Genomic DNA, 144,179 nt, shown 5'->3' with positions numbered 1-144,179 from the left:
TGCCAGGGGCTTGGGGAGAAGAAGGGAAAGATGAACAGGTGGAGCACAGGGGATTTGTGAGGCAGTGAAACGATTCTATATGACACCTGAATGGTGAATGCTTGTCATTATACATTTGTCAAAACCCACAGAATGTACAATACAAAGAATGAACCCTAATGTAAACTATGGGACTAAGTTAACAATAATGAATCGATAACAGAGGAAATTAGTGGGGGAGTGAGAGGGTATACGGGAACTCTTTTTACTTTTTGCTCAATTTTTCTGTAAACCTAAAACTGTTCTAAAAAACAAGATCTATTAATTTTTTTAAAAAAAATAGTAAAGATTCCCAAGGCTATAAAATTAGGAGATTCCACTTAAAAGTTTGAATCTCATGCTCGTCCTGAAAGACCAGAAGGTCTAGGAAACCTGTGTTCAGTGCACTTGTGACTCCCCAAGTTCTCAGGGCTACTGCTTCTCACCATCCTCCCCGCCCCCAATCCACCTGGACCTGCAGGTCTCACAGTTGTTAACACCTGCCCTCTGGGGTTGGCCTCCCCGGATCCTGACTCCTGGCCAGGTCCGAGGAAACAGCCTCCCTAGAGGTCTGCTTTGATCTCTTTGTCACTTATTCCCCAATCTCCATCCTTCAATCATTTCATTTGGGCTCTTTAAGTGTATTTCAGGTGCAATCGGGCTCACTCATTCCCTGAGACTACTTTCTCCTCTGTCTTTGGAGATTTCTCAGGTAGGGTCCTACTCAAGAATGCCTGATTGATACTATTCGCTGATCTCCCCTTTCTATTCTCAGCTTTGTCTCATTCCTCCTGTGTACCTACTCTCCCCCTTGCAGTGAAACTCTCCTCACAGGGGTGACAAAAATTGCATGCCAGCTGCTGGACAGAAATGTAATTATAATTAAGCATGAATCTGGCTGCACTTTGGCCCACGCCCTTGTTGCTGGTTCCTAACCTGGATACTATTTGCACCCCCATCTCTCCTATAGATAGGATCTCTGACCTTAGAATCATAAGTCTTTTGTTTAAGAACTGCTTGAGATGTTTTTCAGATCCTGAATTCCAGCAGAACAGCTGATGCCAACCAGTTTGAAGACAACCTCCCACCCCAGAGGAACCAAATCAGCATAAGAATGCAGTTTTTACATCTCCCCATCCCATGACTTCACCCTGCACTCTTCCACCAATCGATGATCCCCATAGTTCAGCCCACTGCTTGTCCAAACCCTTTAAAATCCCTAGCCCCAAACTCCTGGGGAGATGGATTTGAGGTTTCCTCTTGTCTCCTCATTCAGAGGACCTACGATTAAACCTCTTTCTCTACCTCAACTCCATGTCTCTGCATCTGGCAACAAACCTATAATGATCACAGTGGCAAAATTAGGGAAAAAATGTGTGGAATTTTGTTTAGCCCTTTGTCATCTGGTCTCCTGTGGGGCTTCCCTAGCACTAACTTAAATTTACTCCATTATGAAGAAATGATTAATTTTATGATAGAAAATTTTTAAAATGTTAAAGAGCCCAAAGAAGAAAGTAATTCATCATTATTCCTTTATTTAGAGATAGCCACGGCTTACATGTTGATGTTTATATTTTTAATCTTTTTTCTGTGCATATATACAATTTTAAACAAAATTGTGATCACTTTACATTCTGTATTATAATTTTTTCCATTTAACAATATATTATGCACATTTTTCTCACATGATTTTGAAGGACTATATAATAACTAATTGTGTAATAAATAATTATGATATCATCATAATTGATTTCCCTATTTTTGGACTTACAGTATTGTTTACAGTTTTTCATTTATATTAATAATTCTGGAACAAACATCCTTGTCAATTAATCTTTGCCCCCATCTCTGATCATTTCCATAGGTTAAATTCCAAAAAGTGGAATTGTTTGTTATACTACATCTTTATTTTTAGTGCTTTTGTTACATGTTCCCAAATTGCTCTCCAGAAAGATTGCACCCACTTGCACTCCCAAAAGTAGAGTCCTCAAGAAATAATTTCATCTTTAAGCCAAAATTTAAAAAAAAACATTCTGCATATCATCAGAGTTTAAATTTCAGTAGGTGTGAGAGTATTTGTCAAAATGTAAGACGAAAATATTCAAAGAGAAAATAAGAATATAACGTGAGACCTTTATGGAAGATGTCACAACACTAACATTACAATATTTCTGTTCAAATGTTAATTATTACCCTCTCTGTATATGTATTAATCACTTCACAATTGTAGGAGGCCTAGTATTTCAAAGGGAAAAGGAGGCAGAGTTTAACTGTACAAGCCTTTTTGGAGTAATAAGTTTAACATGATCACTTCATATTTCAATTATGAGGACTTTCTTTTAAATCTGGTTATAAATAATTTAATATGGTACCGCCTCAGAATTCAAGCAGAGATTTCTCTGCAGGGCTACTGACTGCATGTTAAGTCTGTTGCATAAAAGAAAGTCTAGATAGCAGGCTCTTCCCACAAAGGAATAATACACCCGCACGCCTCTGGTCATTGCCCATTGCGCTTCCGTCTGCCTTTCTCTACCCTATTCATTCTGTCATCAACATTCATTTATCTTCAGTGATATGCTGATGTTACCCAGCCCTATCTTCTGACCTCTTTCTGAACCCTATAAAGTGCAATCTAGATTAATCAACTCAGAACTCACGAGGTACATTCTATCCTAGTTGGTTTTGGAATGGATTCTGACATGTTATCAACATTTCTGCCCATCTCAGAGACCTCACAATGGCATGTACAGATCTTGTTGATCTTCTTTAAGTAAGGACTGATGGCAAGGGACATAATTTGGATGTGCTAAGTCATATTAACATCAGATGTGAAGGAGAGAAGATATTTATGTATGGTATATTTTACACTTGATACATTGAACATCTCTTTTTAAAACTGCTAAAGCACTAAAACTGAGACATTGTGTGAAATCTGGTTGACATTCTTTTTTTTTTTTTCTTGACACAGGGTCTCTCTCTGTCACCCCAGCTAGAGTGCAGTGGTGTCATCATAGCTCACCGCAACCTCAACTACTGCTGGGCTCAAGGGATCCTCCTGCCTCAGACTTCTGAGTAGCTGGGACTACAGGTGCACGCCAGCACATCTGGCTAATTTTTCTACTTTTTGTAGAGACAGGGTCTCGCTCTTGTTCAGGCTGGTCTTGAACTCCTGGCCTCAAGAAATCCTCCCACCTTGGCCTCCCAAAGTGCTATGATTACAGGCGTGACCCACCATGCCTGGCCAACATTCAGTTATTAATATAGAACCAAAGTTATCCTGCTACTTACTATTGCCCAGAGATTTCCCAAGTCACCAGTTCAATGCAATGACTGGTTCTATATAGGCCAAAACCATCCCAGGTTGGTTTCCTGTCAATCCCAGATCATCCTGCCCCAAAGACCCTGGAGCAGCCAGACAGACTCATGCCAGGCTCATGCCAAAACTCTCATGCCAAATGTTGGGTAACTATTTACAAAAACATGGGTGGACCAGTTAGAGCTAGTTCCCCAAGTTTTACAAATTAAATCCCAAGCCTTGTGAAAAGGATTCACACTTGCAAAGGTGGTAGAAGATTCCCTGGGAAATCGATTGACCAGGCCAGAACCCAAAGAAATCACCCAAAACCAAAATAATCCTAAGACTAGAGTCAAATAGACGTTCACATTACCCATGTTTACCTATTGTTAGCCTCATTTATTTCTCAATATTCTTCTAATAAAATGCTTCTTGGATAATTTTCTCCACAAGATAGTCCTCTTCTGCCTTGATAATTGTTTTAAAAAATTTTTTAAGAAAACTCAGCAGACCTCATGTAACTAAAGCTACAGCATTGCAGCTGTGGAATATCAGCACAACCTCAACTGATCAGCCAGGAGGAAGGTAAAGAATGTCTAGTCTCTTCTTTCTTAGGGTTCAGCAGAGCATCATCCTGTATCTTGATTGCACCTTGGCTTTCTTCCTGGTTGTTCACTCATTTATTCATTCAACTAACACAGAGAATCTGCTATGTGCCAGATGCTGTATTAGGTCTGACGACAGAGAAAAACACGCAAACAATGCAAAAGTGATACGGCAAGTAGATGCTAAGTAGAGGCACTTGGAAGTGCTATGGGAGCCCCGAGAACAGGCACGAACCTCCCTGTGTTTTGCTATTCTCCCCACAATGTCTCTGCCTCCTATTTGTTTAGCTGGAAATAGCCAGTCAAAAGTGAATACCAAATCAGGTTAATTCAGGGGAAAATACTTATTTCCCCCTATCGCAAGCAGACATCTTAAACTAAATTTAGATAAATTTAAAATGAAAGCATCATTTACAAAGATCTTTATTTTGTCTTTCCTTGCCCAGTCCACTGAATTCCTCGAACTATACCCATATGAACTGCAATGTGTTCTTCTGCAAAAAACTTAAGAACTTGGTAGCTTTTAAAGTATGTCTTGGCTGAGTGCAGTGGCTCACACCTGTAATCCTAGCACTTTGGGACGCCAAGGTGGAGGATGGCTTGAGGCCAGGAGTTCAAGATCAGCCTGAGCAAGAGTGAGACCTCGTCTCTACAAAAAATAGAAAAATTATCCAGGTGTGGTGGCACGTCCCTGTAGTCCCAGCTACTCAGGAGGCTGAGGCAGGTGGATTGCTGGAGCTCAGAAGTTAGAGTTTCCAGTGAACTATGATCATGCCACTGCACTCTATCCTGGGTGACAGAGCAAGACCATGTCTCCAAAAAAAAAAAAAAGTATGTCTTGTGTGATATTTCTAAGACTGTCAGATAATATACTGTATTTAGGTGGACAATATTCCAGTCTTGTAAGACATCAAATTTTCATTTTTTAAAATTTTTTTAATTTTCTTTTTTTTTTTTTTTTTTTTTTTACTATTAGGGACATAGACACAAGATTCTAGGACTCCATCTCCTCCCCTCCCCTTCCCTCCCCTTCCCTTCCTTCCTTCCCTTCCCTTCCCTGCCCTTCCCTCTTTTCTTTTCTTGCTACCTGTTTTCTATTCCCCCTTTCTAACAAAAACCAAAATGCCTTTTGGAGGAATTATCTCTCCACTATGATGTGGCCCTTGTAGGTTAGTAATCCACAAGTCCTGCCCTCCTACTTCAGAAATTCAAAGGAGTCCTGGAAACCTCTGCTGCACATGCTCCCTATCAACATTCTGGAACAGACCGGGGGCAGGCATGTGACCTAGAATACGGAATTCTCGAAACATCAAATTTTCTAAGTCTTTAATAAACAACATGCTTCTCTTTTGCTGGGAAATACTTTTCCCCCCATTTTTAGTCATTTTGTTTCTATGGACAAATTGTTTTCTAGAGCAAGTTGGGATGGTACTTTTAGTCTTTGAGTTTATGATATTAGGATTATTCATTCTTCTTTCCACAGTGGGGAAAAAAGCAATTGTTAAGATATCTCAGTAAAATGTTGAACCCCTCAGACCAAGGACCACTTTCTATGTGTTTGCTTCCTTCAGTCTGGTGAGATTGTGCTGTGGCTTCCCCCATAGCACCGTGAAGTAAATGCAGCTTCCTTCAGACAACACCCGCTCCTTTCCACAGCCCGCTCCTGCATCCCACGTGATCACAGGTGAGCCTCAGAAGCAGATGTGCACGTCGTGTGGGTGGAAAAGGTCACCACGGAAACCCGCAGCAGCAGGCGGCAGCACCCTTCTAGATACCAGGACTTCAGAGCCAAATGTATGAAACAGCTTTCGTGGGCTCTGGGAAGGGTGGTCTAGGGGACTGTGAATACATCTGGGGTCTTGGAGGGCCACGAGGGATGCACGTCTCAGCGCCCCTCGCTGTCCTCACCCAAGTCCTGGGCCTCGTTAGAAGCCCACAAAGAACACGTTGAGAATAGAAGCTGTTTGTGTCTCATGAATGTTCTTCAGTCTGGTCTCTGGGAAACCCGCTGCGATGGTTAATTTTGTGTCTCAACTTGACTGGGTGCCCAGACATTCAGTTAAACATTACCCTGGGTATTTCTGTGAGGGTGGTTTTTGGAGGAGATTAACGTGTAAATCGCTGGACTCTCAGTAAAGCAGATTGTCCTTCATAATGTGGGTTGGTCTCATCCAACAGTTGAAGGCCTGACTAGAGCAGAGGCTGACCTCCACCGAGCTAGAGGGAACTCTGCCAGCAGCCTGCTTCCAGACTACTGCGGCTCTTCCCTGGGCCTCCAGCCCGCTGGCCCACTCCGCAGCCTCCGTGACCAAGTGAGCCGATTCCTTAAAATAAATCTCTGTCTCTCTCTATATATATGTAAAAAGGTACATGTGTGTGTGTGTGTGTGTGTATGTGTTTATATTTGTATACGCCCTACTGGTTCTATTTCCCTGGAGAACCTTGACTAATATACCTGCTCTGTGCATTTCAGTGGAGGATATTCTCAAATTAAAAGAACAAAGCTACCTTCTGGAGGCTTAAATAAGAGCCACTGTCCCCAGGAAGCAAATCCAGAATCAAGGACAACAGTAAGAATCACAGGTCTCCTTTCCCCCAGGAAGGAAATAATCTTGGAAGGGTCAGACCCCTAAAGTTGGTATCTCAAGAGCTACATGCAGATAAAATACGCGAGGAGCCCCCTGGACTAAGTGGCCTCCTTAATCCATCAGTGAGGGAAAGCAGGTCGACCAGGCATCACGGGAGGGACTTTGCAGATTTTTCTATTCAATCCACAGTTAAAATTGTCAAAGAAATAGAAACAAATCAGAACTGAGCAGGAAACCTTTGGGAGCTGCTATGGACTGAATGTTTGTGTCCCCCTCACTGCCTCAAATTCATGTTGAAGTCCTAATCCCAGTGGGGTGGTATTAGGAAGTGGATCCTTTAGCAGATGATTAGGTCGAGAGGCTGGAGCCCTCATGAGTGGGATCAGTGCCCTTATAGGAAGAGGCCAGAGAGCCAGCTTTCCTTCTGCCATACGAGGATACAGCAAGAAGATGATCCTCTGACATTCCCCAGCTGTGTCTACTGGAAAGGCCTAGAAACAATGATAAATGCAGTATCAGTGATCTATCTTAGCACCTAGACTGTGGTCTCTAAATACAATTTCCCACCTAAAGGAAACCAGGCTGCTCAGGATAATGACTAATTAGCTTGGGCAGGAAATGATAATGACAAGTCCAGAACATCTTGTCATATTAGAAGGCAAAGAAGCTATAAAAACTACTGGGTCGTGACAAAAAAATGCAGAGAAGCCAATTGGAAGGGGCTCCCAGGGACCAAATATGGGTCAATTCAAACATCGGCATGAATGAGTTGAAACATGTTAAAACCAATGAGTTTATAATAATGCTGAATAAACAAAAATTATTGACCACCTTCGGAGAATGCTAGGGAGCCAACTTATTTTCCTGGGGGGAAAAAAAAAAGAAGAAGAAGAAGAAGATGACCTTCTGTAAACCAGGAAGAAGGTCTTCACCAGGAATGTGCCTCTGCTGGCACCCTGATCTCAACTTCTAGCCTCCAGACAGAACTGTGAGAAATCGGTATTTGTTGTTTAAGCCACTCAGTCTATGGTCATTTGTTACAGCAGCCTGAACTATGACAGGAGCTGAGCATTCACTCTCCTGAATAAAATTTAGTGTAAGCATTTAGCACAGAGAAAACTGAAAGCATAAAGAAGCAGTAAAAAAGCAAGGGAGCATATATTTTTTTCCCTCTGAAGCACCAAACGGTGGCTGTTGATGGCAGTACATAGAGAGAGTGATGTTCTCTTCAGGATGTCCAAAAGCCAAACTGGCTGCATGAATTAGCTGCCTAACTTTAAACACAAAACATCTCTAGACTCTTATTGGACAAACAAGCAAAGTGCACCGTCAGTGGCCTAAACAGCACTTCAATTTTGTACTGGAAGCAAAAAATGAAGTTAGAAATCATTTGACTCCCAGATCTGCCCTCAAGTCTGAGACATGAAGCATATTAAACTGACGCCCCCTTACGACTCCAACCACCCTGTGTTCCTGACCCTCACCCTATCCGTGGGGGGCGACTGCACCCCCACTGTGCTCTAACCCAAAGCTCAGCCAAGCTTCCCAATCTTCTCCCCAGCTTTACAGAGGTATAATTGACAAATAAAAATTGCATGTATTTAAGGTATATGACATGATTTAATATGTGTGTACATTGTAAAATGATTACCACAACCAACCTAATTAACATATCCATCACCTCATATATTACCTTTTTGTGTGTTTGAGAACAGTTAGGGTCTATTCTTTTAGCAAATTTAAAGTATATAGTACATTATCGTTAACTATAGCCACCAAGCTTTACATTAGATCTCCAGAACTTACTCTTCCTGCAGAGCTGAAATTTTGTAGCCTTTGATCACATCTCCCCATTTTCCCATTCCCCAGTCCCTGCCAAGCACATTCTACTCTCTGCTTCTAAGAATTTGACTTTTTTAGACTTAGACGTCGCATATCAGTGAGGTCATGCAGTATTTGTCTTTCTGTGCCTGGCTTATTTCACTTAACATAATGTCCCCCATGTTCATGCACGCTGTCAAAAAGAGCAGAATCTCCTTGTTTTTTAAGGCTCAATAATATTCCATTGTTTATCCATTCAGCCATTAATGGACACATAGCCTGTTTCTATATCTTGGCTATTGTGAATAATGTTTCAATGAACATCAGTCTTCACTTTTAAAATATATTTTTATTTTAAAAGATCATTCAGATAAGCCTTTTTGCTTATCTGAAAACAGAATAGTGCAACCCACCACTCAGAAATAACCATATTAACATTTGGTGGCTATCCTTCCAGACTTTTCTACCACTGCCATCCTCACACAAGTTATTTTCAGTTTCTTTCTTTCTAAATAACTGTTCCAAAAAGGGTTTTTTGTTTGTTTTTTCTGAGACAGAGTCTGGCTCTGTCGCCCCAGGTGAAGTGCAGTGATGTCATCATAGCTCACTGCAACCTCAAACTCCTGGGCTCAAGCGATCCTCCTGCCTCAGCCTCCCAAAGTGCTAGGATTACAAGCATGCGCCACCACATCCGGCCCCAAAAAGGTCTTAAAGGAGTTTGGACACATCTCTTGAGTCTCTATTTTTGTTATTTATTAAATGGGGATGGTGTTCATAATACCTATCTGATCAGGTTGCTAGGAAAATTAAACAAGTTAGTGCACCTAGTACATAGGAAGTAAGTTGTCCTTCCTACTCTCCATCTGTCCTCCCTTCCTTATTGATTCATTCATTGAACACATGTTCGTTAAGCACCTGCTGTATGCCAGGCACTGCACTAGGCACCAGGCTCACAAGGGTGGGCCAGAAGATGGCTGTGGATCCCGCACTTGTGACTTGACGCACACTGAGACACAGAGCGCAGGCTTGTGGGACTCGTGGTGAAACCACCAAACCTGGCAGGAGGGAGGTAAAGTGTCCCAGGCAGACAGAACAGCGTTACCAAAGCCCTGAGACCGATGGCTGTAATGTGGCTGACGCACTGAGTCCAAGAAGGAAGGCATTTGTGCTGGACAAGGCTGCCCACAGGCAGAGGCTGTGTCAGAAAGGCCTTAGATTTCAGGGTAAGGAAAGTTGAAGGCAGCCTGAGGTCAGCGATAGTGTTTGTGTCAGGTCAGCAATCTGCCCTCAGTTCTTGGTGCGCTCTTGCCAAAGAATGACAAGACACACCTATTGCGAAGCAAGCAAGAGGCAAAGTTTATTGAGCAAAAGCAAGATACGTTCACCCCAGACAGTGAACGGGCCACTGTTGCTGCAAGAAGCCCTGACTGTTACCCGAAGTTTTCATTATATTGTCTGGGTTGGACCCTGCCCGGCTGGTGTGGCTCACATGTCACCTTGATGGACAGCTGTTAGTCATATAATCTGAGTCTTGCTATGCACATGGATTTCCCATGAGCCTCTCTGAAAGCCCTCTGGGGAGAGGCAAAACAGCAATGCAGATTTATGCTAATATTGGCCCAAGGTTACTTTTGGTCATCTTCCAGACCCTACTGCACCTGCGCTGCTTGGCTTTCTGGGAATCCCTTCTTCTGGGAATCCCAGGCTGCTTTTGCGGTTGGCATGCTAAGTTCTGGTTGGCAGTGCGCTCCTCTTCCCTCCTGCTGTGGCAGTTATTTGAAGCGGACCACTTGTCCCCCTCATCCCCAGGAGAGCTGGAGCCCCTCACTGTCTACCTAACATTTGTATTATGGTCCCCATCACTGGGTTCCTGTCGGGTTTCCACCCCCTGCACAGCCCCAGCCCCTGCTCCTGAACCTCTGCTGCGGGTACCCCAACTGCTCCACAGGCCTCCCAGTTGAACTTGTCCCAAGAATTTTCCCCCTTTCGCTCACCATTATGTTCTTCTATTGTCTCTGCCATTTGCAGTTTACTATAGTGGGAAAGAACAGGGACCTACTTCCTCCCGCTGGGACGCAGAGTTATGCTGCCACAGCCATAGCGTGCCGGGAGCCCCCAGGAGCTGACAGAGAAGATGGACAGGTTCTCCCCTAGACCCCCTAGAGGCAGCACAGCCTTGCCCACACCTCAATCTCAGACTTCTGGCCCCCACAGCTGTAAGAAAATACATTTCTATTGTTTTAAGCCACCTGGTTTAGGGTCATTTGTTACAGCGGCCCTAGGAAACTAACACAGGCACAAATCCATTATTCTCTTCTAAAAAATTGCTCATGTAATTATTAATATCAAGTGGAGGCCATGACTTTCATAACTATTAGAGTTATTGGTGACCTACATGTTTGTTTTTTACGTGTAAAACAAATGGTGTTGGTTGTGCATAAGTGAGGTGAACATTTCCCTTCTCTCTTGTTTATGTCTTTGCTTGGCGAACTCATTTATCGGAGTAAAGGCAAAAATAAACATCAGTCCATCCTAATTCAAAGCCAAATTTGCAAGACATGGAATGAATAAGATGCTGCTGGAAAATGGCTCGATCCTATATTCTATTCCTATAGAATGTGGGTCTCCTGTTTGGCTAATGTATTTAATCTGCAGCTAAAATCATCTGTTCCACATTTACACTCGATTTTCAATGCTTGAAAATGTTTGCCAAGCAGCATCCTGCTTCTGTTTGTTTCTCGGGGTGAGCTCAGTGGCTTCGCTGCAGGTAGAGTCTTGTCATCTGTTAGCCTGGGTGGAGCTTTTCAACCAATGTGGTGTACAACATCGGTGGCGCTGGGGCATTTGTTTCTGATCCAGAGGGGGTCTTGCGACTGGCATTCAGTGGAGCAGTGGCAAATTATCCCACCCCAAATGCCCATAAGCACCACTCAGAAAAATATTGCTAAGGATTTCCAATGCAACATTTGTGACATGCCAAGGTCTTGCCATTTGCCATTAGATGGAGGAAAAATAATTGAAAATGATTTTCTTGGCTGCTTCTCTTTGTAGCCAAGGTACCTTATGCATAATTCCTTATTATACCTTTTTCTCATTGTATTGTGTGTGTTCACATGTTCCTCTTCCTATAGTCTCTATGTTCCATCAGAACAGAGATGGCACTTCACTCATCTTCGTATTCCCAGCACAGTGTCAGGAACAGAGTGGGTGCCGCATCAGGTTGGATAAGTGAAATAGTGAAAGTTTGGCAAGCCAAAAAGTTTAGAAAATGTTTGTAAGAATGAATTATCTCTTTTGTTACAGAAATAGTCTTTGTTATCCTGTGGGCTCTGGTTTAGTCTTAGGGAAAGGACACACGATACGATTTGGTATCCTAACCTAGGGTTCTTGACATGTGGGTTTTACCACTATTTTGCTATGTCTTTGTTTCTTCATCTGGGAAATAGGGGAGGTAGGGTTTGGTCTGCATTATTCTAAGGTCTTTTTCAGCTCCAAAACTTCTGCTTCTTTGTTAAATGAAGACAATAGTACATCAAGATTAGATACCATAGCCCTGTTGCCAAGGGGAAACAATTTCTAAATTCTCTACTAATCTTCTAACAGCAGTCATTATCTTATCCAATGTCAGAGTCTAGATTTGGCCAAATATCCATTTGTAGAAGTTACATTTTATGTATTTATTTTTTAGTTTTTAATTATTGTGGGTACACAATAGTTGTATATCTTCATAGGGTACATGGGATGTTTTGATTCAGGCATACAAGTTGGATTAATCAAATCAGGGTAATTGGGGTATCCATCACCTAAAACATTTATCATTTCTTTGTGTTAGAAACATTCCAATTCCATTTTTTAGTTGTTTTAAAGTACACCCTTACTTATTGTTGACAGAGCTATATTTAAAAAAAACAAATACACCTAGCTGGAGAATGTAAGCTATGTGGTCATGTGTCATCCTGGTTTCCATGGCAGCATATTTTTCTTGTCATCCCTGGAGGAAGAAAGAGAGGATACCAAAAGCTGTTCCATGTAATCGGAGTTGAGGGAGAATGAATATGGCATAAAAGTGGAAAGAAGAGAACATGGCTAAAAATGATGGGAAGTCACTTTGTGATTTTGTATAAAAGCCTATGATTTCCATCTTGCTAGAAGACTCTATTGTCTTCTCAGCTTGCATAATTTGATTAAGCAAGCTGCCTTGTTGAGAGACCCACATGGCAAGAAATTGAGAGCAGCTCCAACCAACACCCACCAAGGAACCAAGACCCTCCGTCCAGGAACCCACAGGGGACCAGATCTTGCCAACAGCCATGTGAGCTTGGAAGCAAATCCTTATCTAGTTGAGCCTTATCATGACCACAGACCAGCTGAATTGATTGCAGCCTCTTAGAAACTTTGATGTGAAGGACCCAGCTCTGCCCTGCCTGGATTCCTGACTCACAGAAACTGTGAGATAATAAATGTGTGGCATTTTAAGCAGCTACATTTTGGGGTAATTTGTTTCACAGCAGTAGGTAACTAATATACATGGTATCAAGAACTCACATATAGTTTGTCATCTGCCACCACAGAACCCAAACACCAGTGACTATGGTTTGTTCTTCCCTCTGGGTATTTATTTTATTGCTTAAAACTCCATCTGGTCAGATTTAACATCACCAATGATGAGACATAACATATCAACATTATGTACCTCCTGATAACATTCACCAAGAAAGGCATGGCATCACCTTGGTAATGTTCTTGCCAAAAATGCTTAACTTTAGTCTGTTTATGAAAAAAGTATCCGACTGACGCACATTGAGGGTTTTACTACTATCTTACTGTGTGGTACTCTCTGAGTCTTGGTTTCTTCATCTGGAAAATGAGAGGGTTGGATTTTCCACTATTCTTCAAAAGTGTCAAAGTCATGGAAGACAAAGAAAACCTAAAGGTGGTACAGAGGAAAGGAGACTCTGGAGACATGACAACTAAAAGTCACATGCAATCAGAAAAGGGACATTAGAGAAAAACCTGGTAAAATTCCAATAAGATCTCTAGATTAGTTAATAGCATCGTATCAATGTTAATCTCCTAGTTTGGGTAATTATACTACAGTTATGTAAAATATTAACATAAGGGGAAGTTGAGGGTGAAGCATATACAGGAAGTTCCTCTATTCTTTTTTGTTACTCTTCAGCAAATCTAAAGTTATTTCAAAATTCAAAGTTTAAAAATAAAAAAAAATCTGGTATTCTAAGATTGGACTCCATGGCTTTTTGGTCTCACACCACAAGTTAATGGGTGCAACACCTTTGATGTAGGCTTACAAAAGAGTCTCTCCTCAGTAGATTTTTATCAACCCATATCAAAGGACAGCCTGCTTTTGAACAACAGGTGGAGTTTGCATTTCTGCTATATTGACTATTTTTATTTAAACTCCTATAAGACATGAGCTCAGCTTTAATTAATCCCTTCTAACTTTATAGAGTCAAGAGTCTACAGGTTTTAGTCTCTATCCTTCAGATCATTAATGATAGAAGGAATTGCTCATCCAAATCATTAGCAAAGAAAAAATATGCACATCAAGAGCCCTTATATACAGATCTTTAGTCACATTTTTATACGTTTACATGTTTTGACTATGACTTACATAATCAAACCTCAGTTATCTGCAAATTTGCCCAGAACACACATAGCATACATTTCATGATGATATTAGGAAAAAGTGATTATTAGTAATAATTATGTATTATGGTGGCAGAAACTGACTGTCATTGCCCTAATTATTTGTTGTAATAACTAATATTTTATTGTTACTACATACCAGCCACTGAGCAGACCACTTTATGGACTGTTTCTTTTATTCCTTCAACAGCACTATGAGTTAAGCAAGGATAAGTCAGCAAACACACATTCGCTAGTAATATCTGGCTTCAGAGAAAGAACTGGGTGGGTAACAGGGGCCCCAGGGAAGGTCTGTGCTGCAGAAGTGACTGAGTTGTCACAGCAATGTCCACTATTTGATCAATTCCATTCTACTTATGTCTTTTAAATGAGTTAACTCTGTTAGGATTGGGGGAAGGAGGGAGGAAGGAAGGGAGAAAGGACAGAAAGAAGGAAAGAAACATCTCAAGTTATATAATGAATCTCAACATTGTCATAAAAATGGAACTTTTACTTTGATGTATTTTAAATTCGAGAAGTTTCAGATTGGAGGAGAAAGACTCAGGAGAAACATAAATGACATTTTAAAAAATATGAAGGGCTGTTTGGGGAAAGGGGGATTAGAAATTGTTGTGTGTGGTCTGAGAAGGAAGAATGGGGACCACTGGGTGGAAGTTTACAGAGACACATTTCAGCTCATTATAAAGAAACTCTTTCTAACCAGGTAGTCCAATTACAGGAGACGCTGCTGCGGGACTTGGTGAGCTCCCGGTCCCTGGAGTGCTGCACAGGAGGTTGGATGACCAGCTCTCAAAGAAGCAAAATAGAAGCAGGGGACTGGTACTTAAATTAGATGACCTTGAAAGTCCTTTCTAGGCAGCATGCTCTGTGAGAATTCTGATCTTCTGCTTTGCTACGGGATGAGACCCTTCAGAGAGGGCAGTTTCCACCTCCTTACTCCCTGGTGTCATAGCTCTAGGCTGCTTGTACGTTGAGCTCAGAGAAGCAAAGTAAATGGGTGTTTGGAGACAAGAGGCTGCCTTCAGATAGCCAGTGGATTGCTGTCAAAGTCTTTCAGAGCTGAGAGAGACCTATGTGAGATCTAAAACTTGGAAGACTCTAACTTTGTCCACTCTTGTTCCTGATGGTCTTGGTCAGCCTCACCTGTAAGCAGGAAGCTGTGCAATAGCGGGGGTGAGATGCCAGCTGTGGGGTTAGCCTGCCGCTGCCCGTGTGGCATCATCTACTAGTTCACTAGACAAAAGCCTGCAGCCTTCCTCTTCTCCACATCTTCCCCACACCATGTGAACCACCTCCTGTCCATTCGACTTTCTGAACACCTCTCAAAACTCCCCCTCGCTCTCTGTTTCCACTATTTCTGTCCTCCCCAGCTTCTAACGGTCTCTCTGTCTCCCTTCCCGGTTATTGCAGGCACCTAACAACAGACGGATCATTTAAAAATGCAAATCTCCCCTGCTTAAACATTCTTATATAGCAACCTTCTTTTAATGGGCTTGAGGATACAATCCAAAGTCCTAACAACGTTCATCAGGCCTTTCAGGGTGAGGTCCTTACCTAACTCTTCTCAGCTCCCATCTGAGCACCAGGTGCCGCCCCTCCTCTGTACTGAACTGCTGATTCCTCCCATGCACCCTGCTCCCTACGAAATCTGGATCTTTCCGCACCCTGTGCTCACTTCCTAGAGGGCCCTTCCGTTCCCCTGCACCTGCATGACTTTCATTATTCAGGACTCCTACCCTCCTCTCTGCGAAGCCTTCCCCAGCCAACCCAGCTCCCAGCCTGGAGGAGGAGCCTGCCCCTCCCCCGCCCCCAAGCTCTCAAAACCACCCGTGTCTCCTCCCACCACACACCTGAGTGCCCAGCATTGTCATGGTCATTTTTACTTTATCTACTTCTCCTGTTAGACCATGAGCCTCCTAAAGGCAGTAGCCATTTCTGACTTTTCTTTGTATCTGCAGTGCCTCACCCAGTGCAACATACGTAATCGTAATAATAACAATAACAGCAGCTAAGAACAGCAATAACGAAGGGATTGAGTGGTTACTTACTACATGTCAGAAACTGTGCTCTCTAGGCGGGACACAGTGGCTCATGCCTGCAATCCCAGCACTTTGGGAAGCCGAGGGGGAGGACTCCTTGAAGCCAGAAGTTCAAGACCAGCCTGGGCAACATATTAAGATCCCATCTCTACAAAAAATAAAAACATTAGCCAGGCATGGTGGTACACGCACCTGTAGTCCCAGCTACTTGGGAGGCTGAGGTGGGAGGATCGCTTGAGCCCAGGAGTTTGAGGCAGAACAAGATCTTGTCACAAATCAGTAAATAAATAAATAGAAAAAAGTAAATGGAAAGAAACTGTGCTCTCTGTTTCTCAAGTATCACTTCTTTTAATAAGAACTTTACACACATTTATTGAAATAATAAAATTTAAGCATGTGCCAGGACTGTGCTAAACACCACAAGAAACACTTAAGGAGCATATTCTTTAAAGGAATTGGATACGATCATACTTTAGATGGAAAAGAGAAAGTAAAAAAAAAAAAAAAAAGAATAAAGGAATTGGAAACATAATCAAATAACAATAATAGTGGATGATTCTTCCAGGCAAAACTACCACCCAAAGAAAGGCATCATTCAAATTGCTTCTAATTTATTAAAAGAGGAATAGTTCTTATTATCTAAAAGTAAAAATATGCCAACAATAATTCTAACTATTAGGAATAGTGGAAAAACCGGAAGTAAGAAAAGGATAGAAACTACTTAGTGAAACCAAAACCCTGCACATTATATGGCTTTGTTCACCAAAATATTGACTAAGAATGGGATGTTTCCACTTAATCTTAAATAATCCATGTGAGGTCATCAACTCAACAAATCTATGGACTGTTTATAGTACAACAGGCCAATGAACATTACATTTCCCTATATATACGTACCCATAAACATGCATAACACATGTTGATGTGTATATATGTGGAAATAAACAGAAGCTAGAAAAGAATCACATGAAACATTCAAGACAACAAAGCCAAGCTAAGTGCCTAAGCACTGTTAGAACCTCAGAATGGGAAGAGTTTAGTGTGGCTGATTGTAACCAGGGAGGCTTCATGCAGGTGACAAGATTTGTAGAGGAAATCGTGGGGTACTGAATGTACAAAAGATAGGAAGATGGGCTTTCCAGGCAGAGGAAATAGCATGGACAAAAGCTTGGGTGAAGCCACCAGCATGTTCAGAGAACATGTTAACTCTGTTAAGTCAAATTCTTACCCATGTCTTTAAAAACCACAAAGGGCTGATTTCCTCATTTCTTCTGATTCATGTCTGTGCTTTTGTGTCACTTGTGATGCTGGGTGAAAGAATGTGTCTTTTTGATGTGTGCTAGCCCTTGCCAAGGCTACAGCGCTGTCAGAGATGAACACAAGGATATCTCCTTCCTTATCTCCTTTGAGATGCTAACAGGCTGCCTCCCAGTTCAAGTTCCGGTCTACAGCTGGTTAGTGGGTCTGCGTACCGGTTCCATCTGGGCATATAAATTACTCTCTCTGCTTGAAGTGCTCTGTGGGGTGCCAGAATTTATCATGTGGAGAGGTAACTATGGTCTGTTACAGTTTTATTAGCGTCTGTGGAATAACCCTGAGCTCAGAGAAAATTTTAGCACACCAAGCAATTTATATAACTACCTCCAATTATCCATTGTTCAGAAATAATGTATGAAATGATGGGCACCACTTGTTAAGAATCTGCTGTACTTCTGAGATTGCTGGGCGATGTCTTGTTATCAGGAGACAAAACCAGTAGGGAAAAGCCAAGGCCTGACCCCAGGCCCACAGACTGGGACTAGGCAGGCCCTGAAGACGTCACTCAGCTCCGGGGGAGTCAGGCTGGAGGATAAAATAAGATGTCCTTCAGATGAGGACAGACACCTATCTCTCCTCTTGATTCGGATTTTAAAAGTCAGCGCTGGGAGATGCAGCAGCCAGAGCACTGGGACTGGGACCACCCACTGGGTGTTTGGGGCCAGGGAGGGGAAGCAAAAGCCACCAACACTCAGCTCTGAGGACGAGCCTCAGGGCAAATCCCCCGAAGCCCGCTGTGGGGTTATTCCCACCACTTCCACCCGAGGAAATGTGGGGAGAGCGCAGGACGGATGTCACAGCGACAGTCTGAGGGTTGCTTAACAGAGGAAGAGGAGGTGGCAAAATATGAATTTTGTAAGCAACTTTTGGTGCTCAGGCCAAACCACCAAAACAGGAGGTATAGATGGGGCTCACTCCATTTGCATTCAAGCAGACTTTCTGAACCTCTCGGGGCTATACTCACCTCGAAGAGCCTGAGCGTAGCGAGCAGAGTGAGCAGTAGTTCCCTGGAGGCTGTTGGTTGGGACGCCTTGGCTGGGCTGAGGCCCTGGGAGGTTCTGTGTGTTCAGGGGCTACAGCAGCACAGGGTGAGGCACGTGGCCCAGCATCCAGGGCAGTGTCAGGAGAGGCCACCCTTAGGAGCAAAGGATAAATAGGAGCTGACCAGGCAGGGCAGGGAGTGTGCAGGCAAAGGGACAAGCGGGAAGAAAGGTAGGGAAGTCATACTGAAGGCAGAGACATGCCTGTAGGATGGAACACATTAGAGTTGTATTTTAGAAAGTTTCGTCTGGTGATAGTGTGGAAAAAGTTGACTGGGTTTGTTAGGGACTGAATGTTTGTGTCCCCCACCGCTGCCCAAATTTATATGTTGAAACCCTAAACCCCAATGTGATGGTATTAGGAGGTGGGGCCTTTCGGAGATGCTGAGGTCCTGAGGGCGGAGCCCTGGTAAATGGGATTAGTGCCCTTATATTAATAAAATGGACTGCCGAGAGCTCTCCAGCCCTCTCTCCACCATGTGAGGACGCAGCAAGAAGGCGGCAGTCTAGGAACCAGGACAGCCCTCGCCAGAACCTGGCCATGCCGACGCCCTGATCTCAGACTTCCAGCCTCCGGAACCGTGAGAAATAAATGTCTGTTTTTCATAAGCCTCCCAGTCTATGGTACTCTGATATAGCAGCCCCGACTGACCACGACAGGGTTCAGGGGACACAGAAGGCACAAAATCAGCCAGGAGTCTGTTGCGGTAACCCAAGTACTAAATCAAGAAGGTTCCAAACCAAACTGGCAACAGTGAGGAATGAAGAGGATGAAACGGATTTGGGCTGTAATAAGGAGGTACGAAAGGATACACAGAAATTGGAAGCCAGTTGGGTGTGGACTGGGAGGGACAGGGGAAGAAAAGTAAACCCCATGGTTAAGGCTTGGCTAGCAGTAACTGGGTAGCTGGTAATGCCACTACCCAAATACTGAATCGGTACTGGTCAGTACTGGTCAGGACACGGAAGCTGCTGTAGGTATTCCAAGTATGATGGGCTTGAACACAAGGAAGTAAAGCCTTACAAAGCCTCAAGAGTGACTAGGAGTGGTTCCCAGAAACTCTTTAGCTGCTGCCCAGAAGAGAAGCTACTTTGAATCTCAAGAACTTCCAGAAAGCTTGGAACTCAGCCTGCAGCACCAAGGGAGGTAATCTCCAAGAAGCCACTGGCGGCTGTCTAGACTGCCCACAGCATGGCGGCAGGTACTCACCTGGGAGCTCGGCTGGAGGATAGAAAGTTGGGTTGGGGTTTGCTGTGTGATCTCCAAGCGGGACCTTCGATATATACATCTGGATCACAAGAAACAGCTCTGAACCAGAAGGACAGTTTTGAGAGTTGTGGGGCTCAAAAATAAAGTGCCCCAGAGACACTGTAGAGAGAAACAATAGGACGGCGTCCGCAGCAGACCAAAATATAAGGCAATAATAAGCAGCAACCTGAGCTTCCTGATGCTGCCCACCTACCCACTCTCTAACACCAGCAAAGGATTTCATCTCACGGAGAGGATGCAGGAGCCAGATTTGGTTGGTCCCAGCACGCCCCCAGCCTCATGTTCTCTAGTGCACTATTGACCAGGCTGCATATGGAAAAGGATCGGTAATTGAATGTGCCTGGCAGGTTTTGTGAGCCTGCATTAGCTAAAACCAGGAAGCAATGATGGTCAAGTGTGCGTAGGTAGAGAGGAAAACTTCTGGCAGAATTCAGGCTTGAGATATGCACTGGGTAGGCTATTTTCTGCATTTAATTTAAACCCTTGCTACAGCTGCCACCCAGAAGAGAAATAGGTCTGATGAAAATCACATGGTTCAAAAGAAGGGAATTAAGCAATTCTTCTTTGTGCTAAAGATTTCATGGCTTGTCTCATTTGCAATGGGGGGGAAAGCTTGTTAAAAGAATAAATCTTTAAGAGGCAACCTGCTATGATTTGAATATTTGTCCCCTCTAAAAAGTCATGTTGAAATTTAATCCTTAATGTGACATTAAGGTGATTGAGTCAGGAGGGCTCATGGATTAATGGATTAGTGAGTTAATGGATTAATGGGTTGATGGGTTAATGGATTAATGGATTGCCATGGAAGTGGGACTGGTGGCTTTATAAGAAGAGGCAGAGAGACCTGAGCTAGCACTCTCAGCCCCTCACGATGTGACGCCCTGTGCCACCTCAGGACCCTGCAGAGGCCCTCACCATCAGCAAGAAGGCCATCAGCAAATGCAGCCCCTTGACCTTGTACTTCTCAGCCTCCATAACCCTAAGAAATGAATTCCTTCTCTTTATAAATTACCCAGTTTCAGGTATTCTGTTACAAGCAACAGAAAACAGACCAAGACACACCCATGCTACCAACGAAGTAATTTATAAGATCATTCAAGGAAAATCAAAAGAAACTAATTTCAAAAATGTATTCTTTTTTTTCTATTTTTTCTTATTTTTTATTTATTTTTGTTTTCATTGCTGACTCATTATTTTATCTTTAACAAAAGTGTATTCTAAGAAACAAAGATTATATAAAGCTACATCATGGCAAATAACATATCTCAAGGCATGCTAATTATGTAATTTATAAAATTTCCCCCAAAATGTGATCATTCACTAAATCACAAGAGAGTAAGTGAAGTAAGGTTTGAGGAAAATGCTATAGGTTGGAAGTAGCTTCCTGACAATTTCTCTTCCACCCTTTTTATTGTTTTGTTTTTTTTTTACCTCCAACAAAAATCTCCTTTTTCTCTGTCCTCTTCCAACATTTAATCACTTTTCCTCATTCTCTGAAGACTCTGACAATTGACCACAACCATTTCTGCCTTTGTACAACATGACTTCAAGGTCCACGGTGACACTCACTGAATATCATGGACTCCCATCTTCTTGACCTCGTCTCTAGTGAATGCCTCTTTTCCTTTACCTTAGCTTTCACCCTTATGGTCCCATTCTTGACTCTCATCACCTGAAACTGTGTCATTTTCAAAAATTTACATCATGTAAATATCCAACTCTGTGACCACATCCTCCCATCCTTCCAGTTTCCTTGCTCAAACACTCTGTAGTAAGCCGAATAACGAACCCCAAACATATCAAGTCCTACATCCTGTAAAAAAATTACCTTATATGGCAAAGACTTTGCATATTTACTTAAATGAAGGATCTTGAGATGGGGAGAGTAGCCTGAGTTATCCAGGTGGGCCCTAAATGAAATCACAAGTGTCCTTATATGAGATGTGTAGAGAGAGATTTAACACAGGCAGAAGACAGGAAGTCAATGTGGAAACCAAGGCAGAGATTGCAGTGATGCAGCCACAAGCCAAAGAATGCTGGTGGCCACCAGAAACTGGAAGATGCAAGGGATGAAGAGCCTCAAGGAAGAGCATGGTCCTGCTGGCACCTTGACTTCAGTCCAGTGAAAATGATTTCAGACTTCTGACCTCCAGAATTATGAAAGAATAAAATTTCTGTTGTTTTAAGCCACCATGTTTGTGGTAATTTGTTACAGCAGCCACAGGAAACTAATACATACTCCCACTCCAAGTGTTATTCAGTCTTGAGGGACTACTAGCCCCACGGCTCATCTGCTTTGTCCCTGCCCTCTCCACCTTCCCCTGTGTCTTCACTTCCTTTTCTGTCCATCCTAGATCCCAATGTCCATCATTACTATGTGGCAATATTCATAATTCTCTTGCCCCATCCCTATTTCCATTGCCAACTGACTTACTCACTGTCCTCAATGAATTCAACCATCAGCCATCTCTGTGCCAGCACCTGAGCAGCTAAGTGTTGTTGCAGAAAAATCACACAACCAGGCAGGTGGATACCACCCAAATTGTTAGCTGTGGACCTCAGCTGAGCCCTCCACAGTGCTTTGTTCCAGTGACACATGTATTACTGCCAACTCAACTTGGAGGTGGCACACAGACACTTTAAATCCAATTTGTCCAAAACCAATCTCATGATCTCACTCTCTAAACCCGCTTCTCAATGTTTCACAGCTCAGGAAATGGCACAAATACTGTCCAATTATCCATGTTAGAATCCTTGCTACTTTTATTCTCTCATCCTGTAGACCAATCCGTCACCAAATCCGGTTGATTTTACTGTTTAAAGGTTTCCCAAAACTGTTCACATTTCTCTACTTTTTACCAGTGCCATATTTGACTCATCATTGTCAGTTGCCTGAACTGGAGCAATGGCCTCTGCACAGATCCCCGCATCACTCTTGCAGTTGGTTCATTTCCCATGACCAGAGTTATTGTTTAAAAATACAAGTTTGATCCCTTTAGGTCTCTGCTTAAAACTGAATATCTAAGTAGATTTCAGTTCCTTATGGGATAAAGTCTCAAATGCTTAGCATGGACTCCAGGGGCCCATGATTTGGCCTCTTCTCCTCTCAGTCTCATCTTGATTCATGTTTCTCCTTAATCTCTTTAAGCTTCAGTCTTGCTGGCCTTATTTCAGTTCTTATAATTGTACCAAATTCTTTTTTTTTTTTTTTTTGAGACAGAGTCTCACTCTGTTGCCCAGGCTAGAGTGAGTGCCGTGGCGTCAGCCTAGCTCACAGCAACCTCAAACTCCTGAGCTCAAGCGATCCTCCTGTCTCAGCCTCCCGAGTAGCTGGGACTACAGGCATGCACCACCATGCCCGGCTAATTTTTTCTATATATATTTTTAGCTGTCCATATAATTTCTTTCTATTTTTAGTAGAGATGGGGTCTCGCTCTTGCTCAGGCTGGTCTCCAACTCCTGAGCTCAAACGATCCGCCCACCTCGGCCTCCCAGAGTGCTAGGATTATAGGCGTGAGCCACCACGCCCGGCCAATTGTACCAAATTCTTTCCAGCCTCAGGGCCTTTGCCCACACTCTTCTATTTGGATGGAATGTTCTTTCTTCCTTGCCCCACCAATACATCCTCCCCCAGCCTGCTTTTTTCTTGTTCATCTTTTAAGTTCCAGTATAAATGTCATCTTCTCAGGAAAACCTTCTACAACCTCCCTATCTAAGCCAGATCTGCTAATTAAATACACCTAAAGTCCCCTAAAGTCCCCTATACTTAACCCACAGCACATAATCTGGTGAAAATTATTAATTACTTGCATAATTATTTGTTCAATGTATCTCACTTTGCTAGATTGTAATTTCTATAAGATCTGGAGCCTTGTCCCTCTCATTCCTGGTGAATCTCCAGCACCTAGAACAGTTCCTAGGCCCTAGGAGGTGCACATTCAATTTTGGATGGAAGGAAAACATTAGGAGATGAGCAAGGCCTGGTTTTGCACCCAAAGAGTTTGCCTTTGGACACTTGTTCAAATCTCATCTCATCTAACTCCATCTCGGACAAAAGAAATGATTTTATAACAAGAAGCACATTGAGACAAGTGCCTAAGCAATTTAAGATGGAAAAGGCTGTTTGAGTCATGGCCACCTTAAACTGCCATGTGGGTTTTACTTTGCACTGCACAATGAGCATCGCCAGGAGGTAGCTAGCAGCTAAAATCCAACCTTGCTTGCTTTCCTAGCTACACGTCTGTGGGGACCACATCTGCTAGATATCCTTTTTCTAACTTGCACAAAGCTATGGTAGGGGCTAGTGGTGGCCTTGATTCACATCCCAAACATGGGGCCCCTTGGTGATTTTGGTGATGCCTAAAGAAATGCAACGGGTAGTAGAGGAACCAAGAAAAAGGCTTGAGGCAGGTCCATTAATCTACTATGGAAGGACTCAGACAGTTAACTCCAAGGGAGAACGGAAGATCTAAATATGTATTGAGTTCTGAGACAGCAATTAAGGACATCTAATAGAATCTGTAAGTGGTCCCTATCTGACTTTAAGATGTCTCTCAGAGGTCAAGAAGGGTCAAACAGGGCCTCAAAACAAATATCTTGCTATTTAAAGTTCCCAATAATCTCAGTGTTAACCCCTCAATAGCTTTCAGATATTGTACCATTTGCTGCAAAATTAAAACTAGAATCAATACAATGAATACTCAGTATGCAAAACAATTCAAGGCTCTATTTCAGTATGAAGTTTCATTTAAGCCGTAGGAATAAAAAGAAAAGACAACCCTTTGTTCTCTTCATTTCACAGTCCTGCAAATGGCCTCTTAGCCAAAATAGCTCCTCTAATCTTTAAGTTTTAATTAGCTGCCCACAATTCATAAAATATCAGGAATTAAAATGCTGATACCTCATTCTCCTGAGAAATGGCACACAATTAACCTCTTTTTTTCTGGTCAAAGGCAGAAATTGAGAAAGGGTAATGACAAAATTAATCTATTCTGGTGGCAAGGCTGGAAAACAGCATCCGACCCCACGTCAAAGGGGAAAGCAATCTTTGGAGTGTCAAGAAACCACAGATTAGTTGTGCCTTTTGTATTCGTACAAGTTTTATCACAAAATATTGGGCCCCGAATATCTTACAAATATGTTAAATGAATCCCCAGAATTAATCAGCCTAACCTGGCTTCCTTTTCTCTCTGAAAAGAGGTATATACATAGACTTCAAATAGTGTCAGAAGCTCTGGCTTTGTAGCAAGCTGAGTAGAGAAAGAAAAGGCTGAGAAACCCACACCTTTCTGGCATGGTCTCCGCATCAAAACATACGCCTGGCTGTAAGGGTCAGATGAGTTGCTGGCACTGAGTTTATGCCCTTCTATAATATTTATCCCCCCAAAAGATAGACTCTGTCTTTTCTCCCTAATGGTAAATTCCATGGCAAATACTTAAGTAGAATTAGCCATGTCCACTTAAACTTAGTTGAAAGCTCATAGGATGGAAGAAAGCCAAGCACTTAGAAGGTAAAGATAGTTCAGCGTAGACTCTCAATGAAGACACAGGTAGCCTAGGTAATGGTTAGGATTGAGGCTGTGGAGGCCATCTACACCAGCTTGGCAACCCATGAGCTGTGTGATCTAGGGCAAGTTGCTTAATCTCTCTGAGCTTCTGCTACATATCTCTAAAACAGGGACAAAAACCTGTGCTGTGAGGATGAAACAGAGAATGCTTATAACATGCTTAGCTCAGTACCTGGCATTTCAGGACTGCTTGTTAAGGTTAGCTACTATTAATATTAATATTATTGTCAGTAGACGAACTCAGATATCTTTAATGAGTTTAAAGAAAGGATACTTTTTTCATATTAAGAACACTTCAGTAATTCCAGTTGCTGCCCTTTGTTGTTGTTGTTAAGAGTTTTATTAAGATATAGTTCTCATACCATAAAATTCACTCATTTAAAGTATACAATTCAATGGTTTTTAGTATGTTCACAGAGTTGTGCAATCATCACCACAATTTTAGAGCATTTGCATCACTGCGAAAAAACCCCCATACACATTAGCTAACATTTCCCAATCCCTCCATTCCTCCCAGCCATGAATTTTCTGTCTCTATAGATTTACCGGTTCTGGACATTTCATGTAACTGGAACCATATAATATATGGTCTCTTGTGACCAGCTTCTTTCACTTAGCACAACGTTTGCAAGGTTCATCCATGACGTAGCATGTATCAGCACTTCATTCCTCTTTATGGCTGACTAATATTCTATTGTACAGATACATTACATTTTGCTTAGCCACCTTTACTAATTTTTGATAAAATAATTGTAAATTCAATGCTAAATTATAAAATAATAATAATAACATATAGTACCAACTTTCATCCATCCAAAGCTGATTCTAGCCTACAGGATGTGTTGACATGTGTGATTTCATTTGCAGCTCACGACAATCCCAGGTGGCAAGTGTCATTTTACACTTCATAGATGAGCCCAGAGAAGTTAGGAGTCTTAGTAAAGGTTACGTATTGGCGCAGTTACTGGCAGAGCTGGGACTAAACTGAGACCTTCTGAGTTGAGCCCATTTTTCCCTGCTACAGGTGAGCTGCAGGGAGCATCGACCTACCCACACAGTGGTGAGTGTGTAAACATCCACAGTATTAGGATACACTTTTTCCGTCTGGGAAGAAGCTGAGAGGACATAAAAGCTATTTTCCAGTATTTCCATTTGCCCCCAAAATGCAGTCACCAGGGGCTATACAGCTAGTGGAAGGGCACCTTGGCTCTCCCACCTCAAAGTGAGGATGTCACAGTTCCTGCTGAAGATGATCCACTCTGGGGAAGCAAAGCAAACATTCCTTCATCAAATGTTCCATCTTCACATAACCCTGGCCAGATCTCTAGGTGAAGTTTTACACTTTTGCCCGGCCTAATAGGGGAGACATTAGTTCTTCCCCCTGTATTTACATCCCAGATGAGGCCCCGATGCTCTGCAGCAAATGTGGACAATTGTGTGCCCCCTCTTGCTACTTACATTTCTCTCCTCCCTGGGCTGGGGAGAAATGACCCCAAATTATTTTACTTTTCAGAAGATGTTCTGGGGACTTTATTTTTATTTTATTTTATTTTTATTATTATTTTTTTACCATTTTCTATTTTCTCCAAGCCCAAATCAAAGTAATTTGGCTAACAGTAACCATTCATGTATCCAAATCTAGTGTGTGCAGATGTATATATGAAATCTGGAAACCATTTTGGGAGAGAAAGAGGAAGAAGACTAAGGGGTTTCCAGTTCATCTGTGAATTTAAATGCAGTAAAATGAGCTAATGCCTCCCTCTTTATACCAGGACAAGATGATCTCCTTCCAGATGCTCCATCCAGGAAAGACCCTTGGCTGCAAAACTGAAGCCCAGCTGTGACAAGCATAGAAGGCTGGCACCTGTAACAGAGAATTATAGGGCTCCCCAATTCTCCAGGAAGCTGCGGTCAACCCAACACAAGCTCCTCACAGGTGCAGGGAGGCTGAATGGGCTGTAGCACCTGCCGAATGGCTGAATAATAGAAAACAACACTGCATGAAGCATGACAGGGAGGCCAGGGAGCCAGCTGTGGTTGCTGCCTTCTGCCTGCTCAGGATGGGGAGGTTGCATGGCCACAGAGAATCCTGGGCCCAAGCCCGCCTTTGACCACCACCACAGGCCTACCTGCCCTTTGCCATCCGGGGTCAACCTGGATCCATGCTGGCACCACTTTGCCACTGGCTTTGGGACCCTTCAGACAGGTGCACTCAGAGTCCTGTGCGAGGAGGCGGGAGAGCACCAGCAGAGCCAGCGTTCAGGGCCTGGCTGCATTGTGACTCCTCTTTGATGAAAAGAGAGATTTTCTTGCATTTTGAGCTCATGGGCAGAGTTGTTTGCTTTCTTCCCCCAGAAAGAATAGGGTCTTCTCTTGGTTCAGCTTCAGGGGTTGTTTCTGGAGAACTCCAGTAGGGCTTTGTTATGGGTTGAATTGTGCCCCCTCCCCAAATTCATATGTTGAAGTCCTAAGCCCCAGGACCTACGAATGTGACCTTGCTGGGAAACAGAGTCATTGCAAATGTAATTAGGTAAGGGGAGGTCATTAGGGTGGGCCCTAATCCAATATGACTGGTACCCCTTATGAAAAGGGGAAATTTGAATACAGACATGCACACAGAGAGAATACCGTGTGAAGATGAAGGCAGAAATAGAGGCGATGCTTCTACACACCAAGAAATACCAAAGATTGCCAGCAAACCACTGGAAGCTAGGGGAGAAGCGTGGGACAAAAAAAAAAAAAACAAAACTCTACACCTTCCTCAGAGCCCTATGAAGGAAGAGCGATGCTGAGATCTTGATCTTAAACTTCGAGCCTCCAGCACCGTGGAACAACACATTTCTGTTGTTTAGGCCACTCAGTTTGGCACTTTGTTATGGCAGCCCCACCAAACTAATGCAGGCTCCTTCTCTTGGTCTTTGGAATTACTTCCCATTTTTCTTGTGTCCTTCCCTCACGTCACAGGGAGTCCCTGCCTCATTCATTCCAACTTCGCTGCAGGGGCAGCGGGATGGTTCCTTTGCCTTTGCAGGAGATTGTGCCACAAGGGATTGTGCTAAGCTAAATGCAACTCTTGATGCCTCTGCGCAACTGAGAATACTCAAAAGATGCTTTCTTTTAATAAATTTACTCCTTTCATCTCTTTGCACTAAATTTCAAGAAGATGATATTACTTTCATGTGACTAGTAATTGACATGTAATATGGCAAACACCTTTTTAGAGTTTAGTAGGTGCCAGCCTCTGTTTTGGTTACATCTATTAGCAATTTCATGATCTCAAGAAACTTTTAAGGGAGATAATATTATTATCATCTTCATTTTACAGGTGAGAAACTGAGGCAAGGAGAGATTGAGTGTCTTCCCCAAGGTCAATGGCGGAGCCGGAGTTCAAAGGCAGGCTGCAGTCTGGCACCGGAATCTGGTCTCTGAACCTCTATGCTAGACTGCATCTCACATGCAAAATTAATAGCATGGATATGGGATTTTCACTGTGGCCCGTCATTCCAGATGTCAGTAATCCCTGGCGACCTAGGGGTCCATCCCAGCATCCTGAATATCAGATGATGAAACATGTCCATTCCACTCCCACTGGGTTATTTCGATGCCATGGGACTAGTGGAACTGGGGCTCCTGGCCATGGCTGATCCAAAGCTGTGTGTGCACCTGGCTGCACCCCATCAAGTGCCCACACACTGTGTTTGCCTGGTGTCATTCTCAGCCTGTGCGCTTTCTCTATAGATGCCTTCGAGGATTCCTCCCAGAATCCTCAAGCTCTGACTGACCCCTTTTAGAGAAGAAAGGACCCAACTTCTAGGACGTACCCAGAACAGTGGTGCCATGAATCCAGGAGCTTGCCTCCCCTTGGATGACCATGCAAATGTTTGGTTTGGCTACATAAACCGGCAGCTTCTGCAAACTGCTCTTCATCTGAGCCTAAAGGCCATGATGATTATAGCTCAACTTCATTCTAAGTACAGTTTGATGATGGCACTAAATTCTGGCCACATGCGCTGTCTTCAAGGCTTGTGGCTTGTGGAGCATGATTTCTCACAACTTGATGGAACTATAGGGCACATTGCTCTGGGGCCCCAGCCATGAGTACTGTCATGGCAGAAGCTGAATCAGCACTCTATGCCCCCTCGTTTATTCAATACATTTACTGAGCATGAATCAGACATGTGCGATGCCCTGGAACTGCAATGATGAAGAATGCACGTGGTTGAATAAAGAGGAAGCATTAGTGCTGTAAGTACTGGGGAAATAATATAGAGAAATGAAATACAAATGGTGCCTGTCACTCCACCCAGCCCAATGGAAAGGGGCTCTGCCAGGAGCTGCAGGAGCTGTTTTCACACAGCTCTGTCAGACAAGGGTGCTGCAAGAGCCACCAGCAGCTCTTCCATGCAGAACACAACAGCACTTGGTGTCCTGAAGGCACCAATTTATCCACGGCAGTGCCCACAACTGTGGCAGGGCACATGAGGCCAAGCAGGAGTTGAGGGAAGCTGGTAGACCAGAGGTCCAATTGTGGTGCTAGCAATCTGATATTTGTGAAAACACAAATCCTCCAGCAGGTGCAAGGAGGATTCTTTCTGGTTGCAGAGGTCCTCAGCAAATAGTTGGGGCAATCTGACCATGGTGGCTCATGCCTAAAATCCTAGCACTCTAGGAGGCCAAGGTGGGAGGATTGCTTGAGCTCAGGAGTTTAAGACCAGCCTGAGGAAGAGCAAGACCCCCATCTCTACTGAAAATAGAAAAATTAGCCAGGCATGGAAGTGCATACCTGTAGTCCCAGCTACTCAGGAGGCTGAGGCAGGAGGATAGCTTGAGCCCAGGAGTTTGAGGCTGCAATGAGCTACGATGACGCCACTGCACTCTACCCAGGGCGACAGAGCTAGACTCTGTCTCAAAGAAAAAAAAGAAGAAAGAAATGTGGCAGCAACCCGGAGCTGATGATAGCTACAGTCTAGGAGCCAGGCTTGACAGGTCCAATCCTCAAGGATGCCATGTGCCAAAAGGCCTGGACCTGATGATTTAACATTGACATTGGGCAGAATAATGTTCTGGGAGCTGCCAGGGCCTGTGACGTCTCCAGCAGCTGCTCTTCAAAGGGGACCTCCCAGAACATCTGCTGAAGACCAACATCAGCGTAACATAGTAACCCTGTAAGAATAATTGAACTAGTAATTGGTGGATTAAGTAAAATGTTTCCACTATTAAGACATGTTTCTATTTGCATTGGACTGTTTGGTTTCTTTATATCTCTCTAAACACAAAAACTTTATTCAGCTCTTAATCTCTCTGTTACATCTGGAAAGTTCTCTAAACCCTGCTTATTTAGAAATTTCTTTAAAGCTTACATTTAAAGTTAGCAGTCAGAACGTCTAAGTAACCTGAAATATAAGGAGAATGCTATTGTTGTTATTGAGACTTTTTCTGTCAACCATGTAATGTGTGACCATGATCCTGGTTCACAGGTTTACCACCTAAATTAACCTGGGTTGATGTCCTTGCAGAGCATGGTCCCCAGATGCCTCAGCCTGTCTCTGTTAGACCAAGTGTCAATCCCATGATCTCTTTGGAGCACTAACAAGGCGTTCCACCTTCCTGCTCTCCTGTGCTGCTATGTTGAAGAAGGTGTAGAGTCTTTTTTTCTCCCTTATTTTTTTTTGTAATTATGCAAGTAAGAAATAAACTTTTTAAATACAGATAAACAAAAAAGAAAACCAGGCCGGGCGCGGTGGCTCAAGCCTGTAATCCTAGCACTCTGGGAGGCCGAGGCGGGTGGATTGCTCAAGGTCAGGAGTTCGAGACCAGCCTGAGCGAGACCCCGTCTCTACTAAAAAAAAAAATAGAAAGACATTATATGGACACCTAAAAAAATCTATATAGAAAAAATTAGCCGGGCATAGTGGCGCATGCCTGTAGTCCCAGCTACTCGGGAGGCTGAGGCAGTAGGATCGCTTGAGCCCAGGAGTTTGAGGTTGCTGTGAGCTAAGCTGACGCCACGGCACTCACTCTAGCCTGGGCAACAAAGTGAGACTCTGTCTCAACAAAAAAAAAAAAAAAAGAAAACCATCCATAATCTTAAATTAGCCACACAACCTTTTTAGTTCTGAAAGAATTGCTTATTGTCAAATAAATAGATGTCAACAAGCAATTCTTGAGGACCTAAGACGTTTCTGGCACAAGACTAGGTGATATTAGACATGGAAAAGGAATAGGAAACTCAGTGTAGGCTCTCAGAAGAGTTGATTCTTGTGTCAGGGAATAGAATAAAGATGAGCACAGCCCAGGATCTGACATGGTTATGAGCCACCACTGGGAGGATGAGAAAAAGGAGATGTATTATTATTCATTCAACAAATAGGCATTGAGCACCTACTACTCATGTTCTGCTCTGCTTGTGAATTCTGACCTTAGGGGATAATAGCAGCCAGTCAGGAAAGCATACCAATAAAATGCAATTAAATAATACCTAGATGATTATATGGATAAGGCATGGGGGATACAGAGTACAAGGAACACGTTTTCCTGGGGAGCCAGGATTATAGGGGGCAATTGCTGAGTCTGCAGCACATGCCTGGTGCTATGCGCCAAGAACTTTTCATGGATTTTCTCATTTAACTGTCACACTAACCTATAAAATAAGTATATTTGTTTTTCTCCGCTTTACAAATGTGGAGACTGAAACAGAAGCGGGCTATAGAACTTAGGGGCATTACACAGACCGTAGGTGAAGCTCGAGCTCAGGCCCAGGATGCCTGTCTCCAGGGGCTGTGCTCCTGCCCACTCCCCAGGCAATATGTATAGACATAACCGCAACGTCTTGGTTTCAGCCTTCTGTTGGGCTGCATTTCCCCCTATTCATCTACTGTAGAGAAAAAAGCAAATGGTTTTGGTGTGCCATTCATCTTTGTTACAATGTAAGAGTTCAAGGGAATACACCATAGACTGTGGCAGTGAGCCTTCAACTTGGATTCTTCAGGTTGGCACAGGGTTACAGGCTCTTGGCTGTCCACCACGAATGCAGTTGAGAACTCAGATCAAAAGGAACAAAAATGCATTCAGGCTCTCTTGCTGCAGTTTCTCTTATGCCAGGGATGAAGATGGTTGTCAGAGGCTTCCCAAGGTTAACGTGTTAGACCATTGTCTAAGCTACTCATCTGCTTCTCCTCCCTCACCCTCAGGATTTGACTGCTCCTACCTCAGCATGCAGTTTTGTTCTCCCTGTTGTCTTTGGCCTTTTACTTTTGTTCTGAGAGCCCAGCAGGACTCCAACCTCCAGGGGTAATCAGTCCACACCCTCCAGCTATCCCAGGTCACATGACTGCTTTCAGTCCCCACCACTGGCAAATGACACATTAACACCTGAATTTTCAAAGAACTCCAATAGGCTTTTATGACCTTTTATAACGTTCTTACCCTACATTTTCTTATCAGAATATGAAAACTCTGAAGTATCTCTTCCTGAAGTCAAAGCCACCTTTTTAGGGATAATAGAATTTCGTGAAAAGGAAGAAAGAACACATTCAAGACAGAGAATGAAAGATAGGACAGGATCATATGCCCAGTGCATAGTGGACAGTGAGCTCTCTGGATGGTCAGAATGGGCAGGGCTCAATATTAACATAAACTACAGAGGAGGTTCCATGAGCAGGCAAAACTTGAGAGAACTTGAAAGATGGGTATGAATTGAGGAGACAAGATAGGAATAAGATGTGGAATAATTAGGCATCTGATTATATTTTTCTATGAGTAATTTATCAACTTGATATAAGAAAATGCATAAAAGAGAAATGCTATATTTCATTCCTGAATATGCAGTAGCTGAAATTACACAATGAATCAGCCCTTCACTTTGTAAAAGAAATAAAACCAAAATTTTCTGTAATAATTGTTCCTAGAATAAGAGATCAGACTATTCAAATTTAGATACAATTTATGAATTGAATATTAAATTCATTTACAACATTATCTTTAGAATTTGATTCAATTAGGGAATGTAAACATAATTGCTATGAGTGAGATTGCCTCTGAATACAAAATATGATTAGAAAGCTCAGTTCAGACTTACAATTGGTTGAGCAAAGAAAAGAAAGAAAAAAAGAAAAAGGGAAAGTATGCTGTTGTCAGCATGAAAAGGAGAAGTAATGTGAATCTTTAGACAAAAGCTTTACAAGGGTACGCATAATAGTGATACTAATGTGTAAAATGGGATATATAGACATATGTGCATATACAAACAAAAATTACTTATGAACAGACACACTAGAAGCTAGAAACAAAGATTGTTTCTGCAGAGGGGAACTTAGGCACAGAGAAAAAAAGGGAAATACCTCCTTTTCTGATTGAATTTCTCACCATGTACTTCATTTATCAATTCTAAAACAGAAATTTAAAAATTTAAAACATTTTCTCAAATTTCCAACTCTTAAATGTGAGAATAGAGAATCTATTTGGAAGAGAGAGATTGAAAAAGAAAGCAGGAAGGGAAGGAAGAAAGAAAGAAGAAAATGTGGATAGAGACTCTGTTCTGGGAACTAAAGTGTTGCATAAAGAGAATAAACCTCTGTTCACATTATCCAAGTGTTCAAAAGACAATTTCCCTGAGACTGAGCTTCCCATTTAAGAGACCACCTAAAAAGTAAGTTCAACAACTACATAGACTTCTAAAGATGTGAAAGACTATGGAAGGATTCAAATTTCAAAGAGAACAAGAATATATAAGGAACTCAAACAACTCAATAGTAAAAAGCAAATAATCTGATTTTAAAATGGGCAAAAGATCTACATAGATGTTTCTCAAAAGAAGACATACAAATGGCCAGCAGGCATATGAAAAAATGCTCAATATCACTAATCATCAGAGAAATGCAAATCAAAACCACGATGAGATATCATCTCACCCCAGTTAAAATGGCTTTTATCAAAAAGACAAACAAAAAATAACAGATTCTGGCAACGATGTAAAGAAAGGGGAACCCCCACACACTGTTGGTGGGAATGTAAATTAGTACATTCACTATGGAGAAGAGTATGCCGGTTCCTCAAAAAACTAAAAATAGAACCACCATATGATCCAGCAATCCCACTGCTGAGTATACATGCCTAAAAAGGGAAATCAGTATGTCAAAGAGATATCTGCACTCCCATGTTTGTTACAGCACTAGTCACAATAGCCAAGTTAATGGAATCAACCTAAGTGTCTATCAATGGATGAACAGATAAAGAAAATGTGGTACATATACACAGTGGAATAATATACCACCATGACAAAGAATGAAATCCTGTTATTTGCAACAACATGGATGACCTGGAGGACATTATGTTAAGTAAAATAGGCCAGGTACAGAAAGACAAATATTGCATGTTATCACTCATATATGGGAGCTAAAAAAATTGATCACATGGAGGTAGAGAGTAGAAGGATGGTTATCAGAGGCTTGGAAGGGTAATGGGGCAGAGGGGATAAAGAGGGAATGGCTAACGGGTACAAAAATATAGTTAGGTAGAATAAGACCTAGTGTTCAGTAGCACAACAGAGAGACTATAGTTAACATTAACTTATTATGTCCTTCAAAATAACTAGAGAAATGGATTTGGGATGTTCCCAACACAAATAAATGATAAATGTTTATGGTGATGGGTTTCCCAATTACCCTGATTTGATCATTACACATTGTATGCTTGTATCAAAATATCACATGTACCCCATGAATATGTACTATTATGTACCCATAAACTTTTTTTTTTTTTTTTTAATTTCAAAGAGAACCACACAAATGTGGAGTGAAGGGGCTCTGCCTTGTCTCCACGCAGGGGCCATTATAGCTGGAAGGGACTCCAGAGGCAGGACCCAGTATATGTAGCAGGTAAATGTATATACTATATCAGTACCCATTTCCTAGGTAATTTTATGGAGTACTGCTTGCCTATCAAATTTCCCCCCAGGTAATCATGAAACTGTGACATGAAACACACAGGCAGCATGTACGCCTCCTCTTTACCCCAGGACACATCATTTAAGTACTTGCGTTACCATGCAAGCATTTTAAACAGTGACAGGTCTCCACATCTACCAAGATGGGCTTTCCATCTTTACATGCCTATTCCCTTCACTCAAGGCCACTGAGCACAGGAGGGAAATTTTCTTTTCTGAATTCTCACCACATGCTGCTTCTTGCTTCATGCCTTCAACTCTCCAACTTTCAATTTGCCTGAGGCTCAATGGAAGTCCCCAGATTTTTACTTTTCTAACAGTGAGTTGTCTTTAAGCAGATGTTTTGTGCTGGATCCAGCTCTGAAAAAAGCATTTAGGAAAATAAAAAGTAATTTACTTGTATGGAAGTTTAACAAGAGAGTCCAAGCTTTCAAAAGACTAGTGTAAACACAAAACAAAAACAAACAGGAGAGCCTAAAATAAACGAAAAAAAATCACAACACACCCACATCCATATCCACACACAAGATGAGTGATGTTGCCAAGTTCATGGTTAGTCTGTTCCTGGTGGGAAAACAGCAATTTTGTTACAGTATTTTCTTTACAAAGGTCATCTTCAGACATCAACCTTGAACTAGCCATGGATGAAATTATTTGACACAGAATCAATAACTTTCAGGAAAGCCTCATGGCTTTATTTATTATGGAGACTCTAACCAGACAGAGTAAGCCTGTGGGGGTTTACTTTTGGTTTACCTCTGCCTGCCAACTGCTTTTTTTGTTTTTATCTGACTAGGATACATGATTGCAATATGTACACTAACTCATAGAGGCAGAGAAAGATGCCAGCTTTGTTTCTAGACAGTGTCAACAGAAAAGAATCCAAACTCTGTTAAATAATTTACAGAGATTTATTCTGACCCAAATACATGTGACCAGGCCCAGAGAGCCACACTCAAGAAGCCTTGAGCAAGTGGTCTCCCTGTGGTTGGGTTATAGTTTGTTTTACACATTTCAGGGAGACAGGAATTACACATAAAGTCATATATCAGTACACAGAAGGTGTATATTGATTTGGCCCGAAAAGGTGGGACATCTCAAAGCAGGGAATTATAGGTTTAAGGGTGGGTTTAAAGATTCTTTGATTTGTAATTGGTTAAAGAAATGAAGCTTTGTCTAAGGGCTTGGAATGTTTTAAGTTAAGATAAGGAAGTCTTTTAGTCAGAGACAAGTCACCAGACATATACTCAGACTCAAGTGATCTGTTAAGTAAATTACTGACCTGCAGATGTGGTTCAAGCTTTGCCTTGCATAGCCTTAGACCTGTTAATGAGTTACAAAGGATATCGCCAAGAAGGGAGGGAGGCATGTCTGACTTCCCTTTTCATGGCCAGCAACTCAGCTTTAGGGTATTTCCTGGGTCCCCTTGGCCAAAAGGGGTCCATTCCGTCAGCTGGGGGGCTAAGATTTTATTTTAGTTCACAATACTTAGTGTTACGAGACAATGAGATGATAGGATTCATCCCAGTGAGGCCAACACTCTTTTGGCCACCACCACGGTCCTCACCTCCTGCTACGCCTACTCTCTTGCTTCCTGAACCATCAGCAGCAACAACCACAAAGAAACTCAGAAGAAGATTTTCCAAAAGTGCCAAAAGTTGGCTAGCAGTCCTCTTTAAATACAGATCCATCTATTCAATAGCAATTCTCTAGCCTACCCCATCTTTGACACTTTCCTATCACAAAACTAGGTCAAATATCTTATCACCCCAACTGAACAGTTCCTGTCTCTCTCTAACATAAATCTCTCCTGCCTCTATCTAAGCCCGTTCTTTCTTGTGTCATCTTCCTACAAATTATATACTCCTGAAAAACAATAATTTGAAGATAATCATCAATTTGCCCTTAGCCTCTTTCCTCTGGGCAAATCTATTTCATATCTATTTATTGTTGTTTTTTTTAAATGAATCTCCTTGTAACAGAGGTCTGAAAAAGGGCAGTGAAATGTTTTACAAATTGTCTCTTTAAAACTCTCCACCCTTTTTGGAAATTAAAACCTGCATTCCTTCCCAAGGCCAGTAATCAAAGGGGCAGGAAAATGTTCTCTGCTGTTTGTTTGCTATTATCTTAAACCACAGGTGATGGCTCAACAGAGTTGTCTGCACAAGGGTCACCAGATGTGGTCACTGGAGATAAGGTTGATCAAAACCACCCATTATAAACAACAATAGCCAGAAGCCACGGCATGTGACCTTGGTCACATAGACCCGGGCTCAACCGCTGAAAACCCCCATTTAAAAAGCCCTATATTTCTGCTTAATGGCAGAATGATGATCTTTGAGATGCTAGCTTGCTGCCCTCCTCATTTACCAGCAAATTAACAAACTTCTCTTTCTTTTCCCTCAAACCACTTGTGCTTCTTCTGTTCTCACTGACTTGGCCTCGGGGACAAGTACCAAACTTTTGGTAACATCCTTTTCCTTAACCATGTTGTTGTTCTTTGTTAACCCTTTCCTTTTAGTTAAGTTAATCAAAACGGAACACAATGCTCTACGTGGATCTCGCTAATGCAACATATGAAAGAAAAGCTACTACTTTATTTTTATGGGCTACATTCCATTTTAAGACATCTCAGCATTAGCTGGCTTTTCACAACGGCACTCCAATGTAGTATGTATTTTTTTAATGTATTTATATTCAATTGTTACTCCTACTTCAAAGGGTTATCGACAAGTAAAATGGGATTATGCAAGCAAAGTGCTTATCAGAATGCCTGGCACACAGCGAGCCCTCCAAAAATGGTAACTATTGTTATTCTTGATACTTTGGACTAGGGAGCCAGTGAAGTATGTGGGGGAGAGGGTTTGCTCAAAATGCATTGTAGAATATATTTAGGTAGTAAATAGTAAAATATTTGTGTTCCCCACTTTCAGACAATTCATTACATGAAAATTGGAATTTACAGAACTAAGTTGTGCCTTGAGTATCTAGGAAGACAAAGCGCTTTGCCCTTGCTCAGACTGTCTGCTTCATTCCCTGGGCTGCCTGCTGCCTTCTCCCAAGCATCAGACTCCAACAGCCAGGAACTGCAAACAGTTTTCCAAGTTGCTCAGTTAAATAAGAGAGCTCAGCAAAAGAATCCATTCTGATAGCACATGTTAAGCATCATTATACAGGATCCATACATTCCTGGAATCTGAAGCAAATCCAAACAGAAGTTGTATTTATGGGCAAGAACTCAACATGGAAAAGATCTGAGATACAACAACTATTATAACATGAAAGTAAACAACTGTAAACCACTATACATTTAAAAGAGTAGAAGTTTGATTCAAGACTAATAAAATGGGGATGAATGTATGTACACACTGATTATGTAATTGGCTCCATGAACCCCTATGTGTTTTGTATAAACCTCTCCCTTAACTAAGTACTTGATCCTTTAAATTGTTTCCCAGAAGTGATGGACTCGAACTCCTGGCCTCAATGATTCTCCTGCCTCAGCCTCTCAAAGTACTGGGATTATAGGTGTGTGGCTCACCTCACCTGAAATGATAGATTTTCCACAAGACAAAGGAGTTGAGATTCTGAGGGCCACAGGGTAGACTCCCAATGGCAAGATTCACCATCCCCCACACCCTGTCCCATGCATGTAGCCACCCCTGCGAGATGTACTTTGCCCCTCCTTTAAAAGCTCATGATATCCTTTAGTGGGAGAGACAGATTTGAGGCAGCTTCTGCCATTCTCCCAGCAAGATATCTGTCATGTTAAAAATTCCTTTCTTCCTTGTCAGTCTTCATTGTCTCAATAATTGGATTTTTGTGCGACAAGCAACTGGACCTAGATGGAAACCCCTTGTGATTTTGATGGCAATTACACAAAAGGCCTCAATGAATTATTAAATGCTCGTCTAGTTTTATTGTACATAATGATTATAACAGCTTCGCTATATCATAGTTCTGGAATAAAATGAATATAGCATCTAGAACAATTAAGAAATAAACATTTACTTAGCAATACATTCATCTGTCACCTTAGAAATTTCACAAACAAGCCAGATGTTCCAGGTTGCTTTCTAAAAAGTTTTCCAAGAAAATTTGAGAAGACGCCTTCCCCCTCCCACCCTGGATTAATTGCCTGAAGCAAGAGGAGACATTCACAACCTTTCTGCTTACAAAAGAGCTGGGCTGAGCATTAACTCTCATGAATGTTTAATGCTGGTGGTGTTCTTTTCCATTGAAAGCATTTCTTTTCTAAAGTAAAGGCTGACCCTATGATTCCATCCTTCACCCTTCATGGCCTCATAAGTTACAAAGTGCTACCAAGAGCTGCTTGGCATCAGTGGGTTCGTAGGAGACACTTGATGTTCAGTCTTCTCAGCCCTCACTTCTGGGAAGCGTTTGTCATCTAACAGAGCACATCACACTTCAGAGAAAGGCAATAAAAATTATCAGATTAGAGGCTTGTGGGCTGCTGGGATGGCAGGTGAGGAGGAAGACCCCACCTTTGGGGAAGAAAATGAAGAAATTGGAGGAGGTGCAGAAGGTGGACAGGGTAAAAGAAAGAGTCTTTTTTCTAAAGGATTGAGATGTATGATGTATGGCTTTGGAGATGACCAGAATCCTTATACTGAATCAGTAGGTATTCTTGAAGGCCTTGTAGAAGAGTTCATCACTGAAATGACTCACAGGGCAATGTCAATTGGAAGACAAGATCGAGTATAAGTTGAAGATATCTTCTTCTTGATTTGAAAGGACCCAAGGAAGTTTGCTAGAGTTAAAGATTTGCTTACTATAAATGAAGAATTGAAATGAGCTAGAAGAGCATTTGATGAAGCAAACTATGGATCTTGACACCTTTTGTAGTTTCTGAAACTCCATTGTGTGTAGGGAAAATATGTATAATAATTGTATATTTTCTACAGTAAGGTCCTGATAGCTACCTAAGTAAATGAAAGATGGAGAAACACAGTTTTCTGTCTTTATTTTCAGTCTTTGATTTTAGAGTGATATTGGAATAGTTGCCTGCCTTTATATGGCCATACTTGAATTACTTACTTGGTTTTAGTGACCACACTTAAGTTAAAGTACCTTGCAAATCATGCAGTTCCTTCTGACTTTTGACTATATAAAGGATGAAATAGTATTAATATTTATGTGTAAGGCATATTTGTACTATTGTAAGCTATATTGCGATTGTTTAATATGTGAGATCTAAATGGCATCTTTGACTCCACGATAGCTGAAACATGTGCTTTATGTATTCTGAAGTTTTTATACAAAAATAATCTGAGAAGTTATTATAGTGAACTTCTTTGTGTTTGTTTTAAGGAGATGATATAGGAAAATACAGGTTTTGTGTACAAATGTTTATCTGTTTTACAAGATAACTTGTTTTAATATTCTTTTCTTCAGATAACAGGAATGATTTTATTTTTTTGGAGAAACCGAAACTTTCCTGTGAATGCTTCTGTGTTGGAAGACTTTTTTGATTTAAAAACCTTTTGGAGCTTATAACATACTGTTTATTAAGTTTTGGGATAACTCATTTTCCGAGATCAGATTAAAGCTTCTAAAAATAAATGCTTTCAGTAGCAAGAATGGCATTGCTTAAAAATTGAATGGCATTGATGGCAAGATGAACATTTAGGATAGTGTTTTATTAACATATTTGTAACTACTTGTTCATTATGGAAATGTGTACTTGATGAAAACCATATGTGTCCATGGAAACTACTTTTGTAGTTCAGGATATACAGGTTTTTTTTTTTTTTTTTTTTTTTTTGAGACAGAGTCTCACTCTGTTGCCCGGGCTAGAGTGAGTGCCGTGGCGTCAGCCTAGCTCACAGCAACCTCAAACTCCTGGGCTCAAGGGATCCTCCTGCCTCAGCCTCCCGAGTAGCTGGGACTACAGGCATGCGCCACCATGCCCGGCTAATTTTTCTATCTATCTATATATATATATTTTTAGTTGTCCATATAATTTCTTTCTATTTTGGGTAGAGACGGGGTCTCGCTCTTGCTCAGGCTGGTCTCGAACTCCTGACCTTGAGCGATCCACCCGCCTCGGCCTCCCAGAGTGCTAGGATTACAGGCGTGAGCCACCGTGCCCGGCCGGGATATACAGGTTTTGTGTGTATATAGCTTACTGTATTTAATTATTATTGCACTTAGCATAAAACAAGGATTCAAATTGCATTTAAATATATCACTGAATGTTACTCTTTGTAAAACTGAACTTTTTATATACCACTTATAAACATTACCTATAAATCAGTACCTAGGAAAAAAAATTTTTTTTTTTTTTTTTTTTGAGACAGAGTCTCGCTCTGTTGCCCAGGCTAGAGTGAGTGCCGTGGCGTCAGCCTAGCTCACAGCAACCTCAAACTCCTGGGCCCAAGCAATCCTCCTGCCTCAGCCTCCAGAGTAGCTGGGACTACAGGCATGTGCCACCATGCCCGGCTAATTTTTTCTATATATATTTTTAGTTGTCCAGCTAATTTCTTTCTATATTTTTTTAGTAGAGACGGGATCTTGCTCTTGCTCAGGCTGGTCTCGAACTCCTGAGCTCAAACAATCTGCCTGCTTCCGCCTCCCAGGGTGCTAGGATTACAGGCGTGAGCCACTGCACCTGGCAGTAGGAAAATTTTAGTTTCTTAACCTATTAATACAAGCAATAAAGTATGAAAAATTAAACAGGAAAAATAATTATCAGATTACATTTTTAGACTTTATCTTTTCAGGTAAAATATATATTAAGAGACTGAATATACAAATGGACAATTTTTCTAATTTCTGTGCCTGCTTCCAACTTAGGACCAACCAGGGAAAGCCAAACATGCCCCCTAACCAATCATGTGGGCTGCCCTGTCCTAGTTAGTTGCCCCCAACTTCCCCAGGCCAACAGCCTCCAATTAGGAAGCCACTTCACCCACTACAAAGCTCTCCCACTCCCCTGCCTACATTTGAGTCTCTGCCAAGTGCAAGTGATGGTGGCTGACTCCCTTGCTGCAGCAAGCTCTGAATACATAGCTTTTGCTTTTTGCATTTGGTTGTTCTTCCTTTATTTCATATGTACATTGTGTCTGTGTATATATTTTGTTAATGCTGCCTACCTGCTTGCCACAAGGCCTGAACACCCTTCACAAGCAACCAGTAGAGGATTGCCTAAACTACCCTCCTTCACCTTTCCCTCCCCAGACTTCTCATGACAAGGATTCTCCCCTTGACCAGTCTCTAGCCAGCCTATGTAACAGAGGTAAAGATCTGCAAGAGGGCAGTGAAATGTTTTACAAATTGTTTCTTTAAAACTCCCCACCCTTTTTAGGAATTAAAATCTGCATTCCTTCCCAAGGCCAGTAATCAAAGGGGCAGAAAAACGTTCTTTGCTGTTTGCTTTCTATTATCTTAAACCACAGGATATGGCGCAACAGAATTGTCAGGACAAGGGTCATGAGATGTGGTCACTGGAGATGAGGTTGACCAAAACCACCAATTATAGTTAAACAACAATAGCCTGAAGCCATGGCATGTGACCCTGATCACATAGACTCCAGCCCAACCGATGAAAACCTCCCTTTAAAAAGCCCTGTATTTCTGCTCAAAGGCAGGGTGGCGGTCTCTTGAGATGCTAGTCTGTCACCCTCCTCATTTGCCAGCAAATTAATAAACTTCTCTTTCTTTTTCCTCAAATCACTTGTTCTCAATCTTTGTTCTCACTGATTCGGCCTTGGGGACAAGTACCAAACTTTCAGTAACAGCTTCTCGGAACCCTCTTCGTGATTAGGCCTCAACCTTGGCCTATAATACCTACCTGCTCTCAGCACAAATTATTTTATCCACCCCCTCCTTCCTCCCACATTAAAAGACTTAAGCACTAACATAGTTTCTTACAACTCAAAACCCCATCTCCGGAATGAACACACTCCCATTAGGAGTATCTGCTTGAGAAAGTCCAAGGCTACTAAAGAAATTCTATCAAACATCTGATAGTAGACTCCTGACCACTCTCCTAGAGCATTTATTAATACTAAAAAGGGCTTACAATCGTCAATCTGTCAGGTTGGCAGTCTGTTCTGGGTTCTTGGTGTGCTCTTGGCTAAAGAATGACCAGACATACCAATAGCAAGGCCAGTATGAAACAAAGTTTATTGAGGAAGAACAAGATAGGTTTGTAGAACAAGAGCAAGATATATTCAACATAGATGACAAACAGGCCCCTTGCCATAACAAGAGGCCCTGTTTATGGTCTGGGATCCTGTTTTATATTGTCTGGATTGGGCCCTCCTCGTGGGTCAAATGTCACCATTGAACCACTTTGATGGAGATCCAATGACATGATAATTAGCCTTAGGTTACTCTAGGTCAATTTCCAGACCCTATTGTGTCTGGCTCCACAGGTTGGGGACTTCCCTGGATTCTTTTGCAGGTTGGCAGGGTGTTCCTCCTTCTCCCAGGTGTGGCAATTGCTTCAGGCAGGATCAAGGTGGGGCAGCACCAAGGCAGGGCACCTGCCCTGTCCTTCTTCCCCAGGTGTGGCTATTGCTCCAGGCAGCACCAAGGCAAAGCACCTGCTTTTGTCCGTAGGAGAACCAGAGGTCCCTGACTATCTACCTAAGAAATCCAGTCTTTCCCCCCACACATCAGTAGTTAGTACCTGGCCTCATCACCTGGCTGGGTGCTCAGGTCTCTGGTTATCTGACACGAACAGTCACTCTTGCCTCCAGCCTCCACAAACTTCCCTTCCCGTGTAGACACGTGCTAACCAGTTGCACTCTAGTGAAATCTTTCCATACCTAAGAAATCTTCCTCTGGGTGAGGACACAATCGAGACCCACTCCCCCATAGATTCTTTTCTAATTCACCAGACAAAAGCTTGTAGTTGCCTCATGGAACTGCCTTCATGTTTATGCACACCTGTCTTATGTAGGGAGCAAGGCTGTTATCCCCCTAGGGTTCACTGAAAAATCACTGACATGAGGCAGATCGATTACCAGGAGGAAAAATATACAAACTTATTTAACGTGTATACACAGGAGCCCTCAGAATGAAGACTCAAATTCTCAGTGAGGCATAGAGGTTTTTAAAGAACAGGGGATGGAAAGCAGAAAAACAGGTTTTTGAGGGTAGAGAGGAAGAGGCTTGACTAGCTAGCAAAGGTGGTCTTGTTACATAAATGAAACCTTACTGGTAGCAGCTCACAGACTAGATGGGAAAAGTTTCTTTTCAATCCTTTAAACGTGTCGAACCCTCAGTTAATTTTTTCTAGGTGAGAAAGGATAGACCTGGCTGTCTTAATGCACATTCTCCAGAGATGTAAATTACCCATCCTCCAAAAGATAGCTTTTCAGTGTTACTTCTATCTAAGACTTGTGGTAGCCATCTCAAAATACGTAAAATAAATATATTTTGGGGGTAAAATATTTCTAATTTCCTTCACTTAATTACACATCCCCACAACTTATCACTTACAGTAACATTTAAGAGGTAGCCAATGTCAGATGCCTGAGATATTTTATGTTCAATCCTTGCAACCCTAGCAGGGCTGTTAGGTGTAAAATGAGGATGATAATGTCTACTTCACGGGGTTGTTGTGAAGACCAAATAACGCTGACACACAGGAGGGGGCCAGGAATTAATGTCCAGTTAGTGAGTGAATGAATAACCAAGACCACACAGTACTTCGTAAATGTGAGTTGCCTTTCCCCCTCAAAACAATAGAACCAGAAAATAAGCAAAACCTAATTGCATAAATCCCACAAGTGTCTTTCATCCCCTGACCAAGCAACTTACCACCTCACTAAACTGACTATTCCATTTTCTAATGACACAGATTGATTGACATTTCTTCTTATTACTATTGTTAATATAAAGATTCAGTGCAAGAAATTTCTTCATCTCTTAATTCAAATCTGCATCCCTGCAACTTCTATCCCTGGGTCCGAGCCATGCAATGTGAACTCAGGCGCCTGGACCTCCACTTTCTTCACACCACCTAGTTTGGCCTTGGGGGGGGGGCTCCCACCGGTGGCGAGAGAAGTTGCTGCCGCTGCGTACCCCATCCCCAACTGTGAAAGCAAAAATTAGCAGAAAAATCAATTTCGAGCACATGTCAAAGTTTCATTTCACATTTGCAGGACAAAAAGAAAGCAAAAGGAAAAAGCTGGTTCCCAAAAAGTCTTAGGAAAGGGCTCTTTCAGAAATAGGAGTGTCCGGATCAAGGGATCTCAGACAAGCTGAGCTGGAATCCCCTGGAGGGCTCAACACCCCGTGCCGAGAATCTGCATTTCTAACTAGTTCCCAGGTTTCTAACTAGTCCCCAGGTGGCGCAGGGGCTGCGGACCTGGGGACCGCCGCTTGAGAACCACCGGTGCAGACCCGAAATGAAGCCGTTAGGTCTAACATGTCAGGGAGCTGCAAAGCTATCACGCCTGGTCACCGCGCCAGTGAGCCCGGTCGCGCCCCGGGCCGGCCGCCGCGCTCTCCCGCCAGAAACACCGACACCGGGTCCCGTTCACGGACAGCGCCGGATGGGGGCTGCGTGACAAAGCAGCAGGGTGTTGCTTGTTCAAATTCAGACACTTGGAGGGAATGGAACGAAATTTGGGATGAAGTTGTCTTTTTCGCCCCCAGATCAGACCAGCCTCCCACGGGGGACCTCCTTCTCCCCAGCGGCCCCGCCGGCGCGCGCCCCCGCGACCCCCGCGCGCGCCCGCCTCCTCCCCGGGGCTGGGCGGGGCCGGGGACGCTCGGTGGCCGCGCGACTTCCCCGCGTCCGGGGGCCAGGCTCGAAGCGCGCGCGCACGGCAGCGTCTCGGTCCTCGCGCGAAGACGGCCTGGAAGTGGCGGCGGCGAGCGGCCGCTCTCTCGGGGCGGCTGGGAACGGCTGTTTCTGGTTCTCATTCGGCCGTCGGGTCCCAGTTCTCGTGGGCTTGGATGAAATGAGCCAGGGTAACGCGAACAGAGGGTCTTAGGAGATTCGAGTTCCTTCAGGTTAAAATTAAAAAGCAGCTGCCGAAACCCGGGATCGAACCAGGGACCTTTAGATCTTCAGTCTAACGCTCTCCCAACTGAGCTATTTCGGCGCGCTTTTTGTTCTCTTTTGAGTAAACTATCACTGAGCGTTTCGCGTCCAAAAGTTGGTTGCTTCTCTTTCTGATAATTATTTACAGCGTTCCGCAGCCTCACTTTTTCCAAGCCGTGCCAGGCGCCCGGCCTGTGTTGCTCACTTTCTGAAATGTCACCTCAACGCCCCAAGCCCGGCGGGGCCAGCCGCGCCTCCTGCCCAGGCGGCGTAGCCCCTTCCCGCCGACCTGGGCCTGAGGCCGCACACATTTGTCGCTGTGCTCCGGGAGAAGTTCCAGAGCCCAGCTGACGAGGAACATGATCGGAGGAAGGAGTGGAGGCGGGCATCGTCAGACCAGGCCCGAGTGAGGAGTTTGTAGCCTCTCGGGGCTACTGGGTCCTGGCAGTGTCCCCCTTAGTTATCACCGCTGCATGGAGCCTGCTTGGCAAATACTCGGTGAGCTCACTCACCATGATTATCAAAGTCCCTGGTACCTCCTACAGGAGTCTGCAAATGTTTCTGAAGCACCCACAGTATACCAGGCACAGACATTCTTCAATTCCCAAACATCCCCTGTTTTTTTTATTTTTAATTTTTCTCCCCAATTAAGTTGCAATTCTCTCAAGACAGAGATCTTTATTTTGCCAGCACCCTTTTAGCCTGATCTTTTAGAGTTTTGCATTTAAGTGGAAATTTCACAGCCAGTTTGGATGGGTGGATGGATGGATGCATAGATGGATTCAAATGTGAAAGAAAAAGGAAAAAATAGAAAATTAGAAGTGTTTACAATCTCTATTGTCACTACCAAGCCTCTTCCCTTCTAGGAAGGAGAGCCTCTTTCTGGTTTCCTTTAATTGTATCAAATCCAAATAACAGAAAAGCTTGAGATCAAAAAGAAGTCAGTATCTAAGGAGGGGAGAGAGACCAGAGAGCTTGGGGCAGAACAGAGTCTGGAGAAGGGATTGGGGTGGGGGGGCTTGGAGTAGAGAAAGCCGCTTGTTAAAGTCATACACAGAAAACGAGGTGGGCAAAGAGGCCTCTTACGGGCTTTCTTGTGTGTTACCTTTCACCTTCTCAAAACGTTGGCGGAAAGACTTGAATTATTTCCCATGACTCTTAAGGCTGCAAGCCAGTTGTTCTTTCCCAAATTGAATCATGAGATAGCTCAGCTTCTTACATTTTACAAAAGTTAGATCTTTAGGTTAAAACTGAATCAAGGAAGTCCCAAAATGTGTAAGATGTGAGAGGGCGATAGGATAACACACATGGGGTCTGTGACACTGTTAGTGGCCCCCCTGATTTGGTCTTCTAGTCACATCTGCAAACCTGTGGCTTCATGTGTTGTTGTCACCTGGGAACTCAAAACCTGGGTGACTAGGAAAGTGGCAGGTCAGTTTTGATGGGATTTGGGGTGGGGATATGGGGAAAAGGGTGTGAGGGGAAATGGAGGAGCAGGGATAAGAGAGGGAGGAGAAGGAAGAGCACAACCGATAAACATGTGTTTCACAATTTAATGTGACAAGACCCTTTGGCAAATTATAAGATAATAGAAACTCCACTGTAATAGTGATTATTTGTTGAGTAAAGGTTGATTTCAGAATGTAAGTGTTGTGATGTATGTCACGGATACGCTGAGTGGCCACACATGCCAGTCTGCTCAGGACAGTCCTTGTTTATATATGTTGTCTCAGAATTCCTCCAAGGTAGTAGCCTTTGTCACTGTTAAAAGCTAAAAGTGTCCTGGAACGACTGGAAAATAAACAATATGATCTTTGTGAAAAAGAGCCCCATCGTGGTGCTATACAATGTACTCTACAGGTTTCACTATTAGCAAAAAGATTTTGAAAATCAACCCAATATTTGTCGTTGCTGGTTTACAAAGGAGACTGAAAGTTTCTGGGACTTAGTGCCATGGTTCTCAAACTGTGCAGCCAAGCACCCTGGCTTGCTGCAGTGAATTCACAGAGGTGCCACAGAATGTCACGTTGTTGGGGGAATCACAGTGATCTTTGACATCCGTGGAGCACTATGTAAACTACCAGGTGCTTCATAGTTTCAGCAATAGATTACATTTCTTTCAGTGACATCATCTCTTTGTGAAGCTAGGTTTTCAGCAGTTGTGATTAAAAAGTGCCTGTGAAAATCAGCGGGGAATAGGAAATTAGTGTTGAAGTGCCCAGTCTGCTTCCAAGGCTTGAGAAATGGTACACTGACTAAGGTGTACACATCCCACTGGTAAGTAATTGTGGTGGTTCAAGAATGAAATGAAAATGTAACTTTTCTTGCAATTTATGTGTGTAATTCTTTTTCAAGTAGCTACAAAGTTGTTGGACATAAATACTTATTAAGTTGTTTGGACTTGAGTACTTAATAAAAGGAAGTGCTCTGTATTTCTTTTGACCTGGGGGCTTTGGGAAAAATTCCTGAGACACTAAGAGCATTGTGAACAAAGAGAGTGAATGAAAATTGTTATGAGTTTGGTAGAAAACCTTGCTTTACTCAGCAAGATTGCAGAAGCAAGAAAAACCATCAACAGCATCCGAGGAGACAAAGTGCCACAGGCTAAATAAAATGAAGTGAAAATCTATGCACACACATCATAGTAAGAAAGGACAAATGACAAGGTAGTTGGCATTCAATATGAGGATAAAGATATTGAAGAAGACTTGATGTTGAAAAGAAACTTTGTGTAGGCTGCAGTCCAGTTTTCCAAGTAAGCCCAAGGATTTTGGCTAACTCCAGTCTAATTACTATGATAACTATGAAAACTGACTATGAGAACTGACACATCTAAGAGGAATAAAACTAAAGAGAGTATGTCATGTATAGCAATAACATCTAATCAGTTTTTGAACCACTGTCAATTGTAATCTGTCCTTCACTTTGCTTCTGAGACCCCACAGCACCCCCCCACACAATAGCAGCTATTTTTATTTGCCTCTGGTTTTGATCAAAGTTTCTCAGAAGTGTTAAAAAAAAATAATGGGGCTATATCAAAAGGACATGGGAGGCAGTTTGAAGTGGCTCCTACCGGCCCAAACTGGGAAAATATGAGCACCAAAACAAGAAGAGTAATGAATGGATTTACTCTTTGAATAAAACATAAATCCATGAGTACAACAATCGTGTGTGGTGGGGAGCAAGGTGGTAAGGACCTTCCTTGTTGCTGTACCGACTGATAAATGTGGAGGGTGTGGGGGCACTGGGAATCAGCCTTTTCTAAGCACCATAGCAAAGATGAGTTCAGTCAAGAATCATCAATGGATGTTAAGTCTGTGGGGGGAAAGTTGTACAAGAAGCAGGATCATTGCAGGGCCTCAAAATGTCTTTCCACAGATTGCTTAATACTTGCAAGGGGGAAAATAACAACTATACAGTGGAAAAACTGGACAATGCCTTGATCTGGTCATCAAAATTAACATCACTGATGAAGGACATTCCATTACTGTGTCTCCTAATGGGAAGCTCTGAAAAAAGACACAACACACTTACATAGTGTTCCAGCCAGGGATGCAGAACTTGAATTAATCATGGGGCAACATTAAACAAACCCCAAATAAAGGTCATTTTACTAAATAACTAGCATGTATTATTCAAAACTATTAAAGTCATAAAAGCAAAGAAAAGCTGACAAACTGTTCCAGATACAAGGAGGCTAAAGAAACATGACAAACTCAATGCAATGTGTAATCCTGGATTAATTCCTATTCTGGAAGGAGAAATACTTTAAAAGATGTTATTGGAGAATTGATGAAATTGAAATATGGGCTGTGGATTAGATGAAAGTGTTATATCAATGTTAAATTTCCTGAAGTTGGCAGCCGTAATTAGGTAAGAATGTATCTTCATTTAAGGAAATACATACTGAAGTGTTAACGGATGGAAGATAATCCACTCCCAATAGATTCTGAAAATAAATAAATATATATATATATTTTACACAAAATATATAATACAAAAATACATAAATATATATACACAAACATGTATTTATTAGAGGGAGAATATGGAAAAATGGGGAAATATGTTAAAAGTAGAGTAAAAGATATATGGAACTCCTCTGTACCACTTTGTAACTTCTAAAAATTTGAAAGTCAGATTTTTTTTTTTAAATAAAAACTATTTTGGCTCTCTTCTGGAGCCAAGACAATTGCAGATAAGTCATAGTAATACTACAGCTGGAAGAGAACTTAGGGTTTATTTACCTTAACCCATAAATTTTACATACCATGCTCAGAGAGACACTGATAAATAACTTGCTTAAGATCACTCTATTAGTCTGCTTGGGCTGCCATAACAAAATGCCGTAGACTGGGTGGCTTAAGCAACAGAAATTTAGTTTTTCACAGTTTGGAAGCTGGAAAGTCCAAGATCAAGGTGCCAGAGGATCGCGTTCCTGGTGAGGATGCTTTTTCGTGACTGTGGACCACGGTCTCCCAGGGTGCTCACGTGACTTTTCCTGTGTGTGTGCGTGTGTGTGTGTGTGTGTGCGTACACAGGGAGAGGGGGCTTCCACTCCCTATAAAGCCATCAATCCCTATCAGATTGGGACCCCACACTTATGACCTCTTTAACCTCAATTACCTCCTAAAATCTCTATCTCCAAACAATTACATGGGGGTGATGGCATCAACATACGAATTGGGGGGGGCACATTTTTCAGTTCACAGCAGTTACACAATTTGATGCAGCACGGACTGCTGACTCATAGGGAACATGCATCTTGCACCAAATGCTCTTAATATGTTTTAAATAAAGACCCTATTTCAACTAAACATTGGCATGACAATCTAAAACCCCACCTGGAATCTGAGGTGAGGGCCCAGCTTTTTCTTGAGATGCTTTTTATGTGCATGTGTATGCTTTTTGAAGTTGCCTGATGGATATAAAGCGATTTCTCCAAAGTTATATGTTAAAGTTGTAACTTAGGGGAGAAGCATAAAAAAAGTCGATAGATTGCAAATATCATCAGTGTGCTGAATTGATCCAAAAGAAGTTAATTTATTTAGAGCCATTAAACCACAAGTCAATAATGACCTTATTGTTTTTTGTTTTTGTGGAATCACATACATCAATATAAAGCCTCTGGGTATACTTACCAGGCCAGAAACAATTAAGTAAATTACACTCAAAAACAACCTACCAAGCTTTTCATATGTTCTAATCCAATCCTCCCACATCCATCCATCAAACTGCCTAACTAACCATGTGGATTTTGCACAATGCCCTAAAGGCCAGAAAACTTGGATTCCAGACCCTGAGTTTCAGAGGTTTGGGTGCTATTTAAATACTTCTTAGCTTAATTGCTTGTCTCTCCCTTTTGATGAAGTGGGCCAGCCTCCCAACTGTATCCCTGTCCCCACCTCCCCAGATTCCCACCCCACACCTATCCTGCGATTAAGGACAAGGCCTGATTATTCACCCAAGGAAATCAGATAAAATAAACACAGGACTTTCCTAAATCCCTTGAGAATTCAAAAAAAAATGTCAGAAATCATAAATAAATCAGTCTCTTCCTTTGCCCCTGTGAAGGTACACAGGTGGTGCTCAATGACCAGGAGCTCCGAAAAGGAGGCCAGGACACAGAAATACCTGTGCGCTTTGTTCCTTTCTTTCAACCTCCCAGGTGCTTCACATTCTTGACTTTTGTAGGGACTCGCAACCCACCAAAATGGTGTGAAGACTATTTTAAACTTAACTCAGAAGACATCTGAGATACAGCAGATTCAGAAAGAAGCCTTTTCTGAGCTTCCTTTTTCTAAGGGCACAGCCTTGCAAGAAGGAAGCTGCCGTAACTCCCTTCTCTGGAGGAGTTTCCAGCACCGAAGGAGACTATTAGCACTTGCATAAACAAACATTATCACAAACTGTCATACCTTCCATTTGTTACCCTAAAAGCCATTTGTCTCCCATAGAAGCCCTCTCTCTCCCTCTTTTCCCCTATTAAGTTGGTATATAAACCCTTATCCCTCGCTGGTCAGCCACCCTCTTCATTTGAATGCTCCTGTGTGCATGTGAATTAAAATTTTCTCCAGTTAATTTGCAGCCCCCCACCATTGAACCCTAAAGTAGTAGAGGGAAAATTTTCCTTCCAACACTTTCCACTGCTTTCATCCACTTCTCTAGTACTATATTGTTTTGTATCTGTACACCACTCCATTTCCTCCCACCAGTGAATTCCTGACTCCCCTCACCCTTTCACTCAGGAGTGTAGTATTTATTATAAAAGTCTTGGAGACAAGTCAGCTCTTCTCCACCCCTCCTCCCTATCTTCCTTGCACACACTGGCCAGAGTTTTTCTAGGAGACTTTCATGGGTGGGTGAGATAGGGTGAACAGAGAGGATAGAGGGGCTTTGCTGCCTTCTGTGGTCAGGACTTAGCAGGTCTCCGTAAAGCAAGGTAGAAACCTCACCGAACCCACTGTCCTCAGTCCTTCTGTAGTTGCAGTGGTCAGGGCGCAGGTCCAGGGCTCTCCTAAATTAGGGGACAGAAGGCAGGGTCCTGACCCCAGAGTCCACCACTCAGCTCTCCAGCCCATTCTCCTCATTAGCAATTGGAAAAGTTGACTCAGATTTTCCCAACCATACAAGGTTACAAGCAATTCAGATGGGAATAAAGTTTAGCCCAACCCCATCATTCTACGTATTTTTCCCATTGATGATCCATTGTCTGACTCTTCACAATAGGCGGGAAGGAATCCATCCCACCCCAGACAGAAGTACCCTATTCAGACTGCACGACAAAATTGTCTAAATACTGGATAAGGAGCAATGCTTCAATTTGGGAATGGTTGATAACTTCCCTGCTTGCCCCATAAGGAATGCAAGAAGTAAAATCAAAGTGCTGTTCTATGTCTCAATAAGAAATGTACACTGACATTCAGTCACGTGAGTGCTTGCGTAATAGTCACAAAATGGGAGGGATCTTAGGTCAGCTGGGATAATGCCTGTGCCCCACTGTGAATCAGTGAAAGCCCAGAGAGGTTAATGGCTCCCAGTGTCACACAGTTACGTGGTGACAGAGGTGGGACTAGAATTTAGGTCTCAGGTCCCAGGTCAGAGCTGCTACACTGCATTATGCTTGTCCTTGTAATAAACAAGCCTTATCAGAATAGAAGTTTGTTTATATGATACATATACATTTTGGAAATTATTATTTTTTTTTTCTCCCGACATTTTGGAAATTTTAAGTTTTTTTTTTTTTTTTTTTTTGAGACAGAGTCTCACTCTGTTGCCCAGGCTAGAGTGAGTGCCGTGGCGTCAGCCTAGCTCACAGCAACCTCAAACTCCTGAACTCAAGCGATCCTCCTGTCTCAGCCTCCCGAGTAGCTGGGACTACAGGCATGCACCACCATGCCCGGCTAATTTTTTCTATATATATATATTTTTTAGCTGTCCATATAATTTCTTTCTATTTTTAGTAGAGATTCGGTCTCGCTCTTGCTCAGGCTGGTCTTGAACTCCTGAGCTCAAACGATCCGCCCACCTCGGCCTCCCAGAGTGCTAGGATTACAGGTGTGAGCCACCGCGCCCGGCCGGAAATTTTAAGTTTTGAGGCAAATGGTCTTCCTCACTTTACTCAGTACTAAATCTTACGGCTTACACTAAGTGGGTGCATTCCCTGAGCACATGAAGAACTTTTATGCCAACTTTGCTTTGAGAATCGTAAGGCCTAATTGCTTTCAATTAAAAATCGGGGCCCAGAAAAGGACCTGCTAGGAATCATTTATACTTCCATGCATATAGAAGTCCTCTGGCCTGGCGCAGTGGTGCACAGCTGTAATGCCAGCACTTCGAAGGAGGCTGAGGTAGGAGGATTGCATCAGCCCAGGAGTTCTAAGCTGCAGTGAGCTACGATCACACCACTGCAGTCCAGCCTGGGCAACAAAGTGAGACCTTGTCTCAAAAAAGAAAAAAAAAAAACAACCTAGGGCTGTCCAGAAAGAATCCAGCCACGTAATATAAAAAATATATTAACAATGGCTGGATACCTTCCGGGTAGCATATATATCAATATATAGGCCTCTTGACACACTGCAATATGACATGCATAGCATCACTTTTCTTGCTAAAACTGCTTGACCTGAAAGGTAGGCCAAACTTCCAGTTTACATGAAATTCAGAAGACAGAAAAGTCAGATGACACCATGAATAAATAACTAGATAAGAACATGAGACACCATTTAAGACATCTAGCCTGCTGTCTTCAAAATATCAATGTCATAAAAAAAATAAAAACATCAAAAAGATGGAGAGACAGCTTTATGTTTAACAGACTAAAAAGATACTGCCAAAAATAATGTATAGACCTTTATTGGATCCTGGTGAATGGAAAGAAAAGCTATAAATGACAGACTCTGGGGAAAATATGGGGAAATGTGAGTATGTGTATTAGATATTAATATCAGGAAATGACTCAGTTTTCTTAAGTATGAAAATGGTATATATGCGTTATGTAGGAGAATGCTGTTTTTAGATTTGTGCTTAAGTATTTAGAAGTGAAGTGTCATGTCTACAACTTGCTTTCACATATCCTATGCGCACACACACACACACACACACACACACAGAAAAACAATATAGCAAAACATTAACAATCGTTGAAAACAGGTGGAGAAATATATCTTTCAATTTTTCTATATGCTTAAAATTTTTAAAAATTTAGAAAAGAGATAAATATTAACCTTATCTTACAGATCCTAGAAATTTCTGGATTTTAATCCTATTTTCCATCAGAGACTGAAGAACTTTGTTCCTTATTAATGGTATTTTAAGCATGGGAAGGTGACTAGGGATATACTTTGTGAGAATAAAGAGGCCTTTTTCCAAAACCACAAATTGCCTAAGTAACCTCTTTCTCTATTACTAAGGCTTGTCCTGTATATACCAGTACCATATTTTTGGCATCCTCAAATCAGGATATGTGGTTAGACAAAGGATTTTTTTCTTGCTTCTGCTTTTACTTATATGAAAGTCACAAAAGCATAAAAGTCAAAACATTTGTAGACATAATTTAGTCTAGTTTGTTTAGTACATAATGAATCACCTATATTGAAAAATAACATAATTAAATAAAATTATGCTGTTTTAAGGATTTGGAATACATAATTTCTATGCTTTGTAGTCAACCCCAATGTGATTTACAGCAAAATCTTTCTTTAATTTTACAAGGTCAACTTAATAATTTATCATGACATATGTGGGAATAAAAATGTCTTCCTTGTCTTTTATTTTTAACTTTTAATTTCCTTTTTGAATCAGGCTTTCAGTTTTGACCTTCACAATTACTAAGGAAAATCAGATTGTAGTAATTAAAATATTGCACTAATGTCATCTAAAACTATGGTTTGATTAGTCCATTAACTTAAGTAACCACAATTTCAACTCCTGAGAATTTTAAACTGATTTAATTTTAGCTGTGTGGTACACTATTCTTTTATAATGACTGCTGAAATATTTGCAGAGTAGGTCAGATGGGTAGCATGCTTATTTAGAACGTTACAAGGACAAAAGGAAATTCTGCACAGCAGCAAATAAATTTAAGAGAAATGTGCATTTTCTAAGTATTAACACACTTGGAATTTTCCTTTGACATGCATGTAATATCCAAATAGCTAAAATCAACATTTTCCTTTGGAGTTTTTTTTTCTGAGCAAAGAAAAATTGCTTTATATTTTCACCAAAGTTTATTCAATTAAAAAAAAAAAAGTGAAGGGCAGAATTCCAAAGCCACAAATAAAAGTTTTAAAATTTTCTGGAAATAGAAACAGATGTTTCTCAAGGGCTCATTTGGCCTGTTTTATTTAATATTTGCCACCTCTGTAATTTTTATTCACCACTCAAACCCAGCAATGTGCTTTCCCTTCTCTCCCACCCCTATAGTTAATTCTCAAAACTATCTTCAATAAGACAGCAATGTTTTCATTCCAAGTCAATAGATGAGAGCCTAAGCAAGGCACAGAACTGTTATTAGACATTTAATTAGAGGACTTTCCAGTATAGGCACACCTTGGAGATGCTGTGGTTTGGCTCCAAACCACCGCAATAAAGTGAACCTCACAGTAACGTGTGTCACACAAATAGTTTGGTTTCCCAGTGCATAAAAAAGTTATGTTTATACTACACTGTAGTCTATTAAGTGTTTAAGAGCATTATGTCTAAAAAAACCCAGTGTATATACCTTAATTAAAAAATATTTTATTGCTAAAAAATGTTAACGATGATCTGAGCCTTCAGCAAGTCATAACCTTTTTTTTTGCCAGAGGGTCTTGCCTCAGAGTGTTGATGGCTGCTGACTGATCAGGGTGGTGACTGCTGAAGGTTGGGGTGGCCATGGCAATTTCTTAAAATAAGACAACAAAATTTGTCACATCAACTCTTCCTTTCATGAAAGATTTCTCTGTAGCATGCCATGTTGTTTGATAACATTTTACCCACAGTAGAACTTCTTTCAAAATTGGAGTCAATCCTCTCAAAGCTTGCTGCTGCTTTATCAACTAAGTTTATGTAATATTCTAGATCCTTTGTAGTCATTTCAACAATGGCCACAGCATCTTCACCAAAAATAGATTCCATCTCAAGAAACCACTTTCTTTCCTCATCCACAAGAAGCAATTTCTCATCCATTCAAGTTTTACCATGAGATTGCAGCAATTCAGTCACATCTTCAGGCTCCTCTTCTAATTCTAGGTCTCTGGCAATTTCCACCCCATCTGTAATTACTTCCTCCACTGAAGTCTCAAACCCCTCAAAGTCATCCACGATGGCTGGAATCAACGTCTTCCAAACTCCAAGTAAAAGTCAAATAGCTATATTTTATATCCCCTTCCACAAAGGAAGCACAGTGCCTGGTAGGCCTGAAATGTGAAAGCAACATATTTCACACTTAAGGATACGGCACCAGCTGATATACGGAGTGATACAAAAGGCTGCCAGCTGTGAGGGGGGTCTGGAGCAGGAAAGAGCTCTGCAGCAGGTCCAAGCATGGGTGCAAGCATCCCTGCCACTTGGGCCATATGACCTGGTGGACCCTACAGTGTTGGTATTATCAGAGGTAGAAATGAGTGAATTTTATGGTGAGTCCCAGTGGGAGAACCACCATGCAGGTCCCAGGGATTCCAGGCAAACACCACTCCAACCGCAGTGGAGAACTATATGCCTTTGGAAAACAGCTCCTGGTGGGTCACTGTGCCCTGACAGAGTCAGAATACTTGACCATGGGATACCAAGTGACCATGCATTCAAAACTGCTCATGTGTGCTGAGTTCATTTGGACACATTATTAAGGGTAAACTGTGTACCGTCCAAATTCCTGGGAGGGAGTCCTAACCCCTAGTATGTCAAAGTGTGACTATATTTAGAAAATAAGGTTTTTAAAGAGGTTAAGTTAAAATGAGATCTCTAAAGTAGGCCCTAATTTTTATGGTGTCCCCAAAAGAGGAAATTCAGACACAGACATGTGTGCCCAGAAGGAAGACCGTGTGAGGACAGAGGGAGAAGCTGGCAATCTGTAAGCCAAGGAGAGAGGGCTCAGATTCTGACTTTAGACTTTTAGCCTCCAGAACTGTGAGAAAATAAATTTCTGCTGAGGCCACCCAGTCTGTGATATTTTATCATGGCAGCCCTAGCAAAGTAATGTGCCCACCCATTCAAAGTCAGGTGAGCCCAGCAGCAGACCATTATGAGATGAAACGCTACATCTTGGATCAAGCCTGGGCAGAATCAGAGGGTACAGCTAAGTTGCAGGAGCAGTAGGCCAGAATCCCAAGTCACCACCTTAGTTATGCCGGTGTCCCCCTCTCAGCTCATACCTGTGACCAAAAAGAGGGTCCCACACAAATAACTGAAGGGGGAGGGAAAAGCTCACTTTAGTTTATAGATGGGTTGGCTTCTTATGTGAGAGCCGCCAAGACTGGATGGTGGCTGCATTAAAGCCAGGCAGCGGTGCCTTATAAAGAACATGGAAAGGGAAAATCTTTCAGAAGACAGAGCTTTGAGCTGTGTACCCAGTCATGTACTATGTGTAGAAATGACACATAGGGAGAATATATATTAAGTCATGGGCAGTGGCAAACAGCCTGGTTAGCTACTTTGGGACTTGGGAGGAAAAAGACTAGAGGAGCACAGACAAGTCAGGGTTGGAGGCGTGTGGATGGGCACACGGGGGAGGGTGGGGAGAAGATCTGTGTATCCCATGTTAACGTCCACGAGAAAGCAACCACTACCCAAGAGCACTGAACCATCCAGTAGACAAAATGACTTGGTCGGTTAACTGTAGCCAGCCTTCATCAGCCACCCCAGAAGTACCATGATGGGCACCTGAATGGAATAGGCATAACTGTAGAGATGAAACCCATTCTTGGAGCCCACAACATAGATTCTCACTTACCAGGGCCAATCTAGCTAGTGCAACCTGTCAATATCCAACCTGCTGGCAATAGAGACAAATACTGAGCCTCCAATATGGCACTATTCTTCAAGGAAATCTACCGGTTACTTGGTGGCAAGCGGACTCCACTAGGCCCTTTCCATCCTAAAAGGGCCAGCAACCTGAGTCTCAAAATAGACAATTTGTTCACATGGGTTTGCCTTTCTGCCTGCAGAGCCTTAGCCAGCACCACTATCCTGCCCAATTTTGCTTCCTTCCTTTTTCATCCTTATAGCCATTACTTTGTCTCAGCACCTGCTTCCTGCAAGACTGAACTGACACACTTGCTTTCCCTCTTTCCCTCTAGACAGGTGGAATTATCTGGAGAAACTTCAGAGAAGAGGTATGGATTTGGGACCTAGAAAAATTGAAGAGAAGCAGTATGGACTTGGGGACTCCTAGATAACATGGGAGGCTGGAATTAAGTGTATTTAAAAAGTGTATTAAGACTTTTAATGCAGGGTTATGAAGCCTCCATATTAAAATGTGCATTGTTAATAGAGAGGCATCCAGCTTCCTTTCCCTTTCTCAACGCAATATTCGATCAGTTATTATATTTTTTCAAGGCATCTTAAAGCCTTTAGGGCAAAGAGGGATTAAAAATACATAATTAAGTGTTTTTAAATTTTTCTACAGCAAAATAAAAGCATTTATTACTAAAAAAAAAAAAGCCACATTCTACATTAAATACTTTAAGATATTGACAATTTTATAAATAAAATCATTTTAAACAGTAAATACATGATAAAACTATTTCTCTGAGAGGGGTTACATGTAGGTCAACAAATTATTTTGAAAATATAAAAACCTGATACATCCTGCTTTTAAAAAGCATTGAACTTAATTTTACAAAATTATCAAAAGTTAAAAAGTGCTAGATATGCTTCTATTTTGTCCCATTTTTAAAGCAATTATAGCACATCAGACCTTAAAAAAAAGAATTAAGGCATAAGACTCATCCTATATTGCCTAAAAATGAAAACTTCAGAGACTTTCTAGGCATTGGGAAAGGCTGGGAGGCTGACTGAGTTCAAAGCCAACGAAGGTGCCATCTGCCCAGTGCCACTGCCAGCCCTTGTTCTCAGAACCAGGGGATTTCTCCTTCCTAGCCCACTCCTGGGGAGAGTTTTTCTAGGCCTACTGTTTCCTAATTTCCACGACAAAGGGTTTCTGACAGAATTTTGATATTTGAATCCTGTGCCAATACTGAATGTATTCCAAAGATTGAGGCATTTTGCACTTGAATTTTATACAAAAGTCATGAATCGAATTCCCCATGAAAAGAGGATACTTCATTTGGTCACTTGATTTCATATCACTTGTAGAGGTAGGATAATTTCCTTCTTTCATTGAAAACTGTCCTGACTAGGTAAATGGTGGTTGCACTGGAAAGGGTTCTAATGCCTTTTCTGCATTCTTCCAGTTGTGAAAATTCTCTCTGTACCATTCAACTGATAGGAAAAAACAAAGACAAAAATAAAAAATGAAAAACTATGTATCAGTTAACCGACATTTACTGAGTTCCTGTTAGGTTAAAAAAAGTCTAGATCATCAGCTAATCAGCAGATAAAAGCTGCCTAATAATGTAAACAATTTGATTTTGAACTTAACGACAAAGCTAATCAGAAGACATTTCATCACCTGAAAAACTTAAGAATTGACAATCATTTTTTTCTTTTTAACTTCAAAAGTCCTTCAATACTAAACTTACTGGTATAAATATTGAGGACATTCTGATTTTAAGGAATTCAGGGTGGGGGGAATAAGTCATTTGCACTGGTTTTAAAGTTACTTTATAGAAAAAAGTGCAATGCAGTATTTGTTAATGTAAATAAGGTAATACCGCATCAGAGGCAGTGAGATGATATGAGCTTCCTTCTATTAATGTGAAATTATCTCATGTAGCTATATATGCTATCAGTAAAAGCTTTTTTAGTTAAAAGAAACCGGATAGGTTTAAATTATTTGTGATTTTTCTTTTTAATATTCAACACAAGTATTTTGTATTTCAAGCTCGGAAACAAGACTTTTTTCTACATTTGGGTAAGATCTTTTCTCATGGGTCCATTTCCAGAGCTTTAACATATATATACAGACTTTATATCCACTTAATAGATTTTTCTGCACATACTGAATTTGTTTGCTATTTGTTTCAACATAAAAAAGACTCAAGACATTCAAAAACTACAACTATCAATATTTAATCAAATGCCACTGATCTTAAGATGGACCATTATTTTACGTACCACTAAGAAAAAAGAAAGTTGCAATAATTATAAGATACTGATGATTATCAACACATCTATCTTTCCGAAGTGTGAAGAAAGTGAAAAAATATACACTTCAGAACCAATAAAATAGGTATTTGATTAATGCTAATGTGATACAGGAAGACTGATTAGAAGTTAGTCCTATGAAATTCAAGATGTTTAGAAAACATAGGACTATTGCTAGAAATACACTAAATGTAACAATTTGAAAAGTGCAAATGATTCATTGTCACATTCTGGTGAATTTGTACAGTGTTCTAAAGATAAATTACTTTTCCTTTAAATTTTTCTGAGTCGTCCCCCAAATGATCAATTCATAACATACTTGTTTTCTTTATTCCTTCTTTCCAAGGCACTTTAGGTCTCCATCCTAAGCCATGTATTTTTTCTGACTTCATTGGGTATCTCATGTCATTGGTAGGTCTTAGAAAGCAAAACAGATTTAAAATGACATTATGTATATTTATAAATTTACATATTAACAGATATAATGTGTGTCCATGCATCTTTATCATAATTCAAGTTTTTTCTTTAAAAAAAAAAAATTCCCAATAGGTTTTTTGCAAAAAATTTGTAAAATAAAGTATAAACTTAAAAATATCATCCATAATCCCTGATACCTAACCCTCTCTGTGGCTTATCCTTTTCTTATTTCAGCCACAATCTGTGCAAGTGAGTGCCATGCCTGGCACACAGAAAAAATGGAATAAATGTTTAATGAATGAACAAATACACATAAACTTTTAGGATCCTTATATGCCGGGCCCTGGGTCAGATACTTCATATACATTATAATTAAACCTTAAAATACCTTTATAAGCAAGATATTATTATTCCTATTTCACACTGGAGGAAACCTCAGAGTTGGAAAGGGTCAGTAACTTTCAAGTCACATAGCTAGTGGGTACTAGTGCTACACTTAATCTCTATGATATTTATAATCAAGAAAAAAAATATTTTACCAGAAAACTCAAAAGAGATAAACTATTTTACAGTTGGCTATATATTTTAAAATTTTATGAGTACCTAAGATTTCACAACCTTTCCCCAATGTTTTATTACTCACCTATCATTAACATAATCAACCCAATTTTCCATTTCAGACTCTGAATTGGTCTCTTTGATCTGTCAAAATGGAGAAGGCTTTTGAGCAAAATTATAAAATGAGATCAGAGAATAACAATGGTATTTAATAGCTGATTAAAAAGACAAGAAAAACAACCACCTCAAAGCAGAGGAGACAGCTAAAATGAACATCATTTTAATAACACTTTCTATACTTTATAACCTAAATTCCATCTGAAGCTCAGAAAGAATACACATTGTATAAACTATAGGAGAAAATAAATTTTCTTGGATTCTGGTTACTACTCAGTTGCTCTTTCTACTAAATCCTAAGATTTATAACTGATGTTCCCTAATACATATGTATACTCATAACTATAATTATTTTATATATCATTGTTTCTTGATTCTAGCACACACAATTTTATATTTCTAAAACTGAGGTATGTTTTACAATTAGGACATGTACATTTAATGACTTATTTTCTCCTGAAAGGCTGTTACTAAAATGACTTATACAAATTAAATTAAGACATATATTCATTTCATTTTCTACTTATTTTCTGTTAAACGGCGTAAACTGTAAACTGTTGATTTTGACTAAATTAGTGATAGACAATTTTGAAAATACCATCCTTTTACAATGCATACATACCAGTTGTATTAGTTCTTTGGCGAGCTGGACAACTGACATTTCAAAATTGGTTCCAATGTTATAAATTTCACCTGGTTTCCCCTTTTTGAGGACAGTGAGAAATGCTTCTACTACATCAGTAGCATAAAGGAAATTTCTTGTTTGAAGCCCTGATCCATGAATGCAGCTAACCAGATTAAATAAAACAGAATTAAAGTATAAAAAAAAAATAAGCTCTCGTAAACCAGGGTAAGGTAATGACTGGATACAACTCCAGAGGCTCCAATTCCCACAGGGATCCTAGAAATCTTTTACTGAAAACACAAATTCTCATAACTTTTCTAAATATTTTCTGTAGTTCTTAATCTGCAAACCTCCTGAGAGTACAATAGGAAAATGGCAAACATAAAAGTGACCACTGTAAAATATTTATTCAATTTTATACCATAAGTTCATTTTGAAGAAATATCTATAGTTCTGTGAATTAAATAAATCCTTTGAGAAAGTCAAATAATATAAAGATAGACGTCAAATTTTAATGCTATAACTCAAAGTTCTATGATAGATCATTTAAGAATTGAAATTATCTTAGTAAGTAAATTACAGAAATGAATTACACATTATCATTATTTTTAAAACTATTATACTTTAGAAGGGATTCTTAAATTTGGAGGGGCATTCAATTCTATCGACTATAACCTTAAGACTTTATGATTCTCAAGAGTGTTACCAAATACTCTAACATACTAGAATAGCATATGGGCACAAGGGTGAATAATACATACCATTTCCTGTTATGTTGTAGTAAGGAAATAAACTTTGGAATAACCTAAAAAAAATTTAAATATCATTTCAGACTCTGGAAATTCACTCATTAATGTGACTTTTAACTTGTGATAAGATTAAAAGATTATTATTATCAAGAAATACACATATGGATAACTTCTAATTCTTCTCATTAGGAGTTCACGAAAAAACCCTATTATAATATTTGATAAGCAAAAGCACTCTAAGATAGTTTGCTATTTCATAAAGACCAGTTACCTGAAGAAAAATTCAGAGGAAGTCTTCATCGAACAGTTGCTCTCACCAATCACAAAGCTCACCTTTGTGTTGATTTCATACGGGCAGAAATCTTATCTTACTTATTGTTTTATATACAGCACCTACTCAACAAGTGCTTGTGAAATTTATAAAAAGTAAATTCCAGTTCTCTTAGATTCAAAAACTTAAAGTAGCTATTCATACCTGCAGATCATTGTCCAGACTTGTCCCTTTCTTCTGGACAAATAGATCAATGCAACCAGCTGGGCAGTGATAAAACCCAGTCTACAAACTTAGGCAGAGCAGCCAACAGTCATGTAAAATTGGGCTTAACGATACAGAACCAAACATACAGACATTTTCAGCCTCTTAACTACATTTCTTTATTTGCTACTTATATTACTTTCTGGAAGACATCCAGGCTTACAGCAATAAAGATGAGTGGGGCTACAGTTAACCAGCTAACAGTAAGACAGTTTATGTACACAAGATTCCTGCAACACTATCTAACTAGCTTAAGCTTTCTGTATATCCTGGCATTTTGGTCTGACTGGAAACTGGGAGTCTTAAATGCAGCGTGACAGTAGTGGTGGAAGTATTTTACAGTGCTTTAAAGCTCTAAAAAGTATGAGGCATTTTCACATATATCATCTCACTGGATCTTTCAGAATCATTTCTAAGTATTATCATCATCTCCCAATTTAAAGACTGTGCCCAAAGGGCCTAAGGTCATGCCAGCTGGTGAGTGTCACGTTGAGACTAAACTCAAGTCTTTAAACTTGAAGTCAGATTTGCATTTGCATGTAGTCTATACAGCATACATAATTATACATAATTACAAAGTAAATTATTTTACAACTAAAGAGAAATTATTTTAAATAATGAGAAGTTACAATCATTAAAAAACATTATGAATTCAGAAGTACAGTTTACCTTTTCTGGATACTGATGTGGTCCATAAACATTACTGCTTCTTGTGATAACAACTGGAAACTTAAAAGAATATTCAACATTAAGGTTTTTGGAAAAGTCTAATAATGATGATTACTTTAAAGATAAATAGAGTTCAAAAATATGGGCATCTTTGCCTAAATAATTTCACACACCTTAAGGACAGAGCGAAGATATTTTTTCTAATATAAAGTTCCTAAAAAGACAGGAGAGGATGAGATTCAGATAAAGGCAGAGGTTCCAAAAGGAAGAAGAGGAACATTATTTTCACTGGGTCAAGGGAAGATGATTCGAGATGGAGGCAGCTTTGTAAGCCTGACAGCAAAACACTGAGACCACCTCTAGGACTCTTAAGTATTTTTAGATGTTAAACTTGAAGTTGGTGCTCTCCATCATACCAAGCCTTACAAATAAAGAGAACTACCATGAAAGGGAAAAGGACCAATGCCATTAGAACACAAAAGGCGAGAGAACCAGGAGGAATTCCCTGGCTTGCCTTTCTGACCCAGACCCTAATAATGCACAAAGGTCACTGGGGAGCCAGATGCAAGGAATTCGAGCTGATGACTCATGTTGGGTAAGGCTCCCGCACTGACACTTTCAGGGTCACCAGGGGCAAGTCTACTTCCCATTCAGGAGGAGCCAAGACAGCTGAATCGTGCAGAGAGAAGCACACGGCAGGAAAAGGAATCTGTCCTCCCTCTGTCTTCCTTCACTCATAGGATTCCAACAGGGCTTTCACTATAGCTGTGACACTCTACCTATTACTGAAATAGGAAAAAATATATATTCAAATTATTCCTTTAATGATGAACTGAATAGGAAGAGGTAGGTCCTACTTTGTCCACACAATATAGGAAACCAGTTTTAAAAATTCCTCAACATACAACTTTTCTCAATCTATGTCTTCTACTCTAAAAATGAAGTGTTGCTAAAGCTGACTTGGAGTTTAACACCTAAGTCTGAAGGAAAATGTTTCAAGAGTTTCTGAAATCAGTTCTTACCTTGTATCGTTCCCAATAAGACTGTACAAAACATTCAGCGGCTGCTTTAGATGATGCATAAGGATTTGTAGGTTGTTTGGGTGAAGATTCATCAAATTCCTAATTTTTAAAATATATATTTAGAAAATAAGTATTATGCATACTTTCTAAGTATAAAAACCAGAAAACATATTACAAACTGGGAATGTCAATTAAAAAAAACATTTCTTGAACCCTACGTGCCTGGCATTTTTCCAAGGACATGTAGTAACTTCTTTAATGCTCATTATGATCCCATGAGGCAGGCAGAGAACAACATGAACAAAGGCCCTGAGACAGAAGTATGTCCAAAGGAACTTCAAGAAGACTGGTATGAGAGAAGAGAAGTGGGAGATGCGGTCAGAGAGCTAGAAGGCAGCCCAATCATGACGAACCTTAAAAGCCACTATAAAAATAGTGACGGGCTTTTTGAGCTGAGTCATGATCAGACTTCTATTTTAAAAATCATTCTGGCTACTGCATCAGATCTGATGCAGGATGGCAAAGGTGCAAGAAGATTACCTGATAAAAATTGCCAAGAGATTTGAAAATGGTTGCTTCTCAGAAGCAGGACGGGGAATCAGGGAGAGGTGGTCAGGTCTGCTTTTTCTCATTGTAAGTCTTTTTGAACTGTTTGATCTTTTTTACTGAGTGTATGTCTTGGTAAAATAAAAAAAATTACTAAAAAGTAAAATAAATAAAACAAAATGAGGCCGAGCAAGGTGGCTCACACCTGTAATCCTAGCATTTTAGGAGGCTGAGGCAGGCTGAGGATTGCCTGAGGCCAGGAGTTCCAGACCAGCCTGAGCAAGATCGAGACCCTGTCTCTACAAAAGAACAGAAAAATTAGCTAGGCGTGGTGATGCACGCCTGTAGTCCCAGCTACTCAGGAGACTGAGGCAGGAGGATTGCTTGAGCCCAGGAGTTTGAGGTTGCAGTAAGCTATGATGATGCCACCCCACTCGGTAGCTGGGGAGACAGAACAAGACCGTGTCTAAAAAAAAAAAAAAAAAAAAACACCAAAAACTAAAACCAAAAACAAAATGAGGTCACTGCAAATAATGGCTATAAAAATATCGACTGGGCAATGGAGTCATCTTTTTTGCATAAAAAGTATATTTAGGAAAGATTTAAAAAAGAATAAAGACTAGATTCCAGTTTTTACAATAATTTCACACTGACTCCTTGACGTTCCAATGTGTCTTCCTGACTGAAAGAGAAAGGTGAGCAGATCGTACGCTGCCATCTAACTAACTTAGCTGTGGTCTGGGGGAATGACATTCATCATGTTCATAAGACTGGGATAAAAAGGTGAAATCTGCTAGTCTCTTGTAAAATTACAAATAAATCTGTAGTTGTTCCCCATTTGGGGTGGCATTATTTTATTTGAACAGAAGAGATAATGGAATAACATTTTGGAGAACTGTGGTACATGGTAAGTAGATGAAATGTACATGTTCTAAACTCACCTTATCAAGACTGCCTCCATACACTTCATCTGTGCTGACGTAAATAAATTTCTCCACTCTGGCTTCATGAGCAGCACTTACCAAAACATGAGTGCCATAAACATTAACATAGGTAAACTCAAAGGCACGTACGAATGAAAGATCTAAAAAAAAAAAAAAAAAAAAAAAAACCAGTAAAAAGCTAAAACAATACCACCCAGGGACAAAACAAATGCCAAAATGATGAATTCAGGTTTAAGGAGTTATTTTCTTCTCTTAATTCACCACAACTGCAACAGTTATAGAAATAACATACATGCAACATTGGTATTCGTGATTTCTTTAGACCTAAATTATACAGTACATGTAAATTCCTAGAACCCAGAACACTATCAGTACTAGATTTGTAGGAAACACTTTTTTATTCTAAAAAGAAGTAAATAAGAAATGACACATCTAAATTTAAAATGTTCTTAATTTAAAAAAAGTTTTAAACTTCTAGTTTCTGCTATTGGAGAACTTGGCTTTTCAGATCAACTTGTTATTGCTGAAAGCAATAAAAGCTGGATAAATTATTTAAAAATAAATTCATTTTAAAAGAATTGAATCTCTATAACCAGGGAATAGGGGGAACCTTTCTAATTATGACTCACAATCCAGAAACAATTAAGGGAAGAGACAGACAAATGTGACTATATAAAAATTCTTGCATGGTTAACAAAAAAAACTAAACTAAAAGCAAAGTAAAAGACAAATGACAAACTGGGAAAAATATTTGAACTTATCAGAGAAAAAGGATTAATATCATCAGTCTATAAAGAACTTATAAAATATAAATAAGAACAACTCTATAGTAAAATGGGTAGAGAACATAAATAAATAGTTTAAACAAAGAAATACAAATGGGTCCTTAAGCCTATTATGCTCAACCTCACTTATAATAAGGAAAACTCAAATTAAAAACTCAGAGATATTACCTCTTACAGATTGGCAAAAATTCAAAATTTTGACAATACATTTTGTTGGTGAGGCTATGAGGAAAAACACACTTCGTACACTGGGACTGAGAACACAAAATGTTTATAACACCTAGAAAAGGAAATTCGGCAATATCTAGCTAAATTAATATGCATTTACCTTCTAACCCAGAATTATGGGCTGAATTGTGTTCACTCAAAATTCATATTGAAGCCTATCCCCCACCCCAGTACCTCAGAACATAACTATATTTGGAGACAGGGCCCTTAAATGGGTTGATGAAGTTAAAAGGAGGCCTTTAGGGTGGTCCTCAATCCAGTATATTTGGTGTCCTTATAAGAGGAAATTTAGACACAGAAAGAGAAACCAGGGGTGTACACACACAGAGAAAAGACCATGTGATGACACAGCAAGGAGGTGGCTGTCTACAAGCCAAGGAGAAAAGGCCTGAGAAGAAATCAACCCTGCTGACACCTTGATCTTGAACTTCTATCCTCGAGAACTGTGAGAAATATATTTCTATTTTTTAAGCCACCTAGTTTGTAGTATTTTGTTATGGCACCTCTAGCAGACTAATGCACCAGCAACCCAACTTCTAGGAATCTCTCCCCAGCATCAACTGGCAAGCACACAAAATGATACATGCACAAAGCCATTTACTGCAGCACTATTTAAAATAGCAAAAAGTAGAAAATAAACCCAACTATGGTACATTTACACAATGAAGTACTATGAAAATAGAAAGGAATGTAAGAATGTCTCTATATTCTATTACAGGTGATCTCCCATATTATTACATAAAAAGAAGAAAGATGGAGAAAAGTGTATTGCCACCATTTTTCTAAGAAGAGCAGTATATATATATATATGTGTGTGTGTGTGTGTGTGTGTGAGTGTGTATTTTTAAAAGGAAGGAGAAATAGTAAAAATAAAGCACATAAAATTATCTATAGAGAAAAGAGGAGAACACAGTGGAAAGGACAGGGACCAAAACTAGACTTTTCTAAATATACTTTGTTTGCTAGATTTGACTTTGGAGCCATGTACATATTTTACACAAATAAAAAACAAAATTAAATTTAAAAAAAGCAATTCCTTGGCTTCAACAACATACTGAGATCTTTTTTTTTTTTGTTTTTTTTTTGTTTTTTTTTTGAGACAGAGTCTCACTTTGTTGCCCAGGCTAGAGTGAGTGCCGTGGCGTCAGCCTAGCTCACAGCAACCTCAAACTCCTGGGCTCAAGCGATCCTCCTGCCTCAGCCTCCCGAGTAGCTGGGACTACAGGCATGCGCCACTATGCCCGGCTAATTTTTTTTCTATATATATATTTTTAGTTGTCCATATAATTTTTTTTTCTATTTTTAGTAGAGACGGGGTCTCGCTCTTGCTCAGGCTGGTCTCGAACTCCTGGCCTTGAGTGATCCACCCGCCTCGGCCTCCCAGAGTGCTAGGATTACAGGCGTGAGCCACCGCGCCCGGCCCATACTGAGATCTTGTCTCTAAAAAAAATAGAAAAATTAGCCGGCACTTTAAGTCCCAGCTACTGGGGAGGCTGAGGCAAGAGGATCACTTGAACCCAGGAGTATGAGGCTGTAGTGAACTACGATCCCGCCACTGCACTCCAGCCTGGGCAAAAGAGCAAGACTCTGTCTTAAAAAGAAAAAAAAAAAAGCAGAGGGAAAAAAAAAAAAAAAAAAAAAAAAAGCAAAGCAATTCCTAAAATTCAAAAGCAAAATGAGACAAATGAATCTAACTATGTATTTACTTGGTTACATAACAATACAGAAGAATCATTTCAAGTTACTTTTAAAGAAAATAATCTGGCCATAGTTACAATAGTTTCCAATGGGAAACTGTTAAAGAACAAAATATCCCTGCAATTCTTAGAAAGATTTTCAGTTATCATATTGTTAGAGATAATGTTGGTATTGCTATTCTTATACTGTTGTGTTGGGGGATCAAGTAAATGAGTAATTATGATGGTACTGTTGAGAACTGAGGTGTTCAGGGTAAGGAAAAGAAGATAAAAATGTAAGATTGATGAGGTTAAATAAAAACTCTAAATTTGAATTGGACATCTCAGTATGAACTCATGATATATTTAATCTTAAGTAAACAGACAAATAAATAAATATTCCCTAGTGCTGTCTAATGAAAAAGCCTAGAAAAAATGTCCAATCAGTAGCAATGAACACTCTTGGTGCCCAGATTGTGGTCTCTAAATACCATTTCCCATTAAAAGGAGTAAGGGCTCCTTGGAGAAAGAGCTGATGTCAGATCTTGGGAAGAAACACGGAAGATAAGCCTGGGATATCCTGCCACACTACAGAGTAAGACAGCTATCAAAGACTACTAAGGTTAAGTTAAAAAGGACTCAAGCAACAGCTAGAAGAGGCTCTCGATGGCCAATGGTGGGTCACTTTGAATATAAATAAGAAAAATTACTGCAGTTGATTAGACAAAAAAAAAAATCAAATGTGTTAAAATCTATGAACTCATAATGATACTAAAAAAAAAAAAAAAAAAGGAAGGAGGAGGATGTTAAGAAACCAACTAATTATACTAAAATCTAGTAAATAAAAAGAACCAAGCACTTAGCCTGGCTTTTCTATATCAACTAAATCTCAAGGTAACCTAATAATTTATAAGAAAAACTTGCTTTATGTAAATATTCCATGTATAAATGAAAAATAAATAACATAATTAAAATATCAAACCCCTAATTTACATAAATATTGACAATATAAAGTCATAATAACAATGTCTAGTGGGATTGAATAAAACAAAATAAAACAAGATAGACTTAAAATTCTAGATAAAAATCAGAGTTGTGACCAGATAAATGGAGTTAAAGTGTATTGTCTGGGAGGAGGGCAAAGGTTTTGATAAAGTTTACACTTTGATAAGCTAATTACACATGTGTAATTTCTAGCATAACTACTCCAAGAATACAAACAGAATATCTAAATTCCAAACTAATATAGGGAGAAGAAAAGAATAAGAAAAATTCTTCAGTCAGGTCCTTAAAAAAGCAAGCAAGAGTTATAAAAATTTTAAAAAAGGAAAGAAGAACATAAAATTTTTTTTAAAAAAAGTAAGCAAGGAAACAGAACAGGTGAGAAAAATAGAAAACATACAACAAGATGGTAGAATTAAATTCAAATATATCAAACTAAATGCTGAGGATAAATACCAAAGATGGTCAGGATGGATTAAAAAAAACAAAATCCATAGACATGTTATTAGAAGACATGCAGCTAAACCATAAAGCTAGAGAAAGGTTGGAAATAAAAAGATGGAAAAAGACATAGCATGAAAATACTAGCTAAAGCAACGCAGCTATATTAATGTCAAACAAAATGGACTTCACAGTAGTACATATCATCAAGAAAGAAAGATCACTTTAAGGATAAATGGTTCAATTCACCAGAAATATACAGAAGACTTAAAGAATATGACTAACCAACTTAACCCAATGGATATGTAAAGAACAGTGAACCCAATGTTTGCAGATTAACATTCTTTTCAATATACACATGGAATTTTACTGAAATTGACCATACACTGACCCAAAAAGCAAGTTGTAGCACAAAGGACTGAAATCATATAGGATGTTATCTAACCACATACAATTAAGATAGAAATCAATAACAAAATGATAACAAGAAAACTCATACATGTTTGGAAATTAAGATATACACATCTAAGTAACCCAGAGATTAAAGAAGAAATCAAATTCTTAAAAATAAAAGATAATGAAAAAACACACATGAAAACTTGTGAGATTCAAAGTAGTATTTAGAAGTGAATTTGTAGCTTAAAATGTACACATCAGAGAAAAGCTGAAAATTTATAAGCTAAATATATCACAAAAAGTTAAAAAAATAGAAAACAAACCTAAACAAAGTAGAAATAATGAAATAATAAAGGTAAGAGCAGAAATTCATTATATAGAAAATAAACATACACTAGGAAAAGATCAATGTCAAAGATAATTTTCTGGAGCAACAATGAAGTGGAAGGGTTTGCTTTGTTAGTATCAAGAATTTTTATAGGCTGGGAGAGGTGGCTCATGCCTGTAATCCCAGCACTCTGGGAGGCCCAGGCAAGAGGATTGCTTGAGCTCAGGAGTTCAAGATCAGCCTGAGCAAGAGCAAGACCCCATCTCTACTAAAAGAAATAGAAAAATTAGTGGCACATGCCTTAGTCCCAGCTACTCGGGAGGCTGAAGCAGGAGGATCCCTTGATCCCAGGAGTTTGAGGTTGCAGTGAGCTATGATGACACTACTGCACTCTAGTTGGGGCTTGGGGCAACAGAGACTCTGTCTCCAAAAAAAACGGAAAAAAAAAAAAAAAAAGAAGTTTTATGAAGCTACAGTAATTAAGACAGTAGGGTAATGACATAAGGACAAAGACCAATGGAACAAAGTAGAGCCCATAAATAGAACCATACATATAGGACACTTGACCTATGACAAAAGTGGCAATGGGGAAAGGTCAAATCTTTTCAATAGATGATTTTCAGCTAAACTTATATCAATATGGTGAAGAAATCTAAGTGTAAAAGGAAAAACAATAACTTTTAAGAAAAGAATGTAAGAGAATATCTCCATGACCTTAGAGGTAGGAAAAGAGTTCTTACACAGGGCAGAAAGAACATTAACCCTAAAGGAAAAGGTAAAGATAAGTTGAATTACATTGAGATTTAGAACCTTTATTGATCACAAGACACCATTACGAAAGGGTAAAAAAAGGCAACTCACAGACTGAAAAAAGGTGGTTGCAAAAGGCTCGAATCCAGAATATATAAAGGATTTATAAAAATCTGCAAGAAAAAACTGACAACCAAATAGAAAATGGTCAAGAGGCTAAAACGAAAATTTCCAAAGAGGATACACCAATAAGAAAGCGGGAGGACAGTCCAATAAACAAAAGCAAAGGTTTTTAAACTCATGAGTAGTAACGGAAAAATAAAACACCAAAATTGACAACAGCAAGTGCTGTCAAGCATCTCATAAACTGCTGGTAGGAGTGCACAACCACTTTATTATTAACTAAATGTGAGTTCTACCAGATACGAACTCACTGTATTTGTCAATATTCACAGTCAGCACAGGTAAAGAAAAACAGACAAATCAAAGTAGAGAAAGAGACACATATATAAGAATACTTGATACATGACAGAGAATTAGAAACTGGTGAACTTTCCAATAAACGGTGTAGGAACACTGAAATGAAATTGGCCCCCTACCTCATACTGTATATACAAATTAATTTCAGATGGATTACAAATCTAAATATAAAAGGGAAAATTATAAAGCTTTTGGAAGATAAGATAGGAAAATATATCTTCACGACCTTAAGGTAGAAGAGAATTTCTTAAGACCTAAAAAAGCATTAACCATAAAGGACAAGACACATAAATTCAACTATACTAAAATTAAAAACTGATCTGTTCATCAAAACACACTATCAAAGAAGTAAGAAGATAAGCTACAGAGTGGGAGAAGACAGTTATAATATACATAATGATAACGTATGTGATGTATATATTCTCCAGAGTCCAGAGAATATAAAAAACTTCTCATTTTTTCTCCTTGAACCTTCTCTGTCAATGAGAAAAAAGTAAGCAATCCAATTAAAAAATAGGCAAAAGATTTCAACAGCATTTCAGAAAAGAAGTCCAAATTACCAAAAAACACATAAAGAGTATTCAATCTTATTAGTAATCCGGGAAAATACAAATTAAAAACATAATGAAAGATCACTACGCAGTGCTGAGATTAGCAAAAAGGGAAAAGTCTGACAAAACTAAGCTTTGGTGAGATCTGGGGCAATGGGAAGTCACACACTCCTGAAGGAGTGAAAATTGGTACAATTACTTTGGAAAACAGTTTAACATTATCTCGATGTTGAAGTATGCAGATCTTATGATCCTAATCATATATCTAAGAGTGATGTGTAGTTATGTGTACCATGATACATGTGTAAGAATGTTCATGGTAGTAGTGTTCAAAATTGCCCCAAAGTGTAAACAACCCAAATGGCCATCAAGAGTAAAATATATAAGGAAATTGTAGTGCATTCTTAGATTGAAATATGTACAACACAAAAATAAAACTATATTCACACCCAACTACATGGATAAATCTACATGAATTTTGAAAAAGCAAGATGCAGTTTTTTTTGAAACAGGATCTCACTCTGTTGCCCGGGTAGAGTGCTATGGTGTCAGCCTAGCTCACGGCAACCTCAAACTCCTGAGCTTGAGTGATCCTCCTGCCTCAGCCTCTCAAGTAGCTGGGACTACAGGCATGCGCCACCATGCCCAGCTAATTTTTCTATATGTATTTTTAGTTGTCCATATAATTTCTTTCTATTTTTAGTAGAGATGGGGTCTCATTCTTGCTCAGGCTGGTCTCGAACTCCTGAGCCCAAATGATCCACCCGCCTCGGCCTCCCAGAGTGCTAGGATTACAGGCATGAGCCACCACGCCCGGCCAAGATGCAGTTTTACGTACACATTTTTATAAAATTTAGAAGCAGCCAAAACTAACCTATATTGTTTAGTGATAAATACATAGACCACAAAACCAAAGAGAAAAGCAAAAGAAATTATAACTTTAAACCAGGCATTAGGCAATACTAGTCCTTACTACTAAAGAGGATTTAGCAACATTCTGTCTTTCGTTTAGGTAATGGCTACATGGGTGCTCACATTACCATTATTTATTAACTGTACTTCTAAATTCTTTTGAATATATGTTATATTTCACAATAAAAATGTTAGACAAATAATTAGAAAATATCTCCAATGCACAAAATGGCATAGATAATATAATGTTCATCTGTGTACCCACCACTCAATAAGAAAAACATTAAAAATACAGTTGAAGACCCATCTTCCCATTCCTCCATTTCAGAAATAATTACTATCCTCAATTTGGTTACACTCAAAATTTTAAGATAGGTTGTACTTCAACCTACACTAATAAAAGTGATCTAGTGCTCGCTTCGGCAGCACATATACTAAAAATTGGAACGATACAGAGAAGATTAGCAAAAAAAAAAAAAAAAAAGTGATCTAAAAAGGACCAAGTATATTGATGAAGTAGTGACCATGGGCTTCTTTTTCTGGTACAGCATGATATATCCTCTTTCTAAGTATTATTAAGTACTGTACCTACTTATTCAACCCATTATTGGACTTTGGATTTAGGCTAGTTAGCCAGAGGGAAAAAAATTGCCAATCATAACTATAACATAAAACAATGCTTACCTACATGTGTTTGTGCAGCAAAATGTAGTACTATATCTATTTTCTCTGTTTCAAAAAGCAGTTTCACAAAGTGAGAATCACATATGTCACCCTGTATGAAAAAGCAAACATGAAAAAGCTAAGTTTCACTGACACTATCATTCATAATAGCCATTTTTACTATAACATCCCCTGCTTCCCACTACCTGATTTAATAGAGAGTACCTAGAAAACTCAACCAAGTGGTCAAGTAGGTATAGTAATGATATACTTCTATAGCACATTAAGATATTAGATATTAAACTCACAGTATTTTTTCAAATAAGTATAAACAATATTTTATTGAGTATCAACTACTAGTGAGTACTGTAATAGTTTTTCCATAACATTCTTGCCAACCTAAGGTCATTGCATTAATAGGAAAATTTTTTTAGCATTTAAAAAAACCTTTGAGATAACCGTTATCGAAATATATTTAAAGTAAGTATAACAATTGGAATGACATTTTTGAAAACATTATTTTACCACAACTAAATAAAATTATGGTAATTTTGATGCTTATCTGTACATTTAATTCTTCTAAAATACATACTCTCAACAATTCTTCTATAATGAAGAAAACACTTTCACGTAGAAGAACAGAATTATGAAATGGTTGCTTAGTATATTCATTAAGTTTTGTGGTTAAAAAGACAGTTACAGAATCACCTCCTTAAAAAACATATATAAATTATAAGATAAAGTTTCATTTGGAGTAACATTTCCCTTTGAAATTAATGAACTGACCCTGTGGTTTATACTTTGGGCTTGTCTAAGAGTGATTAGTAAGAATCAGACTTCCAGAGTCAGTCAGCCTTCACGGGGGAAGACCATCCTATGAGCTTCTTGATGGGCTTTTGGCTGACCTTACACAGTAACACACCAATTACTTCAAATCCAGGAAGGCCTTATTAAAGAACCTAAGGACCTAAAATTACAAACCACGTAAATTTAGTTAGCTACTCATAGAGTTGCCAAGGTACCAAAAATCACAGTAACTTTTTATTAATATATGGTGTCAATTGAAAGTAGTATTCTCTAGAACACATAGTACTTCTGGAAATTAACTACCTCATCTTTTAAAAGATCTTTAATAAGTGTGCCTTCCAAGCCCATATTACACAAGTTAGTAAAATAGAAAGATATTATAATCTCTAAAGAGGCACAGTATAATAATTATAAGAAAACTTCCATACCTGTATAAATTTGTAGTTTTGTTTGTTAGAAATAGTTTCCAGATTCTTCAAGCTTGCACAGTAATCCAGCTTAAATGAAGAGAGTATGGTGAGGGGCAACACAAAAAGTGATAACATTAGTTTTTCCTATAAAATACCAATTTATTTTAAAGACTATAGATGTTAATGACTATTGTACATGTCCTCTTAAAGTATGTTTATTCTGTGTTTTTATAAATTTTAAGTTTCTGACATCTTAGAAGTAAAAAACAAGCAAGTAATTTTATTACCTTTTCAAAGGAAAAAAAACTCCAAAAACATTTTTATAAACTTCTACTTTAAAAAATGTTCCTGCCCAAATTTTCTTCCAGCCACTGGCAGCCAGAATAGTTTACCACTCCTTACAGAAAAGGAATTAGTGACTGAAAATAATTACATCTGTGTTATGCATACTATAATTAATTATGCTTGCTCCTCAGTTAATTCTTGGTTAATCAGTGTACAGACGGGAGAAGAATCCCTGTCCATAATAGTAAGGCAGGCAAAACTTCATATGCATAAGGGTTATTCTTTGTCTGTACATTTTCACTATTATGTTTTATGAAATTAAGGTAACCATTTTCATCTTCTGTTTAAAGTCAAAAATCTAGTGATTACCAAACATGGCTTTCAGATTCTTCAGGGAGACTCCAATTATTACTGCAATATTCTACAATTAAATTAATTTAATTGCATTTGAATTAAAAAAATATGTAATTTTCTAAGAAGTGACAGTTATAAAATCAAATGATTAAATAATCAAATATAGTATCCTAAAATCAAAATGACTAATAATCACATTACACTAAATATCAGATTTACAAAGGGTAAAGGTTTTCTTTTGGTGAAAGTATTGCACTTAAAACCTTTACTTTATGGACTAGCATAATAAATGGAAGTTTTAAAAGACTTTATATAAGATTAAATACAGCATAAGCACATGACTATACAGACCCCTAAATTGCTAAGATGACTAAATAAAAAGCTAAAATAAGAATGTAACAGGTTTCTAATACTTTTTAAAAATGTAATTAAATTGAAGTGTAATTTCAGTGCATGAAGCTCATTTTTATAAAACTCACCTTATCTAGATTAACGATCATATAGTTTGGATAATCTTCTACTAAAGAAACAATCACATGGGATGCACTATAAGAAAAAAGTATATCTTAGTGGAAAACTTTAACCTCTCTAAATTCTTTAATGTTTTCCTAATCTGAGTATTAGGAGAATATTCAAAGATAACTTTAAATTTTTCCAAAATAACAGAAACAATATAGCTACAATGAAAACACACACACACACTTTTCACCAAACGTCTCAATAGTATCTATAAACAGCATCTTATACTCCCTTTAAGACTACATAGAAGCAAGGAGTTACTGGTTCTGGGTATAAAGAAATCAAATTAGTTTAAAATGATGCTGCTCATGCATGCTTTGAGTGTGACAGTACAGCAGGATGATAAATATATTGGGTGCTAGGCAGTGCAATTGTACTGAAACTACAATGTGCCTTTTCAGAAATGACAGATACAATTATGTAAAAATTAAATTAGTATAAGCATAGTTATCTATGTTTATATTAACTTCTGCAACTGCTATTTATTGGTACAAGAATTTTGTGGTGTAAACCAGAATCCTCAGGAGGGTCCTAGACTGAAGCCAGGTTTCCCAGGCTAAGAACAGCGGAAACCATTCTGAGTTGGGTAGCCATGGTGTCTCCTGGGCTTCAGAGGACTCTGAAAGGGAACCAGAGGCACACCTCAGTGAGAAGATCTACTGGATTTTATCACATATACTTAAAATGCTGAGGTCCCAGGAGTAAGAGGAGTAAGGGCAGCCTTAGACCAAATTACGAACTCAGTGTTTATACTTGGCAATCCTTTCACAGCATTTTCTAGGCTGCACCCTTCCTGCACCAGCACTCTCAAGTACCACCCTTTCATGCCCATGCTCCTCTCATTAAATTAAACCTTGCCACTCGGTACTCTCTGCCAACTGACTGTCAGACTAGAAGGGGTGATTTAATGTGCTAATGGGCACTAAACAAGAATCCCCATGTCTCTCTTCTTCCACTAGACATTGAGTTCCTTGAGGATAGGAGAGTTTCCTGTTTACTACTCTTGCCTTCATCCATTCAGCAATTACTAAAGATCTTCATAAACTGGACCAGGCATTCTTCCAGGTGCTCAGTGACCAACTGTCTCTACCCTCATCGAGTTTACATTCTAGAGTGGGGATGCAAACAATTAACAAGTAAGCACAAATAAGCAATATAATTTCAGGTAGGGATAAGTGTGTTAGTTGGGAGAGGGACTATTTTAGATAGAGTGGCCAGGTAAGGCCTCTCTAAGGGGGTGATGACTGAGTAAAAACCTGAATTGAGTGGTGCAATCAGCGCAAGCAAAGGGGAAGCAAGTGCAAGGCCTCAAGACAAGAGGAACGAGGCTGGTGTTCCAAGAACTTTAAGAGGGTACAGAAAAGAGATCAGGTTGCAAAAGTAGGGCACTAAGTCTTTTAGATAGGGGAAAGAGTTTGGATTTTATCTTAAATCTGACAGGAACCACTGGAATAAAATTCTACACATTAACATGACCTGATTTACTTAAGAAACTGACTTCTGTGTGAGGAAAAGACTTTAGGGAACAAGAGTAGAAGCAGTATGACCAACCTCGAGGCTACAGCAGTAGCCCAGGCAAAACAGGACGGTAACATGGGCTAGGGTGAGAGTGGTCGCCTTAAGAATATACTTTGTAAGTAGAAAAAGAGGACATGCTGATCTAACGTGGGTGTGGGAGAGGAAAAGGTGTCCAGCAGTGGATTTTTAAAAGTTTGCTTAACAAATGAACGCTCTATTATAATCCCAAAATCATTTTGGGGGAACTTATATGAATTAGGCCTTTGCATCGTGGGGCCGGGCGTGGTCTTAGCTGGGAGTGGGAAACACTCGGTGAGAGGCTTACTGTAATGTGTGCCACTCAAGGAGTGACTGGTGGTAAGCATCTTGGGCCACAGGAGGGAAGACAGTGCCACAGCACTCTTGCTTTGGGAGGCAGGCGTTTTAAAGAAGTCGCAGTTTCAAAGGAACCACGTCTTCGCCGGCCAGGAAGAAAGAAGGTTGGATAGTCCCAGTTGTATATTAGGACCTCTCCCCATATCATACCCTCCAAAGCTAGACCCAAATTGTCAAGGGCAAGCAGACATGCGGGAATAAGTTGGGGTTTCCAGGGAGCCACTGCTCGGCTAGCGGCGCCATTACGTACATGAAACCAGCACCCCCGGTCACCAGGACCCGCTTCGCAAAGCCCGCCGACATCTCCCAGCTCGGCACTGCCTGGCACCGTAAAGTGCCAGGTCCGAAGACCGTAGGGAAGTCCCACCGCGACCTTTTGCGACGTGCCTCGCTCGCCCGACACGTCAAGGGGGCAGTCAGCGGCAGCCTCCGGAGAGTGACGCCGCAGGGGGTTTGCCCCGCCCACTGGAGGGATGGGCGGGGCCGAGCAGCGCCACCGCGCAGGCGCAGCTCTGCTCCGCCAAAATCTGGTCTGATAGGAGCAGTTGGGGTCGCTGAGCAGTTTGGTCTGGATCGTTTTCCCAGCAAGTGTTACCAGCATGAGACTTTATTTAGATACACACAGGTCAGAGTTATGGATGAGTACCTCTTTCATTCGTGCACTACAGCCATCTCCAGAAGTTATGCACCTGTTGAGCTGAGAACTCCGATCGATGAGTTCTCCTCTTGCAGTGTGAAAAATGGGAGGTTTAAATTGCAAAATGATCTTTTGCTGTTGTTAATATTATTACAGACCAGCGCAGGCTGCTTGCAGTCTTGCTAAAGATGTTCTGTAGATACTACTACCCTTAGATCTTAACCTACTATTCTCGCCTTTGCTCACTCTGCCCCAGCCTCCTGGTCCTCTTTGCCCCTCCTTGAATTCTCCAGGCACGCCACTTACTGGGGCCTGCACGCCCTTTCCCCAAATGTATGTCTAGTTTTTTACCTTTACTTCAGTTCTCGTCTTGAATGTCATCCTATTAGAAAGTCCCTTCTTGACCATTCCAATTAAAATAGCAAGCTTTACCCAGCCCTGTCCATCTTACCCTTTGTTTTTTTTCATAGTACTTATCAACATTTACGTTGATATAATTGCTCATTGTCACTGCTCCATGAGGAGCAGGAGTTTTGTTTTCTGCTATAATCCCAAGTCCCTAGGACCAGGGCTGGCACAGAATAAACAATCAGTAAACACTGTCACAGAGATGAAGAAATATCTTTCTTTTTTCACTAATGTTTTGGCAAAGCTTAAAAAGAATGGAAATGCCCAGTACAGGTATGTATGTGGAAGTGTCATCTGTTACGACCTTTTTGAAGGGAAACGTGGTAATACATATGAAAATTTCAAGTGTGCATACTGTATGACCCCCAAATTTCATGATGTATAATATAGATAATTGTTCCTTGATATATTGCTTATAATGATGAAACTGGACACAATCTAAATGTGTATAATACAGTCTCTCTTTTTAAATGCAATGGAGTGTTATATAGCCTTTAAAAAGAATGTACCAACATGGAATGAGGACCAACATGGAATAAGGACCAAAATACTGTATCTTGTATTTGATGCTTATGGTTTTTTCCTGATCGGACTGTGCCCATACTTTATGATATCTCCAAGTTGACCCACCCCAGGCAGGTCACAGGATGGAATCTGACTCCCTAAGCCAATTGAAACCTCTTCTTGGGATTGGGAAATGGATTAAGGTTTTAGTATAGTCTGATTGCTCTTTTTGAACTCTGAGCCCCCACAAAGTTGAGACTTGGTGATGGCCATGTTCTTGTAAATGAACTGAAGAGTCAAAAAGCCTACCTTCAATGAAAGGAAACAAAGTTGATCAAAAAGAGAATATGAGAGATAGAAGGAGAGACCTAACAGCATTCAAGACCTGTGTCATAGTTTTTCCTCAGGACCAATTTTAGTCCCGTCCTTGGTTTACAGATACCACATATATTTGTAAAGGCTTGTCTGAGAGGATCCACCCTAGACTATTAACAGAGATTACATTTGGGTATCAAATATGGCAGGGAAAGGAGGTAATGGGGACATTAATTTTTACTTCACACAACTTTTCTTTTCTTTCTTTCTTTCTTTCTTTTTTTTTTTTTTGAGAGAGGGTCTGACTCTGTTGTCTGGGCTTGAGTGTTGGCCTCGAGAAGTGCTGGGATTGCATTAGCGACCATGCCTGGACTTCATACAGTTTTGACTGAATTTTTTTGAGTCATGTGAATTACTTTTATGATATTAAAAAGTGCGATTTTTTATAAATCCCTAAATATTAATACCTCCAGTGTATTCCTGGTCAGCCAGAGACACTGAAAATGCTGGGCATATGACAGGTGTTCCCAAGATTTTTTTTTTCTAAATGGTGAGGTCTGTTGTGAAAACTTGCTTATATGTTATAAAAGCTTGTTGTTGAATGAAAATAATTTATATACATTTATTCATGAAATAATTTTGAGCTCCCACTTTCATCAAGACAGGCACAGTCTCTGACCAGCTGTGGGGGATTCAGATAAACCAACAGACATTTACGATATACTGTGCTACGTGCCCTGGTAGGGAAGTAAGGGATTCCTGTTCCGGGGGCATTTAATACACACTTGGGGGTTTGAGAAAGCCTTCTTAAAGGACCTTGGGAAAGAGGAGCAAAGTAAGAAAAGGAAGGTGAGGTGGAGGTTGAGGGGTAAGAATAAGCAGTATTCCAGCCAGAGGGATCTGCCAGCATAGAGGCCTAGAGGTGAGAACTTGGAGCATTCAGCCAACTGACAGTGGTAAGGATGGAGATGAGAAGTTAAGAAATGGAAATTGGAGAGACTTGAGAGCCTTATTCTACAGAGTCTGGGTTGTGTGCTAAAAGCCTTCCAGAGCCTTCAAAGGAAAGTGATGTAGTCAAATTGCTTGTCCTAAAGCTTTCTGTGGCTCTAGGGTAGAGATGGACTGTGACCAATTAGAATTAAGAAAAGACTAGAGGCAGGTCTTGCCGTGGGCCAAGAAAATGATGGCCCGCATGGCATTGTGCCTGCGGCTTCCCCCCAGCACCAGAAGAGGGGCCAACCCACATTTGTAATTGAATCGTTGAATCTATTGACTGTGAGGACGTGGGGAGGCTGTCTATAATTCAAGAAGACAGGGAACCTAGGAGGGAAAAATCGGTTGGAGGTGCCAAGAGAAGTCATGGGTTAAACTTTGGACATGCAAAGTTAAATGATTTTGAGACATTGAAGTGGACATGTCCGGTAGGTTATACAGGCAGAGTTAGAAAAGCTGAGTAAGCCCATGGTTCTTGCTTTGAGGGAGTTTTCCTCTCTTGACCAGAAATGGCCCCGTCGTGTGTTTCTTAAGTTTTTTCCGAATCCCACGTTTCTCAAAGGCCCCACGGACAAGTGCCTGCGTGTCCGCGCATGTGCAATGTCATGATGCGCAGGGGCGACAAGAAGCGCAGTAATTTTTCCGTAAACTGGAGCAACATCCCCCTCATTCTTCATTAAAAGAATAAAAAAAGGGCAGGAACTAGCCAAAATGCAGGGGAATGATGGGGCACTTGGGTCTGTACGTCCCGCCCACTTCCGCCTCTCATTGGTGAATATCCTTGGGTCGTGGCGGAGGAGCTCGCTTCATTGGCTCTTAGCCTCCTAGGGGCGGGTCCGCGGTGCCGGCCCCGCCCCCCAGCTGCCGACGTGGGGCTGGCAGTGCAGGCCGATAGGGATCCGGGTGTCCGCTCGGAGGGTGAGGCGGGGATGGGGGGGCTGCGGCTCCTGGCGGTGGCCCTTACGTGCTGCTGGTGGCCGCAGGGCGGCCAGGCTAAGACCCTGCGGGGCAGCTTCAGCAGCGCCGCGGCCCGAGACGCTCAGGGCCAGAGCATCGGCCACTTCGAGTTCCACGGTAGGTCTGGGGGCGGGGAGAGGGATGAAGGCTCGCGGGCCCATTCTGCCGGTCGGCCCCGGGCTGCTCTTCCCCGCCTCCCGGGAAAGGCCTGGAGCCGGCGGCGCCCGGCCCCGCCCCGCCACGTTGGGCAAGGCCGGCGACTTCACCGGCCTCACTTGGACTTCCAGCGTTGCCGCAGCCCTCTCCCCCCAGCATCTGCCCGGAATCGTGGGGTGCGTTTATTGCAGCATCCTCTTGCGATTGGTGATTGTATTCTGGGCCTGAAAGCCCATTTCCACAGTTCCCACCCTCCCCATACAAATACACTAATAACTGGTCTGCTGCATCTTTCAAGATCCTTCCCCCAAAGCACGTTTGCTCCCTCCTGTCTCGGCCACATTACATACACTGAGGTACTGTAGTTTCGTGTGAATTTAAGTTCAGGAACTTAGATTCCCTGTTTCATTTTGTTTTTAAGATAAATTTGATAAAAACCTACTTGGAGCAGAGGGCTTTTGGAAACCAAGTAAAACATCCGGTAATATAGTTGTCATTACCGGCAGTTCGGTTACTTGGCCACTAGTGCAGTAATTTACTAGACCATGAGGCCTAGAATGAAGTTGGTGGAAATGCGTGTAAGTAGTGTCCTGGAAGCTTCTGAATCTGTTCTTACCTTTTGTTCTCCCTGAAAAATAAATAATTATTCCTTCAGTGAATGAATTTGCAGTGTATTCTAATTTGGTCTCATTTATTTATACTGTCGAAATTTAAATGTTTTTCTTGGTACATCCTCTTGGTATTCTTAATTTGATTAGTGCTAGACTTCAAATAATGATTTGCCTTGATAAGGTTAGGATCTTTGCTTCATACAGTCTTTAGTATTAGAAGATGCACCTCTGAAGATCAGAATATTGGCCTAGAAAGGATTCCTAGGAGAAGATGATATAAACTGGAAGCTATTTTGGTATGGAAAAGGAGTTTAAAGTTTTGGGAAGTTACAGAATTGATGGTATAAAGGAAGGGGAACCTGATTTTTTTTTTTTAAAAAATCTGAAGTTTTTAAGATAGCTGAGAAAAAGAGTATAAACCAGTTTTTCAAAATCTAACGTGGATCATCCCTTGAATGAATGAAGAAGAACACTAGAAACATTTTTATTATTATTTTTTGGTCAAATTTTCCTTTTCTTAACTGGCTATGTCCATACTTTGAGTATAGACAGTGATAGTAATGTCACTACAATAAATGGCACAATCTGGACAGTGGTGGACGATCTGGGATGTGTGGGAACTGTGACATACTCATGGTCATCAGGGAGACTTAGACAACCTGATAGTTCATGATTACCTGGTAAACATACAGGAGAAACATGTACTAAGTCCAGATTTCTCAAGACAAACTGGGGAAGGGTGCTTTAAGTATATTCATTTTCTCTCTTTCTGTCATACATATATGTTTTACATATATATAAAAGCACACACTCGTACATACACAAATATATTTACGTAGTATTTACTTACCAATTTTCAGTGAATTCTATTTCTGTAAAATAATAATACCAAAACTATGCTGAAATAATGACCTCTGGCTCAGAATGCAATTTAAGATGTTAGTAGGGTTTTAGAGTCACTTTTAAGACTTGATAATTTATAATATAATCAATTTATGTAAGAGACTTAGACATTCTTTGATGTGTACCATACCTTTAAATTTATTTACAGTGTTTAATCAAAGTGAAAATTATAGTAACAAAGTAAAAAACAAAATCCAGGAGAATAGAAGATCTTAAAATGGAAAATGAAAAACAGTCTCCTGCTTCACCTCTCCCCACCGAGAATCCCTTTCCCTGGGGGCAGCTACTTTGCCATTTCTCTTCTGGGCCTTAAATGTAGTTGGTGTGTGTAGCCAGGCTTGTTCTATATGAATCTTACAACATAGATTGTTCTGAAAGTTCTTTTGTAAAAGTCACAGATGTCAAATTTTGTTTCATATATAACATGTCTACCCCAGGACACATTGAAACTTCCTTGCTATTGCTATGCTTATTTTTTATATTAAAAGTATAATTTAGTATTAACAGCTATGTTATATTAAAAAACAAAACTAACTTTGGCAGGAAATTTCTATAGATTCTGCACAAATATAAAAGACATGGAGTGACTGTAAAATGAGACAATTTTATTACAGTGAATGTCCAAAATAACTTAGATTCTATTTATTCAGTGAAATGTTATCAGTTATCATTTGAATTGTAAGAAAACACCACACATTAATTTGGATAATCTCTTCAACTTGCATCTGAATGTGATGTTCATTCTTATGTGACTGACCTAGTTAAGTAAGATTTAAGAAAAATTGTGTTTTTTAAATTTCCATTTTGGTAAGTATAGGTGTTGAATTATGCTATGATCTCAGTTTCATACAAGACCAAACTAGCTGATACCTTTTGTTTTAATATCAAGGTGACCATGCTCTTCTGTGTGTCAGAATCAACAACATAGCAGTAGCTGTTGGAAAAGAAGCTAAACTCTACCTGTTCCAAGCCCAGGAATGGCTAAAACTGCAGGAAAGCAGTCAAGCTTATAGCTGTACTGAAAAATTATCCAAAGCTCAGTTGACAAGTGAGTATATCCTTTTTTCTTGGATCATTAGATATGTTTTCTTTCCTCCTTATTGTTGAGGTATTGTACAGTATATACATATTAAGACATTTCAAGGCAGCATACATCACATTGTAATGACACTTTAGTACATTTTAAGCTGAATTTTAAGGAAACTATTTCCTTGTGTAAAAGATAGAATGCCTTTTTATCCCTTTATCATTCACATTTTTGGAAAAATATCCAGATAATTTATAAAAGAGTCCTTTCCTTCATTCAGACTCTTATTTATTTATTTATTTATTTATTTTTTTGAGACAGTCTTGCTCTGTTGCCTGGGCTAGAGTACCGTGGTGGCAGCCTAGCTCACAGCAACCTCAAACTCCTGGGCTCAAGCGATCCTCCTGTCTCAGCCTCCCGAGTAGTTGGGACTATAGGCACACACCACCACGCCCGCCTAATTTTTTCTATTTTTAATTGCCCAGATAATTTTTTTTCTGTTTTTGGTAGAGACAGGGGTCTTGCTTTTGCTCAGGCAGGTCGGGAACTCCTGACCTCAAGTGATCCTCCTACCTTGGCCCCTCAGAGTGCTAGGGTTACAGGCATGAGCCACTGTGCCTAGCCCATTCAGACTCTTTACAGTTTGTATAATTCATGCCAATATTCAGATATGTTTTAACCTAGTGGCAGCATGGAGTGAATGATAACATATGTCGAATGCTTGTTATCTGCCAGCACTGAGCTAAACACTAAAAATGTATTATCTCAGTTAATTGTATGATTTAGCCCAAGTGAAGCTGTTTTACAGCATGTCATTGGCACATGAGACTTATTCACATGTGACAAAATATGTCACTTTGGGACGTACCAGTGCCATGTCATTCATAAATTTCTGGGTTCACCTCTAGAGAGGCTCTACTTTTTTTATCCTAGTCTGGTGGCTTAAATCCATGATCTCATTCATTCTCATCAACGTTATCCCATGCATTAGGGTGTTGGCCATCCAGAGTAAGTGCAAATCTTTTGTAATATAGAAATGAGGAACATGTGCCGTTCTACCCATTTTATCCCTTGGAAGTTAACTGGTTGTAGGAAACATTAGGAATTTGAAGCATCCATGAGAAAAAAATAGGAATTATCCCTCTTCCTTTTTTCCCCTTATTATGCAGAGACTCATCTGTACATAGAACATTGTAGGCTCTTCTTTTAGCCTCGTTGGGTAAAACACTCCCATTTCTAAACATCTAGTCTTGATCTTAGCAGCTGCCTGCTTCCCTCATAACGCAGCTAGCTAGAACAGAGGTAAAAGTAGTGGTCCCTAATCCTTGCTACTCATTGCAGAGATCTTTTATCCAGATTTGTGAGATGACATTGACAGTATGCTGAAGAGGTTCTGAATAATTGGATTCAGATGTCAAAGAGACAGTTACTTAAAGTTATTTACTTCAACCCTGAATTTCAGAACTGAGCTGGGAAATTTGTACAAATGCTCATTATTAGTTATCTTGTCCTTTCTATACCAATTTGCTTATCTTAGTGTTACACACATATATAAAAACTCATGTCCTTCAGTTCCCAGTGCTTATAATGTCCAAACTGAACTCACTGTCTTCTCCATCCAAGCAAGCCTGGTCCTTTTCCGCTGTTTCATGTTTCACGGACTAGCACCACCATATCCAGTAAACAAGCAAGAAACCAAGGAGTTTTCTAACACTTCCCTCTTTAACCTTTCTATCCCTTTCCAATCTATTACTAAGTCTTGGGGTTTACTTCTAAATATCTCTCGAATTCATCTACTTTTCTTCCTCTATATCCCTTACCATGTTATTCCAAGCTGCCATAATCTCCTGACTGCCATTTCAATAGTCTCTTACCTGGCCACTCTACAGCCACTCTACAGCCACTCTGTAACCAGATCTTTCTAAACGATAGATTTGGTCATGTTACATTCACTTCCTCATCATATCCTTGAAATAATCGAGTGGTTTCCCACTGCTCTTAGGACAAAGATAGGCTTCCTTAACCTGATCAGCGAAGGCATCATAGACTGGCTACTGCTTGTCCCTCCAGCTTCATCTCACAGTAGTCCCTCCTCCCCCATCACTTTATTTGTAAAATTTCTTTGCAGTGCTACCCTCACCTTGACACAGGCTTTTCCTCTTTGGCTTCCCATTTTTGGCTCCTCCCTCGACTAATTTAACACCTTAGTTTTTGTAGCCTCTTGCATTCCTGAACAGCACTTCTCATAGTTACCACTTTACACTTTATTTATTTGTTGTAAAATCTGTCAGTGAGAACAGAAGGGCTCTTTGGTGTGTTCATTCACTCATGCATTCCCTGAGCACTTCCATTGTTTCATGTACTCTGCTAGGCACTGATGATGGATCAGTGATAAAATGCTGGCACTCTCTCAGTCCTTAAAGCAAGTGAGGATGACAGAAATGAATCAGATCAATGTGAATAAATGTGAAATTGCAATTGTGGTAAGTACTATGAGTGTTATTACATGGTACTATAAGAATGAGAATTTATGATACTCTAGTACTTAGTGAAGTATTTACTAAGTATCTGTAGAATGAATAGTCATAGAGCTTAGTGCTTGAGGGCTTTTGGTTGGTAGGTGGTTTACTTTTTGTGTTTGGCACATTAAAGACTTTTTCTGTCTCCGGTGAAAACTTATCAGTCAGTTTAAAGCTTTGAGCTATAAGAATATCAATTTGTTTTCTTGTATCACATGGTCGATATTATATCATATACTATATACACTTGTAAAAACATCATTTTTGTGTCAGTTGTATTCCTGCATTCCCAGAACTTTTGTACATAGGGAGAACTTCTGTACAGTATGGTGCAATGGGAAGGCCACAAAGCAGAGTCACTGCTACTAATTTGTAACAAGATCTTGTTATTTTTGAGCCTCACTTTACTTATCTGTATAAGAAAGTTGGACTAGGTTTCTCTAAAGTTCCTGATAGTCCTAAAATGCTGTGATTCTAATTGTAATTCTTTAGGATGGAGTTACTTGTGTATAGGACTATAACTTAATGAAAACTCTTGCTATTGTTCTTTTTCCTGTTTTCCCTTCCTCTTCTGTAGTCTATTGAGTACAGGGATATCCTTTGAAATTATGGAATGGAAGATATCAGGAAGCAGGAATTTTAGAGAAATGAAGCCTGTTTTGTTAAACTTTGAAGCCTGAAATAAAGTAGTGATTTCTATATATTTTCTATATATTTCCCCAATTTTTTTGCCAATAACAAAATCCAAATCTTAAGAACATCTATCTTTAACTTTTATACTTTGTTGTCATTTTTATAGCACGTTGTTATTCAGGAGTTTAAGTGCATTGAAACAAAGAGCATGTCCTAAAATTCATGACAGTATAATAGTACCACTTATTTAAAAATAATTCCTTGTAGGAAGTGCATTTCCTGGCTATTAATGAGACTTTTAAGAATGAGTAGTCTTTCTCCTGTTCGGCAATGAACTCATTAACTATGCCCAGCTTCTTGTAAAACCCCACTGGTGCTATGCACTATGAAAAGACTAGCAGATTTGAAAAATCTCGTGGTGTCAAATGTTGACTTTCCCAAATTAATGTTTGAGAAGTTATTTTTCAGACTTCCTTTGTTCTCTAATGTCATAAAACATTTTAAAAAAATACTAAATACTAAAATACTACTTTGTAGGTTTTTAAAGCAAGCAAACAAGACATTTAAAAGCACTGAAAATGATGAGTTTATGTTTCTACCTAAAAAAAATTTAACAAGGAGATTCAGAGTAATTTGCTATCACATTACAGGAGCTAAATATAACATTGGATAGAAAACATTTCAGTATTGTCTTTTTACATCTTATACATATAATTCCTTTTGTACGTTTGATATATTTTATAAATCATTTAAAGGTGTTAGTAGTTTACTATTGTGTGTTTTGGTTAACATCATTTCCTTTTATAATATGATTGGGCAATTAGCTATTTAACAGCATTCTCTGCAATTCAAGTTTTGTTGATATTTGAGGTACTAATTACACCAGTGTAGAATGTGCATGGTGTGCTGTAGTCTTTTGTCTCAGAAACAATGAACACACGTTTTGTCAAGAGGCTTGCTTTTCAGGCTCGCTGAAAAAAACAGCAAGACAAAAACTAAATGCCGGTATCATTTTATGAAACATACTTTTGTTTCTGTCTGATGTAAATCCGCATAATTTAAAATGAAACATCAAAAGTGTATTGGTGAAAATATAGTGGTTAATTTTTATATTGTTTATCTAAGAGAAAAATTGCAAGTGGTAAAATGGCAACACAGCAGAGCCTTTATATAATGAGGTCCAGATTATGTAACTGCAAGCTGCATATTTAAACAGCCTTATTTCGGAACTATTCATTGATCATATATTCAATTCTTATTAAGGATCTTCAAATATTTCACAGAAACTAGAGTCTTTGCTACATTTTTCCAGAAACTTTACAGTAAAAAATTAGTATAAATGTCAGCTAATTTTCAATAGCCAAAAAAGCAATGCTGTGGAATTGCTAATCAAATCCTCTTGTTCAGTTTAACTGCTACTGAATGAAATTCCCAGTTGAACAGTCCAAGTTCTCAAAATTTGAATCCTGTGTAAATACATCTGTATCTCATTTATAAAAACAACCTCTAAATAACATTTTCCCAACTTTCTATTAGGAAAATTTTCAAACATACAAAAAGGTTGAAAGTATAGTCCAACTAGCATCTGTATATCCTCTGTTTAGAGTCAATAATTATTAATATTTTCTTACATTTGCTTTGTTTGTATGTGTATGATTTTTGTTTTTAATTGAACCATATGAAAATAACAGTTCACTCCTCCATACTTAAGCATACGACTTCTAAGAATAAAGACATTCATCTTCATAACCACAATATCATTATTACACCTAAGAAAATGAATAACTTCATAATGTACTCTAAAATCTATTCCATACACGAATTCTCAGTTACCTCAAGAAATGTCTTTTACTTATTACAATTTTTTTTCTACAGTTGAGAAAAAGATGACGACTAATTTGTCCTTAAATATTGGCATATTGTGGGGGGAATCTAGAGTTGGGAATTGAGCCCGTCATAATCTTATATTTTAAAAATACTCTACTTTGTATGGGATCATATTTTAGGATTTTCGTTTACTGTCTCATTTGCTCCTCACAAGAACTCCGAGCTAGACAGGGCAGATATCTCTATTTTGCTATTGAAGAAACAGATTTAGAGAGGTTGTAATTTATTTTCTGAGTCCCAAGGCCAACATTTGCTCTTCTAACTCTATTACTCTTTTCATTATACCTAGAATTTGAGACATTTCTCTCCTACAGCTTCATGATAGCATTAGTCAGTGCCTCTGAGGCCAGGATCATACTTTTAGATCTGGAAGGGATCTTAGACATCATTTTGTGTTTCTCAAGAGGAGATGTTTATTGGCATTTTAGGAGGAACAGTTCTTTGTTGTGTGACTTCACCTGGTATTGCATGAGGTTTAGCACAGCCCCCTTCCAAGTATCTAAACAGCTATTGTGACAACAAAACTGTCCCCACACATTCTCAAACACCCTGGAGGGGAGCAGATTACCCTGGGCTGAGAACTGCTCATTAGCATAACCACCTTGTTTTACAGAAAAGAAAAGGAGAATTAACATTTATTTAGCTTCTACTCTGTGACACATACCATCATAGGTGACTCATATAACTTAGTCCTTGCATCAACTCTTTGCTGTAGGTAGTATCTTCATTTACAGATAAAGAAAGTGAGAGTCATTGGTTATGTAACTTGCCCAAGTCACATAGCAGATAAGTGTTGAAGCCAGGATTCAGACACAGATCTGTATGATACTAACATTCATGAGTCTCCCCCACCTTCCCACATACTATATCATACTACCTTCTATGGACCCGATCTAGTATAGTAACTTTTATATTCCCGTAATTTCTATTTTTCTGCTTTTTAGTACCTTTTTTAAGAATAACCAATCAGAAAAAGATTTTGGAAAATCTTTTGAAAGCATTTGTCAGCTATAGTTTTTAGATATAATGATGTTTTCAGTTGAATGCTCCATTTTAAATTTAACTCAGATAATTTTCAAAAATGTTGCTGTGATTGTTACATTGTGAATATGCTTAATGCCGTAGCCTGTACACTTAAAAATGGCTAAAATGATAAATTTAGCATTGTATATATTTTTACCACAGTAATTTTTTTTGAATGTCATTAACATACTTGGAAACTTTGAAAATATTTAAAATTAAAATTCAAAGTGTTAGTGAAACTATTCTACTCATTTGTGGTGTTTCTTAGTAGTACCTTTATAGTGATTTCTTTGGTTAAAAGCATCATTTTTATGTATTTTACAATTTATAGCCCTTATTCCAGTACTATACCAGGGCTTGGATTTCTGAGGCCGTAAGAATTAAGCAAAAGGGTGTTCTAACCTGAAATTGATTATAGGACTAACACAATGAACACATTTGAGAATTTTTCTATGAAAAGTGCTTTTTGTTTCTCTTTAAAGTGGCCATGAACCAGACTGAACATAATCTGACAGTGTCCCAGATTCCTTCTCCACAAACGTGGCATGTGTTTTATGCAGACAAGTATACGTGCAAAGATGACAAGGAGAAATCTCAGGCGGAAGATATCCCATTTGAAATGGTATTACTAAACCCAGATGCTGAAGGGAATCCATTTAATCATTTTGGTGCTGGAGAATCTGGTAAGAATATGTATTTAAGTATATTTCAAATATAGGAAAAGATTTATGCACAAATATCTTCATGTACTCTTGGAATATTAAAAATTGAAAACCTGTGTGTCCAAAGTAGGGAAATAGTTAAGTGAATCTTACAGCATTTTGATAGCTGTAATACTAAGTTAAAAAAAAAAAGCAGAATGCTGAATTTTATATTGCATGATTTCAAGTGTATTAAAAAGTGTAGAGAATAAAACAGAAGTGCAAAAATTAAAACAGAGGTGGTCTCCATATTCTGGGTGGTAGAGTTGTGTAGTTTTTAATTTCCTCTATACATTCTAGATTTTTTGTTTTTATGATAACTTAGCATTATTTTTATACAAAAATGGTAATACATTGAGCAACATAAATTGATAACTCAACAATTAAGTGGGATTAGAAACTGAACTCCTTTGATTGGCTGACTCCTCATTAGGTTGTTTGAATAGATTTAGGGATTGCCTTCGTTGATGCTTAACAAACATTTAGGAATGATCAGAGTCTATAATGCTTTTTGGAATCAGATTTACTGCCATAAAATAGTTCATCAAAATTTTAGGTGACTGTGTCCTACCCTCCTGAAGTGAGATTCCTAACCCCAACAGAAGTGAATGACTTCTTGTGATCATGATAAACATTCTATAAAGTATAACAGATTTGTAAGTTAACACGTCAGAGTAAGGATTTGCGGGCCATCTGTCAAAGACAAGAGTTAAGGGTTTACCTCTTCAGGCCGGGTGCGGTGGCTCACGCCTGTAATCCTAGCACTCTGGGAGGCCGAGGCGGGTGGATCGCTCAAGGTCAGGAGTTCGAGACCAGCCTGAGCAAGAGCGAGACCCCGTCTCTACTAAAAAAAAAAAAAAATAGAAAGAAATTATATGGACAACTAAAATATATATAGAAAAAATTAGCCGGGCATGGTGGCGCATGCCTGTAGTCCCAGCTACCCGGGAGGCTGAGGCGGTAGGATCGCTTAAGCCCAGGAGTTTGAGGTTGCTGTGAGCTAGGCTGACGCCACGGCACTCACTCTAGCCCGGGCAACAAAGCGAGACTCTGTCTCAAAAAAAAAAAAAAAAAAAAAAAAAAGGGTTTACCTCTTCATGAGTTCACTGCCTGTTTGAAAAAGCCAATCTGCTTAGAGAAAAATTCAATTCCATTACATCTCATTGGCCATAAAGAGGGGTGGGTGGAGGTGAGGCAGGAGTGAGGCCACATTAGATTGAACTGATTATTTAGTTTAAAGTTTAAACTTGTCACAGCTAGAAAAGTAACTCAAGGAGAATGTGTTATACACAGTAGGTCACAAATAACAATGTAGTAAGGGATAAACTTTTTTTCATATCCTTTGGTTTGAAAAACTGCATACATAGTGACAGAATGGAGTACTAAATGTTTTTAAAGTAGTAATTTTAAAAGTTCTTTCTGTGAAGGAAATGACATAGTGTAAGCTATTCAAGTTGTTTTTCAATGCAGATGCATGTAAATTAAATTTCACTAATGATACCTTGGACCAGTGAAGATCATTGTTGGAAGTTAATTTAGTCCTGCCATTTCCTTAATCTTTATAAAAGATGTTGACATTTTTCTGTATTTTTAAAAGAAATTGGTGGAACCCAGGTCTATTGATGGCATTGGATGGATGGCTGTACTAAATTGCTTTTAAGGTCCTTTTTAACAGTAAGACTTCATTATTCCATATAACACTTATTTTTAGGACTAGTCAGGGCTCACCAGGAGGTAATGCTCTGCTGTAGTCCCTGCATGTGCAAACTCTGCTACCTCTAGGGGAGTCCAGACCTACCAGTCCTTTCCCCTCCTGCCTGCCAGCCATAGTCCTTTGGCTCAAGAGGTTGTTTTATTGTGTGGCTCCATAAGACTCTTCTGGATCATGATCAGCTTTTTCTTGCCTCCTTATCCAGTCTCCCATTTGTATCTCCTTCCTTATCCCCTGTTTGGCATGTGAACTTTGGCCCCGGGCCATAAATGATCACATTTGTGCCCTGTGTGTTACTTGGGCCACCGAGTGCCAGTCATACCCTGCCTTGTCTTGAACCTTGCCCATATCTTCTAGTGTTTTCCTCAACATCCTGCGTTGTGGCTAGCTTTTCTTTAGGATTCATATTAACCATCCTGACTCCTGACCTACCTTTTCCTGATTTTGTGACTGATTTTGATTTGATGTTTACTCTTCTGTCTAAAAGCTGTCTTTTTTTTACAAAAATGGGGAAAGTCACATTGGTCATATTGCTGACAATATTTAAACAAGGGGCAAAACCTCACTTTAATTTTATTTGGTTTCATTAAGCATGAGATTCTGTGCAAGGCTAATCTGTGGGGATTAAATTATTAAAAAGTGCCAGAAGTACCCCAAAGTATCAAGCATTGTTACGTGACTGCCTTAATTCCTAAAGATCACATCATTTTATTGACTAAAATGCCTAAACACCTTTGTAATTCTACATTGAAGTATATATAAATCAGTGGCTCTCAACCCATGATTATGTGTGCATCTGGAGAGGTTTTAAAAGAAATCCAGGGGTTCACACCAAGAGACTCAGTTTTGGTTTGGAGTGGAAGCCAGGCATTAGTAGCTAATCAAAGCTCTGAAGTTGATGCTAATATGTGGAACCACTGGTCTAAAAGTCTGTATTCCACGTTGTTTCGGTAATGTGTTGGTTTTAAAATAGAACCTTAAGAGGGATTCTTCCTATTCTGTAGCCTCAGGTATGGAATTTGTTTCCAGGGAATAATCTTCAATTAGTTCATTTTAGAAACTTCTGCTAGTTAGTCTAATTTTTCTGCTCCAAATAGGGAAAATTGATTTGCTATGCTTTTTACTGAGAATTGACTGTTACCATGTGTCTGAGAGGTTTGCATTAGAATAACCTGCTGCAAATAGCTGCAATTAATGTTACATGTTATTCTGGTTAAATTTTATAATTTGTTTTCTTTCAAACCAATGATATATTTTATATCTACCAGACTTTACTTAATCCTCTATTATACAGAGTTGGTCTAGATTAAAAAAAGCAAACTAAAGCAAGTTGATGCCATTTGACAAAGTACTGAATAGGAATATAATGCTTTATGGTAGAACAAAATAAAACTGCTTCTTAAAACGATTAGAAGCCTTGTTAACTATATTTGTGCTCTTGTTAGAGACCAAAAGAAGTACGAAGAATCCTGAGAACATTATTATGTAAAGACATACAGACTGGTATTCATTGGGATAATATTACAGGCTCTGCCACATCTGCCATCTCACTGTTTGTAAGATTCCAGTAGATAAGTTCATACTTTTGTCCCTTTCTTCCTCTCTGTCCCAAAAGATAATGGGTTGGATCTCCCATTTAGCCCTCATAACATGTTGGAATGTTTTTGGCTTAAAATAACAGAAAACCCTAATGCAAGTTGTACAGACAATGATGAAATGAATCATCTTACACAACAAGAAGTTTCCAGGCTTCCCCAAGGTGGTTTATTTAGAATTTCTCTACCCTGCTATCTCTGACTGTCAGCTTTGTCCTTCAAGTTCAAAGTTATTACAGCTGCAGCAGTTTTGGACATCACATCTCAGTAATGTCAGAATTCAGTATCTCTTCTTAAAGGGAAGGGACTCTTTCCTAAAAGCTCCCTATCTCATTTCATTTGCCGGATCTGGGTCACATGCCTTTGCTACACAACATCATAAGAGAAATATAAATTAAGATGAAAGAACGAAGATATGACACATGAAAGAAATCTGTCAAAAGGGTTAGGTTTACCTCTTAACTGGCAAGGGAATGAGAATTTCTGATTAATTTAGACTAAGCAGGATATATCTTGAGTCACTTGAGGGTGGGAGATCACTGGGGCTCTGAGACAAGGATCATGGACAGGCAGGAGTGTCTGGTCCAGGTGCTGCCCCGTGACCGAAGGCTCTTTCCCCTTATCTCCTTCTCCTCTCCCATCTCCCATCATTTTGCTGGTGCTGAATTCATGGAGTTTGTCCTCTAAGTTTTCTCTCTACTTAATTTTGCCAATGCTTCTTCCTTTAAGTTTGCCTTAAAATCTGCACATTTCCTTATAGCGTAAGTGTTCACCACCTGTTGCGTGCTCATTAAGAGTATTTTTCTTATTTATATATTAAGCTTCAGGTAAGATTTAACACTTAGTTTCCACATATTTTAAAATTAGATTTTAATTTCAAAGTGAACAAACACAGATTGCTTTCTCGTGAATGCTGATGGCAGAACAAATATAAAATTGGTAGTTGAAGAGAAAAAACAAAGAGACTTTTAGAGGTGATTTATTTAAAAGAACACTGAGTGCAGAACCAGCATTTTATCTTTAAAGTTACGTTCAAGGTAAGAATCATTTATCTAAAATTCAATGAACAAAGTGTGGGACAAATGTCTTAGTTCAGTTCACTTAATATATTACCTCAGTGAAATAATTTTTTATTGGTTATAATGTTGGCTTTTTTTGGAAAATACATTTAACCTTGAATAATACTAAAACATCTTTTTTTGCTGGTAATATATGTCTTGTTTTCAAAAGTCCCTTCCTCGTACATTATTCTGATTTCTCAGTAAATAGTCTGAGGATTTTCTTTTCATGATGGATTTATAGTATAATAGAGTCTGAAACTTTATCCTGTAATGGATATTCTATAAAGTATTATAAATAAATAAAACTTTAAATAGAGTGCCATGTTTAATTCCTTAATACTAAGAAGGAAAGATAACAACTAACGTTCAAAACACAGAATGCATAAGGAATTTTACTGACCCACAGTTGTTAATATGTTGAGCATTTGTATTTTCTGTCTTGTTCCAGTACTATAATAATCCTAGGATTATTATGCCATTGTTTCTAAAGCTGAAATACTTTTCTATGTAAGGAGTTTAAAAAGAAAGTACGCTCCTTCCATTATTTGGTCTCCCTTCCTACAGTCTAAACGTGCTTTTTCACCTGCACTAGAAAAGTGAACGATCAACATTTATAATCGTAGAGCAGGAGAGACACCCAGTGGCTGAAATACTTTTTGCTACTTTTTTTTTTCCTCCTAACCATGCCAAAAACATGATTGAACTATTTATTGACTGTTTTTCCTATGATTTGTGTCTTCTGGATTGCTTCTCCAAAATTATTTTCCACATAATAGAAATATTCCCTTCTCTGACTGTTAATTGGAGTTTACCCATGTGGGAAACTGGAGCAGGTTCAGTGTTCAACTGGAGTGGAAGTGATTGTAATTTACACTGTTCATTCACAGACTAAGTGGAGGCAGCTTTATTTACACCACTGTCATGGCACTCCAGTGTTAGATAGAATGTAAAAGCCTTAGTATAGGGACTGTCTTGAGCTGTAACCAAGTAAATGTAAGCCATTAAACTCAAAGCAAGCCTGCTGCTTTATTATAAACATTTTCTGAAATTTCTAAAAGATGAAGACTCAGAAAATTCCAATTTAATGGAGAAAAATGATGTTTATCATAAAGTTACATGAAGACTATTGAAAAACTACTAGTAGAGCTGCTATAATAACTGGCACCATCTTTAATATAAAATCTGCACATTCTTACTTTATTCTTTGCCAACCAGCTGCCTTTGCTTACTCAAACCTTTGATTTTATCATGGCTTAGTTTGACTCCTCTGGCCTGTTCTTATTACGTTAAAACCTTTTAAATCAATTTCTATGGCCTACCTCCTTTCCATGTTTCATAGTTTGAATTCTCAGAGAGAATATGATTAGTCTAACTTACCTTTGAGTAACATACTTATTTTTTTTTTTTTTTTTTGAGACAGAGTCTCACTCTGTTGCCCAGGCTAGAGTGAGTGCCGTGGCGTCAGCCTAGCTCACAGCAACCTCAGACTCCTGGACTTAAGCAATCCTCCTGTCTCAGCCTCCCGAGTAGCTGGGACTACAGGCATGCGCCACCATGCCCGGCTAATTTTTTCTATATATATTTTTAGCTGTCCATATAATTTCTTTCTATTTTTAGTAGAGATGGGGTCTCGCTCTTGCTCAGGCTGGTCTCGAACTCCTGAGCTCAAATGATCCGCCCACCTCGGCCTCCCAGAGTGCTAGGATTACAGGCGTGAGCCACCACGCCCGGCCCCTTTGAGTAACATACTTATGTTATTGGCCACTTGGGTTGGTAGCCATTTGGTTAGATGTTATAGTTTCAGTAGACTCTGGAGTGGACTCCATAGCATAGTATTTCCTTTTTATTAAATAGCAAGAGCCTCAGAAAGTTTACCTCAGATGGGGGCTCGGGACATGACAGTTATTTTGAAGCTTTGTTCCAGTGGAAATTCAAGGTAATAGGACATTCCAGAGCTGTGTTCCCACAGGTTAACTATATCAGAATCACCCTTACTAAAACACAGCTTGCTGGGCTTCACTCACAGAGTTTCTGATTTGATAGATCAGAAACTGAGTGGAGCCTAAGAATTTGCATTTATAGCAAGTTCTCTAGGGATACCAGTGGGCCAGAGAGTACACTTGGAGAAGCATTGTCCAGGTATATTTATTATTGACTGAATAAATCTATTTCTAAACTTCTTACAAAAGAAATCCACTTTGAGGGTAAAAATTATATCTAACTGTTTTCAAATAAAACTGTGATTGTGTGATAAGTCTTTGGGCTTCCCTGACCACTGTGCTTTCTTACAGATTGACTTTAATAAGTTTGGTTTACACTGCCTTCTTATAGTTTAAAATTTTGTCCCAAAGTAGAAAATTGTTTAAGTTTTACCGATTTCCCTTTTTTTTCCTCTTATGAAAGTAAATACTGCGTCTCCAATTAAAAAACAAGTTCTAGAATTATATTGACAGGAAGATTTGAAAGCAACCCAACACTATAACTGGCTTTGTTTTACTGAAGCAAACTCCTTTTCTTCTCTTCACAGGGTTACATGAGTTCTTTTTCCTCCTAGTCCTAGTGTACTTTGTGATTGCTTGCATTTATGCTCAATCATTGTGGCAGGCTATTAAGAAAGGAGGACCCATGCACATGATTTTAAAGGTTCTGACAACTGCATTGCTGTTACAAGCTGGTTCAGCTTTAGCTAATTACATTCATTTCTCCAGGTAACTCAAAACCGCTAAAACTGTGTTCATCATTACATCTAATTAATCCTAATTAGTCCACCAAAATTATGCTTGCTTTGATTATGAACACTTTTTTTCCCATTTGTAATTTACACTAATACTTTCCTCTTCAATTCCTCAGTTACTCCAAAGACGGAATAGGGGTACCGTTTATGGGAAGTTTGGCAGAATGTGAGTATCTTTCTGATTTCCTTTGTAAGTGTAAATTCGCTATCTGCTTCCTGTTTGGTTCTGTTTTTATAAGTTAGTTCAAACTCTATTGAAAACAGGGTTACAGATTTGGTTCCCATATGTACTATTTAGTTTCTTAATAATAGGTAGTGTGTGCAATTCTTCATTGTTTTTAGAGCATATTTACATACATTCTCTCATTTTATCCTCAGTAAAAAGTAGATATGTGTATCCCTATTTTGCAGATAAAGAATCTGGGCTTGGTAACATAAGCACATTTCCAAATGTCAGTCAGCCATTAAGTGTTGGAGCCTAGACTGAGACCCAAATTTTCTGACCCCAAAGCAGAAGTCTTTTCACGGTTGTATTTCCATTTTCTGTTACACTGACTTTTCTCTGGTTCTGACCCAAAGCCATAGGGTACACCTATAAGTACACTTATAATTGAGCTGACCTCACATCTATGTTCATTTATTTACAAGTGGAACTCTTTTTTCAATTAAGCATGATAGGAAAAAGTATTTAAAAGGTCCGGTGATCATGACATTTTAAAGAGAAGTTCAGAGGGACATTAAGTCAGGTGCCATTCTTAATCCTGGAAAACTAAGACTTGCTCTAAAAAGCAGAGTCTGAATATGAAACCATTCTAGGGTTTACTTTTCTCACATTTCTGTATTTCTCTTCTAGTCTCATCAGCCTTTAATAGGGTATTTTGTGTTTATCTCTGTTAATCATCCCAGGACCCACTCATCCTGACCTTGCTGCTTGTTTTAAGATTCTAAAATGTCAAGAACCTTTTATATTCCTTATGAAAAGGATGTGTCCTGTTTCACCTCTTGGGCATGAACAAGAGGAGCTTATCCTTTTTGAGTGTTATCCAGAGCTCTGGCTTGTCCCTCTCTTCTCTCTTAGATGACTTTTAGATTTAATAGAGTCATAGAATTTTAAAGCTGGACAGAACCTTAGAAATACTTTGGCATATGCATTTTATAAGAGGAAATTGAGACCCAAAGAGGCAAAACAGAGCCGATTAGTGGCAAAGATGGTACTAAAATCAAGGACTGTTGAATTTTTGTGAGTATCTGCTATATAAAATTCAGTATTGAAAGCTAAAAAACCCTTTTTAAAAAACTGCAAAAAATTGATGTTGCTGTTTTTTGGTATTTCTGACAAAAGGTTTGGTTAGTTAAATGATTAAAATTCAAGTTTGTGTGATCAGTATATTTTGCCTATAGTTAGTTATTTTTCGATGATAAATGAGCGTGTTCTACGTATTCAGTTACAGTATGGATCTGTGTATTACTTAGTACATAAAGAAATTATCCAGAAAATTAGGGGGTTTTCCCTCAGATATTTGTTTTTGCTACTTAGCAACTTATGTAGGAATATTGCCTTGGCTAATTTGTGTAAGTAACTAAATATATATTTGTAAAATGTTTAATAAAATTAATTGGCATCAGTCATTTAAAATCTATGATGAAAGAAAAGTGTGCTTGATCTGAAAGGCCATGACATTTTATATCATTTACATGTGGTAACAGTTCATTATCAGAATTCAGTATCACTGATATATAAGCATAAATGTAGAGTGGCCAGTTTTAATTTTGATGGCAGAGCAGAGGGAAATCTGTCAAAATATCTCTGAAAAGGTATATCATTAATACGTGTTTGGCTTACAACTTTTAAATATAAATATTATATTCTCCAGATAGTTTTATCTGTTTCTGCAAGAATATCCTTATATAAAAGAAGTAAACATTATAAACATCAAAATTATAGATGGAAATTAGAAGGAAGTTTTATTTTGTTACATTGGGATCACAAATATATTCCAAAATTCACATCAAAATACATTGTGATGAAAAAGTGATAATCTTTTTATTAAATCAATAAATATTAGCTCATAAAATAAGTATGCATAGAACTCGAAGCATTTATAGATTTTTATTTTCTTAAAGTGCTGAACTGGATACAGGTGGTTCTGTTACATCCTTTTTAAAGTAGCAGTCATTCCATGCAGTGTCAGTGCTGGCCACCTGGGGGCACATCGCACTAACGCATGGAGCTTTTTCATTTGTCTTCAGGACTCTGAAACCAAAGCCAACATAACTGGATGTTACAGTGGTTATGCATTTTATTGTGTTGTTTCTTATCAATAGTTTTAGAAAATAATCTTCACATTGTAGTTCAGCTATCACACATACACACACAAACAGAAATGAAGGTACTGGTATTCTCTACATTGCAGAAATTATATTTAAAATTTGTTTCTTTTAGTATACAATAAGTTATAGACAATGGGATTATATAGTTAGAAAAGCTAAGAAAAATGGGAAACAGAGCTTTAAGGTTGGACTTAATAGAGATATGATACGGGCATATTTGTATTTTTAAATAGGAGTATTGCCATTGTTATGACTAGTTTTATAAATATTTACAAATTTTATGGCAAAATTTTAATTCTTTAGAGTTATTATTCTTGAATATCTCTTATTGAATTTCCTCAGCATCACTTTGAAAATGCCCATCTTCTTGTGGTTAAAACAAATGATGTCATCTCAATGCAAAAACTACTGCACTGTTTGTATGGTGAAAACTTGATTGACTTTGGTTTTCATCTCCCATTAGTTTTTGACATTGCGTCCCAGATTCAGATGTTGTACCTACTATTGAGTCTATGCATGGGTTGGACGATAGTCAGAATGAAGAAGTCTCAAAGCAGACCTCTCCAATGGGATTCTACCCCTGCATCCACTGGCATTGCAGTATTTATTGTCATGACACAGGTGAGTGTTAACACTCAGTGTTTCTGCTCAGCAATATTCAGAAATGCACACTTGAACACACCTCATTTCAAAATTGAAACCTGAGATGCATGAGGAATTTATATCATTCTGAAGTAAAGAGTGAGAGATCAAATAATCTCTTAATCTTCTGGGTGCTAGTATGTGTAGATTGTAAAATTTAATTGTAACTTACCTGAATATGAGCTTCCTATTAGCTTATTTAAGCATAGTATGTTTAATGTTAGGTTACAATCTCTTTTCCTACTTAATAGTAGCTTTCTTTCATATTTTCTAGCTCATGGTAAGTACTCAACATTGAATGAGTGATTCAGTGAATTTGAGATTTATCCATTGTCAAGAATCCTAAAGGATTGGCTACTTTATACTTACAAGAATTCAAGTAATTATCTGAGATTAATGAAAAGGCAAAATATAGACCAAAAAAGAATGAGATCTTGTTTTGAAAAACAAATCTGCTTTACAAAAACAAATCTGGTCTTTTCTAAAGGTCCTCTATGTCTTTTTTCCTTTTCTTCTTTAGTGGTAGTATTGACATTATTCTAGGATATCCATATGCCTATGTGCAATGGATTTTTAAAAATTAAGAAAAAAGAAAGGTATAAACATAAAAATTTGTACTGAGTTTGTGACCAGCATTAGCTATAAGTAAAAATAAAATACTTACCTGGGCTCTGTAAAGGACATTATAATGTAAGTTTTAATGCATGAAATAAATTGAAAATTTATTAATGAAGGGTGGGGCCGGTGCTTTACTCATCTTTATATCTCCAGTATTTACTTAGTACTGTAGGTTCTGAGTGAAGTAGGAGTATTGAGTTTACGTGATTGATTTGGGAAAGAGACCGTATCACAGGTGGTGATACTTAGAAAGGACCTAGTGCCAGGAAAGGGGCTGATGAGAAGGAATTGAATTGGAAGTGAATCTTAACAGTAAGGTTAGGATTCTACCAACTTATTGTTTTTGATCCAGGACTAATAGTGACTAGTGTTAATATCTGGCTTAATTCTCATTTTTCAATTAATAGCTCTTTTTAAAAATTCAGTTTTGATTATCATTTCAATATAATTTTAATTCATTGTCACAAATATAAATTGAGAATTGAGATTTTGACACTACACTAGAGTTAAGTGAGCATTTATGAGGAACACATTAGCCGTAACCCTGATCTTCAACAACAATCCAGATGAGACAGAAGAGACAGGCAACCAAAGACTACATAAATAGATATATATTTCACACAGACCACGTTAGCATATGTATTTGAAAATAGGGGAGTTTGAATATGTAAAAATGTGAATCATGGGATATGATAGTTCTATCTTCTATGTTGCAAAAGTTAAGAAATGTAGGTTAAGGAATCAGATGGGTATAATTTGTTGGAAAGGAGGAATGACACTTTCCATTTAGGGCAACTATTGAGCCCATGAGGAAAATTTCACATGTCAGGATGACAAAGGAGTTTACCTACCCAGAGTGGTAGTAGGAATACAATTAGGGTACAAAATGTGAGAATGAGGGAAGAAAGAGGTTGCTGGTAAACCTCATAAAACCTAAGAATTGGATGCAATATTGAGTTTTGATCTCTTCTAAAAGTCCTTGAAAGTCACTGTAGACTCAATTCTGAGGGTTGAGTTGACACATGAGTGAAATGCAGAGAGCTACAAACGTGTGTGATAGTAAAAACAATAATTTAAATGATTGATGTTCAGTAAAGACAGAAAGAACATGGACACTGATTTCTACTGAAAAGCAATAAACAGAATAGCTTAATGAGGAACTTGTTAAGTTTTTCCTACTAAATATTAACAACATGGGAGAAAAGGTCAGCAAGCAGATAGGAATGAATGACAGTGCCCTGAGTGCTTATAGAGAACATTAAAAATGTGTTCTCCTTCACTCAGGGAGGTTACCATGAAAAAGAGTGAAGTCTGAAATCAACAATTCTGACTTGTTAATTTTTGGATTACCTAAGGCACCAAAATATTTGAAAGTTACCCTGAGATAGTGGGCTTGACTGCAGAACTGTTTGATTTCTTATGATGGTGTTGAAGGAAGGAGATGGATTTAGAAGAAAGTTTATGTTTGTTCTCTTAAACTTTTCCATTTATTTTCATCCTGAGAGATGTTTTATTTGAATCATGATACTAATAGCAATAGCGCTTTTTTTATCTTTGAGTATGATCTTAATAATACTTGATAAAAATACCTTTTGTCTAGCCTTAGGGTATTAAAGCAATGAAAAGACTGTGCCTGTACTTTATTAATTGACAACCTTTGTAGTCCGATGAATCTTAGAACCACTTAGGAATGTTTATATAATATTTAAGGGGATATGATGTATAAGAGTTTTAAAAAAGTACTGTATTGTAAGTATGATTTTTTTTTTTCTCTAAATGTAATATTATTTTTTACAGAGTATTTTGTTACTTTGGGAACAGTTTGAAGATACCAGTCATCATAGCTACCATTCACACCACAACTTAGCAGGGATCCTTCTAATCGTTTTAAGAATTTGCCTCGCATTGTCATTAGGCTGTGGACTCTATCAGATCATCACAGTGGAAAGGAGTACACTCAAGAGGGAGTTCTACATTACATTTGCCAAAGTACGGGTTTGCAAAGAAAGTGGCTTCTTCTGATTAGCAACGTTGTTCTGGTTTCTTTGGGAAATTAAGAAATAACCACATGCTAACATTTTATTTATTTTTTTTTTTTTTTGGGCAAGCCTGTAGGCAAGCTTTATTCTTTGACTCCTCTATCCAGGGAGGGGGCTGTTAGTTGCATCTCACCCAAATGGAATGTGATGGGAATTAGGGGGTTGAGTAGTTTGGAGAGTTGTCAGTCTTAGCAAATGAATATAGCTGGTGTGTGGTGTCTCCATCAATCCTTCAGTGCTTGGCCATGCAGGCTGGGGAATGGTCAGAACAGACTTGTCAGAGGTCTCCAGAGCTTTACAATACCAAGGTTCAGGAGGTATAGACAATAAGGAAAAAGGCCATTTCCTACTTGTGTCCATTTTAGGAGCAGTAGACAGTTAATAGGTTTTTTTTTGTTTGTTTTGATTGGCTTTTTAAAAATTACCTAGGGAAGGGAAAGCTTATTAATGTTCACAGGTGAGTTGTCGTTGAATTGCTACCCCAAGTGGTTTCCTTAACTAGTCATCAAAATACTAAAAGACAGGGTTCAAAGCTCCAGAATTCAACCAGCAGATAACCTGCCTATTGCTCAAGCAAGTACCAGAGTTTTAAAAAACAAAATTAAGCAAAATAGACCTTTCCTCAAATAGGATCTTTATCACTTAGCTTTGTATGACTCTTTCCTAAGAAAGCCACATTCCATTTCAAAAAACATGCTGCCAAGGGTACAGGTAAAACAAAGTCCTTGTCTTTTACATGCTAACATTTTAAACTTTCATTATGTGCTAGGCACTACTGTAAGGCCTTTATATGCTTCAGTTCATTTAACCTTCACAACTTACGTGATGTAGGTATTATACCCATTTTCTATGTATATGCTTGGTTCGTGATTTCTTATCAATAGGGATTTTACATTTTTCTGTGCCATCAGAATTTTTAAAAAATGTTTTAAGAAATTAGAATATGGTTTGCATTTCTCAGCATTTATTAATTGGCTGTGAACTGTTATTCCCAGAGTTATGCAGTGTTTTATAACAAACTGTGAGACGCTATCCTTCAGCATTAAGGAAATGCAGCCAGCAGGCTGAGCACATCTGTTTCAGCCAGCTTCACTCCTTCCATATGAGACCATGTTCACATTATTCTGCCTTTCTATGTCTACGCTAGTGAGATCTAAAAGCAAGTTTGAGTTTTTTCCATACCCACTTAATAAAAGAAAAGATCAGAAGAGGAGGTGGAGTAGTAGCATTACAGAAACCTCCCTCCCTAGAAGGTTCTGTTTTCCTATCAGATTGAGAGAATCCGTATCCCTTCATCTTGGTGACTCAAACCAGCATTCTGACACATAGGGATGCAGTCAGCCCACACTGGTCCGCAGAATTGATGACCTTCTGAAGCGGCTGTGGAAGGAGGGCCCAATTCCGTCCTTGTTCCTACCACTGAGCATGGCAAAGCTGTGCCGCGGCCCTGGAACCAACGTCAGCCATCTGAGTACCAAACAGACAAGAAAATGCCATTATGATTTTGAATTTTTCACAGGGACAGGAGTGCTTATTGTTTGATAAGTTAGCATGTATTTGAGGCACCAAGTTTTCCTCTTTCGTTTCACATTTAAGCAGTACCAAATTTTTCTTGAGCTTAAAAAAAAAATTATGTTTTAATTCAACTTTTTGAATAGGGTCAAACATCCAGAAGTATTTAAAGAGTAGCAAAAAGTATTTCTTAACTCTCTCCCATCTGCTCAGTCATCAGCAGCTCCTCATATAATTGCTGCTATTAGCTCCTAATTTATCCTTCTAGAGAAGGATACATTTTTTTAATATATATTCCTGTGTATGTTTCCCTCCATTTTGATATAAATAGTAACATACTAAACACATTGTTCTACATGTTGTTTTTCTCTCTTATATCTTCAATGTATTAATACCAAGCATCTTAACACCTCTTATTTATTCACTTACTTTTTTATTTCAAATTTAATTTTGGAAAAGAGAATACGTTGCTATGGTTCAAGGAAAAATAGAAAGAGATATTTGAAAAGTATAACATAAACAGTTTCCTTTCTTACCTGCCCCGTTCCCCCTCCTCCATCCTACCCTTCAAACAGGTAACCACTATTAGTGTCTTTTGTGTATTCTTGCAGAATTTCTTTGTGTATCTATATGAAAATATGAATATGCATTCTTTTTTCTTTTTACAGAAATATTACACATTTTTACCTTGCTTTGTCAGTTATTAATTTGTTACTTATATTAATATATTTCTAGTATATCAAACTGTATATATGTAACAGATTTATAAATATAAGATTATAAATACTCCAAAAAATACTTATTTCGCTAGAAACAAATGTCACAGCAACGGTAAATTTATTTCTACATTTTATTGCAAGCTTTACAGGCCAGTTGAGGTTAATCAGGATGTAAATATACTAGTAGCATTTTTTGTCTGGTATATTTTGAAAGTAGACCCAGCTGTACTTATTTGACTTATTCATTTGTTTCAGGGCTGTATCTTGTGGTTTTTATGCCATCCAGGTCTTGTATGCATTTCTATCATTTTTAGTGACTACCAAAGAGATAAGGTAAGTAATATACATGCTCAAAATAGTTTTTTTTTAAATGAAAATGTAGTCTTTATTGGGAAAATATTAAAATAGGAGGGGCCTATTTATTCAGAAGTTTTTTGAGTCTTTAAAACTTTGAAACAAAATATTAAACCAATAAGTATATAAATTAGAAATTTAAAATATAAAAGAATTTTTAAACATTTAGTTTATACGCAAAATGATGGAAATAGCTTTTGCTCCAATGTTAACTTATTTTAGAATACTGTTCTATCAATTAAATTAGAGAATTTATAAAATCTTTGTTAAGAAAAAATGATAAAAATTTTTGCTACATAATAGTCAAAATCAAGATAGATTTATAAAAATCAGTTCAGTTGCTCTAACAGACTACAGACTAGCGTGCCGCACTCAAGTATGCCGCATTTTGATTGTGTTGATACCTACTCCTTAGGTGAATAGCTCCATCATTTCCAAGTGGAGTCCTGCCAGGAGCCCTTTACAAGCACTGCAGTGTGTGCTTGAACGCACAAATGTTTATTGAGCCTGTGAGATATTTACAAAGGGTAAATAGATAGAATGGTAGTCTACAAAAATAGAGAAATGAGAATTTTTGAAAGGGCTTTTAAAGTACCCTTTAAAGTTCAGATAGGAGTATCCTTTATTCCTATTACTAAATTAGCCAGGAGAACTTGAATTTTCTTATAACTTACTGAAACTCCTGTCTGTAGTGTGCACACCCATGAGAGAGAATGGTTTAGCAAATTTTTCTTTTGTGTCTTACTTTGACATCTATAAACTCTTCAAGGAATTTTACCCTTGAACAATTACAGTCCCTATTGAAAATTTTTTTAATAAAATGTACCCATGGTAAAGATGAAAGATAAGAGCACTGTATTTATATAAAAAGCATTTCTAGGTCGTGATAAATTGAATATAGTTTTTCTGTTCTTCCCGCAGTAAAAGCATTCCCTTTCTTTTCTTTTCAGGTTATTACAATAGGTGTTATCCTTTGCCAGTCTGTTTCCATGATTATTCTCTACAGACTCTTTCTGTCCCACAGTCTATACTGGGAAGTTTCTTCACTTTCCTCAGTGACACTACCGCTGACCATATCATCTGGACACAAAAGTCGCCCTCATTTCTGATACTTGATTTTTATTGAAAGGAAAAGTGAATTGGTTAAAAGAGTGCAATAAGGATCCAAATACAGTGACTTTTTTTTTCATACATTTAGTATGAAAAATTGAACAGCGAAAGCAGAGCATGTTATTTATGTAACTGCATTTAAGCAGTACCAGAACTGAAAAAAGGTAGTAAGTGAAATGTTTCAAATACACTTAAACAATAAACTTTCAAGAAAGAGTGTTGTTATAAGGTAATTGAAGCAATTTCTATATGGAAATAAATGTGAAAAATAATTATATGATATTTTGGTAAAATATTCACCACTTATAATGCCTCATCTTCTATCAATAGCTAACTCAGGTTTGATAATCTTATAAAAAGTAATCAGTTAAATGATTACTTACTTATACATATTAAACTAGTCCAGTTATGAAATCAGTGTAACACACTGATTTTAAAAACTGCTTCTTTTTTATGCTTTAAGGAAAATGCATTTCTTATTTGAGTTTAAAGGAATTGAAACTGAAATTACTTCAGGAAATGAATATAAAATATGTTCACAGTTTAAATGAACATGCTTTTGTTTATTTGTGGATGGGTTATTCTCCATTTTTTTCTATCATTTTTGGCTCTAGTTCAGGTTTTCGCTTGATTAGCAAAGGGCTTTTGACAAATAGTTTATGAAAAATAAAACTTAGATACATTACACGGATTGTAAGGACAAAGGGTTTTAAAATCTGAGCACTTAGGTGAAGGGACAAGCAGGTTTATGTGTTTGAAAAGAAAGAAGGAAAAGGTACTATGTGATATGGTACTAAAATTTTAATCCCGATATAATTCATTTCTCTTACATTGAATCCCCAATCATAATTAAGCCGTATACACAGATTAAATTAACAGAAGCATTTCACATAAATGTTGGTTTCAGTCATCAACTACCCATGAATTACTGCCCAAGGATACTTAATCAGGATTAAATTTTCTATGAATAATTGAAAAACAAAATACTCACTGGATTTGTTATAATCCGTATTGGCACTGGATTCTAAGTAGTTGCCATCTTGAATCCTTTGTAATAAAGCCATATTTTTGTATGTGTGTGATGCCCCAGTATTGAGTATGCTAGCTAAAAAATATCAGGTGCCTGATTGCTAAAAGGTGGTCCATACCTGCTGAATAAAACGAGTACTTCCATTAATAGTCACTGAGTGGAAATTATTCTGTTGTTGTTTGTCAGGTTATTCAGGTCTTTTCATTTTTACCTCTGGCTTATTTAAAAAATATTTTTTTTTATATAGTTACTATGTTTTTAAGCAAGAAATGGTACACGATCTGGTAATTAAACTTTTTAATTAAATAGTTAAAATAATGTAGCACAACTTAAAAATATCTATGGCTTTGTCTTTGTTTTTCTCTTGCACCTAGTCTCATTGGAAATGAATAGTATTCTGCTTCATTTTAAGGGCAAATGTATGTGTTTGTGACTAGCAAAATGGCAAAGTAACAAAGTTCAGCCTGCTCATTAAATCATCTCTCTAATAGTTCCTTGTAAATCATTTAATAAATGAGAGCTACAGGTTAAGACTAGAAAAGTATGAGGTATGTTTTAGGTTTACATGATCTGCTGAGTGGTCATAACCTTTTTCTTTTATCATGTCTCATTAATAGCCCCAGTTATTGTCTGTTGTGTTCAAATGAGGTGCAGTTAATTAAGCTAAAGAAAAAAAAAGAGGTGAAGCCTTTTCATAAATTTTGTGAACTTGCAGCAATGGAAAAGGAATAATCTTTGTGTTATTTTATTCAAAGAACGTAGTAACTGTAATCAACATATCTGAAGTTTATTGCTATGCTTGCTTTTATGAAACTTTAACAGTTTTTTTACTTTAATAATTTTTTAATTTATGGTTGAAATTGCCAATAATTTATTTTATTATTCAAGAGCCATTGTTATATGAAGGAAAACAATTGTTAATAAATGTATAAAATTGCTCTTGATTAGTAACTGAGGGCAAAATTTATAGTTTGTAAGTCATGACACAGTATCCTCTTTTTCTGAATGTTTATGTGGAGATTCACACTGAAGATTACAGAAAGATAAGTGTATACTGCAAAATCTAATTAAAGATAAAAACTTTTCTGCTTTTCTTCCTCTATCAGATAGTACTTTTTAATCTGTTTTTCATTTTTTCTTAAAGAAGATAAATGATCTGTCCAGAACTCTTTTTCTTCCAGAAACATTTTTCTTCCCTTAAAAAAAAAATGCAGCTATTTATTTCTATTGATATGTAATAATATGAGTGCCTACTATGCATCGGGCACTTTACCCTCATTATCACTGAGCTCTCCTGCGATAACTAGGCTCCCGATCAACTAACCGTAAGAGAGAATAAATGATTCCTCTAAGGTCACCCACCTCTAGTTTTTCTACTTTACTCTCATGATTTAATGAGCACATATTAGGTGGTATGTTTTAGTGAGAAGGAATGGCTATTCATAGTTAATTTTAACTGTTGATTTGAACATTAAACCTGGAATTGTGCTGAAATCAGAAATGAGCTTGAATGTGTATAACACCTCAGCACACTTTACCATTGGGACCTGGCTTTCAGCCAGAGAATACTAGCAGGGAGAGTTAATCTAAGCAGAAGAGTTTGCTTTAAGGCAATTTTTCATGATCTCAATTAAAGTAAGCAAGTCTGATGAAAAAAGAAGATACACAAGTCTAAGGTCAACTCTAAAACAATGAGACTAGAACCTATACATCGGCATAAACATGGGCCTCTTCAACATGTTTCACTAGAAGACTCCACAACCTCTGGAAATTCTTTGGAAATCTGGAATTATTTGTGAAACGTTATCTTAAATAGCTTCTGTGGTGTCAAATCTCTGAGGTGGTTGGTTGTTTTTGAGAATTGATATGATTGTTAGAAATAGCCTATCAGTTGGAGGCCAAATATGAAGAGGTGGTACCATTTTTTTCTTCCAACATAAATTTGTGAATTGAGACTAAAATAATGAGATTGGTTTTCCTATGAGATCTGAAAACCAGTGTGGTGGAAGCACTGTAGCTTGAACTCTTGCAATAGCTGTGTAAGTATATAATATTGCTGCTTCCACACTTGGGCAGCCTTCTGCACAGCTCCAAGAGCATTGAGTGTGTTGTGCTCTAGGAGTGCCATGAATCCTGGAGCTGGGGAAAGAACCCATCCTGTCCACTACGGCCATTTTCCTCAATGCAGCCCAATCTATTAAAAATGGAAATTATCTGGATGATGGGCATACAGGAGTTCTTCGTGCTAATCTTACAACTTTTTTATAAATTTGGAATTATTTCAAAATAAAAAGTTTTAAAAATATATAAATCCATGATAAAAACTCTCTGTCTCCCATTGCAGTTAGAAGAAAGAAGTCCTTGCTCATTGCCATGTTCTTTGGCCCCATGTGATCTGGTCCCTGCCTTTATCTCTGATCTTATTTCATACCACTCTCCCTCCCACCATACCCCAGCCTCATTATCCTTATTCATCAAAAACTATCTAGCTTATATCACTGCTTCAGACCCTCAGCACTAGCCATTTTCTCTGCCTGGGATATTGTCTTCCAAATCTAGGCATCACTGCATGGCTGAATCCTCATCCTTCAGGTTCTCATTGCAAATATCTTTCAGAGATCTTAGACCATCTGTGGTGGATTTATATGGTGCCAATTTAGTCAACTTGTGGCCGGGCGCGGTGGCTCACGCCTGTAATCCTAGCACTCTGGGAGGCCGAGGTGGGCGGATCGTTTGAGCTCAGGAGTTCGAGACCAGCCTGAGCAAGAGCGAGACCCCACCTCTACTAAAAATAGAAAGAAATTATATGGACAGCTAAAAATATATATAGAAAAAAAAATTAGCCCGGCATAAGGGCACATGCCTGTAGTCCCAGCTACTCGGGAGGCTGAGACAGGAGGATCGCTTGAGCTCAGGAGTTTGAGGTTGCTGTGAGCTAGGCTGACGCCACGGCACTCACTCTAGCCTGGGCAACAGAGTGAGACTCTGTCTCAAAAAAAAAAAAAAAAAAAAAAAAAATTTAGTCAACTTGGAGATATGTTCCCTAGAATTCCCTCCCCTGCATAGTTCCAGGGCAATGTGGGCCATAAGAACTGCCCATAGTGACTTCAATAATGCTTTGCCTATTCTTTATTCAATTATAAGGAACTTGGAAGTGTGTAAAAATCTTGAGTAGCCAAGTAGTTTTTATAAGTCTAATCTAAAACTCATTAATTAGGAGAGGATTTCTGAAGTTGTGACAGAGGCAGTTTCCCTTTATTTTATGTAGTACTGCAATAGGACCATGTGTCTGGTTTCTGAGTCCACCACAACTATAAGCAACAATTTAAAAGGGAGGTTTGAATTAGCTAGAGGAAGGAATGTTGACAGTAGTCAGAAGCAGCTGAGAGAAGACAGGAAAACTAAAAATGGCGATAACACTCAAACTGCAGCAGCCTGGGGTCATTTAGTGTGGGTGAAAACAGCCTCGTGTGTCTCAATAGATTCTTAAGAGCTTTATTGTTCAATATAATTCATGACAGTGGCACTTGGTAATCAAGAAAAGATTGTTATAAATTATGTTCAATAGTCTCAGAAATATGCAAATACATTGCAATGTTTTATTCTTGTGAAACAGGTAATATATACACATTTTACAAAAATTAGAATGTTGAAGAAAGTGAAGAAAAGTAGTTCTCGCAGTCACTCATTTCTCTTCCCTGGATCCAGCCTCTGTTACCATTTTCTTGCTTATCTTTTCAGAGATGGCCCCATGCATATATAAACATACATAAATGAAACTCACATTATAGCGTGCCACACAGATTGTTTTGCACATTCTGCAGTTTATTCTGTAGCCCTACCTCCAGAGTTGCTGCATTCTTTCCGTTGATTGTATAGAACTCCATTGCACAGGTGTACCTTGATTTTTTTTTTTTTAATCTGTCATTAGACATTTTTGGATTCCAGTCTTTTGGTGTTACAGACAAGGCTGAAATTAGGATTATGTAATCAAGAATTTGCCTAAGCTTCCTCTCCTCCTCCCAAAATGTCTCCACCCTCACCCCACCCCACCATAGTTCCCAGGTTTAAATCCTTTGAAGTTTCTAAGTGATGAAAGTGTCTTTGTTATTCATGGTGGACCCTGATAATTATGCTAACAACATGACTGGGATGGGGGCTGGCCACCCCAGAAATAATAGGCATCTGAATACAGAGTTGGGGCTTCAAATCACATATTATCAGTCCAACCTCTGGGGTGAGGAGAGGGGCTAGAGACTGAGTTCACCTGTATGGCTAATGATGTAATCAATCATGCCTATGTAATGAAACCCCAATAGAAACTCTGGACAGTGAAGCTCGGGTGAGCTTCCCTGGTTGGCAGTACTCTGTGTGTCATGATACCTCAGTGTTCTAGGAGGGTGCTGGGACTACAGGTACATGCCACCACGCCCAGCTGATTTTTCTATTTTTAGTAGAGACAGGGTCTCGCTTTTGCTCAGGCTGGTCTCGAACTCCTGACCTCAAGCCATCCTCCCACCTTGGCCTTCCAGAGTGCAAGGATTATAGGCATGAGCCACCAAGTCCGGCCTAATATTTTCTTTCTTTCTTTTGCCCCTTAATCCTGGTACCTCCAGAACAATGTTAAATAGTTTTGATAAATATATATGGTGGTAAGATTTCTACATTCCACATGTAGTGGTTCCAACTAGACTTCAAAAAGTTAAGTATATATTTTGTAATTGTTAGAGCAACAACTAAAACATTAAAATTAAAAAACTATACAAACAGATATTGTCAAAATTCAATAAGAAAATTAAAATGAAATAATAAAAAATTATCAAATAACCTAAAAGAATAGAGGAAAGAAGAACCAGGAATTAAAGCAAGACAAGAAAACAAGCAAAAAACAAATAATAAAATGGTAGACCTAAATCCAAACACATCAATAATTCCATTAAATGTAAATGCTCTAAACACACCAATTTAATTTAATTTTATTTATTTATTTGTTTGTTTTTTTTGAGACAGAGTCTCACTCTGTTGCCCAGACTAGAGTGCCGTGGCATCAGCCTAGCTCACAGCAACCTCAAACTCCTGGACTCAAGCGATCCTCCTGCCTCAGCCTCCCAAGTAGCTGGGACTACAGGCATGCGCCACCATGCCCAGCTAATTTTTCTATATATATTTTTAGCTGTCCATATAATTTCTTTATATTTTTAGTAGAGACACACCAATTAACAGAGGTTGTCAGAACAGATTTTTTAAAATGACCTAACAATATGTTATCTGCAAGAAACTCACTTCCAAATATAATGATATATGTAAGTTAAAAATAAAATGTTGGGAAAAGATATATCCATGTGTCTTAGTCTGCTCAAGCTGCTATAACAAAATACCTTAGACTGGATAATTTATAAACAATAGAAATTTATTGTTCATAGTTCTGGAGGCTGGGAAGTCCAAGATCAAAGTGCCAGCAGATTCAGTGTCTGGTGAGGGCTTGCTCTCTGCTTCAAAGATGGCACCTTCTTGCTTACTGTATCTTCACATGGTAGAAGGAACAAGGGGAGCGAGATTCCTTAGGCATCTTTTATAAAGGCACTAATCCAGTTCATAAAAGCTCAGCCCTCATGACTTAATCACATCCCAAAGACCCCACTTCCCAACACCATCACATTGGGTAACTGGTTATAATGTACAAACTTTTGGAGACATCAACAAGCAGACCCTAGCACCATGCAGACAAAAATCAAACAAAAACTGGAATGGCCATATTAATATCAAAGTAGACTTCAGAGTAGCAAAAATTACCAGGAATAAAGAAAAGGATCAATTCACCAAGAAGACAGTGCAATTTTAAATGTACACACCGAACAACAGATCTTCAAAATACGTGCAACAAAAACTGACAGACCTTAAAGGAGAAATAGACAAGTTCATAATTATAGTTGGAGACTTCAACACTCTTCTCTCAGTAATCAATAGACCTAGTATACAGAAAAGCAGCTAGAAGATAGAAGAACTGAACAGCACTATCAATCAACTGGATCTAGTTGACATTTATAGTCACTCAATCCAACAAAATATCCATTCTTTTCAGGTGTACATGAAGCATTCACCAAGAAAGACCATATCCTGGGTCACACACCATAACAAATCTAAGAGAATTGAAATCATGCAAAATATGTTCTCTGCTCATAATCAGTAGTAACAAAAAGATAACCGGGAAATCTATAAATGCTTGAAAGCCAAACGCTTAAAAATTATCCATGGCTCAACAAATATATTTTGAACTGACTGAAAATGAAATTACAGCATATCAAAATTTGTGGGGGCAGCTAAAGTATTTCTTAGGAAGAAATTTATGGTATTAAATGCTTATGTAGAAAAAAAGAAAGGTCTTGAATCAACCATCTACATTTCTAACTTGAGAGAATAAAAAAGTGAAAACTCCCAAACAAGCAGAAGGAAGGAAATATCAAAGATAAGAACAGGTTTCAATGAATTTGATCACAAAATAAACCATAGAGAAAAACCAATAAAGCCAAAAGCTGGTTCTTTGAAAAGATCAATAAAATTTATAAACCTCTAGCAAGATTGACAAAGAAAAACAGAGAAGACACAAATTACTTACACCAGGAATAAAAGATATATCAAACTCTGCAGACATTAACAAAACCATAAGAAAATACTGCAGGGAAAAAAAAACCTAACAAATATGACAATTTAGATGAAATAAACAATTCTCTGAAAACTACAAGTCAAGCACTATGAAGGGTCTGAGATTTTATCCTATTTACAAGCTAATTGGTTAAACTGTTACGGCAAGCACTATGAGCTTCATGTTGGTTTGCATTGGTTACACATACGTCCAGCGTTTATGAGGGCAATACAGGCAGGACTACATCGACGTTATGTATGCAATGGATTTGTGTTGCACTCAAGGAACACTGACTTTCGGTAATTCATCTCTTTTATAACTGGTTCTTTGTCGAGGGGGGAACATTACCTCATCCTGTTCACTATATACACAACCCTGAGAAATGACCCAGATTAAAAATAGAGCCTTGCATTCTTGGTATACTCATCAAGAACAAGCAGGGATGCATAGGGATGGTGGCTTGCCTCTCCAACAGCACAAACTACCAAAACCCACTCAAGAAGAAATAAATATCCAAAATAGTTCTATAACTATTAAAGAAATTGAAGTTTTGTTTAAAAGCCTTCTGAAATTGAAATATTTAGGATCAGATGGTTTCACTAGTGAATTCTACCAAATAGTTAAAGAAATAACACCAATTCTACAGTCTATTCTGGAAAAATAGAAGAGGAGGGGGAGAAAGGTGCAAAAACAATTCAGTAATGAAAGGAATGTCTTTTTAACAAATGTTGTTGGGATATTGGACATCCATATGCAAAATAAATGAACCTCAACCTAAATCACACTCCTTATACATAAATTAACTCCAAATGAATCATAGATCTAATTGTAAAATATAAAACTTTTAGAACATAGAGGATGAAATCTTCATGACTTGAGATTAGGCAAAAAGTTCTTAGATACCAAAAGCACAATTCACAAAAGAGAAAAATGATAAATTTGACATCATCAAAATTAAAAACTTGTGCTCTACAAAAGACATTGTCAAGAGAATAAATAGATGAGCTACAGTCTGAGAGAAAATATCTGTAAATCTCATATCTAATAAAGGGCTCTATATAAAGATTATATAGAGAACTCTTAAAAAGCTACAGTGAGAAAACAACCTAATTTAAAAATGGGACAAAACCTTGAACAGGCACTTCACCAGAGAGAATATACAGATGGCAAATTAGCACATGAAAAGATGTTAAACATAATTAGCCATTAGGGAAATGCAAATTAAAACCATGTTGAGATACCACTACACATTTATTAGGATGGCTAAAGTAAAAATACTGGAATAACGAAGGCCTAGCAAGGAGGTGGAGCAACTGGAACTCTCCTGCATTGCTGGCGGAAATGGAAAATGGTGCAGCCATTCTGAAAAACAGTTTTGCATTTTCTTATAAAGCTAAACAAATTACCAGATGATCCAGCAATCCCACTGCTGGGTGTTAACCCTAGAGAAATGAAAAATTCATATTCACACAAACACCCTTATATAGTGTTTATAGACACCCTATTCATAATTACCAAAAACTGGAAACTACCCAGATGTCCTGAATTGATGAAGTATGATCTATCCATACAAAGGAAAGCTATTAGTAATAAAAAGAAACAAACTATTGATTCATACAACTTGTGTGAGACTCAAAAACCTTATGCTGGATGAAAGAAACCAGTCTTTAAAAGTTCCATGATACTGTATGATTCCATTTAGAAGCATTCTCACAAAGCTATAGTGATGGAGAAAAGATCAGCGGTTGCCAGGAGTTACAGATGGGGAGGAGGGTATAATTGCAAAGGGGTAACACCAAGGAGTTTGGGGGATTGATGAAACTGTTCTGTATCCCGATTGTGGAGGTGGTCACATCAGTCTAAACATTTGTTAAAATTCAAAGAATTAGATGCCAAAAAAGCCAATTTTACTATATCATGATGTTTTAAGTGAAATAATTTTTTAAGAATGGATATTATCTAATGCCTTTCAACACCCAAGAATATGATGATATGATTTTTCTCTTTTGTTCTATTAATATGGTGAGTGGTAGTAATAGATTTCCTGATGTTGAACCATCTTTCGATACATTTTTGAAAGTTTTACCACCCCAAACTGATGAGATTAAAAAAAAAAAGCAGGGATATTTAGTAGGGTATGAACACTAGCAGTTCTGGGAGAATATTAAGATTCACTTATTTCTTGAGAACATCTGTTGAAAGACAAGACTCATATGTGTCTCAGTCTTATATATTGTCTCATGTAAGTCTTGTACTCAGAAAAGTAAATTTAAAATCAGCTGTACTAATGTTTTGAATTTTTGCTTTATGCATCACTTATATTTTAGGTTTATTGCCACTAGATGCTAGTTAGATATAAAAGGTGCTGAAATCTTTCATAATTAGAAGGTATTATAATGTACTAGAAAGAACATAGATTTTGTGGCAAGGCAGACCTGATTTCAAATCCTGGCTCTGCCATTTTTCAACAATGTTGTAATCTGATTGAGAGCAAGGGTCATTCTTTTAGCACAGAAAAGGGGTCTTAACAGGATAAAGTGAGGAGCACAGATTTGCAAGATGGGTTCTAATACTACTAACTCATGAGACTGTTGTAAAGATTGTGTATGGTGCCTACTCAGTGAAGTGCTCTTTATTTATAGACCTTAAGGTTGTATGTAGAATAATTTTCAGTGAGCCTGAGATTCTTCCTAATCTATCCATTCATGGAGATAATATTTAAATGTTCATGAGATGAAATGTTTGTTTTAAATAATCATACATATGTGGTTAGAACAGAAAGTAGGTGTGATTGGAATATGTTCAAGATTCTAATTCACACATGACTGCATTCCAACTTACTCCCACACAAAATAAACTTTTAAATCTCTTGCCTAGCTTGTGAGCCTTATAGATCTTTCAGGAGATTAATCTTTAAGATTTACTCAGGAGTCTTTGTAAAAGGCTTTTGGGGCAGTATGGGGTGAGGAAGAGATGGATTTTTTAAGAGCAGAGTGGTTTCTTCCTGGATACACCACAAATTGCTATAAATTATGTTCCTTGTCAAATTAGCAAACTATGATATTTTTTATTTCATTTTGTAAAAACATCAGTTTTTTTGGAAATAAATGATATCCGATAGTTGTTAAAATGTGGTATTTCCAAGCCAACAATCCTTTTAAACTCCTATAAATTCTTTCTTTGATTCGAAGTATGTAGAGTGATTCATAAAGTTAACCTGAGAATTCAAGGTGGAAAACAGTCCTGACATGGTGAGGTTAGGTTTCAGACACATAGCCAGAATTGCAGATTATGGGTCCTCTCTAGACTTCAAAGTTATAGATCTCTCACCTTTTAAAAAATAAATCCCCTTCCAGAGAGCAACATTTCACTGCCTGCTCTTCAGCTTCCAGAAACCCATCTCTCAGATCCGGCCACTCCTTTCTCGGTCCTGTGAGACCCCTTCCCTGTGCTGAAAGAATCACTATTTGCTCTGGGCCAGATGTTTCCCTCCAGGGCTCTGTTTAAGTCAGTAAGGCAATATTTCCTGCCATTTGTCTTCTTATTTTTCATACTTCTACTCTTTATCATAATGTTGTTTTGGCGTTTCTGATTCTTGATGAGATGCCACCGTCAGCTCAAGCTTATGCTGAATTTCAGCAGCTGTGACATGTCTAAACTGCATTATCTTGAAAGTGTTGGCTCTCGTGAAAACCAGAAAGGAGCCAAATTAATAAAACAAAACATTTCAAAGGGTTCCTATGGATACCTCCTGAAACTAGGAAGTACACACCGGGTGGAGCTGACTCATTCTGCCTGTAACAGGCTCTTCTATCCTGCTGCATCATTTGTGTACACCCTGGAGAGTACATGCTCGAGGAGAACTGGGGCATCTGATGATTGCAATCACATCACTAAAGGTGTGCCTTTTTGCCTATAAAATCCATTCTTAAATGGGTTATTGTGTTTGAAGTGATTTATAATAATCTTGAGAGATGAAATATAAATACTGTACAAGGGGTGTGGAAACCAAGGTATGAAATGGTATGTCTTATGTAGAGGAGTAATCAGAAAATAATGAGTATGCATTCTAATAAGGGTAAAGTCACTGCAGCAGATTGAAAAGACTTCTTTTTATTGCAAGTTGAACCTGTGCAATGCTGGACTCAGGCAGTAATAAAGTGGTGCTACATTCCTTTGCATCTGATTTTATGAGATCTTTATGTGTCAGTGTGACTTTCTTCTTTATATATTCATGTTTTAGTTTTAATATATTTGCTTTGAGTTTGATTTTTTTTTTTTTATTTTAATGAGGTAAAGCTTCAGGGCACGAGTGTAAATGCTGTTATTCAGCCCCTGAGTTATGAGTCGCAGGGGCGGGGGCAGGGGAGGAGTCAGGATTATATTCTGAAGTGAAGATCAGCTCAATTTTAATTTAAAAAGGAAATGTTTTTTTATCTCCATATATAGTGACTTCTTTTTTGGTAGTTGATTTGCCTGTATTTGACCTTTTCTATTAGCTCTTCATCTTTGCCTTTCCTCTTTCTAAGAGCTTTGCCTATGAATGCACATTGGAAATATATTTCCTATTTTGTGATTTGCTTTTCAGTTTTATATATCATTTTTTTGACATTCAGAAATTTAAAGTTTTCATGTAGTCACATATATGATCATTTTCCTTTGGGGTTTCTGCCTTTGGTGTTCTTCAGTACTCCAAGATTGCACCTACATGTGTATTTGTAGACACTAATTCCATGGCTTCAATTTTTTTTACAATCAATTCTTTAATCTACTGGGAATTTGCTTTGATGTAAAACAACAGTTCCTACCCAGGGCTGTGCATTAGGATCACATGAGGAAAAAAATATTCTTGCCTCAGTTCCATCCCAGACTAATTCATTGAGAATCTCTAAGGGGTGGGGTCTGGCCATTGTATTGCTTTGAATTTCTGCAGAGAATTTGTAATGTACAACCAGAGTCAAGGGTCGCTATATAAAGGGTCAGGTAGGGATCCAACTTTTTTTTTCCAAGTTGTTCCAATCCACTTTGCAAAGATGTTTTTGAAGAATATTTATTGATATAAAAATAGTCATGATAAAATGAGCATAAGCAAAAAAAAAAAATGGATATAAACCATATATATGCCAATACTCTCTGATTCCAATTTTGCACTGCTATATATAGTACTATATAAGAGACTAAAAAATAAACCCAAATCTTCATGATTATCTCGGGGTGGTGGAATTTAAATTTTCTTATTTATCCTTTTCTGCATTTTTCCAAATTCTCTACAAAGATCACGTTTTACTCTTTATAATGAGAGAAAATTAGTTGCGAAAGACTTTAATTTTTAAAAAAACAAAGATTAATGTATTCATTATTTTTTAAAAAGTACATAGAGGAGGGCCAGGAATGTTTCAGCTGTGACAATATCATTAGATTAAGTCTATAGCTTGCAAAGATGGCTTAGTAGATGAGGACATACATACTTGTATATGTAAGTTTTACTAAGTTTGCTGCTTATATTTTTATAAATAAATATTTATATATACATATTGATTTAAACTATAGCTAATTTTAATTTTACTAAATTTTTACCTTTTAATATTAACCTATCTCTGAGAATAACATACAGTTTGGGGATGGTTGATTAAAAGAACCCATATATTTTAGCATGTGATTTCTTTGGCCAATGAGGAAGTCATCACAGCCAGTATGGTTTCAACTGAGCTTGTGTTAACATATTTCCTTATTTTGCATAGGGAAATCAATTTAATAATAAGAGCTTGCATTCATATAGGACTTCTAAAGACACAGAGACTAAGAACATTAGACAACATTTAGTCCATTCTCCTCTTTACAATTGATAAGACTTTAATAGACCATTTATTTCATCTGAGCCTTACAAAAGTCCTGTATTAGATGAACGAGATTAAATTGAATCTAAGATTCCATCACTTTTAAGACTCATCATTAATTTTACTAAGAAAGTAAAAGTGCTGCTAATCAAATTATGATACAATGTTTTCTAAACACATTGGCCATTAGATGCATCCAATCTCAGAGATTTTAAAATTTGGGAAATATATGCCTCTTTGAATCAAATGAAACACAGGCATTATTGTCTCCAACCGAGAATACAGAAAGATGAGGCTATTTTCTTGTCTGACATCTCCAGGACGTGAATCTTAATATCCAGATTCTTCTACACCATACAAACAATTAAGTTACAGATGTTATCACTGAGATTGGTGAAGAAAGGTTTCATATGATAATTTGTTAGGAGACTTATTTAGCCCAAGTGATAAATGTATTACGGCGGGAGATCAACCTGAGAAGCAGCAGAAGCCATGTCTTCCTACCAATCCAAGTGAAGCTCCAATGACCTGTTTGGAGATGTTTGTTTCTGCCATGTCAAGTGTAACTCCTTAAAGCTATTCAGAATTCTTCTGCAAAAGCTTTCTGACTGTTAAATGTCTCAGGCACCTACTCTGTCATAGCCCTAGCACCTTCCCTAAGTGCTAGAGTATAGTTGGGGGGTGTGAAATATTTTTTCCCAAAGGTCTGAGTAGTTAGATCAGATCAGGGTGGCAATTATATTACTTAGTCAAATTGTAAAATCTTAGATCTGAAAAGGAGCCTTAGAGATAAGACTTAAAACAATCCTCTTATTTTACTGATAAGGAATCTCAAGCCTCCAGGGGTACATAATTTGCCCATGAAGATCACAGGGTCACATAGAGGCAGAATCAGGCCCTTGAGTCCCAGTCTAATGTGCCCTTTCCACTCTTTCACACTCCTGACATCCAGGGATATGATGAAGATTATGATTAATAGGTCATTTTAAGTACACTGAATTTGAAAACTAGGTGCTTATTTTGGCATATTTGTTTTATGTTTGCTTTACCTACTTTGGGGAAAATCTAAAAAAAACTAGTAGTGACAATTAATTCATCACTTACAGAGTTGAAGGCAGTGGCCAAGTACACATTATTTAATGACCTTTCAACAACCTTGGGAGGAAATGAGTTCAGACGGATTAAGCAATATACCCACTGTTTTACAGTTTAGTGACAGAATTGGGAGTGTGTCAGACTCTAACGCTTATTAGTTGCTACACCTTACTTCCTTCTTTTGATTAAAACAAACTTTAAGTGAAGTATTTTCTACTGCATAGAAGACAGACATCCTGAGCCTTGCATGTTTGCAAAAGATACCTGGACAGACTTGCCAGAACATTCGTCGACCCTTTGGGAGAGGAGTAGGAGCGAAAACACTTGCTGGGAGGAGTCTTTCACTGACGTTGTTTGTGCTGTCCTTGTGAGGAGGGAAAGGAAGGGCAACCAAATTTCCTAGGTCACTGTAAATCTGATTTTAATTAGCAGCATAGTCATTTTTTCAGCAACTGTGTTTTTACTCATTTTTATTAAATATTATACTTTGCTTAAGGTATGTTAAAGAAAGGAATCTTGGCCAGGCTCAGTAGCTCATGCCTGTAATCCTAGCACTTTGGGAGACTGAGGGGGGAGGATCGTTTGAGGCCAGGAGTTCGAGAGCAGCCTGAGCATGAGTGAGACCCTGTCTCTACAAAAAAATAGAAAAATTAGCCAAGCGTGGTGGTGTACGTCTGTAGTCCTATCTACTCAGGGGGCTGAAACAGGTAGGTTGCTTGAGCCCAAGAACTTGAGGTTGCTGTGAGCTATGACAACACAACTGCACTCTAGCCTGGGCCACAGAGCAAGACTCCATCCCAAAAAAAAAAGAATCTTGTTACATTTGTTATTATGTTTTAAGTTGCATATTTATTCATCCAATTCTTTATTATTATTATTATTATTTTGCAAGGATGGGGTCTCACTATGTTGCCCAGGCTGGTCTTGAACTCATAGCCTCAACGATCCTCCTGCCTCAACCTCCCAAAGTGCTGGGATTAAAGGTGTGAGCCACCTTGGCTGGCCCAATTCTTAACAAGTGTAATTTTTCTGCATTTTTTTTATCCCTTTGCAAATACATAACCCTATATCCCATAAAAGGATATGGACCTTGGCCTTGGAAATAGGTGTGTCATTAGTAAGGGCTATAAAATACTCCCTTTGAGAATAGTTAAATAGTATTAGTATGTAACTCTCCCATCACAGGTTTTTCTGAAAAGAATTTTTAATAAAATTCTAGAATTTGAGTCAAGTTGTTCTGTTCACCTACATCCCTGAATGACTTTATGTATAAATGCCAACATAAGATATGACTGTTAATCTATTTAAACAGACTTGGCAAGACCCTCAGGGCAAAGAGAGATTGTGTTAGTTATTGCATCGTTGGCCAAAAGAACCTTTGTTTGCTTAATAAAATTGACTTTTTTCAAAAGATTATATTTACTAAACAGTATATAATTTTAAAGATGTAGCCAAAATAATCCTGAAGAAGAAAAATAAAAGTGGACTCACTTGACTTGATTTTAAGACTTACTATAAAGCTACCATAATCAAGATTATATAGTTTTAGTACAAAAATAGGCAAACAGACAATGGAACACAATACAGAGTCTGGAAATTAATCCATATAGTCAATTGCCTTACAACAAAAGGTGCCAAGGCAGTTAAATGGGGAAAGGAAAATCTTTGCAACAAACGGTACTGGAATGACTATATATGAAATAAATGTATGGAGAAACAATGAACCATGATCCTTACCTCATACCACACTCAAAAAATTGATTTAAAAGAAATAATAGACCTAAGACATAAAAGCTACAACTACAATGCTTCTCGGAGAAACCTTTGTGACCTTTGGGTAGACAAAAATTTTATTAAGACATAAAAAACACTAAGAATTAAAGAAAGTTGATATAGTGGGTTTTATCCAAATTAAAACTTTTGCTTTTCAAAAGACACCATGAAGAAAATGAATGGCCACCACAGACTGGAAGAAAATATTCACAATTCCTATATCCACAAAAGGATTTTAACCAGAATAGATAAATAAGCCCTACAAATAAATAAGAGAAAACACAAACCAGTTTAGAAAAAGGGACAAAACTCTTGAAGTGACACTTCATTAAAAAAAGACACATGAACAACGTATAAGCACAAGAAAAGATTCTCAGCATCATTAGTTACCAGGGAAGCACAAATCAAAACCAAATATCACTTTACATTTGCTAGAATGGCTCAAATTAAGAAGATTGACAGTTTCCAAATGGTAAGATTATGTAGCAGCTTGAACTGAAATACATTGCTATTGGGAATGTAAAATGATACATGCCTTTATTTAGTTTTTTTTTTTCGAGATAGGGTAGCTCTGTAGCTCAGGCTAGGGTGCAGTGGGGTCATCACAGCTCACTGCAACGTCCAACTCCTGGGCTTGAGGGATCCTTCTGCCTCAGCCTCCCAAGTAGCTGGGACTATAGGAATGCACCACCACGCCCTGCTAACTTTTTATTTTTTGTGGAAACAAGGTCTTGCTGTATTGCCCAGGCTGATCTCAAACTCCCGGGCTCAAATGATCCTCCTGCCTCAGCCTCCTAAAGTGCTGGCATTACAGGCATGAGCCTCCATTGCTTAGTCTAGATTCTCTTTAAAGGGCTTACCTGATTAGATCAGGCCCACTCAGGTTCATCTTCCTTTTGCTTAACTCAGGCCAACCAATTAGGGACTTTAATTACATTTGCAAAATCCCTTTAACTTTGCCACATAATGTATCACTGGAGTGCTATCCCATCATATTCACAGGTGCTGCTTACACTCAATAGGGACAGTTAGAATTCTGCGTACCACAGATACGTCATGAATTGAAACAGAAAATATATGAAGGGGGCAATTTTATTGGGGTTAATTATTGAGTTTTGTTTTCAAACGAATACTGAGTTTGAAATGCCTGTGTGTCGTCAGGGTGGAGAATACTGTATCTGATGACTTTCTACATAGTACCTATGGGCTTTGGCACACATCCCATGTCAGCACAAATATTACAAAATCATCTTCCTAGTAACTGTATGCATCCAGTTGAACAAAAATAGTAATTGTATGAATGACAAGAGCATCTTAAAATTTCTTTGCATTATTACCATCTAAATGTAAAATGTCCATTTTATACACTTTAACTTTACTCATCGTTTTGTGTGTATATGTGTATGTATACACACATATCTTGAAATAATATAAAATCTTTCCCATTATATATTTGCTTCTAAGTAGTGTGAGATATTCCTGTGAAAGGTGCGTGTACAAACTATTTCTTTTACATATTTTGTTACAGTATACATTTATTTCCCAGTACTTTCTGGGTTCTCTGGCTTCAGGACAGAAACTAAAACATTCTTTCTTATGCTTTGATTTCTAAGAAGAAGCATTCTCATAATGATATATTATTAATATTATGTACTTCTACAGAGTGTGACTTCACACAGTAAAATGTAGCTTATGTGATACCTGATACTACATAGTTGATGTTCATGAATATTGTCATATTTTACATTTACAGCATTTGGGTTGGCATTTTATAGGAGGCCTCTGTGTTAAAGCTACACACTTGCCCTGCAAAGGCTAAAACTGCCTAAAGCCTTTTAGAACACTCTTTAACCACGAGAACATCAAACAACATGGTGGATGGCTTCATTAGCAGCTTGTTTGAATAGTGTGTTCTCACTTTGAGATAAAAATGTTCTGAAGAGTTTGTTTAGGTCTACTAATGAATATTTCATCCCAGATGGAGAAAGCACACAGGGGAATACTACACAAACAACTTGTGCATGAACTTGCTCACTCTTTGTGTTCAAGTGGTGTGTATATCTGAAGAGGATGGAGCTGCATGTTTGATAGCACTGACTCTTCTCACACGTGGTGGTGGTGGTGGTGGTGTTTAGTTTTGTTTACTGTGTGAAATAACTGAATTCTCACTTACAGTCTAAGAGTATAGTACATGTGTGAGAAATTAAATTAAATCAGTATTTATTTTTTAAACATCTAATTTTAAGGATTTTAAAAACCCTCCCTCTGAAAGACTTTTATTAGGCCAAAACTTTACATGGAATATAACATTAAAAGGTTTACAAATAGGTATGTTTTGCTGTGTCGTATGATGATTTTAATTTATGAGTTGAAAAAAATTCTTTGAAGTGTATCAGCCCCTACATGTTCACAAGATCTGGAGGATCAGGCCCTTCATTTGCATTTTTGTATTTTCTTTAGCTCAAAATAGATTTGATTAAAAAACAAAATTTGGCACAAGATTAATCCATAATAGGATTTTATTGCTTCTGTTATTAAAAGAAAACAATGTTATGCTTTGAGGTGTGATTAGCTCATAAGTACAGCAGCTCCTTTGCAGTTATGTCTCATTTCATTTTCTTTTGTATCCACCCATTGGGTTCCGCATTTGTGGAATGATGTGCTGAAAGTGTACAGTTTGGGTCACTCTCCTTACATCTACCAGAAAACATGAATATTAGCCCCCCCTTTTTTTTGCCAGATTATAACAAATGAGTCCTCATAGTTACTAGGTTGGGGTGTAATGCACGACAAAAACTAATAGGTTTGCCTAAAAGTGCATCCAGTAGATGTTAGAATTGTAAGAAATTTAAAGTTAACGGTTGGAATGATAGAATTGATTTGCCTCACCCTGCCTCAGGAACATATACTACAAGGGCCACATTTTGCTCTATTAGACATCTATGTAAGTAAAGATTATGGAAATCACCATACTTCCTGTAGTGTGTAATCTACTTGGAACATTGTTGTTTTTCTTACAGTCTATTTTGGTCGGAAGAGTTGAGGTCAAAGTGACTGTTGGCTTAGTTTTCCATAAATGATCAGTTTAATTTTTCCCTTAGTATCACTTTTTTTTAATTATTAAGAGCAACTTTATTGTTTCACTGGTGCAAAAAAAAAATCATAATCGTGATGCATTTCCCTCCAAATTTACAATAATGAACATTGTACATAAATTATATAAAATCACATTTTCCATTTTGTACTATTTAGAACCAAATTATTTTGATAAATGTGTCCAGAGAACAACATAGGTTTTTAATGGATGACTGAATTCAAATATGCAAAATATAGCTTCTGGTTTTGACCATGGTCTTAAGACTTTTGATTTTAAATTGCTCATTTTGTTTCTTGTAACGTTATGACCACAATCTTCAAGAGCACAAGCTGAGAACTAAACAAGGTTCAAGACTGGAAGGTAAACTTGGTCCTTGGATTAATGATCTAAATTAAGCATGTTCAAAGACAAGTTGATAAAACTTGTAGTAAATATATAGAACTCATTATTTGAGAAAGCTGTGTCAGCCATATATATGTGTTAGGTATATCTGTGAATAACATACATGCCTATCTGTCTACATACTCATCCTTTATCTTATATATGTGTGCATATGCATTTATGTGTGTATATATACATTTATATATATATATGTAGACGTGTGTGCATATATACACAAATAAGATAGAGGATGAATATGTAGAGAGCTAAGCATGTATATAGCGCACAGAGTTTTAAATCAGAACAGTTTATCCTGGTGGAAAGAACATGCGTGGGCATTGGCCTTTTGTGGTTCAAGGATCACTGTAGCTCTTTCAGTTAATGGCATGAACTTGGATGAAGTATTTAAATTTCTATATTTTTTCTGAAGGAAGAAATGAGAAGGGCCTACTTTGGAAGGTGCCCTTCAGGCATTTAATCCTACACTGGCATTAAATCCTAACTCCCCACTAACCTGTTAGGGCTGATAATATCTTTATCTTACTGATGAGAAACTGAAAGTTCGGACCTATTTTTTTATATGATGATGCCATTAAAAGCCACCACTAGGGTCTCTTTTGAAACTTGTTAGATATAAAATATTGCAATTTAAATTTATCTTTAGGAAAAAAATGATGTCTTTAAGAACATTTTCTTTGAGGGAATTTAATTAGAACTATAAAAAAATTGATATATTATTGTCAATTAAACTGATTAATTAGTAAAAATGATCAATTATGAAAGGCAAGTTTTTAAACCATATGTGAAATACCCTGGTAACCACTATTCTCAACATGGGAAAAGAGGATTACAAATGTGATATCAATAAGGTTAAGTAAAACCCTGTAGACCACAATTTAAATTAGAAGTATCACGGCCGGGCGCGGTGGCTCACGCCTGTAATCCTAGCACTCTGGGAGGCCGAGGCGGGTGGATTGCTCAAGGTCAGGAGTTCGAGACCAGCCTGAGCGAGACCCCGTCTCTACTAAAAATAGAAAGACATTATATGGACAACTAAAAATCTATATAGAAAAAATTAGCCGGGCATAGTGGCGCATGCCTGTAGTCCCAGCTACTTGGGAGGCTGAGGCAGTAGGATCGCTTAAGCCCAGGAGTCTGAGGTTGCTGTGAGCTAAGCTGACGCCACGGCACTCACTCTAGCCTGGGCAACAAAGTGAGACTCTGTCTCAACAAAAAAAAAAAAAAAAAGAAGTATCACTATGAACTCTTGATGTAGTTTAGCTTTAATATGTACACATTCCTAGTGCTATCCACTGTAAAGACCAAGAAACAATGGTGAGCTCAGTAACAGTGAGCCCCTCCAGCACCCAGAATGCTAGCTCCGTATACCATTTCTCACTAGAAGAAACTAGGGATCCTTGAAGAAATTGCTGATTCCAGGTTTAGTGCAGGAAATGTATAAGATGACACCAGAGCATCTTGTCAAACCAGAAAGAAAGAAAATAATCAAAGATTACTAGGGTCTTGTCTAATAGACATAGGAGTCAACTCAAAAAGTTCCCAATAACCAAAGATGCAACAACTTGAGCATGAATAAGAATGGTAACTGCAATGGATTGAAAGGCATCAAATACAGTTAAATACATTAGTTCATAATGATGCCAAAAAATTGGCCACCATTGAAGGTCACCAATCATAATTTTCAAAATTGATAATGGGAAAAAATCAAATATTTACCATGCCTTCCCTATATAAACTGTACTGGTAGATGAGGCAAAGTTTCTCTTTATACAAGTATTCCAGCTAATAAATGAAGACATGGGATAAAAGACTATCACTGTTTTTCAACTTCAGATAATGAATGGATCTAGGCATTGGGCACCAGTGCCTACTAACATCACAAGAAAAACCAAGGTTCTTTCTGTGTCCTCTCATGAAGTGGTCTTGTCAAAGAATACACCCTGAATTTGATCAAATCTCTAGATCCACTGATGAATTCACTAGAAAAACAGAAGACAGAAGAACAAGATATAAACTTGCCACAGGATGCAATCATCAAAATGCAGGATGTGAGAAACTCTACAGGAAAAAACCACCTACTTTCTTTAACAAAAAAAATTGTGAAGAAAATAAAAGAGATGGAAGAAGATTATAGACAAATGAAACAACAACAGAGCCTTAATAGACATATCAACCAGATAAAAAGATGTACCCTTTATTTGAATGCAGCTTTTAAAAACTATAAAAACAACTTTTGATATAAAAGAGACAATTGGAAATTTGAATTCTAGGTATTTTATGATAAGGAATTATTGTGGCTTTAAAACACTGTAATAATGGTATTGTGGGTTCCTTAAGAGTCACTTTTAGGCCGGGCGCGGTGGCTCACGCCTGTAATCCTAGCACTCTGGGAGGCCGAGGCGGGTGGATCGCTCGAGGTCAGGAGTTCAAGACCAGCCTGAGCAATGAGCGAGACCTCATCTCTACTAAAAATAGAAAGAAATTATCTGGCCAACTAAAATATATATAGAAAAAAAAATTAGCTGGGCATGGTGGCGCATGCCTGTAGTCCCAGCTACTCGGGAGGCTGAGGCAGTAGGATTGCTTAAGCCCAGGCGTTTGAGGTTGCTGTGAGCTAGGCTGACGCCACGGCACTCACTCTAGCCTGGGCAACAAAGCGACACTCTGTCTCAAAAAAAAAAAAAAAAAGAGTCACTTTTAGAGGTACATACTGAAATATTTGTGGATGAATATCATTCTGAAACGGTGATTCATGGATATTTGCTTCAACTTAGTTCACAGGGGTGGAGGTAGTAGGTAGAGATGTGGATGAGGAGGACTGTCATGGTTTAATGGTGGTTAGGGCTGGGTGCTGAGTACATGGGGTTTGCTGTACTATTCTGTCTCCTACTGTATATTCAAAATTCCCTGCAATCACTTTTTAAAATATATTAAATGACTAACAGAAAGTAAGAGGATTTTTTCTTTCAAAGAAAATAATCCATAAACAGATTTTCAGGAAGCACAAAGAAATATAAGAGTTTATGTATGTTTTTCTTCTTTCTTTTTATCTTTTTTGACTTTTGTAGTCATAACTGAACGTGCTTAAAGTCTGTTATTGTATAATATTTTATATATACAAAATACCCCTACACAATGTATTGTTTGGTTTTTCATGATTTTGAGCTTTGTATTAATATAAATGATGTCATGCTGGATGTGACTTTTGGAGTCAGATTTTTAAGTTCCTTCTTATTGTTGTGTGTCTCTGTAATTTTTTTCATTTTCACCACTATATAGTATTTCATTGTGCAGATATACTACAGGTTGAGCATCCCTAATATGAAAACCCCAAATCCCAAATGTTCTAAAATCTGAAACTTTTTGAGCACTGACATGATGCCACAAGTGGAAAAATCCACAACTGATCTCATGTTACAGGTCACAGTCAAAGTGCAGGCACAAAACACACAGTTTATTCAGCATCCCCTATAGAAAAAAGACCCTGCAAGGCCGCTTCAGCTTTTACATATCTTTTCCACACGTGCCCAGAGTCCCCCACGCAGGCATGCTGACAGTGGGTGATAAAATGGCACGTGTACAGGCAGGACATGTCAACAGCAGATTCCCCATGATACCCCACATGGGGCCAAGACCTCTGTGCATTACTTACTGTGGTTTTTTTGCTTATTCTCTGCTTTGTGATGTAAAGACATCATTGAAAATGTCAGAAAGGTCTGCAGATACCCTTATGGGTAACAGTGATAAGAAAAAGAGGAAGCATTTATGTTTATCTGTCACACAGAAAGTCCTGCTGTTGGAGAAAGAGGACAGTGATGTAAGTGCGGAAAGTCTCACAGAAAAGGATGGTGTTGGAATGACCATTACACGTGACCTGAAGAAACAGAAGGATGAGCTGTTGAAGTTCTATGCTGAATGAGGAACAAAAGTTAATAAAAAATAGAAAAACAGTACATAAAGCTAAAAATGAAGACCTCAACTGTGTATTGAAAGAGTGGATCTGTCAGCATCACGGTGAACACAGGCCACTTATTGGTGTGCTGATCATGAAACAAGCAAAGATCCATCATGATGAACTAAAAATGGAAATAAATTGTGCATATTCAACAGGCTGGTTGCAGAAATTTAGGAAAAGACAGAGCATTAAATTTTTAAAGATTTGTGATGATAAAGTATCTGCTGATCACAAAGCAGTAGAGAAATTAATTGAAGGATTTGCCAAGATCATTGTTGATGAAAATCTGACCCCAAAACAAGTCTATAATGCTGACGAAACATCACTGTTTTGGTTTTATTGACCTGGAAAGACACGGATTACAGCTGATGCGACAGCCCCTGCAGAAACTAAGGATGCCAAGAGAGAATAATTGTGCTGGGATGTACTAATGCAGCAAGCGTGCATAAGTGAAAACTTGCTGTGATGGGCAAAAGCTTGCATCCTTGCTGTTTTCAAACAGTAAATTTCTTATTAGTCCATTATCATGCTTACAAAAAGGCATGAGTTCCCAGATACATCTTCTCTGATATGTTTCACAAACATTTTGTATAAGTGCCTCATGCTCACTGCAAGGGGGCTGGACTGGGTGATAATTGCAAGATTTTGTTATTCTTTGACAACTTTTCTGCTTATCCTCCAGCTGAAATTCTCATCAGAAATAATTTTTTTTTAGAGATAGGATCTTGCTTGTTGTCTAGGCTGGACTCAAATTCCTATGCTCAAGCGATCCTCCCACCTCAACCTCTTGAGTAGCTGAGACTACAGGCATGCACCACTATGACTAACTAGAAATAATGTTTATGCCATGCATTTTTCCCCAAATGTGACTTTATTAATTCAGCCATGTGACCAGGGTATCCTTAGATCAATGAAGAGTAAATATAAAAACACTTCCTTGAACAGCACGCTAGGAGCAGTGAACAGGGTCACAGGCATGGAAGGTTTTCAAAAGGATTTTAGCATGAAGGGTGCTGTATATGCTGCTTGGAATACAGTGACTAAAGACACAGTTGTGCATGCCTGGCACAACCTCTGGCCTGCAACTAAGTTCAGTGGTGATGATGAATAAGGACATTGGATGTTCTTATGCACGTATGGAAGCAATTCTCTAAGACATACACTGAGGGTTGGGACCACGGGGTCACAAACAACATACATATTCAGCTTCACAAGATTATCCCAAACTATTTTCTATAGTGGTTCTACCTAATTATACTCCAACCAGCAATTTATAAAGATCATCATTGCTTTGTAATTGTTCTTACATTTTTCTACTAAAAAACATGGAAGTGGCCTTGAACAACAAAGTTACTTTATATAGGTATCTTTTAAAATTTGTTTTTAAGGACCTCCCCAGGTTGATTCATTCCTACTCACACACATGAATGCATCATTTGTTGTGCGATAGTATTTAGATATCTCATCATTACTTAGTTTTTCTGTCCCTCCTTAACTAGACTAAAAACTATGTGAGGGCTGGGAGGTAAGAATAGTCATTTTTACCTACCTAGCACCTTTTCTTTATTGTTTTGGTAACAGCACCTCGATTTTCCCATAGAGCATTTCTTCTACCTTTCTCAATCCACGCAGTTTCAGTGGCTTAGTCCCATTTCCCCTCCCCGGAGTGCACTTGCCTCAGCCCTGTCTGTTCCCAAGCACAGGTCAGGAGGGACAGGTGACTTAGGTTTCACCTAAGGTTGGCCCAGTGAGATTCAATTTCACAACTTTTGTTGGAAATTTTGGGATAAAGAAGCTTTTGTTTTGGTTTTGATTTTTACTCTGGGGCTTCTGAACTAACAGGATGTATGCTTACAGGTGCTGAAGGTCATCAGGCAACCGCATGGATTAGACCTGCCGAGGGTCAGTTCAACACAGAAGAAGGAAGAACCAAATGGGGGAAGAGACTGATTTCTGGATCCAGCCATACCAGGAGCCAGATCAATGCCTCTGGCTTTCCAGGTACCTAAGCCACTGAGTAACTGTCTCTACCTCCACCCCTAGTCCTGACTTATGTATAATTTATTAGCCATCCATGCTAGGGTTAGAGATACAGCACTGAACATGCACCACGAGTGTTTGTTTGTTTTGATTTTTTTTTGAATGATCTTGATATCATGAAATTATAGTTTTCATCTCTAATAATCTTTAATATAGACACTTATAAGTAAATGAACAAGTTTTAAACTTTCTGAGAAGCAGTCGGTAAAAATGTTTGTTCAGTATGTTAAAATATGAAACCAATCCTCTTATATTCTGGTACTCAGTACTCTTACAGAATATGATAAGAGATAGTCCCTATTTTAGAATGGTTTATTATATCATTTAATGGAAAAGATAACACAATTGCGGGCGAGGGGAACCCTCAAGCTCCTAAAACTGACAAAACACACAAGTGCAATACGTAGTTCAGAAAGAGAGAATGGACAGGCATGTGTGCATGTCCTAGGAAGATTCTGGACTGAGTAGATGTCCACACCTGGGTGAAATAATAAAGGGGAAAGGCTGGAGCAGGTCCTGATTTTGTGGAGCCTGAAGTTTATACAATTTGGAGGGTTCTCCTTATGAAAACAAATGCAAAATTAGGTATAAGGTCTTAGAAATAGCCCATGCTATGACCATGTCACCCTGAATGTTCCTGATCTCAAGTGATCTGATGCTAAGCAGAGTCGGTCCTGGTTAGTACTTGGATGGGAGAGTTGGTCCATGCAAGTAGGGGCCCTGAAGCTTAAGATTCATTAGCTTCATGGTGACTCTGCCTATGCAGGAGAGGGATGAAGTTGTGTAAAAACCCAAGGTGTGGTTCAAGGAAGAGCAAACAGCTTTAACTAACTACAGTGGGAAATGAAACCGAGCATAGAGAGGAAAGTGATGATTGCATTATTACATGGTTGATTGAAAAGGCCAGCCCTCTTAGGGGTCCTAAAAGCTAAGGAGATTAAGTTTCATGATGACGTAGTTGAAAACTAGAACAGATTTCTGAGAAGGAAAGTTGCTTGGTTATGTAAATATTTCTTGCCACTGGCTTTAGGATGAATTAATAAATAAATAAAAGGAGGCACTGGGGCTTCTAGAGATATTTCTAGCAAGAAATGATTTTGTGGACCAGGATGGAGACTGCAGAAACTGAAAGGAAGGAAATGAAGTCAAGTCCAAGTGATATTAAAGGAAATAGTCTAAATATCTGAGAGAAAACAGGACTTAAAAGTCTTCAAACTGTCAAGGTTAAAGTGCAGACATTGGCAATGGTTCGTTTTTATATGTTACTTTTTCCTAATATTGAAGGCTTCTTGCAGGTCAGGGTTTACGGTTTTAGGATTATTTTGCACTGTTTTTTGTAGATGTACATTTAGGAAATATCTAATATTCTTCTTCTTCCAAATTCTAGTAACATAAGAAACCTTGATACTATCCCTACCTGTGCTATTAAGGGGAGGAAAACCAGATAGCCTCTTCCATGAAGAGTAGAAGTGCTAGATTGCATTTGTCCACACTCCAGAAGAGGAAGGTGACTGGAAACATGATCAAGGGAAAGGAAGCTACCTTGCAAGTTCAGGGATCTCTCCCTGTCTCCATGCTCTGGGCTTGAAATACTTAGGTGGCTTCAGCTGGGTGCGTGTAGGCACCGGCCCAGGAGGAAGCAGAGAATGTTTGACAGTTCATCTTACCTGTAAACACCTGTTTCCTTAAAGGAAACAGGATGTCCCACTCTTTGTGTGCAGAGTGAAGGAAGGTTAAACCCTGAAATGGCCACAATGACCAGTTATCTTCTTAGTGGTTACACTTGGAAAACATAGGGTTCATCAATCATTTAAAGGTAATTCTATCCTAAGGGATTGAAATAATCCAGTTTGGGCCAAACCTTCATGGAAAAGAAACATAGATCACTTCCTTGACTTAATTTTATTTTTCTCTTTTGAAACCCAAATCCACCACCAGCAATATTGAAAAGATGGAGTTCATCACACCCCTCTTCTATTCGTTGATTTCAGCGACAGGAGTGTGAACACCGGAAACCTGACTTTGTTTGTCAGTTTCAAGAAAACTCTTGAGGTATAAAGCTGGCTCTAGGGTAGGCTTTAGTCCAATCACTGTGTGAGCAATAGCCACTGTCTAGGAATAGGAAAGGAGGAAATCAGTGGAAGCTCAGCTCAATTCTGAATGGTCTAACTATGGTTTTATCTGCAGTTTCTTTGCTACGAACCTATAAACAAACCCAGTGGGCAGTTTTGGAAAGGAGAATGTTCGTACATCACAGGAACAGGCATCAGACCACTAGGGGGGATTGTTAAGCCATTTTGTGGGAAAAGAATGACTCTCAACTTTTGAAAATGACGGCAGTTTCATTATTTTAAATTGTCATTAGTCAACTTTAAGCAGACACAGCACACCAGAACTGGAATTCAATCTGTAAGCAAACTCATATCTCCACCTAAAGCGATCAAATGCCTGTAAACATCCCTTTCTTGTTTTAATTGCAAAAGGATTAATGTGGGCTTTGAAGTAATAGCTGTTCCCACTACCTGCTTCCAGAAGCAGCTGTTCCCACAGCATCAGGGCAGGTGCAGCCCAGCAGCCGGGCTCTGCCCTTATCATGTAGCGGGCGGTATATTTGCAGAGTCCAATGTATGTTCAGTCCTGAATTAGTCAGCTTGGTTATCTAAATTCTCCTAAACCGAAAGCCTAACAAGAAAATAGCAAAGAGTAATTCCCCCATAATAATTACAGAGGGACAAGGATCAGAGGGACATGCAAGAGGCCGGACTAAATGAAGCATTTTTTCTTTTTTCAGACAAAGAGGCAAAATTCTAGATAAAAAAAAAAAAAAAAAAACCAAACAAAACGAGAGAGGGGCTGAAATGCACATGTGGAGATCGTTTAAACAAAATGCCAGTATTTTTAGAATTGCTTCTCCAGTGGAGCCCTTGCTTGCAGTATGTTAACCATCATTTTCAAATCAGTAACTGGAAGTTGGCTCCCTCGGCTGCTCCGAGGCTTGGTGTCGGCGAGGAGGCTCCGGGTAGGACACAGAGAGCGTGTTTGGAAAGGGGAGCCCGGAAGGGACCGGGGACACATCCAAGAAGCTCACGATTGTTTCAGTCATTAAACACCGATATTTAATTTGAGCTTAGTAATCCAGGGCACTATTATTTGGGCCCAAGCAAAAAGGGGGGGAAAAGGAAAATTAAATAAGTATAATAAAAGAGCAAGGAGGGGCCCGCCGCTCTGGGCAAGGCAGGGCAATAAAAGGAGTCTTTATAACTGCCGGACGGCGGAATAGGCTTCCCCCCCACACCCCCGCCAAGCAGAATGTCAAATTCTGTCCCCCTTTTTTTCCTTCTTAAAGCATGCTAAAAGGAAAATTCTTCACAGAATCTTAAAGAACTTTTTTTTGACACAACAGCTGCAAAATCTATTTTCTAAACAAAGATTTATACATATTTATATGAGCTTAATCCAGATTTTTTTTAATAAATCATCCTCAGAACTGCAGAGGTAAACTATATGTAAATACCTCAAGTAATAGGCTTGTAGTGCAAATCACATCATTTTATCTTCAATTTTGCATTCGTTTTTCTGGCTTAAAGGTGCATCAGAGATATGCATTTTAGCATATTCAGAACACGGGGCGTGAAATTAAATGTTTGACAGAGTGAGAAAAATATACAGACTTTGGAGATGCCTTAAAAATAGTAATTTATGCAGATCTAGAGGAGTGAAATCATTTGCAATGGAGTGACCCTCTCTCCAGGAATTTTGTGCTCAGTGTTCTTCCCTAATCTCCTGCTGTATCTTCATTTTTCATTGAACTAGCCAGTTTTCTGCGAAGCCGTCTTGTAGATAAGGGGAGTGCTAAAGAAGAAGAAAGAGGACGCTCGGTGGGTCCGTTTCCATTGCACTTTTACCCAAGGCAATGGGCAGAATTTAACGGATTCCTTCCAACATATGTTTTTGCCAGATAAGTAAACAGTGTGTGTCGGAAATGAAAAAGCATTTGCAATTTAATGACATTACAGCTCTCAGCTTAGGCTGGCGTGCTGCGAGGCGAAAAGCAGAAAAAGAGAGGAGAGTAGAAAGAGAAAAAGAACAAAGTTCATCTTCCCTTTTGTGCATTTTTATCAAGGAAAATATTACTTCTTTCCCCCTCTTGTTCTCTTTTTCTTTTCTGTCTTTTGGCTTTTTTGTCTCACTCATTTACATTTTTTTTTCTTCCCTGCCTTTCTGTCCTCTGTTCACTTTTACCTTTTTCTTATATTGCCACTGACTCATTTCTTTTTTCTCTCCATTGTGTCTCCTTATTCATCTATTTTGGCCATTCAGTTTTACCTTAGAAGAAGCTGTTTATCCCACAATGTATCTTTTTTTCTGTGTTGTACTCCTAGTGCTATAGCTCATAGTCAACAGGATTGTCGGAGGGATTATAACGTTTCATTTGAAAGCACTACAAATCTGCTCTCTTGCCTTCAGTCCCGGCTCCTGTTTCCTCTGATACTTGTTATTTTATTTCACGTTCATCGTGGTTTTGAGTTTCACCCCCGGACATCACAGCACCCTGATGTCTAACCACTGACACTCACTGTCTTTGCATTGCATTTTGGCACTGCCAGGTGCTAGAAACTTAACCTTGAAATGGCAGAACCATTCTCTCATGCCCATAGGCAGGTTTGGACTGGCATTGGACAGTGAAGGCACCAATAGGTCAGAATTGGTCCTTCCAAGGCCCGATGGCCAGGACAGCATGTCATGTGGGTGATGCTCACAATGGGCCATCTTCCAGGAGGAAATGAGTCCCACATGCTGCTGCTGAGTTTGCTGCTGCTTTTCTTGTTAATATTGTGTGAGAGTGACGACTGAAATGTGTGTGTGTTTGGGTTTTGTGACTGTGTACTTGAGTGTGCCTGTGTGTTTGCATGTCTGTATGAATTAGACTATGTGATAAGTACACATAGTTGTGTGGAGTTATCTAAGGCAGTGTATGTCTGTGAAGACAGGCATGTAGAAAGACTTGACTACATTTTAGCTTTGATTCTACCTTAAATTCCAGAAGTAAAAGTTGAATAGTAAACCAATATTTTCTCCCCATTCAGGTCCATAGCATTTTTATTTCTAGAGTTATTTTGACTTCTGCTTTTACAGGTAGGAATAAGATTTTCCACCAGATCTCCCTTTTGCAACAGACTAGTTAGATGACCAGGCAACCCATTTAGGAGCAAGGAATGTCTCTGGGTCCTTTTTGCTGCCTTGAGCTGTGCGTCCATCAATCTAAGCAGTTCCTGAACAAACAACTTTCAACATGAAGATTAGGATTCACCATTGCCTTTTTAATTTTGCATAACAAGTTAACGTATTTTCAATGTTGTTATCATGAACATTTGTATATTCGCACTCCAGATTTTTAACATAAATTCCATTCTAAGTATACACTTGAAAGTTACTTGTTAGATCCTAAGGTTATCCTGCAGGTTGAGCATAATTGAAAGGACTCATAATCAAATTGCAAGTCCTATCACAGAAATACTGTACAGACTTTTAAAAGATGCTTAAATAAAATGCTCTTGTCTAAAGACATGTGCATGTTTTTACCATAAAATTACATCTTCCACATCTTCCAGATCCGGCACTTGGTAAGTAAAAAGAAAATCTATTTGGACATGAAGATGTAAAGTAGCTGGAGGTGGTAATTTAATCAACCAAGGATATATTTCAATGTTTTTCTGGTCTTCTAGGCATTAGCACTTTAAATTCATTATGTCGGTTTGGCAGATATATGCAGCCTTAAGGATCTAAAAATGAAATCCTAGAAGTATAGCCTGCTAGAGGATATATATTGAACTTAAGAGATTAAAATGGTATAACCATTGCAACAGAATGGAACATATCACGTTTCTCATTTTTTCCCCACTAAGCATGAGTATTTTGCAGATGTAAAATACAGTCTTGTCTAATTATAAAGCCTGGCTCAACAGCCAGAGCTTTCTAACTTTTATTACTGATGAAGTGGATATTAGAAAGAAAATGTTGGCTTCGTAGGGAGTCCGAAGATGAAGAAGTCTTCCACTCGGGATTTTCTATATCTATAATTTATTAAGGAAAATGGTGCAAGTAGTTACATGCAAGAGGCAAGCACAGTGCATGCTTTTCCTGTGTAAGGCAAATAACAAAAGAGCCAAATTATAAAGCAGGTCTTAACGTAACTGGGACGTTAGATCTACTATATCATTATGCCAATTTAGTAACGTTAATGATCTGTAATATTAATTCATCATGCTGGAAAATGGGGAAGAGTTGCCATAATTAACTATATTAAGCCACAATTAAAAAGTCATCCAAGCTGTTGTAAAGATTCTAGTGATGATAAGGGTGTTCATTATGTTACAAACCTTTCTGACCATGTAAATTTTGTACATAAGACTTTGTTACAAACAGCCCCTCACTCTGAATCCAGATAAGTCAAAAGAGCAGCCACCCACGGAGGCGGTGGCACCGACTAGACGCCTTATCAGCCATTTTCATCGCCCACTGCGGTTTAACACTTTCTTACAGGGAGAATCGGCTTTGAGAGAGGTACAACCTTTTAGCATATCTACTTTAATTCCTCACAGGGAACCAAAAATAGGCTGTCTAGTGAAATTCACATATGTCGGACAGACTATCTGCTCCCTTAAGATTAGGGTCATCTTTGAAAGTCACATTTCAAACTGGCACAGAATGAACATTTGGATGTTTTTAAATGGAGATCCTATACCGTCTAAGCCTAAACCCAAGTTGCCTATCACCAGATGTCTGATAAGCTCTTAATTCTCCTCCCTACCTATTTGAAGTCTCTTTTGTGGATGGGAGTCTTTAGGTTACAGACAATGTCAGGAGAAAAGATGAATGGGACCATGGGAGGGGTAAGATGCAGCCAGGATGACAATCCATTTAACTTTCCCCTGCAGAGGACTTCCTTTGTCTTTGACTGGAGAGATCACCTGGTGATAAAGGGCTAGTTCCTCTTTCACTCATATGATAAACCCTAACTTTTCCTTACACCCACTGTTATCATCCCTGCCATTAATGGTCATGAGTTCTTCCTTCCTAAAGCAACATTTAGTATGCTGCTATCTCTACGCATGAAACACCCCTGAACTGGATCTATAATCAGTGACTATCACTACTGTGATAAGCTGAGTGAGGAAGTAAAGGTGGTAACTCACACACACAGGTAACTAAAATTGGTTTATGGCTACCAAAAAAGAAAGCATATCCCCAGCTTGTTTTGAATAGGGTGCTGGACATTTATATAAAAGACTTCTATGTATATTGGTGTGGACCCATTTTTTGGCTATTAAGCCTAAAGCCCCCTTGCAAATCCAAAAGCACACCTGACACTGCATCAGTCAAAATTGATCAAGTTTTCTTTTTTTTTTTTTTGATAGAGTCTCGCTTTGTTGCCCAGGCTAGAGTGCAGTGGCGTCAACATAGCTCACAGTAACCTCAAAGTCCTGGGCTCAAGTGATCCTCCTGCCTCAACCTCCTGAGTAGCTGGGACTACAGGCATGTGCCACAATGCGTGGCTAATTTTTCTATTTTTAGTAGAGACAGCGTCTTGCTCTTGCTCAAGCTGGTCTCAAACTGCTAACCTCAAAGTGATCCTCCTGCCTCAGCCCCCCAGAGTGCTAGGATTATAGGCATGAGCCACCTCATCGGGCCAAGATTTTCAATAAGGAAAAACCTGCAGCGAATCCCCTCAGCAGATTTCTTTTCCACACCATGAGCCTTTCTAGCAACACTGTGGCATGTTTCTTTGTAGAAATATGTGTACGCTGAGCACTCTGATTTTTTCAGTGTGCCACATGCCAGAAAAGTCTTGATAACATCACCACTATCTTAGTGACAGGGCACAAGTTGTTTGACGATCTCAGCCTTAGTGATTTGAGAAGTGACGTGAAGTTGTCTGTTCCAGCTTTCCCACTCAGAGAAACCAACAACTTGTTCTCAGAGAAAAACATCTGCTCGTGTTAGCATCCAAGGAGCCAGTCCAAACTTCCAGCCAAAGAAGAATCATTTCCCTTCGAGGAACGCTGCTGGAAGCTTCATGACTGTTATCCAAAGCGAAGGCCCTTCAAATGTGGTACTGGATAGGGAAATGGTAGTTATGGTTTCTCATATGAAAGGGCTCCAAAGGCACCTTTCTTCCAATGGACATGGCCAGAAGGAAAGCAATCCTCTTACATAACCTCTTGGAAATGTAAAAAAGTCTACCAAACCCAACCCACCTTCTCCCATCCCTCTGGACACCCTGTTTACCCTCCCCTCAGCAATGATGTGTGGTGACAGGAAGGTGAAAAGACACAGTTTTCCAGACAAGTTTACAAAAATCCTAGCACTAGCCCAGGTAAGATGCTGGGCAGGAGAAGGTCCTGCCAAGTGTCCATCTGTAGACATACATGGGTCCAGTTCAAGCCTGTGTATTTTGAGGACACATTCAAGGATAAAAATGGAGTCAAATTTGGGGTGTTTTGCTGAGATTCTCAAGATACTTTCCACGCTCTATGAGCTGAAATCCTTATGAAAACATGTTAAAGAATTAGTTCAGCTAATGACTTACCTTTCACGTGTTCACATTCACAAGAAAACAGGTGTGTTATGAAACACTCTGTAAGATCTTCGTCCTAAAAAGACAAAAGTCAGTCACTCACTCAACCCCAGCATTAGGCATTTCTGAGTCATCCTGGTGAATGTGGCAAGTGTCCCCAGGCCTGGCCACTCTATTTAGAATGGCTCTTCCTCCGTGCTTGGATGAGTACCCCTCAGTGTGCTCAAGCTCCTTTTAGTTTGTGTATGCCTTTGCTGAACCTTCCACCCAGACCAACAAACTGCTCAAAGGCAAAGGCCTTCGTCCCCATTTCCTTTGTGACATTTTTCACACAGTGACTCCCCAGTGGGTTTGAGTGAGTGCAGAAGTTATTCAGAGAAAAGGTCAGCACATAGATATGCTGCCTTGTAAAGTTGCTTTAAGTTTTTC

General features: G+C 38.8%; 2 protein-coding genes, 1 non-coding gene and 1 pseudogene across 5 annotated transcripts; 2 read left to right on the top strand and 2 right to left on the bottom strand.

Moving 5' to 3' along the window:
- The first annotated feature begins 39,649 nt into the window (after window positions 1-39,649).
- Window positions 39,650-40,024, top strand: LOC138382611 (transcription initiation factor TFIID subunit 13 pseudogene; annotated as a pseudogene).
- Window positions 40,025-46,181: 6,157 nt separating this feature from the next.
- On the bottom strand, window positions 46,182-46,254 carry TRNAF-GAA (transfer RNA phenylalanine (anticodon GAA)). The gene has a single exon. It is a non-coding gene; the product is annotated as a tRNA-Phe (tRNA).
- Window positions 46,255-55,957: 9,703 nt separating this feature from the next.
- Window positions 55,958-79,995, bottom strand: TGDS (TDP-glucose 4,6-dehydratase). Of its 3 annotated transcripts, none has more exons than XM_069467660.1 (12): window positions 79,851-79,995; window positions 77,668-77,734; window positions 76,568-76,636; window positions 75,354-75,444; window positions 67,118-67,260; window positions 65,631-65,729; window positions 64,609-64,668; window positions 63,417-63,460; window positions 62,653-62,818; window positions 61,999-62,057; window positions 61,258-61,355; window positions 55,958-57,091 (listed from the first exon to the last, which is right to left on the bottom strand). In XM_069467660.1, the coding sequence occupies exons 1-12, from the start codon at window positions 79,901-79,903 to the stop codon at window positions 57,051-57,053; spliced, it is 990 nt and encodes a 329-aa protein (XP_069323761.1). In that variant the 5' UTR covers window positions 79,904-79,995; the 3' UTR covers window positions 55,958-57,050. The 3 variants fall into 3 exon arrangements, with proteins under 3 accessions (XP_069323761.1, XP_069323762.1, XP_069323760.1); XM_069467659.1 differs by lacking the exon at window positions 55,958-57,091 and adding an exon at window positions 59,404-60,113; XM_069467661.1 differs by lacking the exon at window positions 61,258-61,355.
- A 3,352-nt stretch (window positions 79,996-83,347) lies between these two features.
- GPR180 (G protein-coupled receptor 180) lies at window positions 83,348-109,437 on the top strand. Its single transcript, XM_069467097.1, has 9 exons — window positions 83,348-83,531; window positions 85,974-86,132; window positions 92,656-92,856; window positions 99,769-99,949; window positions 100,092-100,141; window positions 102,770-102,927; window positions 105,364-105,555; window positions 108,092-108,169; window positions 109,141-109,437. Exons 1-9 carry the CDS (start codon window positions 83,387-83,389, stop codon window positions 109,297-109,299), a joined length of 1,323 nt encoding a protein of 440 aa, XP_069323198.1. The 5' UTR covers window positions 83,348-83,386; the 3' UTR covers window positions 109,300-109,437.
- The last annotated feature ends 34,742 nt before the right edge of the window (window positions 109,438-144,179 follow it).

This window comes from Eulemur rufifrons, chromosome 4 (assembly GCF_041146395.1).
Source record: "Eulemur rufifrons isolate Redbay chromosome 4, OSU_ERuf_1, whole genome shotgun sequence".
NCBI lineage: Eukaryota > Metazoa > Chordata > Mammalia > Primates > Lemuridae > Eulemur > Eulemur rufifrons.
The sequence above is the reverse complement of the archived record's forward strand: the minus strand, read 5'-3'. Positions and strand labels throughout refer to the sequence as shown.

What these genes read in the sequence shown, in the direction of transcription:
- TGDS (XM_069467659.1), bottom strand. Translation starts at nt 79,903, where the DNA reads ATGTCGGCGGGCTTTGCGAAGCGGGTCCTGGTGACCGGGGGTGCTGGT. An exon ending in AAAACTACAAATTTATACAG is followed by an intron (nt 75,445 to 76,567) that starts GTATGGAAGTTT and finishes TTTTTCATACAG; the next exon opens with GGTGACATATGTGATTCTCA. An exon ending in CTACAACATAACAGGAAATG is followed by an intron (nt 62,819 to 63,416) that starts GTATGTATTATT and finishes TAATCTGGTTAG; the next exon opens with CTGCATTCATGGATCAGGGC.
- GPR180 (XM_069467097.1), top strand. Translation starts at nt 83,387, where the DNA reads ATGGGGGGGCTGCGGCTCCTGGCGGTGGCCCTTACGTGCTGCTGGTGG. An exon ending in TATTTATTGTCATGACACAG is followed by an intron (nt 102,928 to 105,363) that starts GTGAGTGTTAAC and finishes TATTTTTTACAG; the next exon opens with AGTATTTTGTTACTTTGGGA. An exon ending in TCTACATTACATTTGCCAAA is followed by an intron (nt 105,556 to 108,091) that starts GTACGGGTTTGC and finishes CATTTGTTTCAG; the next exon opens with GGCTGTATCTTGTGGTTTTT.